The sequence below is a fragment of the Thunnus thynnus genome, chromosome 10 (genome assembly GCF_963924715.1).
Source record: "Thunnus thynnus chromosome 10, fThuThy2.1, whole genome shotgun sequence".
Classification (NCBI taxonomy): domain Eukaryota; kingdom Metazoa; phylum Chordata; class Actinopteri; order Scombriformes; family Scombridae; genus Thunnus; species Thunnus thynnus.
Window position 1 is genome coordinate 26,978,991 of NC_089526.1, and position 144,179 is coordinate 27,123,169.

At 40.1% G+C, this 144,179-nt stretch overlaps 5 protein-coding genes and 1 long non-coding RNA gene across 8 annotated transcripts; 3 read left to right on the plus strand and 3 right to left on the minus strand.

Moving 5' to 3' along the window:
- Window positions 1–6,170: 6,170 nt before the first annotated feature.
- gdf6a (growth differentiation factor 6a) lies at window positions 6,171–12,949 on the minus strand. Its single transcript, XM_067602302.1, has 2 exons — window positions 12,404–12,949; window positions 6,171–7,938 (listed from the first exon to the last, which is right to left on the minus strand). Exons 1-2 carry the CDS (start codon window positions 12,762–12,764, stop codon window positions 6,953–6,955), a joined length of 1,347 nt encoding a protein of 448 aa, XP_067458403.1. The 5' UTR covers window positions 12,765–12,949; the 3' UTR covers window positions 6,171–6,952.
- Window positions 12,950–16,223: 3,274 nt separating this feature from the next.
- Window positions 16,224–28,219, plus strand: sybu (syntabulin (syntaxin-interacting)). Of its 3 annotated transcripts, none has more exons than XM_067602304.1 (8): window positions 16,224–16,349; window positions 20,377–20,423; window positions 20,642–20,828; window positions 21,342–21,542; window positions 23,128–23,227; window positions 23,413–23,565; window positions 24,972–25,127; window positions 26,327–28,219. In XM_067602304.1, exons 2-8 carry the CDS (start codon window positions 20,400–20,402, stop codon window positions 27,525–27,527), a joined length of 2,022 nt encoding a protein of 673 aa, XP_067458405.1. In that variant the 5' UTR covers window positions 16,224–16,349; window positions 20,377–20,399; the 3' UTR covers window positions 27,528–28,219. The 3 variants fall into 3 exon arrangements, with proteins under 3 accessions (XP_067458405.1, XP_067458406.1, XP_067458407.1); XM_067602305.1 differs by having other exon boundaries at window positions 21,396–21,542; XM_067602306.1 differs by lacking the exons at window positions 16,224–16,349; window positions 20,377–20,423; window positions 20,642–20,828; window positions 21,342–21,542 and adding an exon at window positions 22,104–22,233.
- Window positions 28,220–30,702: 2,483 nt separating this feature from the next.
- ebag9 (estrogen receptor binding site associated antigen 9) lies at window positions 30,703–37,323 on the minus strand. The gene is made up of 7 exons (XM_067602307.1): window positions 37,000–37,323; window positions 36,385–36,479; window positions 35,946–36,027; window positions 35,598–35,762; window positions 34,559–34,669; window positions 32,609–32,700; window positions 30,703–32,389 (listed from the first exon to the last, which is right to left on the minus strand). Exons 2-7 carry the CDS (start codon window positions 36,465–36,467, stop codon window positions 32,272–32,274), a joined length of 651 nt encoding a protein of 216 aa, XP_067458408.1. The 5' UTR covers window positions 36,468–36,479; window positions 37,000–37,323; the 3' UTR covers window positions 30,703–32,271.
- Window positions 37,324–37,880: 557 nt separating this feature from the next.
- Window positions 37,881–50,162, plus strand: ttk (ttk protein kinase). Its single transcript, XM_067602303.1, has 25 exons — window positions 37,881–38,026; window positions 40,259–40,352; window positions 40,436–40,658; window positions 40,857–40,963; window positions 41,060–41,203; window positions 41,397–41,511; window positions 41,605–41,686; window positions 41,790–41,908; window positions 42,473–42,560; window positions 42,711–42,819; window positions 42,956–43,178; window positions 44,207–44,313; window positions 45,377–45,520; window positions 45,621–45,781; window positions 46,162–46,307; window positions 46,422–46,548; window positions 47,063–47,155; window positions 47,279–47,436; window positions 47,703–47,854; window positions 47,973–48,097; window positions 48,583–48,657; window positions 48,749–48,925; window positions 49,286–49,382; window positions 49,478–49,557; window positions 49,634–50,162. Exons 2-25 carry the CDS (start codon window positions 40,259–40,261, stop codon window positions 49,700–49,702), a joined length of 3,015 nt encoding a protein of 1,004 aa, XP_067458404.1. The 5' UTR covers window positions 37,881–38,026; the 3' UTR covers window positions 49,703–50,162.
- A 4,011-nt stretch (window positions 50,163–54,173) lies between these two features.
- On the plus strand, window positions 54,174–109,438 carry bckdhb (branched chain keto acid dehydrogenase E1 subunit beta). Its single transcript, XM_067602308.1, has 11 exons — window positions 54,174–54,380; window positions 55,896–55,973; window positions 59,163–59,231; window positions 62,529–62,662; window positions 64,451–64,606; window positions 67,666–67,774; window positions 72,086–72,183; window positions 73,286–73,396; window positions 95,723–95,809; window positions 105,708–105,859; window positions 108,939–109,438. Exons 1-10 carry the CDS (start codon window positions 54,212–54,214, stop codon window positions 105,846–105,848), a joined length of 1,152 nt encoding a protein of 383 aa, XP_067458409.1. The 5' UTR covers window positions 54,174–54,211; the 3' UTR covers window positions 105,849–105,859; window positions 108,939–109,438.
- A 29,256-nt stretch (window positions 109,439–138,694) lies between these two features.
- LOC137190611 (uncharacterized) lies at window positions 138,695–142,665 on the minus strand. The gene is made up of 3 exons (XR_010930255.1): window positions 140,943–142,665; window positions 140,689–140,805; window positions 138,695–140,395 (listed from the first exon to the last, which is right to left on the minus strand). It is a non-coding gene; the product is annotated as an uncharacterized lncRNA (long non-coding RNA).
- Between the last annotated feature and the right edge of the window lie 1,514 nt (window positions 142,666–144,179).

The window sequence follows — 144,179 nt, forward strand, 5'->3', positions numbered from 1 at the left end:
AAGCTCTCTTTGTGCTGCTCTGGTAAATGATTAATAACAAGTGTTCCTCTGCTGACCTTGTTTGTTAAAAGACTTGTACCTGACAACTTTCCACAGTTTGTGCTCCAAAGGAAAACTATTTCTGACACAGACAGGGACCCACTCCTATTTCAGAATGTCTCCCGTGACGGTTAAATGAGTCATAAAATAAGTTGAGCTCTTTGAAGCTTTGAGATCTCTACCCCAGTGTCCCTATTGTTAACCCTAATAATTGTAGCCATAAGTTGCAGGGTAAATTTTCAGTACGCAGCCCTATAATTAGACTGCCTATTCAGGCACCAATTTCTGACCAATATTTTTCTTGGCATAAAAGCTACTGAACTAAAGATTTGATTTCCAAATGGGAACTCTGGGGAACCACACCAAAACAGCCTCTGGAAAGAAACCGCACAGCCAAAGAGTCTTCAGCACTTCAAACACTTCACTGCAAGCTAAAAGAGATTAATTCTGAAAAGCTAACTGGTGTTTACTTTGCCCTTTATGATGGTTACTTTTAGTAGGATAACATTTGGTGAGAAAGTGTCAGACTTGGTTTTACTCGAGGCCTGCTGCTTCCCCACAGACCAGGGACTCTTCGAGGAGGTCTTCCCCCAGCAACCTCCCTCCCCCACCCCCCCCTTGGGGAATAGACTGACGGCCTGGAAGTGTGCCTTGTTCCACGGGGCCATCAAACATTTATTCATCTCATAAGCTGCTGCCAACAACCTCGCTCACAGCCGTGGGCACTGCAGAGAGCTGGGCGCTGGGAGGGCAAGTCAGACTTGCAGTTATGACAGTCATATAAAAGATAATGCAGTGAATTTATATGCATTTTTGTTGTGTATGTGCGTGCATGTGTGCGTGCATGTGTGCGTGCATGCACGCGTGCGTGTGTGTGTAAACACAGGCAAGCGTGCAAGTGTGTGTGTGTTTGTGTATTAGGGAATGCGGTGAGGGGTTTTACCCCTGAATGGAAGACTGCCTTGCACCATAAATCTGTCCCTCATTGGGAAGACAAAATGAAAATGGCCCCGTCATAAAACATCTGTAATGGCTCCATCCACCACCAACACATAATGGGGCAATTACCAGGAAGGGGGCTGGGACAGCATGAAGCCTTTAGCTCTCTTTGGTACACCACACAATGCTTTGGTGTATGTGTTCGTGTCTTATATGAATATGTCTGTGCATATGCATGTTTGTGCTTCATTCCAGCTTAGGACCGCTATGTAAAGAGACATAGATTGAATGATATTGCAAGAAACGTACCTGTTCCCTGACCTTGGATGTCTAACTCTATCAAAAGATCACATTTATTCCCCAAGAAACCATTTGATCCATTCTGCACACTGACAGACAGGTACATCTAATCTGAAATTGCATTATTGATGCCTGATCTTTTGCGCGGCCCAGCCCGGGCCCTGCATCTTCCACACCTCGTAATCAAGCATAATTGAGGTTAACTGTACGGCACGGCTGAAATGCTAGACAGGTAAGCCGCAGCCTCTCATGATTAATGTAGTGTGTTAGTGTTCTGGGCTCTGACCTTTTGAGATAGGCCAGGCACCATTTTTAAGTGAAAGCTCTGCCTCTGCCGAGTTGTGGAGTTGTCCATCAAGTCCTCCTGCACCCCTTCACCACCCGCCACCCTCCACCTTCCACCCCACCTTCATCCCCCTTTCAAAGTCAGATCCTTGTCTTGCTGCCTCATTGCCCCTGACCCATGTTTGTTTGCCTACATGTCTCGTTTTACAATGCAGAACCAAAACCTCTTTTTACCACCCAGATCCTTTTTTAAATTAGGGTATGTCTTATGTATAGAAAGCAAAATGTTAATGGACATGGACTGAGCTTAATTCAGAAGAGAAAGAATTGTGTTGTTGTCTCTGAGACTCTTTTTCCTATCCCTGGGATATAAAAATTATACTTTGTTAATCTTTACCATTTAATTCCTGTCTATTCCTTCAAGACTGCAACTTGAAACATGCATGGTAGACCTTATTTGCCCTCCAGTGGGCTGAGTGTCCAGACCAGTGAATGCCATTGTCCGGCCCCTGTTGGTCAACGACCCTCCCACCCTCCCCTCTCCTTCTCCACAAGCCTCCGCGGATGTGAATTGGCAGCGAGGTCATGTCCTTGCCTTGCTCCCAAACATAAGCATTGTCACAGCTAACTGAGTAAATTTACTTTTGACTCAAGCTCATTCAGACCCTGCGCACAAACACACAGAGACACTCAACAAAAGAAAAAGATGGACTAAGAGCACACAAAAAGACACTCTTCCTTTCTGCACGGATCGACTGGAGAATCTGAAGGTGTACTTGTTAATCAGGGATGGTGAGGACCCGGGTCACCATCTGTAACATAGACCAGGGGTAGTAAATGGATGAGGAGAGGTGAAAGGGCAACCTGAGACATTCCTTTAGAAAATAACCAGAGCAAAAAAGGGCTTCTCTGGACAGGTATGCCAAGCAGATCTATCAACTTGAGACTTTTCTGTTTTCTTAGTTTTTAATTGTACTTAATGCCACATCTGTAGTCTTACCCAGATATAAAAACATGAACGCAAGTTAAAACAAAGTCTCTTCCGCAGCTGAAATGAGCTACACTAGCAATCACCCTCACGTTTAAAAAGACCAGTTGGGAGTGAGTTTAATGCAATTAGCAGGTTATCTGTGGTGAAGTGGAGGTGTCTGCTGTCTTCCTGTTACCATATGGCCTGACAGGAGGGAGGGATGGCTTTCCGTAGGACCACAGAGGAAAAAGCAAAGGAAGAGACGGGCAGATGCCCCGTTAGAGGTATCTTTTGTTACACTGTGGCTGCTATGTCCCGGTTTATTATCTGTCTCTGCTTAACTAGCAGCTGCCAAGTGCGACCACCATCACACTCTTTCACGTCAAATTCTGGTTCAACAAGTGATTTCGTTTCGAATTTCGATTTTGTTTCCTACTTCTGTGACAAAACTCTTTTTTGTTAAACGAGTTTTATGAAAATGAATCACTAGTGACCTTTGGTATTAAAGCACAAGCAAGTGTATGTAATGTTTGGGGCCGCCCCTGCCTTTGTGTTGAAGCCAGTGGTTCAATGAAAGGCGGCAGGAGGGGTCACTTCAGGCATCTGCTGCTCTCCTGCACCACTCATCTGTCCATCTGTGTATGCTGCTGCCCTTCTGTCTGCTGATACACACGCTCAAATACATATAAGAAGACACACTCCTTGAATACTGTTGCCTTTAAATGCAGACTTAATGTAGACCTGTATGTCTGTAAGAGTTTTATTCTGCATCTGTTTAGCCCAAAGAAGCACCACCTTGCATTGGCCTGTATGTGTTCTTGGCTGGAGAAAGGTGTCAAGCTTTATTATAGAGGGAACCACAGTATCTGCAAAGCATAATGGTGGGAACTAGAGGAAACCAGAGAAGGAGGGACCCCTCTAGAGGCAAGAAAAAAATCAGTGAGGAGAGAAACAGTCCCTGAAAAATAAATATGTTCGTGCTGGATTTTATCAGTAGCTGTTTAAAAGTCAGGCCTTGGCAGTGACCGAGCTCCTCTTTTTCTCTTCCCTTTCCACATTTAAATTGTATCCATTCAACAAATCAAAGCCTGAGATCTGAGTCCTCACAATAAATTTTCTAATGCTCCTTAATACCCGTTTAACAAATTTCTGCTTGCTTAGAGGTCCTCGCTGTCTGGAAGATCATCGTGATTTATGCCTTTCCTGTCGCTGATGAGGACATCACTGATAACGGAGAGGTTAAGTATGAGGAACATTTACGTCTCCATACGAGCCAAGACGTTTTTTTTTTTTTTTAATCTTGGAGAGGCTCCCGGGCTTTCCACTCAGAGCAACACCTAGTAGATCTTCACTTTTGCAGCCTACCAGTGCATTACAGATCTCTAAAGAGGAGCCTCCGCGCACAGATGTGGGGTGTCAAGACTATTTGTGTTATACATTCTCCACATTTCTGATGAAAAGGACCCGTCTCTTTGCCAATTTCGGTTTGCTTAGACTAATATATTCGGACCAAGTTTCAAATAAACACAAGTCTCTTTTTGCTCTCTCTGCCTCGGTGTGGAGTGGAGGGACAATAAGGCGGTTGTGATGAAGAACTTTATAGGAACATTTAACTTAAGAGTGAGGGATTGAAGCGGGTAAACAAAGCATTCCTTTCCCTTTCATCACCATTTAACTGTTCCCTTCACATTCAGTCTCACCTCCAGGCCAGTGCCCGCCAGACCGGGGGAACTTGTCAAATAAATATAAATCAAAACGTAAAGGTTTATCCCAAGAGTTACCACACAGCTGCTTTTTGTGTCTTTGCTCAATTTTTTATAAATCGCTAATCCAGAATCTCATCTCTGACGCTAAAGAGAGACTCATGGTAGTGCACAGTATCTCCCAAAGTGCACTTGTGAGCAGGAGAGGATAGCATGACTCGTAGTAGCACCCCGGCGATGGTGTTCCAGACATATAGCCTGGAGGGCCATTTGGTTATACTCAGGGGAATGGTTGTTGTGTCAGTCATTTGCAGCGACTGCTAAAGAGTGCACTTAGCATCCTCTGTTTCCCCCTAGCAAACATGTGGGGAGTGACATGATACTGTACAAGAGCCTGGACAACATATAACATTTCAAAGCAATTTCCTAATTGTTTCCAGGCCAAGGTCGATAGCCTATATGGAAGCAATCCCTTTCTTTCAAACTTTTTTTTTTTTTTTGTCATCCACAGATTGGGAAACATTAAAGTGTTAAGTAAACTTGACCCAGGCGGGCTAATTCATTGGGAAATAGCTGGGGTTCCTACATTCAGTGCCATATCAGTGACAGTCAGTCAGTGGATTTCCTTCTACTTGGATGGTCACCATATGTTTATATGATTTTTGTGGTGCAACCCAGAGCCAGCCAGTCACTGAGTAATGACATTTGTTGTCTGTGATGAGAGACTGTTTACAAAGGGAAGGAATAGCTTAGCCAAGATACCTGAAGGCAAAGGTATATGTGCTCTATATGCACTATATACATCTTATAGAGGGATTAACTGATTCTGGTGTTGATTTTGATCAAACCGTAAGAAAGTGTCTATGAAACATGGTGTTCAAAATCGTCACAATATAGTTGTTTTCTTACATTTGTCTTTAAACGTGATTCAGTATCAGTTTGTTCTGATGGTTAATGAGGAACGTCATCATCATAAACCAACATGTAATTTAAGCATATTTTTTTAATAATTGAGCAAGAAACAACTATAATGAATTTTGTTCAGTATGCATGGTTGTAAGCTTAACAATCATACTATAGAAAGTAATTCAGTTGAGGTCTACATGAAAAATTCCAATGATGTGATCTCTTCTTCCATAATCCATGCATTAAAGGAAATTCTTGCCCTCCTATTTAAGTCATAAAGAAATGCCCCACAGTGTTCTTGGTTTTGGAGGTTTTTTAGCAAAGTTAACCCCTCTTAAAACACTTTGACATGAAATGAAAAGAATAGAGATGAGGGTGGAATTAATCATCAGAGGTACAAGGCTGGTGGACTTGGTTTTGAATTTTATTTGTACAGTAATGGTGTGGAATATTATCCAGTAATATATGTATATAAATGATCTTATATATCATTGTAAAAGCTCTTTACACTCTAACTGAATGCACCTCAAAACTCAGATCCTATATGCAATTATGAGGTAGACATTAATAATGGTATTTTCCACCCTCTGCAAAAAAATATTGAATACACCTTAAATTACTCTTATCAATGTAAGAAATATATGATTATCATGAAACTCTGTACATCACAAATAATAAAATAATTATAGAATAGAAATTATACCGATTTGAGTGCATTTTGTATATTTACAAAGAAATGCAGCATTCTCATTTCTTCATTTCTTGCACTTTGTAAAGTTTTCGACTGTACAAATATTTACAGCTCAAAAATAATGAACAGCAGTGCATTCAAAGCTAATGTGCATTTAAATATCGTCTCGTTTGCGAGTCTTTTATATTTTCGTCATCAGAGAAGACAAACTCTCTTCGCTGACCGCATGTCCTTGGCGCAGTCAGTTGTGGAAGTGCATTTCGTAAAGATGCAGACTTTTGAGCAAAAAGTTCGCCTCAGTAATGTGTGCTTTTTTTTTATTTTTTTTACAACAACAACAGGGCCCCAGTCAGGCACAAGTCTGGTTTTGTGTCCTTTCTGTCCGCAAAAGCGCACGACGCCTCTCCCAGCGCCTCTCCACCGGTCTCCAGTAAGGCAAAAAATCTCTTGAAGGCATTACCACCATCATCTTATCTCCTCTCCTCAGACCAGTGTGCGTCCATGTGTGTGTGTGTGTGTGTGTGTGTGTGTGTGTGTGTGTGTTTGGTAGATTAGACATTCACCCCCTTTTTCTTTTCTTTTTTTTTCGGAAAACAGGCACTTGCTCGGGCCTGTAATGACTCCAGCTGGACAGTGGCAATTACGGCCTGGATGCACATACCCAAAAGAGTCCGCCTGGCTGGCAGGATCACACGGCAGAGCTGCAACAAAGCGCTGACGGGCAAACCCCACTGTCCTCTGGCCTCGGCACGAACAGGTGCACAGTTGGACTCAATAGGCTCCCATCTCGCCTTGGTGATCAGTCAGATCACACACCATGTACCCATCCCTTGTGCCATATGGACGCGTCTCACTCTGGGAAAAAAAAGCCTGTTTGATGAGTGGTAACTTGTTGCATGGATGGGAAATAAGGCGTAACACTTTAAGGCAGAGAGTGTAAATTATTGTGAGTCTGAATAAATAGCAGATATCGCCTCTTGTGTGCATCCCTTTTGAATAAAGACAAGGCGCGTCATGCCTGTGAGAACTTTATATCTTCAATCTGGGACCCATCAAGACTTATCTTTGATTTTTCTGTCTTTTTAAAAAAAAAAGTTTTGTTTTAATGGATAAGGGCCGCTACCTGCACCCACACTGCTCCACCACCATGTCCTCGTACTGTTTGTACACCACGTTATTGCCCGAGTCTATGTACAGGATGCTGATGGGACTGAGTTTGGTGGGGACGCAGCAGCTGGGCGGGGTGCTGTTGGGGTCCATGGAGTTCATGAGCGTCTGTATGATGGCGTGGTTCGTCGGTTCGAGGTGCGACCTCAGGGGGAAGTCGCACACCCCTTCGCAGTGGTACGCCTCGTAATCCAGGGGCGCAATGATCCAGTCGTCCCAGCCCAGCTCTTTGAAATTCACATGCAGCGCCTTTTTGCTGCACCTGGATTTAGATTTCTTCCCGTGTCTCTTCCCGTGCCGGTTGCTCAGCGCGGTCCTGCGCCGCCGCCGGGGCCCCTCTCCTTTAACCCCCCGCAGCGACACCCCCTCCTCCTCCTCCGCCGCCGCCCTCACCACCGCCTCCTCCTTCTCGCCGACGGACCTCCGCGATTTGATCTTCTCCTTCATCTCGTTGAACAGGTTCTCCCTCTTCTTGGAGCGTGTGTAGGCGACCAGGATGGCCTTCTCCTGCTGGGAACGGCCGCTCCTGTCCAGCCCCAGCTGCCTCAGGTCCACCTCGGTGTCTGATTTGCCGAGAGTGACCCGGAGCTGGAAGCAGAGCTGGTTCCCCTGCTGATAGTGATGAGGATGATGATGGTGGGGGTGGTGGTGATAATGATGATGCTGGTGTGTTTTAAACATTTCCCACACGTCCAGAACCTCCCAGCCGGCCTTGGTGGAGTCCAGCGGGTCCAGCGACCTGGAGTCCAGCAGCCTGTCCGAGAGGCAGGGGTAGAGCTGGATGTCGTAGAGGCCCGTCGTCTGCAGGGAAGTCTGCAAATCCCCGGGCGCTCTCCTAAATATCCTTAATTCCGCCCCGACCAGCTCCTCTTTGTCTGAAAGGGTTGAGACATCAAACAGATACTTTTGTCTTCGCAGAGGAGAGTGCAAAAGATCGTCTGCAAGGATAAAAGAAGAAAATAATTGCAGTCAGATTCACTTAGGGTGTACAGTGTTCAGAGGGAAGGGGGGAGGGAGGGAGGAAGGGAGGGAGGGAGACTCACATTCTCCCACAGAGGCCTTCTCTCTCTCTCCCCCCTCTCTCTTTCTTGTTTTTCAAATGTCCACCCTGAACCTGCCTGAAACAAACTACAGCTGACAAGTCCTCAGTTTGGATGAGAATGAAAAAACTTCATGCTTATTGTTGTTTAAAAAAAAAAAAAAAAAAAACTTTTCCGAGATTTTGAGCCAATCTTGACAATGATTTTCCTCTGATTTCCTCTGATTTAAATCTATCAACCTCAACAGAATCCTCCTGATAAATAAAATCTATTACAAATCCTTAAAACAGACTTTCACAAAGTCTTGTTTTAGACTTTTTTACAAAGTCTGTTTTAAGAAACAGACATTTACAAAGTCTGTTTACAGGCTTCCTCTTCTAGTTCCTCAAGTTTCTTAATTTCATTTCCTGCAAATTTCTTGCACAGGAACAATTTAAAATGATACTGAGATGCAAAGCACACGATGTTCATACAGGAAGCATCTAGCTTGCCCCAAAAACAGTAGATTGTTTTTTTTCTACACTTAATATCTTATTTATCCGCTAATCATCGCTCATTATGAGGCTAAAGTTCGTTTTTTTTACATTACAGTAACAATAATCCAATAAAATCTGGCGATATTTTAAAGCCACTTTTAATCAAAGTCAGCATGTCTTAATGAAAATAGTTCTGCTTTCATTTTACTTGATGACAGACTGATTATTAATTTCCACCTCCTTGGCAGAGTGGATGTAAACTTTTCCTTCGTTGCAGCTTCAGAGTCTTTAATCCTAGCAGAAGTCAGATCATCAGAAACGTGGTTAGTTTTTTTTTTTTTTGAGGGCTCTGGTACAGTTGTAAAGCAAAAAAAAAGAAAACACACACACACAAAAAAAACAAGAGGCCTAGTGATGTGAAGGCCCCTGGGTGCTGCCAGACACAACGGACCAAAGGCGACATACTGTACACTCTACTGAACAATACACAATTAATGCATTATTCCCTGCTGGAGACCCAGGAGGCCTGCAAATATTTCATCAAGGCGAACCAATGAGACTGGAATATAACTCTGTGGAACAATGCATGAGAAGGCGTCAGCGTTTGAAAACAAATATTAAATATCTGCCTGAGTATTTTTAAGTGTGTGTTTTTTTTTTCAAATCAAATTTGAATCAGAATGATTTATGTTTTACAGCATGAGAGATAAAAGGAGTTTCTTCTTATAGTTTTACTGCAAAAGCTTTTGTCTTATTTTCCGCTTGAAAGCTTAAATTCTTTGACCCAAAGGAAATCATTCTTGTAATAGGCATGGGATGTTGTGTTGTTTTCTGCCGTTTTTCTCTTTTTTTTCCGGCATTTTTCCTGCCATCGTCAATCAGTAGTTTGAGTGTCTGTAGAATCCACAGCAGAATTTATCGAGAAAATGTAATTTAACTCAAGAAAACCAATGAAACCAGTTGATTTACGTTGTAAACACATGAAATGTTGGCTTGTAACTGTCAAAAATTTCCACTTGTTTCAAGGATAATGTTTTCAACTCAATACTGAAATAAAGTCGCCTGTTGAGATGGAAAATGTGTGGCGTGTTTGTCAAAATCAACTTGTTGCCTCGGCTGATCCTCACAATTTCTGGCTGAACGTTTTCTAAGTAAATAAAAGTGACGCAGGTCTAAACGCTCCTGTGATAAAAAAAATTTGTAAAAGTTATTCTAAAGAGATATTTGAATCTGCTTGTCAGTTTCGCTCTGTGAACCCTGCCGAGTCAAACCGTAAAAGCAGATTGAAACCTTGTGCTCGTTTCAGTGACTTTGCGCGTATGGTCTGCATTAGGTTTCTTCTTCTTTTTTTTTTTTTTTATAAGACCTCAAACAAATCGAATACAAGTTCACCAAATAATTAACAGTTCTGAATTCCCATCTTCCTCATTAAAGGACTTCCCTTCTTATATTTCATCTCATCCTGCCAACGACAACATTCCCCTTAAAATGCGCCTGCACGGACTGACTGGACAGACTGCTGAGGTTACTGAGAGATATTCGTGTTGACAGTCAAAAATGTACAAAGTTTTCTTAATTTCATTATTATGTAAAAAGACGTTTTTTTCCCATTACGCACAAGATGCTTGAAGGTGGATGGGGTAAAACGCGCTGGATGTTACTGCTAGGTTAAAACGGCATTCGTGCACTTTTGTTTGACCTTGTTGGTTGTATTTGAACAAATGCAAAACATGTTTTTGTCATCTATGCCTCTGTTTAGAGAGAGAGAGAGAGAGGTAGAGAGAGAGGTAGAGAGAGAGAGAGAGTGAGAGAGAGAGCGAGAGAGAGGGAGAGAGAGAGAGAGAGAGAGAGAGAGGCCGGGCTGCACCATCTGCGCTTTAATGAGTTACCCCAAGTGCCAAAAGTAATTTTCAGATTCGGGTTATTCTTTTCTGATCTTGCCTTTTCTGACCTCCAGGAAACACCCTGTCTGGTTTTATAAGCGAATTTCATTTACCTACGAAAGTGTGAAAGCCAAAGAAGCCGTGGATCATAGGTGCACTCAGTAAAACCTGTCGCTGCACGGATGAATAATGCGTGAAAGACGCAAAAGTTGTTACTTTTACGCGTCAAAAGATGCCCCCATGCGTATTTCTTTCCTGATGGGGGCGATTTAAATCACGAAGCCTCCCAGCTGAGACTCATTCTGCAGGTTAATGCAGTGCAACACTTAAGGGATGCTGGGAGGACTCCAAAAAGAAACGAAGGGCGCTGAGCTGAAAGAACGGGAAGAAAAATAATTTTCCGTAATTAAAGTGGCGGTCGCAAAGGGAGGTTCCGCAGTAAAATACGAACCACTTCACAGCGGAGGAAGTGCTCTTTCATTTTTTTTTTTTTTTTCTCTCTCGTCGTTTTTTGGTGATGTGCCATCGTGGCCGAGCTGGGTCATTATGGGAGAATAGACAGTGTTTGATATGTTATGACATGAACACTCAATTAGATCACCGAGTTCAAATACTCCAATCAGCCGTTCGATGCCAAGCAGCTCTCAGAGGGTCCAGCTCGGGGTCAGAGCCAGTGACACATCACATCAAAATCACAGGAGAAAGTGAGGCGTTTTTCCTATCAAATCAGTTCACACTGCAAGAAATGACCACACGGACGAGCCCTTTACATTCATATTCACTCTTTAAACGTCCTTTTTTGTCTTGAACCAAGTGTGGAGTGAGAATTATTTTCAATGTCCCTTTTTATCCAAGGAATTTGTGTCAAATCTTGAAAAATACGTTTTTACGCTTCACTGAACATACGTCTTGAAACAGTTGATTTGAAGTGGAAATAATTGAAACTGCACCTCACTCCGCTTTTCTAGATAAAAAAAATATGATTTAAGCAGCCGACTCTGGCCTGAGTAACTCTTCAGGATGGATATTTTTTGCAGCGCGCAGTCTGCGTCCCAGAGCTGAGGCTCGGAGTGTTTCAGACAGGAGGGGACGCAAACAAAGATAGCTTTTATTTCTCCTGCAAAGATTAACTCGGCTTATGCCCCCTTGTGTGTGTTGGATGTGTTTGTGTTTATCAGATTGTGTTTGTCCTCACAGACCGGTCAAATCACTTGGTTACACATGTTAACTGACCCAAACACCTGCTTCTCACACCGACCCGCTCTGCCCTGGCCCCCCAGCTGCCTTTGTCAGCACAAGTTGGCCAAGACTGGGCACCATAATGGCAGCAGATTACACTTTTTAATATGTGGCGGGTTTGGGGATTCGGCCTATCTAGCATTTTAAATGCTCACGCTTTGTTTTAGGGTGTTTGTGTTTGGAGAGCAACGAAAAATCGAAAATGAAACAACCACCAAGTGCTGTAATATCCTAAGTGAAAAAAAAGTTTCCTCTCTATTCACGTGGAGGTTGGGAGCGGAATAGTTTTTTGCTGCAGCCTGCACTGACACTGATTTACAGCCTTCATTTAGACAGCGCCTCAATTAGTGTTTTACTGTCGTGTTACCCGGAGGTTAATTTAAGTGTAATATAACTTAATACTTTAATACTTTGTTACACGTTTCTGTGGCTGTGCGCCAAACAGTCCTGAATGCAACCATGAAACGTGAGGCATTGCTCATGAATAACAAATAATCCTGCAGCTTTCAAGACTTTGCTTTTGTTTAACAGTTACTTTTATGATTTATTGATATTTTTGCGCGTAAAAGTGCGTCTTCACATTATTTTGCCCGATTAAAACGTGCGTAAAAGTAGCCGATGCTCTTGAGTTTTTATACATTACTGTACTTTTTAGCCACTTTTCATCAAAATCTGCACAAGAGGAGAATATTAGTCCGTGGAGAAAAACGGTGTCACAGAATTATGAGACTGAGCTGATGGAGCTGGCAGCGGACTGAAACCAACCTGTTCCTCTGTCCACAAAACTTGTTATGGTGTTGGCAGATTTAGAGGAGCGGAAAAAGCTTGCGTTTAGTCCGAGCTTCTCTGCAGCCGAGTATGTCCTGTATATAGAGAGCATGTATTCATGCGGCACAATATCGTCCTTTAGGTCTTCTTTGTGGTGGCTCACGATAGGATGCGAGGACGCGAAGATGTCTTTTAGGAATTTGGTTGACCTTTGTCCGTTCTGATGATGGATCCTGGCTCCCCTGTTCCTCCTCGGCGCAGAGGGAGAGATGATAGCAGCTGACTGGAAACACGGTATATTCCCAAGGAAAACAAGGAGCAGGCCCAGATAAAGCGTTACGACTCGAGATGCGTCCATGGCTGGAGAGTCACCGGGAGATGTTGAGAAACTCTTTCTCTTTTTTTTCCCCCCCGCACAGTGAAGTTGGTTTCTGGGGGCCGCCGGAGCCGGAGATGATGTGCGCGTCAGGGTCGGAGAGCTGCTACTTTTGCGCTCTCCGGTCGCACCAGAAGAAGTGCGTTTTGCGCTCTGGACTCCACACAAGAGCGGAGAGTGTTGGGCCGAGAGAAACACGCCCACATGGTCGCTCAGTGCAGGGCTTCCCAAACAATTTCATGTCACAGACCTTCAAACAGACGCACACAGAGCCAACTGACCGCCACAAGATACAGACGCAGGAGTCCATGTGGGAACTTTATGTTGTGGGTTTAGCAGCAAATTGATGAACTGTCTACACTATACACCGTTAAAACTACACTAATGTGGTTGACAATAACTTCAAAGTTTATCATTATTATTATTTAGTTATTATTTTTTAGTAAAACAAATTACAGTGAAAATAAACTTTTTATACCCTCAAGAATTAATTTAAACCAGCGATTTAAACTAAAACGACCAGCTAATACATGTTTCCGTCAACTGCCAAGTTTAAAATGCGGAACACAGTCGGTGTTTAGTCTACACAACACTGAAAAACCACATCAGAGTCATAATTCTCCTTATCACAGAGTCTTTGAGAGAAGCTTCCAAGGCCACATCAAGATTAGATTTTACGCAGATAGGCTGAAGACAACGTGATCATAAAGATGCGTCATTTTTTAAAAGAGTCATCATGGATTTTTGCAACTGAATTTCACACTTTATTTAGAGAAAGAGTGCTTTAAATGATATGACATGTAATGAATAATAAATAATGCAGATGACATTTCAGTGGTTGACTTTGTGTTTGTCGATGGCATCTGAATTCTTGAAGATTGAGATGAAACTCTTCAGAAATAGAAGCATCGTTAAATAAAATGAGGGATGACGTTTTGTTCATTTCAATGTAACAAAAGCGTCAACACAGTTAAACCCAAAACATAAAGTCTTGATGTGGAGTCGCTCAACTGCATCGATACATTCAAAATGACTCCACTGACCTCTAGCGGCCTTTGGTGTCTATTGCAAGACAAACGTAAAGAAACGAGGCCAAATACTGCATTTAGGTCATCTGGAGAAAGCTATGATGTATAATTTAATGGTAAAATATATGAGACTTGAGATGCATGTCATGACATTAAGCATGTCCAAATGCCATAAACGATTTTTTTTTTTTTTTAAATTTGTATTAGTCTTGATCCTGATGGTGACACATATGCACCTTTTTCTACTCTTTTGTAACTTAGATGCACCTTTCTGCACAATTTGATTTATTGCATGTAAATCGGTACAGATTAACCAGTACTATTATTCATGCACTGCACTATAATCTGTAGTTTGCATCTCCTATTACCTTTATGTTTTTTCTGTTTTACTATTTGCTTTATTTTACCATGTACATATATACACATATTTAAATAGGTACACAGAGCATCTTGAGCACAAAAAATGTTCTTTGGGATTAATAACATTATCTTATTCTGTCTTATTATATCAGCTCTGCACTGAAACACCCAGTATTGGTTTTACAGCAATAACATTTAACTGCAAACTGCAAAATCGAACAATTACAAATAGTTTAATGTGATGATTAAAAATAATTAATTTCCTCATTCAAGTTGAAAGAGAATATTCCCAACACTTGTGTGTCTGTTTCCTATTAAGAAAAACTGATCATCATATCGTGTTTAAATACAAAGACAGATTGTCTGATGGGGATGTGTTTTGGTTTAGTTTTTGAAGTAACTACCTTTACCAAATCTACAACTATTCCTTTTATCAAATAACTTTTCCCTGATGTGTTCACATATTACTTTGTCTGCTCTTTTTTTGCCAGATTAGGTGAAAATGTAGCACAGCCTGAGGGGCAACATGTCAGACTCTCTGTAAACCTTGATACAAGGCACAGTAACATAACTGCACAAAGGAGGGGCCACATCATTTATGAAAACATCTTTAAAGTTGACTTGCCATGAGAACAAATATGATGGGGTTGGTCTGGATTTCAGAGTACAGAGGTGACCCCTGCTATAGCTGAGTCTGTTTGTTGTGAGTTTCATTTATTATTTCTGTAATATATTTATATTTTATTAGTTTATTTGATGGGGACAATGCTCATCCATCAACAGAAACAAACTACTATATAATTATATAGTTATATGTATATAATATATATAACTGCATTCATTTTAATTGAAATGATTAAAGTTTGGATATTGGTTGTAGATGATATTACATTCAGGAACATGTGAATAGTATCATTCACCACAGTCAGATAAATCAGTGCCACACATTACAGACTTAACGACAACGTCTGTTGTTGATCTGCTGCTCATTGTATGACTTTATGTTGTTGTTCCAGCAGAGGGCCTCAGTGATAAGAAGACAAACTGCTCCTCATAGGTCACATGCTAACATTTCATTCAGTGCCACCCAGTGTCCAGTGCTTCCCCAGAAGCCAGTTTGACGCACTTGGAAATGATGAATGATGAACACAGATAAAACATCATCCTGGAGGTTATTTCTTACTGATATATGCTATTTGGTTCCTTTTCGGCTATAATGATCATCAATCTAGTTTCTAGTTTGCACTCATAATCTATGGCGCAGTTGCTCGTGCAAACATTATGATGTTTTCATATTACAGAATCTGTAATTGGCACCAGGACAAATGAAGGCGCAGAGGCTGCATTTGAATATGAATGGTTAGTAGGCATATACAAATTAGGACAAGCGCAGCGCCTTCCTCCCTGATTTCAGCACTATGGAGAGCCAACACGCTCTGATCCGAGAGCAGTTCAGCAGACTATATTTGGTTTCATGCACATTACTGTACACACACACACACACCTGCGGGATGTGTTGAACATATGCAGGCCCTATAGCCGATGTCGTGCTGCGCCTTTCAGCTGGCATCGTTATAATGTGAATCAAGGAAATATTATATTCCACAAATACAGGCTGTTATGCATTCATGGATGAATAGGTATTCTAAAAATATAAAATGTATTTTGGTGATGAGAACATCCTTACACCAGGGACCTATCAGCATGTACATATGGGTTATGTATTGGAGGACATGCCATGTGTTAAATGGCTCTCTTGGATGAAATACAGGATAGCATACATTTAAATTTATACCATACACTGACAGGGACTTAATTTAGCTACATCTTCATATACCTGTGGTTTTCCAAAGATGTCAAACCCATAGGCTATGTATTATTCACCAGCCTCTCCGCAGCTTATGTTGCTATACGGTGGAGGGGAGTCAGCGCCTTACGCGTTATGTAACACACTTGGGATGGTAGTCATTAATGCGTGCACAGTCAGTGGTCTCGCTTCTTGTCCAATCATGTGTGTCCTCAGTCTGCACGCAGCTCTCCTCCACCCGACATCCAAACAGCAGAGCAGAGCAGAGCAGAGCGGAGGCTGCCACCGGCGGAGCACCAGCGGCGGAACGACCCTTTGTGCTTCACCATCTGACGCGCATCCTTCTGAGAAGAATCACCACCAAGCATCCAGGCAAGCGTTTCATTCATGTGACTTTCATGTACAAATATTTTTCACAGCAATCCATGATTATGATTAGGTTAGAAAATGAAACTGTTCACAGGATGGGAGCAGGTGGGCAGAGGAGGAGCTGTTTACAAGTTCAGGAACGAGTCTTTATTTTCAATGATCCGACTGATATGAGTAATCTTACATATTTTTGGGTGGTGCTGGGTGAAATCTGGACATATTATGTTTGAAGTTGGATGTTTACATCACCGTTGGTTACATCCTAGCCTACTTCGCATGTCTTTATTCTAGAGGCATCCCCGCTCCTGAGGAAAACATACCTAACTGTGGGGGCACCACATGGAACAAAAACAAAACCTGGTTGATTTATACAACATGATCAAATGTAAAATAAATGTTTGAAGGAAATGTGGGGAGATGTGCTGTCATTGTCAGGGGACAATGGAAATCTCATAAGCTTTCATGATACTCAATGAAAATGGCTCAGTAGCGACATGTGGAAAACAAAGGGAGGCATGTAAACAATGTCAACAGAGAGGAAAACAAGCAGGGCTTTCCTGATTGTATAGTGGCCTAAATTCTTTAAAAGAAATGGGTATTTTTTTTAAACAATTTTAACAGCACCCTTAAGGTCCTACTGTATGTGAAACCATATACTATAATTATTCTAATACTTTCTATCATAGCAGTTATTCTATTGTACAGGCCTGATAAACATCTAATCTACTATCAGGAAACCATTTTAACCTTGTAGATATTGTTTTTAATATCATTCATGCTCCCAAAAATGATGCTGAAAGTCAAAGTGATGACTCAGTTATGACATCATGCAATGATGATGCAGTCTATTTTAGGCTCAGTGCCCTCAAAACAAGTGTTACCGATGATGTGCTTCTTAAGAAAGACTGAAATCCTTCAGTTTTCAGAGAATTATTATTTCCCCTATGAGAGATAATGGAAGATGCAGCTTGGACATAAATAGTCAGTTAAGATAAAACCTTCCAGGAATGGCTAACAGTGACTTAGAAGTTCATTATTGTGCATTTAACGTCATCATCACTGAAATTATACAACTTAACATCTCATTAACAATCACGTCAGCACAACAAATGGAGGGGTTATTATGGTGGGGTTATTATGAAAATGGAGTCAACAGCTCCATATTAGTCTATGTGCGAGATCAACATTAGAAAAACACATAGACTGGAGTGGATTAAAGGAATTATTATTCACGCCCACGCCATGCTGTTTTAGACCATCTGGATGAGGGAAATAGCTTGAGTGGAGGCTTAAAGAATTGTTTACCAGTCATGAGCTCATTCTATCAGCAGTTTGCTTCCCACCAGCAGCTTTTACCCTATCCATGCTAAGATGCTATGCTAAAATGAACCACGTCTCCCTTTCCCAGTGCATCTACTTTCTAAATCAGTTTGTCTGTTTGTCATGCTTAAGAGAGCTGAAAATCCTGTGTCTGCTACTTAGATAATGCTTAGCCTCTCACTCAGTAGGTAACCAATCAATGTTGTCTGGAGTCAAGCACATGATCCAGGTGGGGGAACCAAACTGGTTGCATAATCTTACTTTATGGGGTCTAGTTCAGGCAGGAAGTGGTCACAGTTGAGATGGGAAGAAAACAAATAATGTTCAGGCAGCAGAGCATGCACGGGCAGGCGTCCGTATCCAAACACCTCACAAGGTTCAGGTTACTCTAGCTGATGCTACTGAGTGACCATCAGCAAAGGAAGACAGTCAGGAACTGGAGCAAATATTAATAAACAGAGACTTTTCTAAAACACTGAACGGTTCGGCTTAAGAATACAACAGTCGAGCTGATCTCTTTTTCTTCATTCTTCATGTTTTGATGACACCACCCTCCTGGATTTCCCTCACATGGCTGCTTGTTGCTGCATGGATTAATAACCCTGCTGATGAAGGACATGGCTGCCAGTGGAGCCAAAACACCCAGCAGAATCGCTTCTCAATCATAAGCTAAAAACCACACCCTGTTTTTGAGTGAGCACTCCTTTCATCCTCTCTCCCCCAGCTCTAATTTCATCATCACTTTCAGGCTTATACTCTCATTCTTTCACTAATAGTTGCTTTTCTTTGTTTCACATAAAGAAAATTTGACCTATTGCACTTCTTGCAAGAGAATCAGTTTAAAAAAGCATATACCACAATCATATGTTGGAATATACTGAATCATTTAAGTCAGTAGTTCTCAGTTAAGTACATGAGGATGCTCACTGTGCTCACACACACACACAGGCTCAAGGACAGAGTGTGCATTCAGAATGAGAAAAACACTCTCTACAGCTGAATAGAAACACTCCCGCATCACCTCGGCACACTCTAAATATTTTCACAGCTAAGAACGGCTTCTCAGGATGAGCAGCAGAAGCCTACACGTTGTGCAGATTTACACATAATTGGTCCCATCGTTCGTGCAGCGTTTTCCCTCGGTTGCTAAGACTGTTGCTAGGGCATGGCTGTGGCTGCTCTGCCCTGCACGCTGCCTAATCTGATTTTGCCGTGCCAGTCTGCCATGCAGCCAGGCAGCCGTGTGTTGCTACAGCACACGATGCTATGGATGTCTGTTGGAATGCAGAAACTGAAAAGTGAAACAGTGAGCAAAGAAGGCGTAGGCCACCTAGAACTCAAATCTATTTTTGAGTCTGACAGTATGAGGCGGAGTTTGATTCCCAAAGCTCTCTGCTCTATTTTTGCAATCCTCTCTGGTCCTCTGTGGTTTGAAGAAAAGAGGATTTTTGCAAGTCTGAGCTGCTCACACAGGGAATCTGGCTTATATTAGATCAAGTAGTGATATCATACTGTTGTCAGAAGGAGTGTTGTTGTTGATAGTTGCTGTGGGAGATGGATGATCAAGGTCTGACTGACATCTATCTCATTGTGCCAGGCAAAATTTTAAAAAAGTACCATCTGGATGCGGCGAGGGAAGACAGGTTCAGGTTCATTGATGCGACAGCAGCACGCAGGCCTTGGGGTCAATTACATCATTCCTAATGCAAAAAAAAGAAAAACATTTATGCACTTACGCAACTGACCCCCTTAGGCGACGCCGCTGTGAGGCAGCGTAATCAACAGGCAAGAGGAAGTGAAATGATTGTATGAAGTTCATTCAAGCATGAAGGAAATTCTGCATTATTCAGCTCTGAAGCATCAATAAAAAATGTTTTCCTCCTTGTTTAAATGTGGATGTACAGCATGAAAAAAAAGTTCAGCGTTAGAGACTTTGGTCTCTATATGAAACCATTTTTAAAGAGGATCACTCCATCATCTTTTATATATCACTGATAAAAGGATTTTGTAGCTTTTGGCACACCGCTCCACAGTTTTGGTAGAGGAGGATAATAAGGAGTGTAGTTTTGCTTAGCAGAATGAGTTGGATACCTCTCATCTATTTCTTTACTTCATCAGATTATCTTAATCTGGGATGATTTTGATGAAAAGTCTAAAAATGAAAAGAATATTACCCATCTTTCTTCATTATAGATGTATCTGTACAGACTCTAAACTCTCCACTCTTTTAAAATTATACAGAAGGTAGTTATTTTTCATAAACATGCTTTTGTCTTATCTCTTCAACTGTTTTTATCTCATTTTTACATCTCTTTTCATTGTGTGGCAGCTTTTGTTGTATGAATATAACCTTTTCTCTCATGTGATTGTAGGAATTTTATGAATTCAGAATCTTTTTTTAAAAAAAGGCACCTGCTGCACATTTATAGTTGTTATACACAAAAATTGGTTTCATAAGGTCATAAATTTAGTGTGCATGGGTCATGGCTGGCTCTGTGCTTGTTGTGCCATCTGTACCAGGCAGGATATGTGTGTGTGTGTGTGTGTGTGTGTGTGTGTGGGAGAGGGAGGGGGGATTTAGTGGCGTAACGGAGTTTAGACAGAGGGCCCTTGTTTGTGAAGGGTTTGAGCGCCACGTCAAACGCTGTTACATACACAGTCCACAGAAAAAATGACTCACCTGATCTTTCTCCTCTTTTCCGTTCATCAGGGGAAAACGCTACGTGAAGCACAATGGGACCGTTCCAGGAATATGAGGTGAGTCTTTTCTTTTTTTTTGCATATTGAACACTTTGCCAATACGAATCTTTTCCACATATGACCTGACTGACTGTGACCTTACAGTTGTCACCTTAAATCAAACAACCAACAATATGAATACAATTTAATATTTTATGAATTAAAAAAAAAGTTGAATCGGGTTTCCTCAGTACTACATCCATACCTTCAGCTCTGACAGATGTTGCTCTGAACAGGAAAAGAAGTCACCCGAGAAAGGAAGCCCCCGCAGCCGCATCCCGCGCTTGGTCCTCCATCCCTTCCGACCAAAAGACAAAGGATCCCCTCTGTCTGACTCTCCATTTTCAGAAGAGGAGGGCAAGGAGTGTGACATCAGCTCAGACCACTCCAAAAGGACCATCAGCACCAACAGCTTTTGCTCTGGTAAGAAGTTCAGCTCCAGTTTAAAGACAGCAGAGTTCATACTTTATATAAGAATACTAAAAGCACCATTTACAGGCTGTCAGGTGCAAGACTGTATTGCAATGCCCCCTTAAGAGTGATAAAAGACATTAAATATTTCAATTCCAGTTGTATTTCACATTCTATTTTAGCACAAAATGCAGGCTGGAACATCAAACAGCAAATTAATATATGTATATTTTATGTGCATCCAAATTGGCCTCCTTAACAAATAGAGGAAATGAAAACAACAGACTACACTGTAAAAAATGCCTGTGTGTGTGTGTGTGTGTGTTTTTGTACATCGTGTGTGTGTGTAAACCACCGCACAGCAACCACTTGTCAACTACTTTGCCATTGTGAAAGCTGTTGTGCTATCAGTCAAATAACACTCCAGCTGGACCTTGAGCTCTGGTTGACTGCTTGTGTTCGCTGCCTGCCTGCCCTGCGCCGCCTGTTCTTGGCTATTACTGTCTGTATGCCTGTTTACAATAGATGACACCGGCTGCCCCACTAGTCAGTCTGTGTCCCCCTCCAAAACCCCGTCAGGCTCAGAGCAGAGTGCCCACGGCTCACCGGTACTCCCCGAGCGCAAGACCAAAGTGAAGAGGGTGAGGGTGATGACCGAGTGGAGCGGCGAACCACGGAGCACACAGAGGCACAAGAGGGAGCTGAGGTCGGCCATGAAAGCCAGAGGTAAAGAAGAACGTAGAGATAGACATGAAAAGATGAAAAATATGTTGTTGTTTTTTTAATAATTCAGGGATCAAGCACAGTTTGAAATCATCACTTTAGTCCCAAGCAATTATGATCTGATGCTATACTGTATGAAAAAATCTTGATTTGTGTGTCTTGATTGTTCATTAACTTTTTCACATGTATAGACTTTTATATAACACACTGTATACATATACTACTGCATGCCAGTGGTTCCCTAAAGACCAAAGTACAATAACTGTGTATTTGTCACGTCAGCAGCTAGCAGATTCCCTGGCATGTTGATTTGAATAAACACTGGCTGGGAAGCAGCTGCTTGCTAAAAGAGAGAATAATCACTGGAGTGAATTTTCTCTTTTGTCTGTGCATCTGTGCTCTGTTAACACATATCAAAAACACTGAGTCCTTTCTTTTAATCTGTTCAAATCTGCCAGGACACAAAACTGCTCGATCATGAGTCAAAATGAGGAGGTAAGCTGATTGGATGAGGAAAAAAAAGGTTCAGGAGCTTAGCCAATTAGGCTGATTAGGGAGAGGTTACTATACTGATTGAATGAGCACAGACACTCATTTGACTCACCACATCACCAGTTTTGACCAGTTTTGTTTGTCACAGACATCACTTGGCACAGAAATATGGTTTTGTTTGATGGCAAGAGATGCTACTCAGGTACGGCTTTGAATATAATCTTTAATAATCGCAACATAATACTGTTGTCTGCTGAAGGTAATGAAGGTGTCTCAGGTGTCAATATTGTGCTGAGGCTTCTATTTTTAAGTGTCTGTCCCACAACATTTGAGCATGTTTGGATGTTACTGGCTGACTCTGGAGTTGCTGTGGCATTTGTAATAACTTAAATAGATCTATCTGTACATCTTTTTTCTCTTCAAACTCACTTTAGTCGAACGAAGGGGACAGAATATGGGGAGTAGCCTGTCCAACTTTTATGACAGTTGTATGTCTGTTTGAGATTGTGCTATCTGGTTGACTCCCCCCAACAAGCTGACTTTAAGGAAGTCCAGCTTACAGAGACTGGAACATGATAGTCCTGCTTGACGCTGCACTTGATTGTAACAGTGCAGGATGAGGCTGTTAGAGGATGTTTATTAAAGGAGAAGCTAAGATGAACAGACATGCAGCACACGGGAAAACTAGACATAAATGCCAAATCTATTTCCATGATAGCATAGAGTAAGAGTGTGTATTAATGTAGAGATTTGAGGTTTAAAGTGAGACTATGCAACTTTTTTTCCAATGAAATCTTTAGCTGTGACATGCTTAAATGTGGTGTTAACAGTAGCACAAGTAGAGAAGAATTATTAAGTCAACAGAGTGACTCATATCTCAAGTTAGCTAACATAAGCCATTGGTCACACCAGACCAGGTAAGGCTGTAGCTACAAAACCCCTGAGTGATTTTGAATTAAGCAAGAATGCATTTTATTTCTTATGAACTCAACTTTTCATTTAAATGGTAAGATTTTGTTATATCGTCTTTCAAAACCGACATGGTCTTTGCTTTAAGTCTGCCAGGATGTTAACACACTGGTACTTCTTTGTGCAGGTAGTGAGGCAGACTTCAGCTCCTCTAGCAGCACAGGCAGCCTAAAGATCAGGGAGAGCCTCACTTCCAATTCAGCTGGGAAGAAAGCTCCTTCACGCAGGTATGAGGTTATATACATTTGTATCGTCAGTATGCTCTGCTGAGGTATCTATGAGAGTTAAAAAAAAACATGACTTTAAGCTAAACTACAGCTAAACGTAAAGTGTTTATCATGTATGTTTTCATTTTTCTCTACGTTTTTTGGAATTAACAAGTGATTCTGTATTTATTCTTTGTTCTGTCAAGTCGCAGCAGCCACATCAGATCGCTCCCAGTGTTCAAACCAGCCGGAAGCCCAACAGCCAACCGCGATGCAGAACTCTACGCTCCCTACAGGACTCCCCCCAGAGCTGCCTACTCGACCAACAGCAGCAGCTGCAACTCCAGCCCCACCTCCAGGTACCAAACATGCCTTTCATATGATGCATTATTAAAAATCACAGAAGGATTGTGGTTTTACAGCTTAATACTCTGTTCAGTTGTTACAACATTCTGATCATGTGTAGCATAGCCACACTTCTGCACTTGGATTCATCACAAAATTGAACTTTCTCTGTTTGAGGGCAAGTAGATTTTGGAGACTGAGAGATTTTTAGACCGTGGCTCAGGCGATGTGCAGCACAACGTTTAGTGTGTGGGTGGTTGGATTAAGATCAGACTTGTTTTATCTTTTCCTCTCTTGCAGCCGGCTGGGATTATATCGGTCATGATTTGGCTGTGGTTGAAATTAATGAGGACTCAATAACGCAAATGTCTGAATATGGCACACAGACAGTGACCCTACTGGCTGTAGCTGATGTGGAACTGGATTAGGGTGAATTCACCTTGGTTTGGAGGGGAGAACAGGGTCATAAATATTTCAGAGTAGCAGAATTGATATGTGAGCCGAGTAGCCTGAAACTCAAAAGGTGTTGGGACCACCATGTTTTTCTGGCTCCATATTACTGGGAAGGTTTACTTAGGCTTTGTGTATGTTGGCAGCTTGGCCTTGCATAAGGCTTAACCTAAAAATCCTCTCTCAGCATGAAAAAAAATGACATTCAACCCACCGCCCTTTGGTTTTTATGCAGTAGCAGAATCTGCCCTCATTTTATCTTGTTTTTACAGCTTCCATAGATTCATTGCAACCCTCCACTCTTGTCACTTTAAGACCTTCTCATCCTTCTGTCAGCTTTCCTCTGCCAGGCTAAGTGTCATGTGACATCTTTTCCTCTCGCATGCTACTTTCTCCAGGGCTGTTTCTATTTCTGGCAGGGATGCGGAGCACTCGCATCAAAGCCTCAAGTATCCCAGGTTGCTAGGATATTGTGCAAGTGGAAGCGAGGGGTTTGCATGCTGCTTTGCATACTGTCCAAATCCGCCCACTCATCCTCAACTGAAAAAACAAGAATCCTTTTATCAGCTCTCTTTGAGCATGATAAAACACTGATCATAGGACATGCAGAGGGCATTTGAATGTTCATGTAATTAGCTCCTAGATCAGGGTTTTTACCATAAGGTGATTTCTTCCCTTGCCGACAGTGCTTGTATTTAGATAAACCAGCATTTTAGGGTTTTTTAAGTCTCTAGTCTGCACACCAGTAATCCTGTGTCAGACAGTAATTCCTGGCTTCACAGAGCATCTGTCCTGACAGTGCTCTCTCAGCCACACTAATTACCTTCTGCTGGGAGTGATTCTTACTTTAGAACATCAAACTGGTTTGTTTTCTGCTGCTGGCTTCAAAATGTCTAGTTGGAGAATGATGGATAGTGTTAGTTCTAGAGGGGTAAACTTTCACCAACATAATCATCTTTCCGCCCAACAGAAGAGCGAACCTGGGCCGCTACCACTCCTGTGGAGACAACCACGGCATCAGACCCCCGAACCCTGAGCAGTACCTCACACCTCTGCAGCAGAAGGAAGTGGCCATCAGACACCTGAAGACCAAACTGCTTGAATCTGAGACCAGAGCTCGTGACAGGTTAGTTAAGGTTTAGCAGCACAGTAGATCCTGTGATTGTATCTGTAGCTTTTCATGGTTTTAAGGCAGGATGATAGTGGTCATATCAGGAGAAAATATAATACTGTAGTTGTGATGTAAATCCTACATTCAGCAGCTCTGCTCAACTGTTTAAAATCTCCTAAAGTGTGAATCCACTAGGAAATGACAGTTACGTAAGGTTAAAAAAAAAAAAACTGCATGATGCTGCTAGTTATGTCTTGCAAGATATTTTCACTGTATAAGGCAATTTATTTGAATCCTATGCTTGCTGATTCGTCTGCTCTATTTTATCTTTAGAGGAATGTTAGGCTCATGCTTATTCGTTTTCTTGCTGAGGTTTGGATGAGAAGATTGACACCACTTCCATGTGTCATATGATGCTACAGCTGGTTAGCTTAGTTTAACCAAAGATTGGAAATGGGGACACAGCTAGCCTGGCTGAGTTAAAAATGCACTAAATCTGCCTACCAGCACCTCTAGAGCTAAATAAATAACACATTATATATTGTTTGCTTTATCCATACAAACTAAAACCATATAAAATTGCAATTTTACACAGTGTTGTGTGCCAAACAATTTCTGGGCTGGGTGCAGAGACTTCCTAGACTGTTGTCCATAAACTGCAGGAACAAGTATGGTACCTGGTCCAACAACATTTTGCAATTTGTAAGATACAGATTATTTATTTATTTAAGATTATTTTTGGGGAAATTTTGCCTTTTATTGGATAGTGGGCAGCAAAGAGTCAGACAGGGACAAGGGGAGACAGAGATGAGTATGACATGCAACAAGGGTCCCTGGCTAGAATCAAATCAGGGACGTTGTGGTTATGTGGCATTCCACTTCTTCTCATAACCTTGATGGCTTTGCACTCACTGCAGCCTGCAGGGTCCCTCCTGCCATTCTGCTTGTATCATTTTGATGGGTCAATTCACAGCTGGAGGTGAATATGTCTAGCCTCGTTCTCATAGTCATTAATGGGGAGCAAAATCTGGTCTGACCGCACCTTTAGTATGAGTATGGTCAGACCAGTACAAGTAGGCTAACTGAATGCTGGCTGTAGCTATATTTAACATAGATTTAAAAAAAAATCTTTGTTTCAATCTTCCAGCTCTCAGCTAGAAAGTGAATAAGCTTGCTTATAGTAACTGTGGACATCTTCTTCACTCTTTTATCAGAGAGACTGAGATCGAGGAGCTTAAGGGCCAGCTCAGCAGGATGAGAGAGGACTGGATAGAAGAGGAGTGTCACCGAGTGGAGGCTCAGCTGTCCCTCAAAGAGGCTCGCAAGGAGATCAAACAGTTGCGTCAGGTGGTGGAAACCATGAAGAGCAGCCTGATGGAGAAGGATAAGGGAATACAGAAGTACTTCATTGATATAAACATCCAAAACAGGAAGTTGGAGTCCCTGCTGCAAAGCATGGAGCTCGCTCAGAGTGGCGCCAACCTCCAAGACGAAAACACCTTGGACTTCATCTGTGACAGCCCAGACAGCGGTGGGAAAAAGATGGTCGGGGAAGAAGAGGGTGGGATCGAGTTAGGAGACCAAGGGGCGGAGGCGATGGCGGACAGCGGGCTGCTGGTGAACGATGAGATGGCCAACAGAGCTGACATTTTGGAGCAAGTCTTAATGTCAACAGCGGTGGATTTCAGTCAGGACTCTAGTGGCAAGCTGAGGGCCGGTGCAGAGTCTGGGCCTGGGGTGTCTGCACTGTCAGAAGAGGGACAGTTAATTGATAATTCTATTGCGTCTCCACCAGCTCTACCAAATACGAGTTCCACCACTGTCACCATCTCCTCAAGTACACCCTCCCAGCAGATCACAGAAGAAAAAGGGGTCCAGACCGACCTGATGCCCATGTCTCCGGACCTGCAGGCTCTGCTCCTCCAGTTGCTAAAGTTCCATGGGGCAACAATGGGCGAGCCAGCTCTATCAGCCTCCAGCACTCTTCTGGGCCTCCCAAACCTGCCCACCTCCACTTCCACCACTGCCATTATGCCCGACTCGACACCTACGTTACCAAGCATGCCCAGCCCTGCTCCCCCTGAGAGCCCAGACACCTCTACCGATTCTGGCACGTGCTGCTCAGAGCCTGCAGAGACTCGACGGTTCATGGAGGAGCTGGACTTCAGTGTCGCTGAGGAGGAACCTTCTCTGTCGCCGGGATTGGGTGTGGTCAGCAAGCGTTACTGGAGCAACAGCTTCCTGGTGGATCTGGTTGCAGTAGCAGCTCCTGTGTTACCCACGGTGGCTTGGCTGTACTCACAGCACGGCGTGGATGGCAGCGCTCCAGTATACAACATTGCTGCTCTTATCAGGGGCTGTTGCATCATGGGATTGCACTCTCTTCGTCACGTCGCTCACAGGCCAGATGCGTAATGGCTTCCAACCCGCATGCACACGCCTAACCTTGAACTTAGAGCACTTAAGGTTTTTTTTTTTTTTCTTTTTTTTCAAGAGTATTTGTGAGATTTGTTTTTGTTAAACACTTTATCAATGCAGTTATTTTGTTTCTAACACTTTCTTTGCACTGTACAGTTACCATGAGTTGAAGCAAAATGGTGACATGAAAGGGATTATTTATAATGGGGTTTATTTATGTATTTATTTCTCATTTACATCATTTACATGTCTAAGCTGATCATCTGGGTAGATGGTTATGTGTTATCATTGTCCTGTGCTGTCCCTAGTTGTTCTTGTGTTTAAGAAAAAAAAAAAGTTCTTCATGTTGGAATGAGATTTTTAAAAGACGAAAGATTGAATGTTGGTTCAGATTGAGAGGTTCTGAAATTTCGACTGTTTTTGAGTTATTGTTCAAAAAGAAACCTTAAACCTTCAGCCAAAGTTTAATGTGAATTCACCGTTACGTTTTGTGAAAAAGTACATATATTTTTCTTTTCCTCCCTGGGAGTAGAGCTTTATTCGGTACAGCCTGTGTATTGTTCATAAAAATAAGTTGACGCTTCAAAGCAACTGACACTTGTTATGTGCCTGAGCTATGTGCAATACTGGTGGTTTACATCAAATGTCCTTGTATCTTTATTATTAAAGCATGATAAATTCTGGCCACATGTTTGGATTCCTGACATTTTTTGATCTGACAAGTTTGTCATGCCAGCACAATCGTTACAGTTTGACTTATGTAAGAGGCCTGTACGAAATGTTGGGGAAGATTGGAGGTGCAAGATGTTCACATAAATATATAAAAAGAAAAATATCTAGTCTGGACCAGTGCACAGCTAACCAGTGTTCTCATGATGGCTCATCTTACGTAAAAGCTTTCTCAGCCCGTGTGTTCAGATGTCCCTTGGGTTATGGAGCTAACGATGTAAAGTGCATTAGATCCACTTTACTGGGATCTCTCTGAAGCTGTAAAATGCTGTCTGCCCTTACAACAATAAAACTGGGTCAGCGCAAGAGCAGCTGTATGTCTGTCTATCCTCACTTTGTTTTTTTGTTTTTTCAGTCATGACATAACACCTACCCATATCTACTGAAAAAAACTGATTAGGTTTAAATAAACTTATAACACTTGTGTTCACTGATGACTCCATTTCCACATTCCACCATATGGTGATGTATCTTAAATTGCATAACCATGACCTCTTGGTTCATAAAGCATTAACAGACTGAGTCATCAGATGCTGTAATCCCCACACTGGTCTGTGGATGCTTGATTAAAATGAGTGGGAAGCAGCGGTTGTAAAACTGGATGTACTGTAAACAAAACAGTTCAAGACATACCAGCCTTATAAAAATTAATGTATATGATTCTAAAAACCTTTCAGGACAATTGTTCACTTATAGCATCTTCTCTCTCTGAACAGTGATGATGTGCATTTTCCATTTTTGAAAGTGGGTCAATCTCTGAGAGGGTTTGGCAGGCAGTGTCCTCAGATAGATGGAAGTAACGTCATTATGACGGGGGTCGGATGAGTGATGACAAATGTCTGTCAATATAGGTTAGGCGCACTGTGGCAATTTACTATTGCACTTCCATAAAGTTTGGGGAGTTGTCTGTTTCTGATGTTTTGGAGTATATCAGGCCCAATTAGGACTCTCCCTGCCTGCTAAAGGCCCACATTTTTCAGACTCCACACTCCCACTTTATAACCTTTTTAGCCATGCTGGCAGTGTTTTGGTCCATTTTGGTTCAGACCGATTCCCAGCAACTACTGAGTAAATTGCCATGAAATTGTGTACAGGCGTTAATTGTCCCCAGAGGATGAGTCACACTGACATTGGTGATCCTCTGACTTTTCCACCATACCAAAATGATAATAATTGTGGTTTTTAGTCAGATGTCTTGACAATTACTGATGGATTGCCATGACATTTGGTGCCCATACTGCAGAGGATAAATCCTAAAACTCCCTCACTTTTCACTTTCATCATGTCAAAATTGATTAAAGACTTTTGGTTTCTGACCAAGTATTTTCAAAACTACTTCAGGCTTTAGAAAGCTCCTCCAGAGCCACAGAAGACATTACACAACTGCTTTCACAGGATGAGTAGTACTCTCCATGAACAATTAATATTGTGTATTAAATCTGGCCCTTTAAAAGGTTAGCTTTTAGTAGGCATTACACATACTGTTGTGATATTAAAAAGCACAAATCTATATGTTGCACAAATAGCAGATCTGGGTCATCATGTAATAATACAAATTTGTAATGATATCTCCACCACAATATATTCAGGTAGCAAACTCATGACAAAAGCTGATAATGACAAAAACAGATTTGGGTCTCATCTAATGGCTTTGAATATATAACTTACACTGAAGTCCTACAAGAATTACTGATACTAGGTGAGTCCAGATCCTTCTAGTGCCGTTTCACGTAGTTGCAAGGTTCCTGTAATAATTACACATAGATCTGTCAAACCAAACAGGCACATCCTACATAGCAATATTAATAATTTAAAAAGATCCGGACTCAAAACCTCAGCTCCAATTTTAACCCAGCCAGACTGTTTAAGATCCCTCTCTAATAAGATATTTGTTTTAAATGATTTTATTTCTCCTGCTGATTTAGATTTTATGTTTTTAAAAAAAATCCTGGTTACAATCTAGTGATCACAGTTAGTTTGCTGAATTGTACCCTCCAGATTATGACTGTTTTAGCCAACCTGAGCTGCCTGGTTATTTTACATGATTTGATTTGTTTTCAATTTCATGTTTATTAAATTTTAATTTTGTGTTTTCAATGTGTTTTTTTTAACAGCTTTTAGTTTGTTGTATTCTCTGTTTTAAATATGTTGTTTTTATTGTAAAGCACTTTGTAACCGTGTTTGAAATGTGCTATATAAATAAAGTTCATTCTTATTATTAAAAGTTATTCGCCTCTAGCGGTATGAATCAAATCACTTTATTAAAAACCTGTGTAGGACTACAGCAGGTATACAGTCGGCCAACTTTCTGGATTGAGTTTGTGAACTCCTTCAATGTAAGTCCTCCTTTGTGCTAAACCATGACAATTACAAGAAATCTTACTGTACATATCAATGAGAAAAACAAGGGTCCTCCATGATTCATTTTTGGATAAATCAAATGTGCAAAATGAAAACAAACTTTAATGACATAAAATAACGACATGCGGCCTTTCTCAATGAAAGAAGTTGGGTGAAGAGCATTTCCAAAGAAAACACAAATCCTCAGAGACAGTTTGCTGAATTCCCTTAAGATAAGCACCTGTTTTCATTTAAACCTGATCATGCACTGTCACTTTATCATTTGACAGAATAATCAACTGAGCATCAATAAATCATTTGATAGATAACATCAAACTCAGCATTTCCTTTAAAGCATAACATTGCTTGCAAAGCTTTTCTAATGGTAACATTCACTACAGAAATGTGCTTACCTTAACCTCCCTTCAAGCCATTTATCTCAAGTCCAAAGACATCCACAGACCACAGATATACTGCATCATGTCTGCATATTTCAGATGATAAAGGCTTTCTCCACCTGCCAATGTTACCATGACAACAGCTTGCCAACTGACATTAGTACCAAATTTTCCAACACTGACCGGTTATTTCATTACAATAATGCATAACAGGATGCTCAATCAAAGCCATTTACTTAAACAATTATCCTCACATTTTCTGATGCAAAAGGAAGCAAAAATTTGTTTTTATCTTCTTATCAGCTAAGATAACTGGTCTGAGATTACACTGCGATGGAGATGCATGTTTTATAAAGATGGCGTCCAAGCAGTGACTGTATCAACTATTTAAGAGCAAAGAAACATTCCCTCCCCCTTAAAAAAAAAAAAAAAAAATCACTGTAGTGATCACTGGATATTTTTCCTCAATATCAATGCTGACAAAGGAGGAGAATGACTGACAGATCAGTAGCTATGAGATTACCATAGGAACCCACAGCTAGCAGTTACAGTTGGGCTAGATTCTAGTCTATGGTCCTTTGGGCCATTTATCCATATTTCATTTTAATGCAGATTTCCAGTGTAAAAGGGCTGCACAGCACAAGGAGATGACGTGAACTATCAAGCAACATTCATTAGAAAAAAAGCAGGTTCCAGACAATGAAAGACATAAATATAAAAACACAATAATCAAGCAAACCAAGGGATGTCACTGGTAAACAGTGATGCTTTAAATTAATTACACTCCTTTGTCCTTTGAGGTTATAAATAAGACAAAGAGAAGGAATTGTACTCCCTGTTAGAGTTTCAAAAGGTAGTACAGGTACCAGGGAAAACTGAAATAGAATATTTCCCTGTGCTACCTAACAGAATGAATCAGAATCTAAATGGTGCTGTCTAATAGTGTATCTCACCTTTAGTCTAACCTAAGATAAACCGGATTGTAGAAATACTACTCTCTCGAAGACCAAAATGACCTTGCCACATGAACAGTGAGAACACCAGGTGTGGTATATGCCCTCAAGAATGATGCATTATACACTGCCGCAGCTGGAAAACAGACTAAAATGGCTGCTGGTGGAAACAGGGTGGAGAAGGAGGACAGTTTGCTAACAGATAAGTAGTGTAGGGTGATAATCCTGGTTGGTTTGAAGACTTTAAAGATAGACTAATGATTGATTCAGTGTCTTTCCCCCCCTCATCCCTCCGGCTCAAAACTGAGCATTTCTAAAATGTTACGAGAGCTTGACGGCAATCTTTTGCTCCTTCTTCATCATCCTCTGAGCGTCTTTCTCCATCTTCTTCCTCTGCTGCTCCATGGATCGCTTTTCTCTCTCAGCCATCTTCTGTTGTCTGTTAAATCACAGCAAAACAAACATGCAGTTGAGCGCTATGTCATTACAGTGCACATCAACAGAAGCTGGGTCAGCTGAGAGTGGGGGAAAAACAACATCTTGTTCCTTGTTCCTACATGTTGTAATAATGGCGTACACTGCCACCTGCTGGCCACTGAGTGAATCTGCACTTCTCTATCTACTGCATATAGGCACACATGCATTCCTGACATATTACCTGAGCACCTCCTCTGCCTCCCAGGCAGCATCAGACTCATCTTCCCAGGCGTTTGTGTCCTCCTGCCAGTTGTCCATTTCTCCCAGCTCAGCCTGTGCAAAATGAATAAAACTATAGCCATGAAGATTCTAGTATAAATACAGGAGATATAATTCCTGAATTGGACCAAAAAGCAAGCAAACTAAATATTTTACACCAAGACTTTAACAGCGCAATCATTTTGGCTCTCTTGTCTAACTGCCATGCTTCAAGGAGACTGGACAGATTTTTTTTTTTTTTTAATACAAAAGACAGACTGTATGTAAGAGATTGCACTTTCCACACTGTTGTATTCCTACTAGTTATAGTTTCATATTCTAGTTTAGTTAACTGCACCGACGCCACAATCTGCGGTCCAAACACCACAGGGAGAGAGAGGTTTGTTTTGAAATTACCTGTAAAATTGTACACTTTAAAAAGGTATACTATACAGGATTTGTCAGTTGTAAATACAATTTGTATTTGTAAATACAATATTCAAAGTTGGGACTCTCCTCCCCGGCTCAACGACACCAGAGTGAGATGAGAGCATGAGAGAGAGAGAGAGAGAGAGAGAGAGAGAGAGAGAGAGAGAAGCAGCAGTGGTCAAGCAAGCTATAGAGTGAATGAAGAGAGGGAGCGGCGGCAGCAAAAACAAAGCCGTGAATCAGATAAATAAAATAAAACGTTCCAGCGGTTACGTTCTAAAGCACAAATATAAACACGACCACACCTCCGCACTACCCTGTGGGAAGGTGCCCCGTTGCTGGATTTGGTGTGAATGCAGAGCTTTATCCTGTCCGCTGTGGCCTCTCTGCTCTGCGTGTGTGCAGCTCAGCTCCGCCCTCGGTCAGGCAGATACACAGACCTGAAGCTCTTTATACATCCATGACACAGACACAGAAAGCAGAGCGGAGCAGAGGAGAGAGACGGAGACAGCGATGTAACCTGGTCGCTACGATACGAGTCCCAACCTCACACCCTGCTCACTGTTATTGGCTGAAGGTGACACACCCACTGCCCAAAACTTGACACCCAGAAATGTCACATATATACAGCAAATAATAAAAAAAATAAGCAAATACAAGCAGAGGGCACAGTCTCTGCAGATAAATACACTTCTAGTGGGTCATAAGTGATGATTAAGAGGGATTATTTTTGTATGAATCTATACATTGTTTTTTGGGGGGTTTTTAGGAAAATCCTGCATAGTATACCTTTAAGAGATCATTGCAAAATTAAAAAGCTCCTCCAGATATGTTTTAAGAGATTTTTTATTAATAATTGGTTGTTCTTTTTTCCACAAAAGTTCAATTACCTTGTTAAAAAAAACTAATCAAATTAATTCTGTCTCATTCCTCACTGAATCATTCAGAATCTATGAATATGCAAATATTTTTCAATTCAAAGGTTTAACTGCTAGACACACAATAACTCCGACTTAACTGAAAAGTTCATCTCAGTGTATTTATTTATTTTTTTTCTCAGGCATTTGCCTTTATTGAAAAGCCGATAGTATAGAGGCAGACAGGAAACAAGGTGAAAGAGAGAGAGGTGTGTAAAGATCTGTGGCCGGAATCAAACCATGAATGTTCCAGTTTTGTGATATTCACCAGATACCAAGGCACTCCTTGATTCTCAGTGAATGTGTAAGTTGCACACTGGACAAATATTACAATTTAAGGCGAGCACAGATGAATGAGCAAACAGTCATCTAGTGTCAAACTGCATATACATCATTCTGTACAGTGAAGCCCTCATCCAACTGAAGGGATAACTTATAAATGTAATTTCTGGGCTTGATTTGTGATCAAATTTTTTTGTTTTTTTTCATGTACTTACACTTACCTGTATATAAGTTTATACTATTCTATGATAACACCTCTGCTTAGTCCTACCTGAAGCTTCAGAAGAAATAAAATCGTAACTCACTGAGGGAGCGCTGAAGGTCATCATATCCTGAGAGGCTGCCAGTCTGCTGGAGAAACCTGCTGAGCCATCAGGCACCAAGTAGTTCAAGGGCTCCCTTTTCTTCAGCACTATCTGCAAACCAAAGAGAAAGGAGGTATGACATAAACTAACACACTTTGTGAGGCATTACCGATAGATTACAATCCCATTATAGGCAGAGACAGATTTAGTCATTTTTATATTCCAATTGGACACAATTCAAGCAAATTAGAATATAATAATTACATATGTTCATTCTTTTGTGCGTTATATCATGTTGATGTGCATTCGCATTTTACATTCAACACCTTATAAACCTTTCATGTAAACTATTACCAGGAAAGACAAGCAAATGGTGAAGACAGGAGCATTCCAATCAGTCAGCTGATATTCCCACTGACCTTTTATTTATTCTTCTAACCTGATATTTCAATCAAGGTTTGATAAACAGAAGAAGTGCGATTGGTCACAACCATCAAATTATATATAATTTATCATTGCAGGAAAACTGTAATTTACCATTTACTTGTTTATTGATAGTATTTAAAGGAATGCTTCAATGTTTTGATATATTCACTTATTTTTTTGTCTGTCCAGTATGGTAATAGATTTAAGAAGTGTACTATCACGCTTTGCACACTGGAAGCAGGGGGGCATACTGGAGATTGCGTAGGTCTGTAAAAGATGCCTTACAGCAACTCCAAAACTTATTAACATTCCATTAATATGTATCTGTAAACTCTTAAGTGTCAAAATAGAAAACAACACACCAACTTGAAAAAAATGTACTCAGGAAATTTAGTGTTGTCAATTTGGCATTTGCATGATAATACTAGTGGAGCTGCAGCTAATAATTACTTTCATTATTAATTAACCTGCTGATTATTTTCTTGATTAATTAATCAAATCATCAGGAAACTGTGAAAATGTGTCTTATTTTATCTGACCAACAAAGATATTCAATTTTCTATAATGTAAGACAAGGAAAGGCAGCAAATTACTGCAGTTTCTATGGACATACCTTCTGTGTTTTCCTGATGGTTGGAGTCATGTCTTTGAAGTAGTCCGGCTCTTCATCATCATTGTTGGGCGCAGGGGAAACATTTCCGTTGCCACCCTCAATCTTAATACTTGTAGGAGCTTCTTCATCCCAAGAGCTCCATTCTTCAATCTCTGGCTGTGCAGACTAAAACGTTAAAGAAATATAGAAAAATCTATCATAAGACAAAGTGAAGAGCAGCAGTCTGTTTAGTATTTATCTCTACAAGCAAACACGTAAATATCTCTGCCACAGCAGCTACTACACTAGAACACACAGAAAGAGGACTTACAGTACTGGACAGCTGCTGTCAAATGATAAAACACTGACCTGTTTTGGTACCGATGATGAAAAATCCACCGTTGTTGGGAGAGTTATTTGATCACCACTGAGCTTGCGGCCCCTCCCACTCCTGTAATATAATACAATAAAATAAAAAAAAGTGTAAAGAGATTGTTCCACCAACCAAGATTAAAAACTCTACCAATTTTATTTTGTTTTTGCACTACAGATGCACTCTTATTAAAAGTTGAGGGCCTATCGCTAGATTCAGTGATAAATTGGCCTACTTGTGATCCACCACGCAATGGTCTGTTTCATAATACATCTATTTTTTTTTTTTTTTGACATGTTTATCTTTACCAGTAAGCAAATTACTGTTGCACTGACAACATTATAACTGAAGTTTGTGTCATCTCCACAGAACAGAACGGCATTCATCTGGGCTACTGTACATTATTATATTAGTTCAGTTTTCAGTTACGCTCACCTGCATATCAACCTTTTAAAGAAAGAAAGCAAATTGGCTAGACATGTGCAGATCTTGAAAAGACGGAACTGAGTGATGGCCATGATGAAATTGAGCTGAAAGGAGGAAGAAAAGAGAAAATATTAGCATTTGAGTTTACAATGTGTATTGTTCTGCTCCAAACCACCAGGGTGTGTGGTGAAGAAAATCTCCAACTCTCCAGTACGACAACATTTTAGCAGGGTAACATGCAATCAGGGAATAATTGGCCTGAAGTCATTACTTAAAGAAGGAAATACTAACAACCAGTCAGTCGTGTCAATCCGCATCTTTTCTACGGACAGCAATGACAACAACCCCTTTTTATAATGTTATCATGCTTGTAGGTGAAATTGTGCGATTACCAAACACACTGTATGCGGAAATAACCAATTACAACAAAGAAAAACACCAATACATGCAATAATACTAACATATTTTACCTGTGTAACGTACTATTCTCTGCATACAACAAACTACCGTGCTCGGGCTGACGGTAGTCGTTGTCCTGTCAACGTTTTAGCAGACACACCGCCACTATATTCAGTTTACATTGGGTTTTTATACACGCTAGCTACTATACATATATACACTCACCTTGCTTGATGTCAGTACACTGTTTGCAGAGCAGCTGCTTTCCTCTTATGTGTCAAAAGAGACAAGTGCATTTACCTGCTAACCTTTGCTTGCTAGCTTAGCCGACAGAAAAACATGATATTCCTCAATCCTTCAATTGTCTAAGTGACACGACAAATTGGCGGTAGCAAATAATATCACTGTCATGTCATAACCATGTATGTAACAGCTGCACAGCCCAATGTGTGTTTCATGACCAAACTCTTAAATTTGTGTCGTCGCTCATCTCTGTCCCACGGCTGCCATCTTTGAGCTGGGAGGAACAGCGTGGTCCTGCCGCATTCACGGGCTCATACAGTGTGGGAGATACGGGCTTCGTTATCAGAATCAGATTCAGAATCATATTTATTGGTCAAGTATGTTTACACATACAAGGAATTTGACTCCGGTTTAGTGGCTCTCAATGTACTTACACAGAATAACAACACAACAATCATGAGAAATATACACAAGGAATGACTATATATAGGTGAAACCGTTTCTGTGAACTGTGAACAGGATATATACTACATTATAGTATATATTATTGTACATATAGTAGTTGGTAATGTACAGTATATACAGCCTGTTCAGATATACAGTAGAGAGTGAAATGTATTGCACATTTTGTATTTTAGACTGAAATAAATAACATAACATCACATTAGAATCTCCTTTGAGAAGCATCATGGCAAATATATACTCACCTAATTAAATATCTTAAGGAAACAAGTTTAGTAGAGAAATGTTTATCTTTTTTGTCTCTTTTCTAAATTTTGTTGTCTACTGCTCCACACTCCAGTCCAGTAGGTGGCGGTAATGCTCCTTTAAACTTGTTTACCAACCGCCAATAAACCCAAAAGAAGAAGAAGAAGAATCCAGCACAAACTATCCAATCAACACACGGCATGGACGGAAGTGGCATATTTGAAAACTGGCAGTTGAAGCTGAAGTCGAAGCGTTTTCGTGCCCCAACGAGTGAAAAAGGATTAATTACAGCGCAAACACGGTGAGATATATTAAAATAATAACGTTAATCTCTTTTATTGTTTAGGAAAAAAGGCTTTACACATACGTTTTTTTACTGTAATTAGCGTGACCAGTAAGGAAACTAAACCTCGTTGATGTTAACAACATTGCTAAATGTCAGCTGGCTAGCTAACCCAGCTAACTCAAGTTGTCAACACGAAAGCGTTCAACATTATGTAAAGAAACTGCAACAGTGACCAAGAATATCTTCCGAATAATTCGGCGAAACTCCTATTTGCTTCGCAGTATACCTACAAGGTCTCATAAAGATATGCATTAATTAACGAGTTGAAAGTCGAACAAACGATCCAAAGTCAGGCTGCACATCATTGTGGCACCTTAAATTACGTCACAATTAACTTTCTGATGTGGTCTTGACGTTACTGTGTACACCACATCCTTGCCACCATCCATATCACTTTTAAAGTTACTGATTTTGGAGAGTGGCTTTTAAATGTATAGTTCGGATTTTTTGAAGTGGGGTTGTATAAGGTACTTATCCCAGTGTATTGAAATTGCCTACAGAAGATGGGGGTCAGTGTTGTATCGAACTTAGACCCTGTTCACACTTGGTTTTAAAATGGACAACGTTAAATATAAGTCTAAACGACCACCGAGACGCATTGTGATCTGATCACTCAAACCTCTTGCCGAGGAGGTCCAGGACGCATTTGACACATATCTTTTGTAGTCTAAACGCTAATGCGTACTGATGGTACTGATTTGGTTTCCCCCGAGCCTCGCCCCCATGGAGGCGCGCGTTCACAAAAAGCTCGCCCCCGACATGCTGTGCTCGTGAAACCTTCATAATCAGAGGGGAAAACCAGAGTTGGGAGGGAAATAATCAAACAATGGCAGTCGTATTGGGATAGCGCAACTAAAGGAAGACACATGCAAAACAAAATAAAGTAGGAGTGGTAAATAATGGAATCAACAGGAAATATCAAGTAATTATAAGTAGATTAAGAATTGGTCACAGCAGCCTGAGTTGTGCACTTTTTTTCTTAGGAAAAAACCGAACTGGTCATTATATGCTAATCAGTGTCAGGAAAAAGAGACATTGGAGCATGTCCTGATTCATGCAGGAAATATGAAGAGGAAAGAAGGTCAATGCTTACAGGGGTACAGAGTGGAGGCCAGAGTTTAAGATCTGCTTGAGTGTGGGGACACAGTGGAGGGGAAAAAAACTGATAATTAAATTTTTGAGAGTGACTGGACTGATTACAAGACTGTAATAGATTTGGACAACAGCGGATAATTAAATCCAGAGGGAGGTAGTAATGCAATTTAAAGGATGCCAACTGCTATAAAAACCCAAAGAAGAAGAATGTGGTTCTTGTACCACTGAGGTATTATGGAGAGCACAAGGCTCAAAACTAACTTTAACAAGTTTTATCTGTAGAATGTTGTGTTCTAGAAGTGAAAGGCACATTTCATGACTGTTATATTTTGAAAATGGGGAAACATAGCCCATGTTTGTTGTGTTTTTCATGTCTTTATTAACACAAACAACAACTATTTATATATATACAATATTATATTTCTGAGTTTTCATTTTGATAATGTAGACTTTTTGAAGAAATGTGCTAATTCACATAACTGATTTTTTTTGTTTTGTTTTGTGCTCTGTTGTCCACTTTAGTTCAGCCATTTAGAGTAAACTATTTTGGATGGTTTTCTGTCCCAACAGGTACACTTTCACCACAGTTTATTGAGAAAAGGTCACACAAGTCTTTAGGCTTTATCTTTGTCTTAAAACCACCTCCATTACAGCAGGAAAAACACATCCTGACAGCTGAAAATGTTACTGTCAGATACTGATTCCCCTCTGTTCAATGTGAAAAGAAGCTCACACATCTGTCATATTCATACTGCTGACTTATTTCCCCTCAACAGGTAAGTCCAGTGATTCTCAGCCTGATAGGGCTGTGTGATATGCCCAAAATCTCATATCCCCATAAAGATCATTTCATATCCAGATAATGATACATATCATGTTAGAGCACATTTCAGCAGTACATTGCTTAACTTAACTAAAAGGTCAGAGGTCATGTGTGACACTAAAGCATACTTACATACCAAGTGAGGAATCATTAAGTTAAATTAAATTGTCATTCTTTTGAATGGGTTTTGGTGTCTTTGGTGTATATCTGTATGAAAGAGACAATACATAACGTTATCCGGGCTGATGTATGTTGTATGTCAATTTCAGATGGAGGAAGAGGAGCATACAGACAGAAAGCAGCAACTTGCCATGCTTTATCAAAAGCTCAACCAAATAAAAAAGTCTCTCAATGAAGAAAATGGTATGTAGTCCTGTCACTGTAAGGTCTAAACTAATATGTCCTATACTTCATCAAGTCATCATAACACCTTGCACTTGTTGCAGACGACATCGACAATTTTAACCAGATCATCAGTTCAAACTCACCTGAGGAATGCCTCTCATATTTGATGGACCTGGAGAAGAAAGGGGACCCTCACTTGGATCGTAACCACCTCACCAGACTCACTGACTCTTACACCAGAGTATTCTCCAATATGCCACCAGGAAAACACTGTCAAAATGAGAGCTATGCCAAGATGTTGGTCAGATTTGCAGAGCTGAAAGCGTGAGTAACCAAGTTATTACTTGTGTCTCAAGACCTTTGTCCACTCGTCAGTAATTCCACCTACATCAGTAAAACTAAAGTGACCATGAGTATCATGATGTAGCTCAAATATCGTGTCATGATTATCTGAGAGGCATTTTGTGTTTAGAAGATGTGAGGTGGTTGAAATGTCTGTTTGTCTTGTTTTTCTTTTCTTAGAATTCAAGATGTTAAAGAGGCAGAAACCAACTTCAATGTGGCAACATCTCATAGCCAGAACTTTGCATTTGTCCACATTGCACATGCACAGTTTGAAAATTCACAAGGTACAGAGACGCACTTTTTGTTGTTCATGTAAATATTACACGATCTTGTGACATGTAAACTGGGGTATTTCAGTGTCTCTTATGTCACTTTATCAGGCAACACAAAGAGAGCCATTAGTATATTGCATACTGCTATTGAACTGGATGCCAAACCAAAGGAACTGCTGGAAGCTGCCCTGCACAGCATGCAGACAGGGAAAACACAACCCTTCTGTTCAGAGGACAAGGAAAATGTGCCACGTTAGTATTTTTCCATGTTTTATTTCATGGCTGATCACCTATATTTAGTTTACTTAACAGATTTACAGCAGTTATAAAGTCTCAGTTTACTGTTATAATGTAAAATTATAACCATATCATTGTCATTTTACATAGCATGTTTTCCCATTTGATTAACATAACATAACAAGTTGTCGCCTTTTCTCTCTGACAGTATTGTCCAACAGCATCGTGCACGATTCTGTCAAAAAAGGCTCAGAGTTTCAAAAAGTAAGCAGGATATCAGATGGGACTGGTGACTTGCAGCTCTTCAGTATTTTTGGTTCAGGGTAAGAATGAAACAGTAGCTTCCACACTTAATAAGGCTTATGTTTAGTTAGGAAATGTTACATGTTGTCTTGTGTCTCTTCTTTGGCTCTCAGGACCGAGCCCCTTGGGGGATCATCAGATGACCAGCTACCGGGATGGAGATCTGCATCTCAACGCAAGAGAGCAGTTGGCTTGGTGAGAGTTGAAGTCCTTCCTGCTCGTCTCTCTATAAAATACTTTATCGTGCACTTTCTCAAAGAGTTCAGGAAGCTAATTATTTTGAACTTTTGCGTTCCAGCCAGGGAGAGTCCCCATAGTTTCTTTATCCATCCCGGAAAAGGATGATGATAATGATGACTACATTAATGGGAGGCCCTCAAAGAGAAATGATTCATCAATCCCCTCCAGTTTGTCCAGGTAATTTTGGAGACTAATATTTATTTCCAAACATTTTCATGTCAAGGTTTTTCAGCTACAGGCATTTTACCATGACCTTTGCTTAATGTGATTATTTCTTGGTGAATGCCATACGAGGACAGATGTAGTTCACCAAATGCCACATAAGAAAACGATAATGGTGGAAACACTTTTTTCTGTCTCAAATGGTTTGCTTGATCTACCAATTGAATACACATTTTGTTCAACATCTGTAGAAAATTCAGTGCTGTGGTTGTTAGGATGTGGTAATATCCTCTTTTTTATATATTTTAAAGCACTGTTTTTGAGTTGTATCATGCTGCTGAGAAACCACATGGTCCCCCATAAAAACGTATTGAATAATGACACTGCTATAGTTTGTTAAGTTGAATTTTGTGACGTTCTAATCCCCCAGTTGGCTTGGCATGCTAACTCTTGAGTATCTCAATCAAATGTGTTATCATTCTTTTCCAAGTGTTGTATTGTTTTTGTGGCATCCATTGATGTTTAATAAGTGAGATTTTACAAAGTGTTGCTGATTTAATTGGTTTAATTGTGTTTTAGGCAAACATCTGGTTCTAGTGTGAGCACAATGTTTGGGTCATCCTCCTCAAAGAAAATGGCTGTCGACAGACATTTAGTCAATCATCAGGTTGGTATATTCACACACATCAATCTTGTTTTGGACTACAGTGTAAGAATGCCAAAAGTGTTTACACTCAATGGTTTTCATTATCCAGATGTTCAGCATGGGCTCACAAAGGAAGTGTAATGTGTGTCTCTTATATTGCTGTGTTTGCAGCCGTCAACTCTCAGTCCAGATCATTGCCCTTGGGAAGACCAGGCCACTGTGGACTCAACAACTACACTCCTTCACACACATAACACAAGGGACACCTCGAGAATGGAAGGTACTAGATCACCAAGAAAATATGCCACACCGCATCCCCCATATTGCTGAGTGCATCGTAATACTCCAGAGCTGCTTGAGCAACGGGCGTGTCTTGTCATTTGCTGTCTTGATGACATGTCGCTTTTCCTTCGCAGATGTAACTTACACTTTCGACCAGATCGTCAATTCACATTCCCCCGAGTCATGTTGGACTTACCTGATGTCCCTGGAGAAAAGAGGCAACCCTCACACAGACATCAACCTCCTTAATAAGCTCAAGGACTGTTATTCTAAAGTCTTCTCCAGGCTGCCAATAAGACAATACAGCAAAAACGCCAGCTATGCCAGAATTCTGGTCAGATATGCAGAACTCAAGGGGTGAGTGTGTATGAAAATATTATATCCATTGGGATACTCTCTGGACTTTGTGGTGTGTGTGTATGTGATGTTTAATTTTACTTGTGATTAGGAATTAGGAAATGCAGGGAAAAAATTATATTTATTTAAAAAATCAAAATGAAATAGCAAACATTCATTAAGTGAAAGGATTTTTCAATCTTGTACTGGAAGTTCATCCTGCACTCTCCAAAGAATATATGTAAGATGTCACACTGACAGATTTTTGGCAAAATCTAATATTTTTATCATTCAGACATGACACTGTAAACCTTAATAATGATGGGAATTTTGTAACAAACCCATTACTCGGAGATGCCAAACAATAGAGTGGAGTTATTGCCCAGTCTGTGGTGTGGTGTGTTGTTGATGAGATAGTAACTCCTTTTACACATGTCACAACTGATCACAAGTCTCCGCCGATGACTTGTTTGAATCGACTCATTTGCAAACAAGCTCCTTTTTTCAAAAATGGCTGGAAACTGGACAGATTCAGGAATAAGGGAGTTCCTCTCACTCCCTGCCCCATTCATCTCCTTCTTCTGTTGAGTTTCATGGCAGTTGGTATTCAATAGTGTTACATTACTGCCAACTGCTGGACGGTCCTTTGCCCCATCTATTCCGGCATTACCGTGTTATGTGTGAAAAGGCGCAAAGCAGAAGTGTTCTCGATTGTAGCTGCATGTGTGAATAATGAATATCACTAGCGGTGTCTCAGAGGTTATCAGAGTAATTTACCAGGAACTATGTGTGAAAGATGCTGATGACTGAATTGTTGACATTCACTAAATTTTGAAACTCATGTGTCTTCTCACGTGAAACAACAAAACAACCTGTGTGTCCGGATGTATTGGCTGTCTATTCTTGCTCTGTATGTTAAGTTCAGTGCATATAGTCCTTCAACCCCCTTTCAAAGAAGCTATTGTTGCCAAAATGTTGACTTCAATCTCTGATTTTTGGTGCCTTTTTAAGCGTAACCACATGTCCTTCCTTATTTTTTTCTTTTAAAGCATTGAAGACCCAGATGAAGCCAATGACCACTTCATAGTTGCAAGATCCAACTGCAAAGGCTTTGCCTTTGTCTACGTAGCACATGCCCAGTTTGAGGTTTCTCAAGGTAGAATGTCTAATTTATTTTCATCTTCCAGGAATTTGATATATGGAATACACAAACATGGAAAACAAAATGCAAATATGTGCATTTTGTTTGTGGTCTATAAAATGTCAGAAAATGGTGAAAAATGTTGATCAGTCAGCCCAAGATGACATCCTCAAATGTCTTGTTTTGTCTAGACCAACTGCTCATAACCCAAAGATATACAGACGGGTGACAAATTAAAGGGAAAAACTTGTACAGGTCTGAATGCTTGACCCCTACAGTGAGGGGATCTGGTGGCTCTGTTATGCTGTGGGGGGCATTTTGCTGGCATGGTTTGGGTCCACTTGTCCCCTTAGAGGGAAGACTCTCTGCAAATCATTATAAAGTTGCTCTGAGTGATCACCTTTATCCTATGATGAAACATTTCTATCCTGATGGGAGTGGTCTCTTCCAGGATGACAATGCCTCCATCCATAGGACACAAGGGGTAACTGAATGGTTTGATGAGTATGAAAATGATGTGAATTATATGCTATGGCCTTCACAGTCACCAGATCTCTGCAGTTGAACACCTACGGGAGATTTTGGGCTGATGTGTCAGACAGCGCTCTCCACCACCATCATCAAAAGACCAAATGAGGGAATATCTTTTGAAGAAAGGTGTTCATCCCTCCAGTAGAGTTCAGAGACTTGTAGAATCAATGCCAAGGCGCACTGAAGCTGTTCTGGTTGCACATGGCCTAACAGCTTACTAAGACATTTTATGTTGGTTTTTCCTTTTAATTTGTCACCTGTATGTACAGTTTATTGTCATAGAGGACTTAAGAAACCAGAAAGTATTCACATTTGAGAAGCTAGAATCAGAGGATTTGGACTTTTTTCTCTTTAAAAAAAAAATAACTCCAAACAATTGATCAATTATCCAAACTGTTGCCGAACAATTTAATAGTTGAGATCTAATCAACTAATTGTTGCAGCTCTAAGTATGACTGTGGCTTGACAAACATTGACTTTACCGACTAATCAGCCTTTTTGTTAAAATATACTTAAAGTACACTTTTTCATCTTCCTTCCTTTAAAGGTAATGTGGTCAAAGCAACTTCAATCCTGCACAAAGCCCAGGCATTAAACGCCAAGCCAGCTGAGCTCCTGGAGGTGGCCATACGTAACCTTAAAGCTGGAGAGAAACAGCTAGTGCCCACCAAGGAGGAGGAACATCCCACAGGTAGAGACGCATTGAAAGGTCATTCTTTGTCAATTTCACAGCACTCGGATGGACATAGTTTGAAATTTACAATTTTTTTTCAAATTCATCTTTCTTTTAGATTTGCAAACAGGCATGGCATCTTGTGGGGGAAACCAGGAATCGCAGCTTCCTGCTCGGATCCCTGTGAACCGGTCAGTGGAACAGCCTAAACCTGCCAGCAAGGAGACCCTTTCAGAGTGGAAGATGCCAACTCTGGTCAACCGACATGTTTCTCCAGAGGTCTGATAACATTTGTTATAGACTACTACTTACAGCTACTATTACCACACACAAATTAGTGTTCATACTATACAATATGGGTGTTGACAGCTACTATGACACGTAATGACACGTAAAAGGACTATTGACATTTCAGAGCATCTAAAGCTTGGTAATTGCTTTTTTGTCACTATGACAGTTTATTGAGAGACAATGTTTCAATCTCCATACATTTGTTTGTTGATTTTCTTGAGCCTCCATTTTTATATAATTCATGAATCTAAATAGTGAAATGAAACCTTTCTACTGTCTGTTGTCATTCCTCCTTTTGTTTATTTCAAATCATTTACACACTGAACCAGATTCTATTCTCAGTCTAAAATGATTCTTTTTCCTCCTAGGATAAACGCATAACACCACCTGACCCCAGACCTGTTTCACGTGTGACGGAGTCGCTCCTTACTCCATCTCTCAATCATCCATCCAGACCGAACCCACAAACAGTCTGTCAGACACCAAACAACTACAGAAACACCTCTGCCAACAGGTAATATCTTGATTTGGAAGTCTATAGGTTCTGGAAAATAATCAATAATCTACAAAGCCTTAAACAAGATTTTGACCTAGCCTTGTTTTACTTCTGTCACTCTCTCTCCTTCAGCTTTATTACTCCTATTGTAAAGAGAAACCCTGCAGTGTCTTCCTCTGCAGTCGCAGCACACAGAGCTGGACCTGTTCAGCAGCCCTTCACACCTCTAAACCAAACACCATGTTTCCAAACTCCACAGGTACAGCATGTTCACACCTTGCCTTTGCTGTCATTTTATCAGTCCCTCCAGGAAATTGTGATATTTGTGAGAACTCGCAACTAAAGAAATTACCACAACTTTTCCACATGAAATGGCTAAATCATCAGACCGCTTGTGATTTGGACCAATTTTCGCATTTTGTGTTGTGGTAACTTATGTCATTGCAGCGTGCATTCAGCAAGGATATAAATGGAACTCAAGTACAGTATTTGATGTTCCTGTTACAGCTACAACAAACACATAACTTTATTTTGCTTCCAGTCAGTCAGATCATTGGCAGAGTTCTTCAGAGCCCTGTATGTTCTACTGCAGGGTTGATTAAAACATGCTTAAGGAGAGATGACACATATTATAAATCTGGATGTGTATAGAACAATGTAGCTTGTCTTTCATTATAAAACTTTTTCTGGAGTCCTAGAAATATCTCTGTCTGTTTCTACACACAAAGAAATTTGAACTGTAATGCAAGTTATATTTTTGAATCTCATTTCAGACTTCCTTCACCACGTTGTCAAATGAAACTATTACCATTAAGGACAAGCAGTTCTTCATTCTCAGGATGATTGGACGAGGTGGATCTAGCAAGGTAAAACATGCCACCAGCATTCAATTTTGTGCCAATGTTCCAACATTTTGCTTTTGTTGTTGTTGTTGTTTTTACTATTACAATCTTTGTTGATTGACAGAGTTTCGTTTTTGTTTTTTTCAGGTCTACCAGGTCCTCGATCATAAAAAACAGCTGTTTGCTGTGAAATACGTTGACCTTGAGGGGGCTGATGCTCAGACTATAGAAAGTTACAAAAATGAGATTGAACATCTGAACCACCTTCAGCAGTACAGCGATCAAATTATAAAGCTCTATGACTAGTAAGTGCATGGCCTATCCAAAAACAATATCAACATGTGTTGCTTTGAAGTCACCTTGAAGGTTTTTTCGTTCTGTTTTTCAAATTAAAGCATTGCCAGTTAAGGTGTTGCAGCAGTGTAAACGTAAATGAGTCGACAACATCATCAACATTATAGAATAATTAAGGAAAATATGGGGATTTGCTTTGTATACACATTATAGGATGTGAAAAATGTAACCTGTGGCAGTTCTTTGATTTCTCTTGGTTATATGTGTGTGTTTGCAGTGAAATAACCAACAGTTACATCTACATGCTGATGGAGTGTGGAAACTTGGATCTGAACACTTGGTTGCGGAACAAAAAGACTGTGAATCCGCTGGACAGGAAGTTCTACTGGAGAAACATGCTGGAGGCCGTCCATACCATCCACAAACATGGTTCTTTCTCTCTGTAGTTCTCACTATTGTTCTCTCATTGACTCTGTTGTTTACCGACACACTAAAATGATCTTAATTTCTAACCGCTGTACATACGTCTTTCGTGTCTTCTATGCAGGAATTGTCCACAGTGACTTGAAACCGGCAAATTTTGTCATAGTGAACGCGTCGCTGAAGTTGATTGACTTCGGCATCGCAAACCGAATCCAACCAGATGTAACGAGCATCATGAAGGATTCACAAGTAAGATTTATGTTGATTACAAGCTAATATACATTTAAGGAACACATTAAGCCTCTGACATCTTGCCCAAGTGATTGGATTGTAATTAGGTCGCAGAAAAATGAATAAAATCCAAGTGTAAATGCAGACAGGTTGCATTGTGTACAGTAGTTACATTCTTGGCAATGAAACTTGACTGAACAGACACAACCAGGAAATGCATGCAGGTTTTAGAGTCTTCAATAGTAACATGTTTGTCAAAACTGGATTACCATGGATGTGAAATAACATAAATTGCATATATAGAATATCATTTTTGTGTCTTTTTCAAGGACACAAAAACAGATTTTTTTTAAATGTATTTTGTACTCTGGAGGCTGATATTAATGCTAAATTTGAACACAATCTAACATTTTTTATCTACACTCAGTCCAGATATGGAAGGCAGGTAAATCCAGGTGTAAAGAGCTCTGTGTGTGTAATACATGGTTGTTTGTCAAACACAGGTAGGAACCCTGAACTATATGCCCCCTGAAGCCATCAAAGACACTTCATCCCAGCCAGGAAAAGCACGCGCAAAGGTACTCATACTCAGTAAATTCAACAGTTCAGGCAGTACTTTGTGATTGTAGAAGAGCGGTTAAATACATCTTTTCTGATTTTGTTCTTTAGATCAGCCCCAAAGGTGACGTGTGGTCCCTTGGATGTATCCTGTACTGCATGACTTACGGGAGGACTCCATTCCAAAGCATCACCAATCAGATTAGCAAGCTGCATGCCATCATCGATCCCTCACATAAGATTGAGTTTCCTGACATCTCAGAGAAGGATTTGCTGGATGTGTTGAAGGTGAGAAAAAACGAATAAACTCTTAGTGTAATGTGAACTCAGTAAATTTGACAGTTTGTTGACAGATTGGCTCACAGAGTTAGACCTGAGGATATCCAGTACAGGACACTAAAAGATTTATAAATGATGGTAAACTAGTACATACTGTTATTTTTATATCTAATCGTATGTGGGCTAATATAGGCTTTCAAAACCCATATCACACCCAACTAAAAACCTGCAAAAGGTATTTATGTGGATGTAAATATGTCAGTCTCAAATGTGATGTTTTAATACAGTTTTTGTTGTACATGATGTTGAGTGTTGATGAATTTATGTAAAATACAAATAAGCACATTAATTATTCTCTTGTTGTATCAGAGATGCTTGGTAAGAAACCCCCGAGAGCGAATCTCTATTGCGGAGCTGCTGGGGCATCCATACCTGCAGCTGAAGCCACAAGCATCACCTGAGCCAGGTACACACACACACACACACACACACACACACATCACTGTGAATGAAGTCTGTATATTTGTGAGTCAGTTTTCACCACCAACTCATCTGTTTCAGAACGCAACAGTGATCTCAAGAAAATCCTAACGGACCTCGCAGCCCTCCAGTCTCCCAACAGCATCATCCGTGCTGCTAATGTAAGATTTACTTTATGAAATCTTTTCTCCAACCAATATTTGATTATTTACTAATTCAGCTTTCTGCTCTCCACAGAATCTGGCAAAAATGTGCAGCAGTGGCAGGAAGTTGGATGTTGCAGAGTGTGCAAAGTCATCATCCTAACTATCCTGAAAATGTGATGTAAATAGTTTTTGTTTTGTTTTTTTTCTTTGTTTTTGTTGATGCTAGGGCTGTGTGATATGGGTTTTTTAAAAATCACAATGTTATGATGTTAAAGGCTCGGTGGTCGATGACTGTCCGCCATCGGCCCAACCCTCGTCCAAATAACGAAAAACAATGCCGTAAAGACTGATTTGTGACACAACGAAACAAGACAGAGCATAATATGAAACAGTAGATATTTTCTATTCTAACACAGTATATATATCGTCATATCACACAGCCCTGGTTGATGCCTCTTATACACTTATTAACCCTACATCTTACAGTAGAATATGTTGTTATTGTACTGAAATGGTGGTTTTCTTGAAACAAAATCATTATATTGCTTCATATTTACTTATGTTCTCTGGTAATAAATGTAAGCGTGCAGCTTAGTCAAATAAACTTACTGTATCCATAAGAGTTGTTGCTTTATTCGCTTCAGCTTACAGCTATTTGCAAGTTCTCACTTGTAAAGGATGTTACAGAAGAGGTTTCCAACCTCAATGAGACTTACTTGGTAAATTAAAGATAAAATAAAAAGATTTGCCATTGTAATCTATTTTCTGTGAACCTTTTTTAATTGTTAATATGTAAATATTTCCATATTGCTGTTTTTGTTATGTTTTTTAATTTTGGTCATCTCCATTTGAAAATAATTTGGTTAAATTAAAATATATCACTTCCAAATGACAGTTAACCTCTATATTGAGCCAATTTTTGACATGACTATAATTTTATTTTCATCTAACATTGGTGACAGTAACACAAAAGGAAAAACAAAACTCTGCTTTCACTGAGTTTCAGGGGTTCCTTCTGTTTGCGATTAACACTGATAATTGTGGAAAAATTGAACACTCATGCAACCAGAGAAAGTATGACCTCTTTTCTTATTAGGGGCCGTTTGAGTCCACAGACTTCAAATATCCAAATAGTCTATTATAGGGGATATAATAAGGACATTTCCTTGTGGGATCCATGGAGTCAGCAGATGCTGGCCACTCTGTGTTTCTGTTCAGCATTGCGGAATCTACTGTAAAATCCATTTTTCCAGAGTTACCAGTGTTATGATGTTGTGAATTGAGGTTCTAATTCTGCATGTCAGCAAGCTGTTGGCCAGAAAAAAAAGCACATTAAGCATTTTATACAACATGTTATCCAGGACATTGTGTTTCCCACAAGTGGAGAATTTATTTGTGGTGTTTGACCTCTGACGAGGCTCATTCGCAGTGGAGCTGCAACACATCCCAGCAGATTCAGAGTCAACTTTTCCTCTATATATGAGATTCACTGCATGAAGTTGTCATCTTTGCATCTGTGTTATCTCTTAGTTGACACAAACATTCTTTTCACAAAAGGATCTTTCATTTTCAACCATTTTCATTTGTTTGTTTTCATCTTAACTGCTACTGCAACTGTTGTTACTGTATTTTACCAATTCTGTTACTGTTGTGATCCAGTCTTACATGCTTTTCCTTTTACACAATTCAACACAACTTTCAACTATGAAACTATGAAGTAAATTGTATTTTTTGTTTTGGTAATCTACTTGAAATTCAAATTTCCTTTATTGGCATGACAAGCATTTAATAAACTTCATAAAATTTGCACAGACCAGTCCAAGAATTATACTTTTTCAGATAAAATAGAATTCAAATGTTGTAAATTTGAGTAAAATCTTGGATTTCTTGTCCATTGATGTAAATATAGGCAGAATATGAAAGCAGTTTCTAAATAACTTCTCAAAGAATACAGCTTAACCCCTCATCTGTTCATTTATTAGGCCTATTATTAAATAAATAAATAATAATAATCTGAATCTCAGCTGAGGTGTGTTTTATAAGGGATAAGTCAAATGACTAAAAACTTTTAGAGACACATCTTTAAATAAGTTAATATTTAGATTTTGTTATATTTATGTTGGATTTTGTTAATTAACAGTTTATGTGACATTTTGTGGCAAGGGACATGGGGATATGTAGATGGTTACATGTGACAAAAAAATATTGGCACTTTTTCCTATTCAGAATATTTCTTGACTTAATCATCTGGGTCATATACATAGGTTAGTATATCCACTGAATGCAGAAATGCTACATACCATAGTGTCTGAGTTAATTGTAGTACCATAAAAGTAGATAAATGACCCCCTGACATCATGACTTTATGTCACTTCAGAAGCTGTTTCAACCCAGATACAAAATGATCCCAATCATGAACCAGTTTTGGTTTCATTGGTATGAACTTCCACAGATTGACTCTACAGAGAAGACCGTCTATAATACATTTAATTATGAACCTCTGTGACATGACATTTACTATACTGAAGCTGGTTGTGTCCCTTCATTCACACAGACAGGTTTGAATGGGATTTGGCTTTCATATACAACTAAGAATGATGATGTCATTGTCAGTTGTTAAGCATCTGTGAATAACAACTTGTTTTGGAAGTGTAGTAATTGCACAAAACACATGCTAAATTCTACCAACACTCATTTGTGTTTAATGACATCCAAACCCAAACATACACCACAGTATTACACTATTACTAAACATGAAATGTGGACCATAGCAACAGGGAAAACTTTCTGATTGCATTTAGTGAAACTGAATCCTTTATATATTAAGTGGCAATAGAAAAAACACCTTCTCGGGGTCTTTGTTGTAGTGATGTCTGAAAGCATGTCTTATTGTTTTTTTGTTTGTTTTTTGTGGTGTATTTGATATGATGAGGGGTTTGGTAGCATCTTCACTTGTATCATCAGAGATGAGGCAGTTCAGACTGAACCACATCTCAACAAATGCCAGCAGGTCAGGATCAATACTATTTGGAATCTTTTTTTTTCTTTCTTTTTTTAAACTCATGACATCTGAGATTGTGTTTGCCAGAAGGCATGTGGACAAGTTAAGCAGAGTGAAAGATGAGTCTATAGTTTGAGTAGACAGAAACTGAGCTTGTAGCCATCATACTGAATGGTTTGTTTGATGTAAGCCAAATGGCAGTGAGGAAGTCCTGACACTGCTGCCTCATGGAAGAAGAAGAAGTGGATTCTGCACATGCATTACTGTGCCTGCTGACCAGCATGAGTTATTACATTACGCACTCAGTAATTAACTCAGTAACCATCTCCATTACATGTTTTTTTTATTTATATTATATTTTTATTTAAATATATTGGGGGGCATTGAGTTTTTAGTTGTGGTAATGTAGGCAATAGCTTATATTTTTTCAGAATAAATGCTCGAGCAGAGACTAAAAGTTTGTATACTTTTATTTTTGAAAGTTACACTTGTTTTGTAACTTTCAGAGCCAAAGAATTACATCTTGAACATGAACCAAACAGTTTTACCAAAATAAACAATATAAAAACAACTATAGGTTCTAAGTAAAAGAAAAAAGTCCCAGTGTTTTATCAAATTAATGTCAAAGATGAAGGGAACAAAAGACAGTGCGCAGACAAACACAGTGAAGTACATTATTGAATGAGTACAGTTTACATTTTGCCAAAATAATATGAAAATGAACCAAAATAAAAAAATATAAAACCAATTTTTATAAAATCCACGGTTCCTGATCCTGTAATGACAACATGTGGTTTGTCCTAGTGCCGTTGCCGTACCTAGCTGTTCAAGATGGCGGACCCGCTGGCGCATGCGTGACTCACATCCCCGGTTGAATCCCAACTCTCCTGCACACCAATTTTTTTTTTCCAGGATGGCGAAGTCATGACCCGCCCTACTCTGCTTCTGATTGGCTATTACTCTTTGCCTTCATTGGTTGGGTTGGTTATGTCTTGCCATGAGGAGTGAGATTGGTTAGGGTTAGGGTAAGGATATCAGGGTAAGCCAATCAGAGGCAGAGTAGGACGGACGATGACTTCGCCATCCTGGGAATTAATATCGCCTCCGGCACGCACATCCATGCGCACACCGCCCTCCTTTTTGACCAATCACAACCTGTATCTGCACTGGGACGCTGACAAGGAGACGTAGAAGTAAGACGTCTCACTGTGCCACTTTTCCCAGGTACCACAAAGAGCCGACGTCCCTGTCTCTCCTTACAGCAGCCTGTGTTGCACTTTCTCAACAGTCTTCCTATATGATAACTGGGATTTTATGACCATATATTCTGAGTTAAATGGCTATTCACCACTGTAATTGCTCTTAAAATTTTAACATAAATATGTTAGAATTGTTTGGTTAGCTTTAAAAGACTTGTGGTAAATTGACACTGAGTGGGAACAAAATTAATTGGGTCCCAAAATTGTATTAGCCAATACAGTAGTTTTATTTATTTAATTTAGAATCTTGTCAGAAAGTCAGAGGAGAATCTCTATATAGATCGAGATTTCGGTTTGATACCGGAATATAATCCAGGTTCTCTCCACCTAGTGAAGACATCTTCCTCTTCAGAGACGATCTTCACAGTTTGATTCATTTTGCCCTTACCGTTCAGTCACAACAACAGTGATGGCGGCTGCAGCACGGTTTCTCGTACGAGGTGCAAACCCCAAACTTTCCATCTCCGGTGTAGGCACTCTGCTAAAACTGTCGCCGAGCTGCAACTCCCGCACAAAAACACAACGTAGGCATGCAGGGCACTTTACCTACCACCCTGACCCCGTCCCAACACAATATGGTGAGTGGCTGGCTAGCCGGCTGAGCTAACGTGAGCTAGTTTATACTAACAGGAGAAAGTTAAGTGAACTACCACCACAAGTTTGCATAGTTTAACTTAGAAAATAAGTGACCTAACGCTGACAGCATTAAGTCACTTGTCTTTTTGGTTGGGTAATGTTAAAGAGTTGTAATGTCAACGATACTTAATTACTTGCTTTATATTCGGCTGTCAAACATGAATAACCTGTAAGTTAGCAAGATGGTTTAACACAAAGCATGTCGTATTTTAAAAGTCTCACTCCTAACCAAGGTATACTGTGTGTTGCCCTCTATAAGGTATAATGAAATATTGTAAACGCTACTATCAATTAATTGCTGTCATTGCTGGTAAGCCGGTGTTGCGGTGTAATGAGTGACCGTGTTAACTGGTGACTTTCGGCCGACTGCAGCAGTTGAGAACTCGAACAGAGCACGTAGGTGTCCTCCTAAAAGCCTTTAATTTTTACTTTAATCAATTTTAAATACATACTAATCTGTGTTCAATATCTACGCCAACCATTTACGTAAGTAAAACTGTGTTCAGCTAGACTCATTCACCTCACGTAACGTTTATTATAATGTGGGAATTATATCTGTAACTTAGCCTATAAATTGGCAGCGCAGTTAAAGCTTATTTCAGAACTTTATATCGTTATCCTCAATCGGAAACTGGCTCATACTCAACAAATGAATCTGTACAATGTCAAAGTCCTGATAAGACGCCAGCTGCTCGCCAAACCACATTTTTGCCCACATTAAAAGTGACTTCAAGAAATGTGAATGCTACTTGTCAGCGCACCGTTTAAATTACATGTAGGAAAAAAGGACCAAACAAATATATACCGTATTGAACATTAAATTTGAGATAATTTAAGGCTTTTAGGCTTTTCAACAGCTGTCATCACCACGACAACCGGATGAGTTTCAACCCTTCGGCTCAAACTCACCAGTTAACACGGTCACTGGTTAAAGCGAAACACCTGAGTACTTGGTTGAAGTGACATAGGTTTGGCATTCAAGTGATCTATCAAGCAGCATGTTTTCAATACGAGTATCTGAACTCAACTTTAATTTACTAAATTTAAACATATTGACATTAAAGAGTTAAGAACACCTTCACACACAACAGTGATATCTTTATGGGTCCAGTCAGACCTGTTTTAGAGCTGTCTCATAATGTGGGACAGTCAAGGTATGTTTATTCTACAGTACATTTGAGCAGGATGTTGGCATTGTTAACAAAAACTAAGTGCTGAAAAATTAATAGTATATCTTCTTCCTCATTCTGTTACAAAGAAGTGTGTGTCCATTGAAGGCACAGAATCATTGCCACGTTTCCTAATGTGTTTTTTTCCTGCAGTAACTGGTATGGTTACTTGTAGTTTTGTTAAACTGCTTGTCACATCCAAATGCTGTGTGTACGGAAATTACTTGTCGCTTGTGTCAAAAATTTTAAAAAATGTGTGTTGCTTTTTTTTCTAAAAAAACCTTTCAGGCCCCACCCAGAAGATGAACTTGTTCCAGTCAGTTACCAGTGCCTTGGATAACACTCTTGCCTCTGATCCCACAGCAGGTAAAATTTTAAAACAAGTGATGGCTGTTATGGATTAAAATCTGCAAAATGTCAACTGTGTTACTGCACAGTTAATCATGCAGTTTTCTAAAGTATGCACTGGCTTACAATTGGACTGTATGTCCATCTTGATGTGTAAATGAAAATCTTGTGTTAGTTACACATGCTCTCCTCCTGGGGTGTCACTGTAAGTCAGCACTTTCTAAAACCTATATAACAAAAACAAAAGCAGCATAAGATCTATATATCTATCTATGTGTGTGTGTGTGTGTGTGTGTGTGTGTGTGTGTGTGTGTGTGTATATATATATATATATATACACTGATCAGCCAAAACATTAAAACCACTGACAGGCAAAGTGAATAACATTGATTTAAAATGGCACGTGTCAAGGGGTGGGATATTGAACAGTCAGTTCTTGAAGTTGATGTGTTGGAAACAGGGCTGGGTCAGTGGTCCAAGGAAGGACAACCAGTGCAACCTGCAACAAGGTCATGGGTGCCTTAGGCTCACTGATGCATGTGGGCTAGCCCATCTGGTCCAATCCCTCAGAAGAGCTACTGTAGCACAAATTGCTGAAAAAGTTAATGCTGGTTATGATAGACAGGTGTCAGAACAGACGGTGCATTGCAGCTTGCTCCGTATGGGGCTGCGTAGCCACAGACCAGTCAGAGTGCCCATGCTGACCTCTGTCCACCGCCGAAAGCGCCTAGAATGGGCACGTGAGTATCAGAACTGAACCGTGGACCAATGGAAGAAGGTGGCCTGGTCTGATGAATCACATTTTCTCTTACATCATGTGGACAGTCTGGTGCGTGTGCATCGTTTACCTGGGGATGTGATGGCACCAGGATGCACTATGGGAAGAAGGCAAGCTGAGGGAGGCAGTGTGATGCTCTGAGCAATGTTCTGCTGGGAACCCTTGGGTCCTGGTATTCATGTGGATGTTACTTTGGCACGTATCACCAACTTAACATTGTTGCAGACTAAGTACACCCCTTCATGGCAATGGTATTCCCTGATAGCAGTGGGCTCTTTCAGCAGAGCAATGCGCCCTGCCACACTGCTAAAACTGTTCAGGAAAGATTTTAGGAACATGACAAAGAGTTCAAGGTGTTGCCTTGGCCTCCAAATTCCCCAGATCTCAATCTGATCGAGCATCTTTGGGATGTGCTGGAAAAACAAGTCCAAGCCATGGAGGCCCCACCTCACAGCTTACAGGGCTTAGAGGATCTGCTGCTAATGTCTTGGAGCCAGATACCAGAGGACACATTCAGAGGTCTTTTGGAGTCCATGCCTTGATGGGTCAGAGCGGTTTTGGTAGCATGAGGGGGACCTACACAATATTAGGCAGGTGGTTTTAATGTTATGACTGATCGATGTATATACATATAGCTCTGCCATCGTTATTTTTAAACAAATAAATAAATGAATGAATTATTAAACAGATGAACCCACAATTTGCATGAATGTGGCTTGTTTCTCCAGAACTTCACACTGAGTGGTGGGAAGTGAATGAGTTCATTATCTGAGGCACTGTAAGAGTGATCAAAGTTGGATTTGAAACTGTTGGTTTTGACTGACCCATTATTATTGTTTCAAAGCTGCATTTTTCCTGTTGCTGTTTCTGTACACAAAGCATGTGTTCACTTTTGGATCATATAAAGGATCTGTCAAAATAATATTACATTTTTGCCAAAACTGTATATTTTAATAAGCTCGTTGTCATCAATGAACATCACTTCCTCCTATGGAATATGTGTGCATGTCTCAAGCAGGAAGCTCTCATGGATGTATAATAAGAGCTGGATAGGGCGCCGCTGCTCAGCCTTGCAGCCAATTTTGCCCAGTGGCCACTCGAGGTATTGCAGCAAAAAATCTCCCTGCAGCCCAAAAAGCATTTTCCCCTTAGACAACCACTGTAAAACAGACATCTGTAAAACTGTTGACAGGACACCTTGAACTGCAAACATCAATTATGACTCTTTTTATTATGAACTTTTTGATTCTTGGAGGTTTTATGTTTGTAAAACTTTCCTCAAGCTGAGAAAAGCGATTTTAAAAATCTGTGATGTCATCACAATGTCAAGTCTATGGGCCAAGCGGGGGTCACTACTGCGCATATTCAGTGGGCCGCACAGCATGGAGGCAAACCCAGGAGCTAGAAACTTTTTTTGGCGTATGCACCAGGCGAGCAATTATTATTGGACTGAATGGGCGCCATTTTTAGTCCGGTATCCAGCTCTTATAATACATCCATGGAAACTCTGGGTCTGAAAAATGAGACCAATGGGGCAGTGACTTAAGCCTGGATTCTCTCTAATGGCCAGCAGGGGCAACCCCACTGGCTCCAAAAAGTTTGGTTGTATGGAAGTCTATGAGAAAATGACCCTAATTTTCACTTGATTTATTACCTCAGTAAACACTTTCCTAATGAGTTTATGGTCTCAATCGCTAGTTTCAAGTCTTCTTCAAAACAACATCATGTTCACTTTGTAAGTTATGATCACATTTGGACAATAGACGATAAAGCAGGGTATGCTTGTCTTGTCTTGTTCAGTGTTCAGTTGTACTAAAAGACCATCTAAGGAGTCAGTTGTTCAGTATTTTGTTTTAAGCCTGTTTTTCACTTTTAACCTTAGACTGTAAATGCACCGCGCTAACCAAGCTAGCAGCTAACACTAGCGTGAGGGTCAACTCCAGCCTATCATCCAAATATGGTCATTTCTGGCTCCAAAAAACCAAGATAGCAACGGTTAAAATGTTGAACTCAAGGCTTCAGAATGGGAGCCCACAAACCAATGGGTGACATCACGGTGGCTATGTCTTTTTTTTTTTTTTTTTTTTTTACAGTCTATGGCATGTCTTTAACAGAGCACCATCTCCTGGCAACTCCACACAGGTTAAGACACAGCTGGAGCTCTTTAAAATATCAGCACAGATCAGAGTACTTTCCTAAATTAAAAAGAAAAGATAAATTTATATATATATAATTTTTACTCCTAGTCCTAAAAGTAGGACAAAAATGAGTCACTTTTGTCACATTTATTGGCAGTAAGTGGTGATTTCCTACTCTGAGAAGATTGAAGGGGCTCTTGGCTTTCTCCTATCTCATGTTCTGATTTTCCATGAGGTATTTTTTTTTCCTGTGCACTTTTATCATTGACTGTTTTGTGTGTTTATCGGCAGTCATCTTTGGGGAGGACGTGGCCTTTGGTGGAGTATTCCGATGCACAGTGGGTCTGAGAGACAAATATGGTAAGGAGTTCATTCACCTTCTGATTTTCCCCCCCATTCAAATGCCACTACTGCTGAGTCTGCTAAAAACCAGTCAGCAACCTGTTCTTCTGTCTGCTTTACATGATTTTGCCACTAGGTGACAGCAGAGCACTTTCAAGAAGCTCACCCACCTCTCTTGCAAGGTCATATTGCTGTTCACTGTTCACCTAGAGGACCAGAAGGATCCGTTTGCACTTATTTGTCCATTGTAGCAGGGTAGCCTCGCAAAGTCGATACAGTAAGGTGATATCGTATCACAATGGTCATTATGGTTATATATATTACTTAAATTTGAAATGCTACATTAAAACAATCCTATAGGTTGATCAGAAACATCCTCCTAAAGAGGATCTACCCAATAATGTAGTTACAATAACACAGACAGACGTTTTGACACTCATAGCATTAAGAAACACAGGAGTAATAAATAACATAATTAGTGGCTATAATCTATTTATTGACTGTTATAGATCTTTTTCACAGCAGGCGTTTTAACATCTCAAGTCAGGAAAAGCACTGGTGCAATTAATAACATTATTGATCGCTGAATCCCATTTAGTTTCTCCAAATTGATGACCCTGACGGTTCAACAGCTCAGCTTCCTCGGACACTTGAATGGAACTGAGCCGTTATTAATGTTATCAGTTCCACCTGTGCTTTTCCTGCTGTGACAATTTGAAGTTTCTGTTGTGAAAAAGGTCTATTGTGCATGCTGGCTCACAGGCATGGCTTACTGAGACAGTTAAATGTAAAAGAGCCATTGTTAATGTCATTAGTTAAACCTGTGATCCTAAAAATGTCGCCTCTGATTAAAAGCCCCTGCAAAAAAATCTCTTTGTGATGTTTTTTGCTTGTGTGAATGTGAGAAGAGAGATGTTTTATAAATACTATTTGAGAGCCATTGAATAAGTTTGAAGTATAATAGCAAAGTGTTGCCTTATATGCTACAAATCTCTGTATGATTCGGGTAAATCAGCACTAATCACATATAGCGTAAACTCTGTTGCTCTGTTTTCTATGAGTTTAATCCTTTAAGTAGTTGTGGTTGCAGTTGTGTCACTTATAAATTCATTTGTGAAATTAGTGTATATGTCGGCTGACAGTCACAGTTCCTTAAAAACAAACTTAAGGAATCCCTATTGAAGATTTTTAAGAATTTCAGTAAGAAAAATTAATACTGACTGATAATTCATCATACTTTTTAAACTTTATTAAAAAAATTCAAATACGACCTTAAATACCCAGTAATCCAGTATTGGTCACAGCATGTGTTTTTCATCATGTGAAATGAGGTCTTTTTCACAACAAAGATTTTGACTTTTCGCAGCAGGAGAATCACAGGTGTTACTAATATTCATCTATTCAAGTGTCCCAGTAAGTCACGACAGTGAGCCAGCATGCACAATACCAGAACTCAGAAACTAAAGTGGCTAAACGGAATTCAGCTGTCATTAATTTTATTGTTTCCACCTGTCCTTTCCTACTGTGACATGTCCAAATGTTCCCCCATTAAGAAAAAGGCCTATTGGGATGAAGCTCCTACTGCAGCTTGCTTTAAAGCTTGAACCCACAGAACCTGCATCTATAGTTCATTCAGTTAGTCATTTATGTATCTTCCCAGTGTTATTCAATAAGGATTTAGCCTCTAAAAGACCCTGGTGACTCCATGTCAAGACAGAAATGACCTAATGGGGGCTTTAGCATCATACAGATTTTAATGTAAAATAGGCTGTATGGATGTCCAATACTGGTGGTGAGCAGAATGACAGTTAGTGGTTAGAACTCATTTTCTCTAGGATCAACCCATTTGTGAGCCCTACTTCTCTTCTCTCCAAACAGTATAAACAGCCCGCTGTCTCCTCTGTCCAGTCACAGTGGGTTTAATTGTTTTTCTTGTTTATAAAAGGAGTATAAAATAATTAGATGTGAGTTTCCAGTTTATTTTTTATTTGTGTGCGTGTGTTTTTTTTTAATAGCGAGTAGTCTCAAATCAATCCTACAGTAGCCGGCTTTGCCTTTTGTTTTCATTGACGTCAGAAGTGTTGACCTTTTGGAGAGGGATCATTATTTTCCATCTCATCCTTGTGTACAGCGACGAGCGCAAAGCTGTTTTTATCCCTCTCACTACTGAAAGGGATGGTGCACACCTCTGCCACCCGCAGCCATTATACAGAACAGAGGTTAATGCAGGGCCGACACTATACCAATGGCTTTTTACGAGGCTGATGCATTCACCTCAGTGATCCAGCTCTCCCGCCGTGGGCTCGTGGCTACCTCTGAGTGCTGTTTCCCTGGAAAAAAAAAAAAAAATCCAACAAAAAAACAGTACACATTGACTCCACACTCTGACTCGCTCTCACTGATGCGTTTAGCCTTTTTCACTGAAAGCAGCATCGGTGTCAGACAGCGAGTTACCCAGAAATATTTAAATTAGCATTTAAGACTCAGGCACAGACAGTCGACAGTAGGACACATTTCACAAACTACACAGTTATTTTAACATCACTTGATTGTATTTTCCTCGTATTAGTTGATTTGTTGCTTTAATGACACACAGAAGCACGCACACACATGTTATTTACTGTTTTTTTTTTTCACATCAGCTGCGTGTTTGAGGTTGGCTTCAGTCTGAGAGGCAAAGCATTAAATTTTGATCACTTAATTGTTCATTCCTCTAAGGGTTTGTGGTGCTGCGGTTGCTAATTGAACTTTGAAAGCACAGAGCATGGTACACACAGGCAGAGTCACACTACTGAGACTCTCACTTCCCAGCAATCCAAAAAAAGACCGGATTGGCAAATATACAAAGATGAGAGCAAAAATAACATTCGCAATCCAAATATAGAGTCGGCACTCTTGTGGCTCTTTTTCAGATTATAGGGTGGAGAATGGAAATATTTTTTTTCTTCTGTTTTTACTCTATGGGGATTGTGTGCATCCCAGACTTGGTTAGCTACAGCTGAGGAAGAATCATCAGCTTGTCACCTCACTTATTTTAGGACTGCATGGCATTTAAGAGGAGTATTCTTTGAAGTCTCATTACTCAAACATTTGGCGTTGGCCTTTCTCCGTTGTCAAAAAAAGACATGCAGTTGCTCAGCCATTCTACAGATTTGATCAATGGTACTAAATAAATTCTTACATGCAACGGCCCGTTCAGCAATCCAAGCCTGTTTTTGTTTTTTTTCCAGAGTTAACTCCCTCACCCAATAGCCAGCTGGTGTCCTATATCCTTATCTTTTTCTGTCTTTTCTTCCTCTCTTCTACTCTCTCCAGGTAAGGACAGAGTCTTCAACACTCCCCTTTGCGAGCAGGGGATTGTGGGATTCGGTATTGGTGTAGCTGTTGCTGGTGCCACAGCCATTGCTGAGATCCAGTTTGCTGACTACATCTATCCTGCTTTTGACCAGGTAAGACACACTACCTTGCTCAGTGACATACTGTTGCAGGCTAACCCAGTGTCAGCGCAAGACAAGAGCTTAAAATTAGGGTAGTGACAAGAAGTCCCGACATATTTTTACCACTTTACAAAGTAACGCATGGAATTCTCTTTCAAACAAAAACTAAAGCAGAAATATAGACGTAATATGGACGTTTTTATTGACAAAAATCATTACATTTTGTTCTCAAAAGGAAGTAGAAGGAAGGAAAAAAAACAACATGCATAGATTTTTTTTTTCCATTTTACCCAATTAGTAATTTTTGTCAGTACTAAGCCAAAGGATATCTCACCATCATTATTTTTAAATATAGTACAACTCACATGCCAAATGATGGTATATCTGAGTGGCTTCACTTACCCTGAAAATAAAAAATGAATGGCTAGCTAAGACACAGTGACTATGCCTTTAGCCTGAGGTTTTAGCTTTTAGATTACAGACATCTCCCACAGAATTTTTTTGTGGGAGATGTCTGTAATCTAAAGGCTTATTATGCATGAACCTAGCAACTACAGTTTGAAGGTCACTTTGCTGCTTCCTCATTCTGAGTCGATATACTTTGCACAAACGCAGAGCATAGAGCTGGAATATACTTGTTGCACTGGCCTGGTGTGAGCATACTCTGTTTCACTTTAGCAGGGCTTTGGACGAAGTGCAACCAAGAGATCATTGTTGTTGCACACAAACAAAGACCTATCACTGAATAAAAGTCTAACAATCAGTCTAACAATAGTGGTCATGATTTTGTAATAACAATTTGGTTTGCTTCCATGTGACACCTCCACAACTACAAACACAATAATCCATGCTAACGTATGAAGAAGTACATCTGTGTAGAGACTTCTGAGCAACATATAAAATTGAATATCTTCAAAAACAAAAACATATAGCAGAGAAAAAAGAACGGAAAAAAAAACAGTCTGGCACTCACTCGCTTTTCCACATCTACATGCTCTCCTGAGAAAGATTAATGTGGCATTAACAGGCTGAGCAGGACAGTGGGCTGCACTTCTGTTTGACCATGCATACATGTTGACACTAGTGTCATTCTGTGTACTCTCGCCCTCCACAAGATAAATGTGTGTCCCTGCTATGTCAAGGAAACATAAAACAGAGCCTGATATTGGAGACACTTTCTAACAGGCTCCTGTTGCAATGCAGAGTAACAGTAGATATTTGGTGTCAGGCCTTGAGTGGGCTCCCTCCATCTCCTTCTGTGCTCTCGCTTAAAACAATCCAGCAGTCCAAACTGACCTCAGAGAGACATAAAACGTTGAATTAACAGTCCACCTGAGTTTCAAGGAAGAAAACTTGGGACACCTTTTTGGAGGAAGCCCAGTATCACAAACAGTAGAAGTAAGTAAAATAAATCAGACATTTGAGGTGATTCTGCTCGTTAAAAATAAAGCAGGGTTTCAATAGCTTTAAGAGAAATAGCAGAGGAAATGGGTCTGCACATAATGCCAAGATCTGGTGTCCACCAGTGTGGTCTTGATTCATAAAAAATAAATAAATGTTATCTTTTTTTCCCAGTGAGTTTCTGCTAAATCATTTCTCTCAACAAATAAAAATGACACTGTCATACATTCATTGTAACCTCATTTTTTTCATTACAATGTTTTAATTGTCTTTTTTTACATATAAAAACTTGCTGCTCTCACTGCTGCAACAACCCAGGTGTGGCATTAGGATGATTAAAGGTTCATCTTGTTGTTTCATCTTGTTTTATTAACCTGAATTATTCTGGTCTTTTTCCAGATAGTCAATGAAGCAGCTAAGTACCGCTATCGCTCTGGCAACTTGTTTGACTGTGGGAACCTCACCATCCGAGCTCCGTGGGGGTGTGTTGGCCACGGATCACTTTACCACTCTCAAAGCCCCGAGGCCTTCTTCGCCCACTGCCCCGGCATCAAGGTTAACTGTGCACTTCATTACACATGCTGACTTGTATTTCTTTCCTTTTATATTTGTTTCTGTTGTTTCGCAATTATGAAATGTCACATCTTGCCCCAGAACATGTCAGAACATGAAGGCGTACAGACTGCTGAGCCGATTACACTTATGAAGTGCAGTGCAAATTTACAGTCATTAGTTACAGTATATTCATGCTAATACCGTATCAGAATCAGTCCCGGACCTTGTTGAGGAGCCCGGCTGAAGATGGGAAGAAACTGTTCATGTGGTGTGAAGTTTTGGTCTTGACAGACCTCAGCCTCTTGCCGGAAGGGAGCGTTTCAAAAAGTTTATGTCTGGGGTGGGAGGGGTCGCCTCCGCATCCTGAAGGTGTGCAGGTCCTGGAGGGACGGCAGATTGCATCTGATCACCTTTTCGGCACAGCGGATGATACGCTGCAGTCTGCTTTTGTCCTTGGCAGTGGCAGCAGCACAGATGGTGATAGAGGAGGTGAGGATGGACTCAATGGTGGCGGTGTGGAAGTGCACCGTCATTGCCTTTGGCTGGTTGAATTTTTCAGCCGCTGCAGGAAGTACATCCTCTGCTGAGCCTTCTTGGTGAGGCCGCTGATGTTGCGCTCCCACTTGAGGTCCTGGCTGATGATGGTTCCCAGGAAGCGGGAGGACTCCACGGTGTCGACTGGGGAGTCACACAGGGTGATGGGGGCAGGTTGGGCTGTGCTCCCTCTGAAATCCACAACCATCTCCACAGTCTTTAGACAGCCTTTTTCCACACTAAGTCACCAGATGGTCAATCTCCCCCTTGTAGGCGGTCTCATCCCCACCAGACATGAGCCAAATGAGGGTGGTGTCATTTGTTAACTCCAGGAGCTTGAAGAACTGATGACCGGAGGTACAGCTGTTGGTGTACAGGGAGAAGAAAAGTGGAGAAAGGGCGCAGCCTTGAGGGGAGCCCGTGCTGATGGTCCAGGATTCAGAGACATGTTTCCCCAGTTTTATGTGCTGCATCCTGTCAGACAGGATGTCAGTGATCCATCTGCAGGTCAAGTCGGGCACGTGCAGCTGCGAGAGCTTGTCCTGCAGCAGAGCTGGGATGACAGTATTGAAGGCGGATCTAAAATCCACAAACAGAATCCTGGCGTAGGTTCCTGCGGTGTCCAGATGTTGGAGGATGAAGTGGAGGGCCATGTTTGCAGTGCCGTCCACAGACCTGTTGGCTCTTTAGGCGAACTCTGAGGGGTGTAGGAGTGGGTCCATGATGGATTTGAGGTGGGACAGTACAAGGCACTCAAAAGACTTCATTACCACAGAGGTTATGGCAATGGGGTGGTAGTCATTGAGACCTGTAGGCATTCAATTATTGGGGACGGGGATAATGGTAGAGGTCTTGAAGCAGGCTGGTACGTGGTTTGTCTCCAGTGAGGTGTTAAAAATGTCAGTGAATACCAGAGACAACAGGTCAGCACAGTGCTTCAGGGTGGAGAGAGAGAGACAATATAACTATAATACTGAAAGGAGAGGGAGAACGAAGAAGAAATAAGGGAAGAAGAAAAGCATACAATGTGAGAAATGGGTACAAAAATTACAAATGTTTATGTAAGTAGGCGTTCAACAAGTACAGACATGTAAAGAATGTGTGCGAAATGACAAACCTAAGGTACTCCATGCCTTCCAGTATGACCAAAAAACCCCCCCAAAAAGTATCAAAAAGTGTTTTGAATTAATTGTAATGGTTCTATTCAATCAAAGGTATGGCTGCACCTTAATATTTAATCAATTATATTTTTTAAAAAGGCCCAAAGTGAATTTTTAAGAAGCTTTTTTTTTTCCCCCTGCAGCATTCTCCATAAAACAGTGCAGGATCAATATTGGATCAACAAAAGTCTGGATATACTTGTACTCAAAGCGTCCTAAACTTTCTGTACCAACCATCTGAGAAGCATAGCATGTGTTTGTAGACCGGTGAATGTGTTCCAATCTGGAGAAATTTAAACCACAGCAGCAAGTGAAAATTGTTTTCTAAGGCACCGATAGTGATCTGCACATTACAATAGTGATCCCCACGCCAACATTTAAATTTATTAGTATCCACCACTGCTAATCCTCTATTGACTGTGGAGTTGGTTAAACGGGAACCAATGATCAAACCACCATGTAATTTTGCCTGAAATGACTCCCAAGATATGTAATGCTCTGTATCTGAAAAAACCTCATAATTTCTCTCTTCATTGACTGACAGTGCTGTGACTTTGTTCTGTTGCCCATAATCCCCTCCAGACTCCTCACCCTGCCACATAGAAATGTGCTAAACATGTGCTTAATCCAATGTTAGGGGGAAAATAAATCTTTACTGCTTACAGAGGGATGACCCAGAGTTCAGTATACTTTGAATGATAATGTCACTTAGATGGAATGAACAGCATGTGCGCAGAGTCAACAAGTCCATTTCAAAGTGTCAGTTGTAACATCCTTCCATGTCTTTCTTCCTGAGTATGAATACATATATCATCATTACCGAAGCTTCTTATTCACCGCAGACTGGAAATGACTGTATAGTTTACAGCTACAGTTGATCCATTTTGTGTAACCATTGCTGAGAGCAATAAACATGTTGTCTCTCTGCAAAGGTCAGGCTGATAAATGTTAATCTCTGTGCATACTATCAGCACATTTTGCTCCATCTGGCGGTCAGTCCCACCACACTCCCTGACAGGCTTGGTTCGCCTGTGGTCCAGTGTTGTCATGATACCCAAGTTTTGACCTAAATACCATTCACAATTACAATGCCAGAGAGAGGAAGAGACAAGAACTGCAGTATGAGTAATCCATTGATATGGAGAGGTTATAGTTACTTTTGCAGGTTTTATGTCAGTCATTCTGTAAATGAAACTTTCTCTGATATTACAATCCATCCTCTTGGAGAAGACAAGTGAAAATATTAAACAATGGTGAAAATGAACTTGGAATTGGAGGTTTATCAACAGTATTGAGTTAGTAGTGAAAGTTCAGCTGCTTTGGCAACATTACTGGGCTTAATGAAGTCTGTGTTGTGTTCCTTAGGTTGTAATACCTCGTGGTCCAGTACAGGCCAAGGGGCTACTCCTCTCCTGCATCGCTGACAAGAACCCTTGCATTTTCTTTGAACCCAAGATCCTTTACAGAGCAGCAGGTAAGCTGGATCTTATGTAAATGTACCGTAAATCTGAAGTCGACAGGAAACTAAATGCTTGTTAGATTTCTCCATTTGTCCCAAGCTACCTCCAGCATCCTGCCTCACCGGCCCTCTCTGTCTGTTTGCATGGTTTCCTTATTGAAAGCAAATATTCTACCTTTTAGAGGTGTGGGGCAAGACAAACAAACAATATGCCTGACTGCAAACAATGTGAGTGAGATCAGCAGGATCATGAGCATGAAGCTGACCGTCTAAATGGGCTGTGAAGTGTTGACAGCGCTGGGCTGAATCCTCTCTCCCTCCCTCCCCTCCCTGTGGGGAGGGAACATTGGTGTTCAGGCTAGCACGGATAAACATCAGTCCAGCATGACTTTGGTTGGACTGCTGTGCAAAAAGGTGTCCAGCAAAGTCTTTATCAAGTCTAAACACTTGTTGGCAGCTCTTGAAAAACACTTGGCTACATGACAATAATTTGATATGTTTGAGTGGGACTGTGTTGGAGATTTAAAGATGTAGTTTGAGGTCATTATAGTAATGAAAGTCAGAACTGGAACAGATTGGTACTACCAGCCTCAAAGCGAAGCCTTTTCCTCCTTGATAAGAGCCAGATGAGATTGTAAAATATTACAGCCGGCTACTGAGACTGTTTCAGTTATGGCACTAGGTTAGTGATAATTGTCCAAAACATTTCTGATGTTGCAGTGTGCGCCTGATATTGAAACCTCTTATCCGCTGAAAGGGAGTGAGTCCATTCATCACATCTCTCACACAGTTTCTTCAGTTTTTAATTAAAGAGCAACAAAATGTTTTTTTAACCTTCATACCTACATATGCTACTAATGATGATGAAAAAAGTCTTACAGAAACAGTAACGTCTTGCCTGTTTCCACTGAGATGTGTTGAAACACAAAGTGTAGATATGCACATTATATATAATAAAGATATTTAATACATACTTTATTCCATTATTATTGATTTCTTTAATACCACACAGCTGTGGTCTAATAAAAAAAACAGTCTGTCAAAGCTGTGTAGGATTCAGTGTCTGAGCACATGATTTGATATGATAATGAAATAAAAGCATGATGTCTTAGGCTGTATTCAGATCAAATCAGGCGTTGCGGTGCACCGCTGCAGGGTTCAGCAGAGGTGTGGGGGGGGGGGGGGGGGCGGCATGTTTGTGCTCTAAAAGGTAACCACTGTGAAACAATCAGAAAATAACATTTTATTGATCTGATTCACCAACTTTCTCGCTACCACTGCCCCCTCTCTTCATTCACTCCCCAACTCGCTCGACCACAGCTGCTTCTCTCTCTCTCTCTCTCTCTATCTCTCTCTCTGTCTCATCATCAAAGCCAGATTTTACTTTTAACATTATCAAATGAAGAGAACTGTCCTCCCCCTCTTCCTAGTAATGTCAGTGCGTTTCTCCAGAAATTGACTCTGGATCAACTTCCTGGCAACAGGCCCTCGCTGCAGCCAAAATGCCTGTAGCCTAAATGCACTAAGCCCATTCAAATGAACGGGAGGACTGACGTTTTTGCCGCACAGCTGATTTAGTTGGAATACGGTCTTACATTGACAGGGCAGCCAAGAGCAGGTGATTGAATTCTCCTTGGCAGTGTTTTTGTTTGCATTGTTGCTCGGTTCGTTTGGATCTTTGGTTTATAAGCCTCTTGGGGAGCAATGAGATAACACATCAGCGATACGCTTCATGTAACCACCATGTTCTATCATGCAGCTATTCCTGCTGAGGACTGATGCCAAATATAATACATACATTCAAAGTCCTCTTAATTACATGACATAACATTAATATCGCAACATGTTTGTGAGACGATATACTTACTCGCCAAAAATATCTGTAGATAAGGAAGATAAGATAGATAAGAACCACAAGCACATAACAAACTAAAGGCCAGGAGCTCAGTGAAACACTTCCCCCAAAAAATATTTGGCTTAAACTGGCAACACAGAGTTGACTTGGAAAATTCTGATGTGGATACAACCCTAACTTTAGATGAGAATGTGGACGCTCGAAAAACCCATCATAATCTGCTGGTTTAACTGTCACAATTTAACGTTAACAAGAAAGAGTTAAATACCTGTATATGATAAAATACACAACAAAATATGAACAACCATAAAAAAGAACTTAAAACAATACATTTTAAAGGTCACGTTTACTTACCGGTCACGTTTCAGGAATTATTTTTGATTTCATAACGCGGCGGAGTGAGCCAGCACTCGTGTCAGATACACATGCCTCTAATGATCTCTGCTCGGATTATGAAGTCATGTTTTTAATCGCAACGGCCAAGTCGATTTTATTTGTATAGCCCAATATCACAAATCACAAATTTGCCTTAGGGGGCTTAACTGTCAACTGTCAACAATACAACATCCTTTGTCCTTAGACCCTCGTTTCAAATAAGGAAAAAACTCCCTAAAAAACCTTTTTAATAGGGGAAAAAATGGAAGAAACCTCAAGAAGAGCAACAGAGGAGGATCCCTTTCCCAGGATGGACAGATGTGCAATAGATGTGTGTACAGAATACAACACAAATTACAGAATACAGCGTTGAACAGGATAACAAAATTATAATGGATTTATAATATATTTATGAAGAAGTTGAGGACACCAAGCAGCTTCCAGGTGCAGCCAGAACAGAACAGGACCTGAGCCACACGACCTCCATCACCATGGAGACCTGAGAGGAGGACAGACTACACATGCACACAGGGTAGACTCACATCACACCATTCACATACAAGGGAGAAGATACAAGAAAAGAGAGAAGGATAAAGACGTCATTCAGAGAGAGATAGAGAGAGAGAGAGAGCGAGACAAGATGTGAGGCTGGACTCCTGCAGGATGGGGAACCAGATCCAAAAACTCAGGAAATGGCACCGACAGCCAGGGAAGCAGAGCGATTCCTGGATGGGTGCTGGTCCAGCAAGAGATGCCTGAGAGAAAAGAGGAGAAAATAGGGAGAGAGAGGGAGAGAAGAGAGAGAGAGAGGGGCACACAGCTCGGAGGCTCATGTGCGGTCTTCCTTTTTTTTCAGAGGAGGATTAAAACCACACATCTGTCTCATCAAGGCCATACTGTTTTGTAGGGCCTGAGATTCCACTTATTAAACCATAACCTAGTTTTCATAATTCAATTTTAACATTCTGCAAAATGCTATTATTCCACTGAAAAGCTCTATTTTCTGTCTTCCCTGCAAGCCCAAACCAGGAGTTGCATATGATTTTCCCGAGCTATTTCTGTTGTTTTAACATAGTGAGCCGTCAAGATGTGAAATTTTTCTTTCCTTCATAGCCTCTCGAAGGCTTGAAAGGATCATGGAAGTCATTCAGGGTTTCCAGAAAGGTCTCAAACCCCATTTCTCTGCAGAGTATAATTACTGTGACTAATTGTAATTTTGAGTTCATGCGTTGCCATGTAGGAATGCTTTTAGCAGTTCAGTTCCCCCTAAAATGCACTCACACTTCAAGATCCTGGCCTCTACAGCCAAAGCAATAGTTGTGAACAAGATTCAAAAACAATTAAAATACTACATTTTATGACTGTATGTTGTGTCTGCGCAGTATAAATATTTTAATAAGCTTCATGCTTGTGATGGCAGTTTGAGTTTATGATAAGTTTTTTTTTTTTTTTTTTGCTTTGTAATTATTTCCATGAGCGTGCTGAAGTCTTCCAAGACATTATTAACTATTATTCAAACCATATACTTACATGCACTTTGTCTTGGACCCTAGTTCAAAGAGAGCCTGGCTGCAAGGCACCCCCTTTTGGACTAATGTCCTATTTCTGTGGCCCCTTTTCCGATTGGTATCCCATCCCACCAGTGTTTTGTTGTCAAGATTAATCAAGTTTATGAGCTTGTAGCTGGCGAAAGTTATCATTAGATCATGCATTATATTGTGCTGATAAAAGCACTTTGTCTCTGGTGAGAGATGAAGTTCTGGAAAAAGCATGAAGAAGCATTTGAAATGGGCCAGATAAAATGTTCTTCAGCAGGAATTTCTGTTTCTTGATGGTTTGTCATTTCACCAGTTTTTCAACTACTCTATTATTTCGAGGTACGGTCAGTTTGGGTTCGTAGTATTTTGCATGGCAACCACAGGGAACATAGTGAATTGATTAATGAATGCGTTCAGAACCGACCCCTGTTTATTTTGAGTGTGAGCTTGCATGTAATGTGTTTTCATGTAAGCGCATCGCAGCACTGATGGAATATTAATCTGTTATTTATGTGTGTGTGTGTGTGTGTGTGTGTGTGTGTGTGTGTGTTTCCTCAGTGGAGCAGGTTCCCGTGGAGCACTACACCATCCCCCTCTCGCAGGCCGAGGTCCTGCAGGAAGGAAGTGATGTCACTATGGTTGCCTGGGGGACGCAGGTAGGTAGCGCATCAGTGACACTGGGTAACCTAAGCAGTTTAAAGTTGTCATCTATCTGTGGATCATTTTCCATGGTCACAGGAAGAAGAAAAAAAAGGAGTCGAGCCTCATCAACACTAAATGATGTTTGAAGCCACAGAGGCAAACAGCGGATTAACTTTAAATCTATCACAACCCCCCTCTGTCCCGGCAGGATCTCTCAGCTGGCAGTCTGAGACTATATCTGCCCAGACATCTCCACAACATCATGGCTGTTCTTGGCTCTCCACGTGTTAACAGTACATGTCTGCTGCACATTTTTCCATTGTTGCCTTTCTTTTCAACCGAAAGATTTTATTTTCTGCAGCTTGGGATCAAGGTGCCTGTAACTCACCAGGAGTCAGGCCCGAGATTGATTGTACCCAGCCACTTAAACGGGCTTATCCAGGCCGTAATGTACCTGCAGCACGGGAGGGGGGTTGGAGGGCATACAAGGAAAACGTCTCCGTCAAAGCCAGCATTATTGTTGAAGGGTGAACAGGGAAGAAAGAGGATCCAGTAAAGTAGTGGAAACCGTGGTTCTCCTTTTTTGAAATGCCACTCTTTATTTCCCACCTCATTACTCCTTTCATCTGTCAGGACTCAGCAGATGAGAGCAAAGAAAACAACTTAGAGAGTGGTGTGAAAGACCTCACAGCCCCTAGTCTATTTTATCTGTGGAAATACTTTCACGGCAGCATCATTCCAAAATAAATGCTTAGTGTTATTGAGCTAATTTGTTAGACTGAGGCCATCGCCTGTATCTGTCAAACTGGTTTAAGTACTGACAACTCTTCCAACTGTGATGATTCAGATTTATCACAGCATTTTTTTTTATTTGGAAGCAGCCAATTATGCCTGCCAGTAAACATGAGCTCTGTGAACGCAAGTACTTTATTACTGAAATGATAAATTAATGGGGCTAACTTGCTGCCCATGTTTTGATGTTGAAATGACTGTTTTCAGCTTTCTGTTTATTAGACACTGAGTTATGAAACACTATGCTTTAGCAGAACGAAGGAAAAATATAAACTGTTTATCTTTTTCTGCATTATCTCATTAGACTTTTCTTCTCGCACTCAGATCCATGTGATGAGGGAGGTTGCCAACATGGCTCAAGAGAAACTCGGAGTGTCCTGCGAGGTCATCGATCTACAGACCATCCTGCCCTGGGATATTGAAACTGTTTGCAAGGTGACACAGACACACACACACACACACATGTATCACAGCATCCTGAGCAAAAACATGTCTCAAAGATGACATGAATCTGAACATGAAGGAAACACTCTATACTCTCATTCTCTACTGAGTTTGATTTATATTTTGTTTGTCATGTACATGCACACGAGTGGCATGATACAAATTCCCATGAATGGTTTCACACCATTTCACTTAGAGATATGTGGCAGTAATGCCCCATGAAATGCAGCAATGCATCAACAAAGGTAGTAAAGAAGTCTGTTAGACGGTGGATGGATGTAAACAATGTAGCCTTCAAATTTTTTAGGAAAATTCACCTTTGAAAATGTTTTAGAATACAACGTGCATTTTGGTGAGTAACACTGGAGAAAACTCCACATGGTACATTTTTAACAAAATTCCATAAATATAGTTTTGTATCATTGCCTGTTCTATATATCTAGTGACAGTTTTGGTCACAGACTGTTTAGCCATGTTCTGCATTCCCAAGTGATTACACTCATGTAGATCATTTAGATCATCATTTGGTATAAATACTGTCGCTATTGAAGAGCTGTTCAATAGAATCATCTTCTTCCTGTAGATGTGTATGTTGTGGTGGAGACAATGGCTACCTCGTGCAAGAATCGTGCGAACAGATTCATTCTTAAAATGCACAATGATGAGTGATTAAGAACATTTGTGGCATTCATCCATTTTCTCATACTTAGAATTTTCTCTTAGTTACAAATGAAGTTAATGAGTGGTCCAGACCTGTCATACATGCCATAAATAGATTATCTCTGTATTTCTTCACTGCAGAGACTTACAATGATAGCATTTATCTTCACGTCAAAGCATTCCCTCTTTATTTCTACCACAGTGCAGAGCTGCTCTGATGACATGTCAGCTAGATTCATATTTTCTAATTGTTTCAGGTCTGCTACTACTGACACTCCTAAATTTGTTATGTGTTAATTCGTGTGTGTCTTCTGATTCCTGAAAGCAGGACTTGAAGTTGCGCAGTGTTTTTACTCGGTTCTTTGTGAATGAAGCTCACCCACAAACGGAGCAGAACATGGAGCCTTATATGGCAATTTTAGGGGCGTGGATTATGCTAATTATCACATCTCACAAAGGCACACCTCCTTATGAACAGATGACATTCATCAGGCTGAAACAAGCGATTTATGACAAGTTCAGGCAGTTAAGAGAGTTTGTTGAATCCCACATAGGACTTTCTTATTTTCCTCTTATTGCTTTGCGCAAGAACAAAATATAAGAGAAAAAAAAATAAAATAAGAAAACATTCATGCATTAGGCCCAATGTTCCTCTGGACAGTGTGGTTCTCTTAGCTTGATAAACAGGATTCCTTCCACAGCTGGTAAGATTTGCCTACTAGTTTGTGTTGTCTCTGCCTTCTGCAGTACTGTGGCACTAAGTAAAACAAAATATTTTTGTTTTGGAGGGCTTTGAGAAAGGAGTTTGCTTTCCAGTGGGTATTCTGTTTACTTTGAAATAGTTGCATAGAAAGGTTTTTTTTTTCCCTGGTCACCAGAAGCGAGTGTCAGTAGACTAAACCACCAGGATACCAGCCACGCAAAGTCTGATGTTTTTGAAAAGCTGTTTGGAAATAAAAACCAAGGTGTGTGCGTAAAGGTGGACCTCAAGGAGCTTCACAGACGGAGATGAATCATGCATCTCTCCAGTCTTACTTTTTAAATAGCCTCTGAATATATCATATGCTGTCTGCCTGTGTCAACACGTCTGTTTTTTTTTTTTGCAGACAATCACCAGATACGTTTTAACTGGCCATATTTATCGTCCAATTTTCATGCTCCTCTGATGAAAACATACGACTTTGTCAGTTGAGCATCATGCTGCTCCTGCTGCCAAGCAAATCTTATAACCAACAGTTAAAGCTCAGGATGAAATTGTGGTAGGAGGGTAGTAATTTAATAGGGAGTCAATTGGAACTGATGGCAGAGACTGTAGTATCGCGCTGGTGCTGAAGGACTTGCAACTTGAAGTGCGCAGTAGTCAGTTACAGACTGTTTGTTCAAAGAAGGGACTTCTCAAGTGATTGTGGTAGGTTTTTTTTTGTTTTTTTTTTGAAGCGCTGCCCCATTAAAACAAGTGCCATGAAATTGAATAGTGTGTTTATGGGCTTCTTAGTGGGCCTAATGCCAGTCCTGCCACCTCGGGCCTGTCAACAACATCTCTCCTTGTCATTGCCTCCAACCAAACGCTCACTTAAATGTTGATTTCAAATGCATAAACCAATTTCCCCACAACCCCCAAACACATACACTCACTCACTAACACACAGATCGTGTTCCGCATTTCATTTTTGGCAGTTAAGTCACTCACTGTTGCATTACTCTGATACACTAGTATCCCTAGAGTGTGTTTTTTTTCTCTGCCTCTCCATTGAGACCCTTTTTTTTTCTGATGTGCTCTGCTGGCTGAGCTCAGAAAAAGCCTTTAATCAAGCTATTATCAAATCTCAGTGAAGGCACAATTAATTCCAGGCTAAATCATGATTATTATCACCCAGACTAATGCATAGGAATACAAATTAAAGGCTTTTATTTTAACTTTTCATTAATCTGAAGCGCATCAGCAAATATCCAGATGGGCATTAGTCAGAGTGAAAACAATGTAAGTCTATGACTGTAGTAATGTTATATAAGACTTGTCAATACAAAAGGTGGTGGAGCACAAAGTATATAAATACAAATCTTGTTCTGTTCATTCGATGCATAAAAGGTGTTGAAGGTACAACACCGAGATAACCTTTGCTTGTCCAACGGTAGACATGTCTGCCGTTGTTTATTTCCATTGCTAGGTATGAGCTTTGCCTTTGTTGATGCCACTTCTTTAGAACTGAACCAAAGGAACGTGCATGGTTACAGATGCATTTTGTCTCGCATAAGGAGGGGTTATTTTTGTGGTCTCTGTGTTGACATTCAGCCTATTTTCCGTATGATTTGATTGAGTGCAGTCAGTCTCTTTGAAGCAGTGTTATTTAGCTTCACGGAAATATTATCGAGCTGACTGTGTTTGTCATCAAAGGAAAAGTATGTTGATAAGTATCATTATCGTATCACCAAAAAAAAAGTTTTTTTCCAAGCTGCCAGAAATTAGTCTCACTCAGAATCAATAGGACAGCAAAATGGGCAAAATACTCCCCAAAGGTTAGTGCTGACTTCTCTGCAGCAATGAAGAGAATAGACATGCGTACAATAATGAGAAACACGTCCCTTCGTGTCCTCAATAACCCTGCACAGTGGTGCCCTAACTACTGGGTGCTGCACAGCTGCTTTGGGCTGGCATTACATCTAGATGGTTCTGTGGCTGCAGCTCTGCTGATTCTCTGACATTAAGAGTTTCATCACACAGGAACCCACCCACACAGACCTTGTTTAAACGGAATATCTATATACAGCACCATTTTAAGGCTGCAACTAAGGATTATTTTCATTATTGATGAATCTATCAGGGGGTTTTTTTTTTGTACATCCTAAGAAATGCCAGAAAATAGTGAAAAATGTGCAAAGAGCCTGAGGTGATGTTTTTAAATTTCCTGTTTTGTCTGACCAACAGTTAAAATCTGATGCTGTTCAATTCACAATAATGTATAAAACAAATAAAAGCAGAAATCCTCACAGAAGCAGGAGAAGCACATGTTTAGCACTTTTCCTCAGTAAATTACTGAAACGATTAAGCAATTACCAGAATTGGTGATTCTGTCCATTGACTGATCAGTTAATAGACTAATTGCTTCAGCTCTAAACTGTTTACATTTTATGATTTTTTTCTCAAGTTCTTGGATGTCTAGTTGTTCCTCATGAGCAACGCCTTCACCCATAATTGATGATACTTTTGAATATCATTGGTGTGGTGTAAAAAAACAAACCACACACACACAGTAGTTGAACACTGACATGTTTTTTGAAGCAGTAAATAAATGGTTAAGAGCTGGCGGAGTCTTTTGTGAAAGGTGTCATCTCCTGATAAATGGATTTTTGGGACCAGCACTATTCTTAGCTTCAGAGAGGGAGTAGCCAAGACATTGTGTCAACTTCTTAATTCAAAAGATTGTACACCTGGTGTCCAGCTTTTCCGGCATGCTCACATCTCTCTAAAGCTGTCCTTTTGTACTGCTTATTAACTCGCCGTCAGATGCAGTGAGTGTGCAGACAGTGAGATAGGCCGCAGACACACATCCGGCTGCTGGCAGCCAATTAAAATTTTTCATGTCCTATGAGTCACATTTACCTTGTGTATCCTTCGGTCAGAGATGTGTGTACATGTGCATGTGTAGTGTGGCGAGCTGATTTATATGTACCCCGTGTGTTGTTTTTGAGTGTGGATGTGTAAAATACATGACGAATTATGTGTCTTTCAGCATGAGAGATCATTAAGGCAGTGCTTTGGAGGAACATGCCATCTTTCTGTTTCCTGAGGGATCCATTCTGGCAGACACCAGCTATACTTGGATCTAAATATATTCAACCCTCATGTTGACAAAGGGAATCATGGGCAGAAATTTCTGTAAAAGTACAGAAAAAGTGAGTGTATTTTATTTTGACCCGCTGTCTAGAGCGGTCCAGTAAATGTAATAGTCGTTCTTTAAGGGATAAACAAAATGGTTGGTTTACCTCTGCCAGACCCATGGCTCAGATGATATGCTGTGGAAAGTCTCCCTTGGTCAAAGTACGTGTGGAGATTTGGTTGTGTAAAGACTCTCATGTTGGGAGCACACTTTTTATTGTCACTCATATGCCAGTTCAGCCAACATTTCTGTCAGTTCTTACATGGGTCTAGGTTTGTTTGACTTGGCTTGGAGTTAGCCTGTCAGCAGAATTAAAAAAATAAAAAAATCTCTGCACACATTATTGTATTAGTCCATCGTTAGTGATTCAGCCTCACTCTCAGGTTTTCCAGACTCCAGATCCGGCCAACGAAGAATCAGAGAGGCTAGCCAGGGCCGCTCTGTAATACAGTCATTGGTTCTTTAACCATGATTGGAGACGGCACTTCCCACCGCACCACACAGAGGTCCTGTTGGGCAACAGCTCATGCACCCGGAGTACCTCATGGACCTTCGCAACAGACTGCTCTGTCCACCATCAGGCACATCTGCCATTCCAAACAGGCCTGTCCAAGACAAACCTGTCGGCTGATTTGGCCAAAACGAAGTGTCATTATTAAGCCCCACAGAAAGGCTCCGAAATCATTGTGTGCTTGTCACAATTGAAAAGCCTCAAGAAGAAGTCATGTCAAATTATGCATTTTGTATTTTACCAGAGGCCTGTGCAGGAATTGGATTTTTTACGCCCCTTATCCCTCCCGATCTGTGCTTTACAGTACTGAAAGCACGCTGTAAACACTGCATTTGTGCATTATTGTAAACCAACCTTAGAGTAGAGTTAAGCATGCACTTTTCTTCCTTTTTGCTCCGAATGATTGTTTCGATGAGTCAACTTTACATCTTTTACTAAAAGTAACTGCACATGTTGCAGCTGGCCAAGAGGCTGTCACTGTAAGGAGTGGTAATATCTTGTGGGAAAAGCTGTTTTCATAACCTGTGTTATGTTGTTATCTCTTAGTTACTCAATGAGCACACAGCTCGCTCTGTCATTTTTCTGCCTGTCTCCCTTTATCTCTTTCGCCTTCCCGACTCTCTCAGTGTTATTGGAATCATCGCACAGAATAATTTCTTTCTTTTCAACCACGATGAGTAAGGGCATGTCCTTTCGGCAAGTCGGTGCTAGCCTTCCAGTTTGCAAGTCCCGTCTGCTCCTATAAAAGACCTAATGTGATACTGCATTCAAAACCTGTCAAACACTCACCCCCTGTAAGGGTGAAAGTGTATGTAAAAAGGTTGTAGTTTCCTCCATCATCAACAAACTTGCAGCTTGAATTCATATCAGCTTGGATCCATATCAGCTTGGATTCATATCAGTTACAGCAATTTCCAATGGCAATGAATCATCGCAGCTGAAAAAAGGATCAAAACATTGATTTCAAAACTCAAAATCACAAATCAAGTCACTCCTGCAGCATAACCCACTGCTTTGCTGTATACCTGTAGGCTTTGTACTGTATATGGCCTTGTTTAGCAAGCATGCATCTCTTCTAGGGAGGAGTCTGGAAGAGCTACTGTGTTGACTTTTTTTGAGGTATCTAGACCTTTCTGCGGCTTTTCTGAAAATATCTAATGCATACATGATGGGTTAAAAATGTAAATTTCATGCATTAAAATTGTTGTATAATTGGATCTGTTTTCAATTACATAGCATCAGTGACTACAGTGAGTGGTCCCCTATGCAGTGAACAGAGTGAAAGCACAGACCGCCTCTATGTTAGGAACACCGTGGCTGTGGGACTTGAGCAATGACCATGTGCTCTGCAAATACAGACGGCAGTTCTACAAAGACGGTACATTCAATAACTCAGACTGATCTAAAGCATAATATTATCCATTGTGTTAATAGGATAATAGAATAATATATTACTTTGGATGAATTAGGGAGGCATTGTGCAAACCTGTGAGGATTACGATGTGTCAAAGCAAGTGCTTGTCATGAAATTGTTTGGTATTGGGACATCTTGATTTGCTGAACCAGTTACAGTGTGTGAATATTTAGTGTTTGGCTCAGTGCGGATTTTGATACTGTCAGGACAAGAGATGCCTGTAGGTGCCTGTGTGTGCCTGGTAACAGTTTACTCCATCTCATTGTCTTCTCTTAAATGTGTGTAAACTTTCTCCCACAATGGATGTGCCTCTTGGCCTGCACTCCAGCTGAATTCTCTGTGACTGCAGCGCTGTCTGGATCTTAGCCCTCCTAGTGATGCAACCGATTTGGCTGAACCTGTTCAACCCTCAAAACACATGCAGGAGGAGTCACTTAAGGACTTGCAGTGCACAAGTGCAGCAATATCTCATGTCTTACAGCATATAAATTAAGCCTTCGTCCGAGTCGCAAACAAAGGCAGAGCGTAATGGATGCCTGACAGAGGAAGACGAGATGTAGGGGGGGGGGGGTGCTTAAGCAGGAATGTGCAGCAGCATCTGTTCTGTGGCACTGTGATTCTTGGAAGTGATGCAGGTTGCAATGTCTGCGTGTTCTGAGTACTCCGGAGTCTGTTGACTCACTGTACAGATAAGACCTTCTTATCACGGCTCTACTCACCCCTCACTCTCTCATAATGGTTTCAAGCTGTAATGTGTGTCCTGAGCCAGACGGCAGGTAAATACAGTGTATGGAAGCAGCCGGGAGTCAGGCAGGACACTGTATGCTCACAGTATGTTTGTTTGTTATGCGTTGAGGTGGAAAAAGACATGAGCGCAAATGGACTCAGGGAGCCACCAGCCATTTTCTGCTCAATGTCACGTTCGCTATGTTGTTCTCGTCTTGACGGCTGTGGTTGCCATTGTTTTTAATAATACCTACCATAATTATATGGGGTGAATAAACTGTCATTTGAAGTAGCCTATAAAGAGACTTTAGAATAGCTGTGGACGAGTGACTGATGGAAAATATTCCAAAATTGCTACCACACGTTAATATGGAACATAATCATTAAAAAGATGATACTTAAATAATATTTAATTTCCTGTATTAATGTAAAACTAATCCTGGCTTCCTCTGATGGAAACTACTTTCTGATAATGAATAAAAACAGATTGAGGCAGTTTCTTTGCTTTAAACCATAACTTTAATATTCATGATTTATAAAGCAGTCTGGCTGTTGCCTTCAGCAGGAAAACAGTGAAACCAAACAAGCAATATCGATGCACTGATATTTACCCCCAATCCAACTCATCCCAACCAACTGTCATCTGAAAATGTTTTGGAAAATTTGATCTAATATCATAATATTGGAATGTTCAGATTATTGCATTTAAGTGAGCTTTCAATTTGATGATCAGCTTTCCTTGTGGCAGGAATCTGCCAGGGATTTTTCCGTTTCCCCAATTTTGACACAGGATTGTTCTGCCACATCTGGCAGTAACATTTTTAATAACTCTATAATAAACATCAAGGCCTTTGCCCAGTTCACAAGAGACCCTGAGCTCAGTTGCAGAGAAATTATGATGATGTCAGCTTGTTAACGATTCTACAACTCGCAGCCTTTATTTTTTTGTCAGGTGGTCAATGGAAAAAATAGACGGATTTTTAAAAAAAAACATTTTTATTGTTAAGAAGCCAGAGAAAAGTGACAAATTTATATTTTACAAGGACTGGACACATTCCCTATCCCACCACACTTTAAAATACTAGCCTCATTATTCTTGTGTTTCAGCTAAAGTCTTGTTCAGTTATTAAAATGTGTGGAGCCCGCCCAACAAAACCAGGTTTTTGAGCGGCCACATGGAAATTTGTTGAAGCAAGTCTGCTGGCAAACGCCGTTTTTGAGAGTGCTCACTTGATCCTAATTTGTCTGTTGCATGTGAACATGCTTGCAGCCTGAACGTGGCACGGCAGGTTTAATTCATGTTGTCACTGAAGCGGTGACGCTGAAACCCTACCTTGAAACGTGTTCACTGATTGTACTGCACATTCCCCTCCTCAGTTTAAGATGATGGAAACATCTCACTTCAAACGAAGCCAAAAGAAAACATAATCTGAACCTGGCAGCATTACCGATCATTTGAAGTAATTTGAATTGGGTTCGTTCCAACAGCACCCGGTGCTTCCTTTGAGCCTTGCATTTCCACGAAAGCCAACTCAAGAACTTTGAGTGGAAATGATGGCCCATCCTTTTTATTTTATTTCCCAATTTGAATGTTGAGCCTTGAGCTTGTCATCATAATAATGTAGAGCTGCACATTACAGCTACCAACAGGTGGCCTCCAGATGATGGTCCCGGACCTGCCTGTTTCTTCCGACCAGTGTTATTAACAAGAAAGGCTTGTTTCCACTGTATTTTAGACCAGTGTTATTCAAATAAGAGCAAGGCAACAGGAAAAATATCTGGACGGTAGTACTGTCACATACGGCAGAGTAAACGAGCTTCAGTTAAATTGTTACCATATGGGTTTCTGATACCTCTTAATTTTTTTTTCTCGCAATAATTGATGAGAATGTTTGCTTGTAAAGATTTGTCTTGCTTTAGTATTTTAATGTTTCGTCTTAAGTCATAATACAAGGAATGGCAATTGACGTAACTAAGCCATTTTTACTTTTGATTTTTATTCATCATCTTGCCAAACGTAAGAGTCATAGATTGTGTTTCTGTTTTTTAAACTGCTGTAGTGCAAAATAAATGCAAAAATAGATGGTCTATTAGAACTCTACTTCTATGTTTCTGAAATTCTGCAGCAGTTGCCAGCGGGGATGTGGAAAGATTGTGGTGTCTCACTGCTAATTTGAAAAAATAGAAAATATGATTTGGTTTAAAAAGGAAAGCCACAAATATGTGCTCGTATTTGTGTTTTAGAATAAAAATAAACACAAAAGTAAGATTACAAATTGATCTGAAGCCGATCTTAGCCTAAATGTCTAGTATACCAATTGACAAAATTGCAGAAAATGAAGCAACCATTAAGCCAGCTAAAAAGCTTTTGACACTCCAAGTAATAGGATGAATGCAAATTTGACCCACTGAATCTACTGGGGAATAAAATAGGAGACCAAGCTAAAACATTGACAATTTCAGAATTCCTGAATAAATCATTTCAACAATCTTCACTTTTATGTTAAATGTGATGTAAATAAACATCACATTTAAGAGCGTTTGTGGCCACAGACATTTGATCATTTGTCATGCCAATTTATTCTTATTTTATGCACTTTGCAGTCATGTGGCTCCTCTGATACCTCTTATGGCATAGCTATATAGTGTCAATCATAATTGAGAGGAAAATGTACTGTGTGTACTAAGTTTTAGTAGAAATTTGTAATTAAATTAAGAGATGGGGAGAAGGGAGGAGAAAAAAGAAGAGAGTAAAGTAGTGTCATAAGCTTTAATCATTCACAAATGTGCGTGCCTGGGAATTCATGACACCCATTGGTAATTGGCCTTAATAACTTCACATCTAACAACTGGTCTCAAAGTGTGCTATTAACGTGTCAAATGTTTGCAAATCCAACAAATGAGAATTCCACATAGAGAATATTATTAATCTGTAGGATGTTTGGAATGTGCAGGGAAATGATTTTTGAAAAGATGGGAACCCCTGCTATGTGCCAGAGGATTGTTCCCAGGAAAAACATACCAGACACTGTGTGTTTAGAACAGCAGATGTCAAACCTTTGATGAACTGTCTGTACATTCAGTCAGCGTTGTATCAATATGTGAGAGATTCCAAAATGGATTTTATATAAATGAAAATGTCAGGAAATATTACTTTGAGCGCAGATAGTTTGTATTCACATCTGGATTCATTGTAGTTTGGTGTCCTTGCTCGGGTGATTCCCTGGCAGATCTGACACCCAGCATGGCAGCGAGCTGACTACCTTTATCTGAATCTGTGGTCTGGAGCCTGGCCAGGGAAGGGGCAGGCAGCCTGCTAGCGATTAGCACGCAGACGGACTGGGATCATGCCTGTGTTTCCCTTTCAGTCGAGGGGTCTCAGCCAGTATGTGCTCACTGGCCCACCACAACACTCCTAATATCTTTGGCCCGTTGTCACACACACTGGAAACAATCAAAGTAGAAGAAAATGGCATAGGAAGAAAGTGGCCAGAGGTTTGGGCCCCACTCCCTGCATTCTTATTATTGTAGCCCACGTCTGTAATTACAATGTTAACACTGTGCGCTGTGGACCGAACTAGCAGGACTTTGTGGAGAGAAAGAAAGAAAGAAAACATGTGGGGCAGGAGAGAGCTGGATAGAGATTGGAGTCAGGAGGGGGGTGGGGGGGGATTTAAGGGGAGGGGGGATGGTCATACTTGCCTTTTGGACTGTGTGTGTGTGTGTGTGTCATAACTTTTGTCATGTGTCGCGCTGCAGCAGTGTTTCGGTGGTTATATAAGTGGAAAATTACTCATGGTTGTTTTTCGGTGATGGATCCAGAATCCTCTTTTGGTGTCGCTGGTGAAGTATGGCGTAATGCAACACCAGGAAAAGAATAAACCCATAGGGAGCACTGGGATGATTAATCTAGACCCAACAAGTATTAGCGTTTGATTTTGATGAAGCCTGTTTGTGGCTTACCAGAAATTTTCAAGGTATAGTAATCTTCCCTCTGTTTCTCCTCCAGTTCCCCCACCCCCCACTTGTGTCCGTCTCTCACTGACTTCTTTTCCATTCTTCTTCCTGGCTGAAACTAGTGTTCACATTCCACAGCTAGGCACTGGAGATTTCTCAAATTCTTCCCAGTGTCACTCACTGGAGAAAGGTGGCCTGAGATTTGCCAAATCCACGCATAGACACATTGAAAAATCATATAGGCTCATAGTTCTGACAGACACTCAGAATAAAGACGCATTGTGTGTACTAGCCATGGTTGTTCTGTTGTTTTTCAAAGAGACAGACTGTGTCACTCACCCCAGGCTGTCTCCCATGCAGATCAAACAGATGAGATTAATTACCGCAGACTGTTGAAAATGGACACACTAATCAAAATGAGGCCGCGAAATTACACTCTTTTCTGTTCCATTTCTCCCATTCAGTGATTGTTGGCTAAACACAATTTTGATACCAGATGATAATGATGATGATGGTGATGACAGTTTTTGTTATGAAATGGGCCCACTAAAAGCAAAAGGCACTTTGGATTGGATGGGCTTTTGCTTCTTTGGGCCAGGTCATCAGTTTTCCACTGGAGAGGACGGTTTAGTTAAGGAGCCTTGGCCAGAGGTGTGGGCAGATTGAGATCATTGAGGTCAGCCTGAAGGCTGATAGCAGGACTCAGTGGAAAAGGCAGAGTGTCTGAAGTCACAAGGACAGAGAGACATCCAAGAGGTCCACTAGGTTACAACACACACTATGATTTTCTGTTGCCCAGGTATTCTCCAGATCCTTTAAAAGTCAGTTATAAATCATGAAGTCAGTTACGTAAACTATAATCAAACCCAAATATGATAATAAAAATTCCTCAATCTTGATTAGAGATTTTTATGGGGTTTTTTTCTTACACCAACATTTCACGACTTTTATTAATGTGACTTTTTTGTTTATTACAGTATTTTGGATTTCACTTTCAAACACAGTTGGGAATTATTAACAATTATTTAATTTTTTTTATTTTTCTTTTTCACGTTTTTCTTAGACTTTCCATTTATTGTTGGAAAGTCTAAGAAATTTCAGTGTTCAGTTTAGAAGTTTTGACAATTTTTTTTTTGACTGCACTCAGAGTTCATTGAGGCCAGCACTCTGATTTCTTTTATACTGAAGTTGGTGAAGTTAGAGTTTTTAAAAAACAAACAGAAATTTAAATTCTCCTCACTTTTTGTGTAAGGAAATATAAACTATGGTGATACTGTGGGTGATGTGCATTTCAAAAAAAAATGGTACAACTAGATTTGGGCATATTTGTGGAAACAGCATCAAAGATTCAAGCTTCTGGTTGGGCGTTTCCCATGGCAGCATTTGACTGACATCTGAGGTCTGACACTGCTTGGCGACATGCTGTAAACTTCTGTGGTGTGCTACTGGCTGGAGCATGTCATAGCCCTGTATAGCCTATCAATGTTAATACTAGACGTTTTCCCTCCTTTTTTCAACAAGCCCACATAGTGATGATTGAAGATGTCTGGCCATTTTCATCATTCAACATTTGGTGGTACCCATCACACCGTTAAGTTTGTATTCATCTTGGAAAGTGGAGGCTAGCAAGTCTGGCTAACTAGCTTTCACAACTTATTTTCACAACTGCTAGCTCCCCCACACTCAGGGCTGCTTTCATCCCACATTATACAAAGGGAGGGGTCTAGCTAGCATTAGTTAGCATTAACCCTTTTTTATGGGTCAAGTTGTGATGGCAAATGACCTTTGAGAAACCAGTAGTCCTTCAACTTCAGCACTCCGTGTGTTAAAGGTGCAATATACGACATTCAGCCCCACTAGATGGCGGCAAACAACTGTTTGCTATGTAAAGATGTAGTGGAGCAATGGCGTCCTGAGCAGAGAATGAAGTCACACTACCTCTATGTGTGGTGTTATCCAAGCTTCTCTGTTCCTTGTTTTGATGGTCCATTTTCAACACGGCGGCCAGGTCACAAGCTTTCTCATATTACAGCTAAACAGTACACTAAAATATGTTCCTGAAAACATTTGAGGCAAGAAAAAGGCAAAAGGCAGTAAAGGAATCTTGATCCATATTTGATCAGTGCTGCCTAGTTTGACAGTTTGATCTCAGTTTCGTGAGCTGTGTTCAGATGCCACTTTCTTTTTTCCCCCCCAACTCTGTTGAGTAAACGACACGCATTTGTTTTGGTCTGAGATGCTGGTGCTCTAGTGCGACATCTAGTGGGGCTGAATATCATATATATTACACCTTTTTAAACCACGACTCAAATCCCAACACAGAGTAATGAACACATGCAGTTGAGGAGTAACATATGGAGTGCTGAAATCACAGATGAGGCTTAGCAGCGGCTAACAACGTGCAATAGTGAGAATTATTCTTAGTGCCTTCCCGCACAGACATTGCACCAATCAACTTACAGTGCTGGCATCATCATTTGATAGCAGCACAGAGAACACTAATGTAGGAGATGTAGGAATTTTTGGGTGCAGCAAATTTTGGAAAAAACAATACATAGTTTCATCCCATCTTTTAACATATCCCATGTGCAAAATACCAACTGATGAAACAAATCTAAATTCTTCGACATGGTAAATTATGTTGACTGGTGTGTGACTGTCACGTGGGACATGTGATTTTTCGTTTCCTTAAAACCTCATTTTGTATAATATTGTTGTGAGCCAGATGCAGTTGCCTGTAAGGTCCTTGTGCTCCTGCAGGAATGTTGCGGGTACTGGGATGCATTAAACAAGTTTCCTGTGTGGAGGTTTGTGAAGAGCTGTAGCAGGGGGTTTCTGTTTGAGCTTTCTCTCTCATTGCTTCCTCATATTGTGTTTTGTGATTGATGTTTTGTGGATGCTACAACCACCACAACGCACAACCACAGTTTACGCAGTATTGTCTTTTAACTATTGTCATTGTATTTAAACCACCAAAATATACACACAATGGTGTGGACTACCTTTTTCATACCAACATTGTGACATGTATTAGCTGGGCAGGAAACACTTCTTTCCCCATTTTGGTTGCTAAGGAGGTTTGATACATTTTAATGAAGTGATGAACATTCACGTGAGGAACGTACTAACAGTATACAAATGTAATTAGACACTGGTTTGTACAGTATGTAGGTCTAAATCTAATTGCTGCAAAATTAAAGCAGTTAATGATGTGAAAATGATGCAATATGAAGTAGGCTTGTTCTTCTATTGGAAGTTTAGAAGTTTCACACCAATGTTCTCTGCTGTCAGACAAAGATTGACTTACACTTAGATATTAATATTTTACACAGAAATACACACATTTTAAACATAGCCAACAAGAGTTTCATAGTTTATTAAATTAAAAAACGAGAAAAAAACAGGTCTGATAGCTAATCATAGTTAATCGATGATTAATCTGCTGATTATTTTCTCAATGAATTGACTAATCATATCACCTCTAATAGAGACAATTCAACACTGTTACATGTCTTCAACAGAACTAAGCTTCACAATGGTACTTTTTATTGAGAGGCTATAGCTGCGTTGTGCAATTACTGTGTATTCCTGTTATTCTTTCCACCCCCTGTAGTGTTGATTAGCCTAACCAAGGAGGCCACTGTAGAGAAGGATGTTTCTTTTCACAGTGACTTACTTTGTGCATTTAACATTAACATTTCCATTCTCCCTAGAAAATTCAAGTCCATTTACACCAGATATTATGTAATTATTTTCATTTTATACAGGTTATCCTACTGAGTAAAAATCCTCCTTACAAGAAAGTCAGGATGTTTATATCCACAGGAATCATCCCTTTGTTATGTTATACGGGGCTTTATGGGGCCTTTAAAAATCGCTGATTGATTTTTACCTCTTTGCTGTCTGCTCATACATGCGGCAGCCTGTGGGATGCTCACAAAGAGCTGTCATCAAGTTGGAGTGCGTGCAGCAGTAGTTGTGTCTGTGTGTACACACTGATGCGCAGTCGGGGGTACAGTATAGTTGCAGGGCAGAAAGGTAGAGTGTGTGTATGCGTGTGTGTCAGGGAGTAATTGAGTTGAATTGGTTTTAATGGGTCTTTATGGGATGTTTGGAGTTATTTCTGTCTGAGGTCTCCTCTGGCGTCCTGGCTCCTCTGGAGGATGGCTTGGCCCTCCGCCCAGTGCAGAGGCTGTTCTACACTTTCTCTCCTGCTCTTTCATTCTTATGCTCTCTCACCCTCTCTCTCTTTCTGGTTCTCACTTTCCCTCTCTCTGTCGTGAGAGAGAGAGAGCGAGTGATTGTATGGCACCAAAAGAGCGAGTGAGTGTTTGTGTTTCCTCCCGCCCTTCTTCCCTCTGAGCTGTGATTTAACGGGGCCTCCGGTTCGCCAAGTACTCACCCTTCTCCGCTAATCGCAGAGCGCCACTTTAAAGGCCCAAGCAAGTAGTCAGGCCTCGTCCCAACTCTCATTTGTCATGGAGATCACATGGTGGCGCTTGAGTTAGGACCCTGCGGTGGCCGCGCAATTACAGGGTCGGCGGAAGGGAGCGAAGCCAGCGGATCCAGCGGCAAGGACGACTCCTCAGTGGCGGCACAGAACTAAACTTTCTCTTCCTGTCACATTTTGATGGACGGCCTGAGGGAAGAGGAGGCATACTATATGGGAAGACAGGGAGTCACGTACAGTCTAGTGTGTGTGTGTGCTTTCAGTACAAGCACAGCCGATTTTGTTTTTGTCATCACCACTATTTTTATATTATTCTAGACCAATTTAGTGGTGTAAAAATACAGATCCAACAAATAAGTGTTGGCAACTTCTTCTGGAAAGACTGTTTCGAAAACTTTCAGAACTCATTCGAAAGCACATTATGGGATTCTGCACCAGTCAAACCGCAACCCAATTTAGCTCCAAATATGAACTGTTTTTATTCACTTCTCATCGCCACAGTCTGTACACTGTCCTTTTAGAATGAGTTAGTGCTCTGTCATAACTATCTCCTGTATAAATGTGCCACTGTTAGGGTTAGATTTCTTTTTTCTATTTGCATGCGTCTCCTTTTTTGCTAAGGTAACACTTAAATACCAAAATACCACAACAGCATCACCAGCAGGAGATAAGCTGTGAAAGTGACTCACTGTCATAAATCAATCAATCCTGAATGAGCAGCGTTTGAGAAGCTGTGTGTGCGTCTGCATGTGTGAATGTGTACATGTGGTTGTGTGGTGTGTGTGCACATGCCTTTGTGTGGCCCCCATCCGTATGTGTGTGACTGAGTATATATGCCATGGGAGAGTGACAGCTCTGACCTTAGCCTCTGAGGACATGCCAGGTCACTGGCCGCCAGCCTCTCAGTGGTGAGGCCACATAGTGGGGAGCACTGAGACTGAGAGCACAGACTTTGTGAGAGCAGGGAAGGATTAATAGATGGTTTGAAGAATGGATTGAAGGCGGAGCCAAAAGAAAAACGGGTGACGAGGATGAGACGAACCACAGCATGGAGGAAAGACGGATTTGGGAAGTGCAGGAAGGAAGGAGCCTGATGGAGGAAGAGACAGAACGTAGAAGTAGTGATGATGTAGCGACTGCGGCAGGACGAGCTCCATGCTGCTCATTAGGTTTGGGTGTGTATGGGAATGGCAGTAAACATGACATTTCCCCTGCAGCCAGCGGAACGACTCCGGCATCTAATGACAGCCCTGCAGCACAATGAGTAGTAAAGCTGCAGCCACCAGAGCTGTCGCCCTGCCCAACTACCACCAGCTGCCACCAACCAGGAGCCCTCTTTCTGTCTCAGAGCCAGAGCCCAGGCAGGGAGCAGGATGTATCAAGCACTCACAGAAGTGAGATACTGAGTTGATAATAAACAGCACAGTGCAGTAATTGATTAAATGCATTCCACTGACTATAAAAAGGGTACAGTGTAATGTTTGTGTGGGTTCTAGCCAACTGCTTAAGTATACCCCCAAATATTTTCTTAGATTGAAGTTGCTAACTTTTCAGAAAAACAGTTTTTTTGGCAAGTTTTTTTCAAGCAAAGTCAAAGGCTGTGTGAAGCAATTACATGTTTATCTACCCAGCCTTACACTGACAAGTGTTCACCCTCCACTGAAATGAAACTGGTGTCATTGAGGTGATGCCGCAGTTATCCGAGCTAGCACTTAAATCAAGCATGGCTGCGGGTGTGTATCCTTGTTTTGTCATGTAATTATTGTCTGGGAAAATTTTAGTAGTAAATGACAAGTTTACTAATTTATAGCCCAACGTCCTTACAGATTGTTGGCTTTTCTCAGAAGCCAGACAGTGTAAAGAAACATTCAAAATAAAATGTAGAGAGCATCCAACTGTGAAAAAGTTCTGAATACAATTCAAACACACAATAGAAGTCATACATTTTCACGATACAAATTGTTAAATCAGTTTTCTATACACTGAAATTATTCGCTACAGCAACTCCACCACTTTCTGGTACCACTTTTCTCATTTTCTCTATTTATACATTTCATCTATGAATTTCCTCATTCCAGTATTTCCATCCTTTTCCATTTGTCAGCACTCAGTCTCCTCCAGCCTTTGTTTTACAGTAAAAATCCCTTATGACTTTGGTTAGTCTTTGAAAGAGCTCCACTTCACTAGCAGAACAGGGTCATTTCCAAACTAAACCCACATTCAGGACCTGTTCAGCTTCATACTCAGATCCAGCCTCTAATCCTTACCTCAGATTCTCTGCTTTCTGCACTTGTGTCTTTTTTGCGTCCTTTCTTAGATTATCTACCCTTTTCCACTGTCAGTATCCACCTTAATATTGGTGTAGAGTCAGCTATTCTGTCTAAACAACCTCTTCTGACTGCTCTCATTTTGGTAAGAGGATGCTCTTTGATTCACAGGACATGAGCCACTCAGTAATAAACTCATCAAGCACGAGTCCACGGTGTAAAACCATAACAAAGAGATCCCCCAGCCGGCACGTCTTCCTGAGGTTGTGTTGAAAGATTCATGACATGTTTAACTGTCCTGTCTTTATTCTAGGCATATAATTTTTCCCCTTGGATTCGTCTAACTGATCATCTTCATGCACTGTCCAAACGTACTTCCTGTGGCTTCACCACTGTCTTATAAGTAACGGCTTTGCCCCCATTCCGTCCCAATTTTGCCGACATGAAAGGTGGCTGTCATGGGCAAATAAGAGGACTGGATGACTTTTGAGAAAAGGGTCAAACCACACAATGAGAGTGGATGATTCTGTCTCCTGAAAACCCATCCAGCAACCGGAAGCAACTGGGTTAAAGGCTACAGCCACAATTACTATGTAGACGCTAGAGTTCTGTCACAGTCTCCTGTCAGAGATGTAAAAACGACTATGTGTGTGTGTATTTTGTTTCCATCTCTTGAGACTGTGTGTAATGGACCCTCAGACAGTGAGGTGAGTTGGATGTTGAGGCCACGAATAGGTTGCTTTCTGACAGCAGGAGCCATTATATGTGTCCTTCCATATAGACACTAAATGCGGTACATTAAAGTAGAGAGAGAAATATGTATCCAAAAAATGCTTGTAGTGGAAGTTTATATAGAAGTAACAGTTTTTGTGGGGGTTTTTTCTCGTGTGAATTGACTTTAGCCATGCTAGCAGCTCTAGGGATGGTAAGGGTTGGTCGGTTGGTCAGATGGTCCACCACTTTGGACCAGACTGAAATGACTCAACAGTCATTGGATGGATTGCCATGAACTTTTGTACAAACATTCACAGAGCCCAAATGGTGAATCAGACTTTTCTTCTAATGCCATCATCAGGTCCAAAATTGTATTTGGCCAATATGTTGCTTTATGACCACATATCTGCCTCAACTGTACTTTGTGCTTAGTGGTAACATGGTAAACTATGATGGTGAACGTGGTTAACGTTATACTTAACTTTAACTTTAACTCAAAGCACCACTGAACAGCTTCACAGAGCTCCTAACGTGGCTGTAGACTCTTAAGTTACTTCTAAATTAAGTGGATTGCTCCTTTACCGCTGCACCCATGGGGGCTATGTGTTGACTCCGTACCTATGCTGTAGTGCACCTTCTCAAGAATGCAGCTATAAGTCGGACTTAGTTGACTACAGAAATGGCACGTACTGACCGCAAGAACTGGGATTAGTCCGCTTGTGTTTTCTCGCACCAGTTTCCAATGCTGGTACAGATTGTTGAGAGTGAAGACAGCATGAAGCAAGTTTAAAAAAAGGTTTGCTCTTTACTAACATACTTCTAGCAAAGCCATTTTCTCTGCATCGGCTCACTGCGAACCCCACTCTGTATCATAGTGAACGAAACAGACCCACGGAATAGTCCCATATTCATAAACAAAACAAGGGGGATCTGTGGTGGTTTTATCAACGGGAGAAATCTGATGCTGAACTATAAATCAAAACAAAGATTCTCTCGCATCAAATATAAATCCAGCTTTGGCCTTGTTATACATAGAGATCCAGCAGTGCAATGCATATCTAACAAGTCCAGCATAGACAGCTGTTATAGTAAAAGATGCAGGGATTAACTGTGTTCACGGAGCAACATGTAGCAGCAGTACAGTAAGAAAATGTCATTTCTGTCTTTTCATATAACAGTGTGTATTTTTGTTTTTCTTGTTCCTCTGTGACTGAAATGCAGTGACTTAAACTAATTTTATGAATTGCATTACCTGCTGTACCAGTGCACCCACTGCCAATTTACTTCTCCAGACATTACTACATTTTGCCATTTTTCAAACATATTGTCATATGATGCAACGGTATGCACCACTACTTCTGGAGTAGCCTACTGAACCTGCCTATGCCAGCTAGTGGAAACTTTGGCGGTGACTGTCAATTGGGTTTAAGCAGGAGTGTTTAGGGGCAAGTCTATTAACTGGTCATGAGTTTTCCCCAGCCCCCAGTGTCTGACATTCTATCCCACGATATTGTAAAAACAGTGGCAGGCTCCTTTTGTGTCAAAAGCATCTGAAGAATGCACTCCTGATGCAGCGAGTACTATGATGGGTATCCCGTATCCCCTCAGGGTGATGACCAATAGGGAGATCAGGGCGATGCTGGTGTCACAGTGTAAATTGGAAGTTTTGTAAACACAGTCTTTGTGTATGTGTATGTGTAAGATGAGGAATGGGTTCAACATCAGGGCGGGGTAGAAGATCGGGTAGCAGCACTGTTTATTCACCAGACCTGTATGAGTCATTGCGCTCAGGCGAACCTAACAACAACATGTCATATCAAGACATCGCCCTACTCTCAACCCCTCGATTGATTCCTCCTCACTGTGCAGATTGCCAACTGTTGTTATTGTCTTCCAGTGTTGTTATTAACTACCACATTCCTGAACATGGTGTCATATAATCAGAGATTTTTGCACACTGAACTCATTCACCTCAATGGTTTGTTAAATATGCATGCTCGGTAAACTGGCATAAACTTTGAATTTAGCTTTTCGACGCTGACGTTGAATGAAAAACTTTAAGACTTTTTGCATTCCAGCTTCTAAATAGCTCAGCGCACAATACAATGTTTCCAGTGTGCCCCACCAGGAAGAGGCATGTTGGCATCTCATCAAGTGTCTCAGAGTGACACAGTGCTGACTCATTGAGCCCCTAATACGAGTGTGTGATAGTGGTACAGCTTTCCACAGTTATTTAATGCTTCACAATCACAGCCAAACCCAGGACCTCAGCAATGTAAACATTTGCCCATTTAGCATCAGCATGAAGCCCCAGAATGCCCCTGTGTTTGATACTATGTGGTCCTGTCAGGGGAAAAACTGTCAGGCCTAATTTATAGTGCCATATAGCCATGTGATGCTTATTTTCAGTGAGTTATGTAGTTATGTTGGATGCTTTGCTTGGTCCGTGGTTTTGAGGGATGGAGAAGTATGTGAGAGTTACCCCCTGCGTTTAAATGAAGGGTGCATGGTATAGTGTCGTTATTTCAGTGCACATACACTCACATGCCAAAGCATGGACCAGGGATTCCACTCCACTTGAACATAATAGTCTCCATATAATTGTGTTTCATTCTTACTGAAACCTCATCAAAATATGTAGATATAGGATTGCAACTTAACAATCAGTTTGTTCTTCTGTTGTCTTCACTAACATAAATTGTAACAAGGTGTTTACTCAATTTATTGTTGGAAACAAACAGAAAGACAACAACTGGATAGAGGAGAGAAAATGTTTGCTGAAGTTGCAGAGAACAGACATAGCTTTGGTCTGGACCAGTGGCAAGTGGATGAGATTATAGTATAGTATTGGTTTTATGCTGTGGCAGATAACGGGTGGAGCAGAGGCATCCTGCAGTAATGTCAGGTTATAGAAAACCCAAATGCAAATGCCTGGGAGGCTGAGACCTCTAATGTCCATGATTGTCCCGTTGGCCCTGCGTGCCAGCCTAAATCAACCCTCCAGCTCATACTGTTGTGTCATATCCATTTTATACACACAGTGACACAGCCAGACACACATGCACCCTGAGGGTGGTAAACAGATATAGCATACCACAGCAAGCAGCATGTGAACCACCCTTACTCGGTAACACCCGTCGTCTCTCGGCCCACATACTGCCTCAACAGTGGCACCTCCAGTAATTAAGCTCTCACCTTTACAGTGTCTCTCTCTCACACAAACACACATCCATCATACAAGCACCCAAACCTTTGTGTCTAAGTAGATAAATTTGTTTGAATGTTGACAATTTGACAAAATCTTTAATGCTTCTTCCATTAGCCCTCCTGTAAATATTATACTGCCTGGATGAGTTTATAAATTACTTGGATACATGCTGCCACTACTGAATGTACAAGAATATAATGAGATGCTTGAGAATATAAAAAATCATCTTGGAAGTGTTATAATCACCCTATTTACCAATGTGCTGACTATGCAACTAGTAACCTGTACCCATATAAAGATTATGAAAAGGTTTACTTGATTTGATTGATATTTGGTTCCACTGAATATAGTCAATTTATTTTAGCAGAAACTACAAACACTATTCAGACTGTTCTCTGATGCAGGAATGAGTTGGCATCCCTATTTGAAGCAGATAATGCCAACCATATCTTTTAGAGATACTGCTGGTTTGCTGTGAAGGAACTAAACTGAGAACCTTCTGTAATCATCTGTATGTGTCTTTGTTTTTCAGTCAGTGGTGAAAACTGGACGTTTGCTCATTAGTCATGAGGCACCAGTAACCGGAGGCTTTGCTGCTGAAATCAGCTCTACAGTACAGGTGAGTGTATGCGGTCTGTGTAACCATGTCTCTGGTGGATAAGATGTATGTGTTTGTTTGTGTCCAGAACATACTGTATTTGATGACATTTTATTGGGATTTGTAGCTCCCTGGGGTAGGAGGTGGCCTTCAAAGGTATTAGGCTTAATAGGTTGCAATAGTTTTGTCAATAAAAGTCCCACTTTGTAATAAAGTTAAAATAGCCTTTCACTGAATGCCCCAGAGCAACAGAGACTTTATGTTACTACCCACTAAGAAGCCCTCACATCTGCCTGTCTCTAGCCATCTACAAGAGTGTTGTAGAGGCAGAATGTTGGCACTCAAGCGCTGGAGATCCAAGTGATCCCCAGAAAAACTAGCAAATATGCAATCATTTATTTAGCCATACATTTTCATGTTTAGAGGGGTATTTGGCATGAAATTCACATTAGCATAATCTCCCTCTTAATAGTATAAACAATTCTACAATCCCAAACCCATAAAACATCTTTTTATATGCTTCCTAAAGATTAAATATTTATCAAATAGGGTCTGTGTTAGGAAGGACTGTGGTACGAAAACGCTGACAACACCTAATATGCAGTTAAAAATATTACACAAGTATACTTCTATTTATATTAACCCATAAAAAGGTGAGTGATAAAATTTGTATCAAAAATTGCTCTCCCTCTTTTAGGAGTCAGAGCTCAAATATGAACACAAAGACATGACATGACTCACACATTGCAAGGTTTTCTTTATTATCAAAAGTAATCAAGTATTTTTTTTATCTGTACATCCATGGTTACAGTGCAAACAGGAGCTGCTAATAGCTAATGCAGCAGGACTTTTCATGGTGCAAACCAGACAAAATGTGAACAAGTGTAAGCTAAAAAAAATAGGCTAAAGGATTTGACCACAGCTAACTCACTTAGTCCATGGCAACTACTGCCTGCTTCCATCCCCCAGAGCATTATGGGAACTGTTCAAAAACTTATATTATGATTATCCCTAGTAGAAGAAAAATAATAGCATGGACAAAATCCACTAATATTATATTTTTTGTTTTGCTTTATTGATACATTTTTTTTTACATGACTCAGGCTCAAAAAGACACTCTCCTTTATCCATTTCTATATGTCATATGTGTTGAAAATCTGTGAGCATACAGGCAATAAAACTAATCATTTTGAATTTCTAAAAACTATTTTTTCCCACAAACACTGTAACAAAACATGTGAAATACCACTGACATGCAAATTGGTGGCATTTCTGAGTAGCTCGACTTAGTCTGAAAAGTAAAAGTGACTCTGCTAAAAGCCTGCAAACAAAAGGAAGTGAAAACTGAGCAAAGAATTCAAAGGATTAATGAATCCTTGATGAGTAATTGGTTTATATTAAGGAGCAGCTTAATTCTCAACAGTTGTCTACAAAACTGCAAGGACTTTTTTTTGTAAGTTAATGCTACTCATCTGAGAGTGTTAATACAGTGAGTCTAACTACCCATATAAGGTTTACGAAATATTGCTTGTTGCTGACAATACAAAAGGCCTGGACAATGTAACTAAGACATGCCAGAGACCGCTGCTGGCAAATTCTGAGCTAAGTGTGATGCATGACTAAATGAATAGCTCCCCTTCCCATCATCCTGATTACATCTATTTCTGCGTAGTGAGATAATTATCTTTAGTATGTTGGGTGTTTCTCCTTGTGAGGCTCTTAGCAGTTAGTACCGCTCTCTTCTCAATGAGCAATTTGTATCTCAACAGTGACGACTCTCCCCTTTATAGACACCTCCTCAAAAGTCATCCAGTTGTCTGCACAACACTTACTGCAAATGGTTTCCTTGTTATTATGCCTGAACTCAGATTTGAAGCTGTAAAATCAATCGATCCTCTCCTCATATCCTGTCAGTCAGATGTTCTCTTCCCCTGTCAGTGAGGGCTTAAATGGTCAGTGACTCATCCTCCTCATTTCCATGTTTCCATGTTTTCGCATTGTGTCGGGGTGAAGTAAGTTGTTGGTGTATTCACTGATTGCATTGATTTTCAGTTTTTTCAGAGTTGGATGCTCTTCTTGGAAAGAATACTTTAGGAACAGTTGATAACTGTGCTTTAAAAGGGAGCAGTTTGACCTACAGGTCTCTGTCACACTGTTGAACTCTACATTAGATTATAGTTATGTCTTCAAAGAGAGCATGATGTGCTTGCTTTGGACACCCAGATAGGCTTTCTCAGAAATAAGATACCTTGCCACAGAGCTACCATAATATACTGTATATATTAGGCTTACATATAATAAGACTAGTAGTTACTAGCTATACAGTAGGCTATAATAGCAAGTAAGCCATTCCTCTGAGGTGATGATCAACATCATACAAATTTCAGCCAGTCACCAGCACATGAGACTATTATCTCTAAATAAAGAACCATCTGCATGAGCTAGTGAACAACATCAAGTTTTGCCTTTTGCCAATTCTAGTCAGATGAACATGGCTGGCAATATCAGAACCAACACACAAAAGCCGTCTTTTGTGTATCTTGCTTGACAGAGTCGCGAGTGAAGACTAGAATTGAAGTTTTAGCCATATTAAGATGAACATACAAATGTTTGGTGTTTGCAGAGCATATGGATAAAAAAGAGAAGAGAAGTGGCTTATTCTGAGTGGTTTAAGAGGGTTTTTTTTGGCTCTTTTTATTGTTTTTCCTTCACCATGAAACTGGGTCACCATGTGAATCCAAGATGACTACAGCTGCCACCCTCTGCATAGGGGTAACCTAAATCCAGCTTTTAAAGTTCATTTTTCAAGTCTAAAGGGAGTGATTGAGTGACTCCCAGAGAGATAAGATTTTGGGTGGAGCATTGTTTCAATTCAGAGTGAGGTGGCAACCGCAGTGATTCATTGTAAAATAACCAGGATGTGGTGTAGGCTGTGGTTTAGAACTGCACATTTTTGGTTAAAAAACAGGATCAACCAGAATTGATCCCAGAATTTCTTATCTTAATTCACTCCTTATTATTGGCCCTGTGTTATCCTTATTTCTTAAGAAGGTCATTCTGTAAAATGAAAACATTTATTGGATTATTTTTTGTCTTGGTGTGGATAGAACTGCAACAATATGATCATGTTATCTAAAAGTTTGACATGTAACCAGCATAAAAAAAAAACCATAATCTTAGGAGCTTTATAAAGGTTTTATACGATATGTTACACTGCTATTGTATAGTTTTAGATTACACATGGATTTCTATTTTTATTTTTATTTATCTTATTAAATGGTTAAAGACATAGGTGTGAAATGTCGTAATAAAACATGCACCTCTAAATGTTTTGTTTTGTTTTTTAAATAAGATTTTAAAAAGGAACTCACTTACAGTCAGATATAGTTTGTGGCCAAAACACTGACGCCTTCCAGTTATTAAATTAGGCTGCTCTCACAATATTGTAGCCACTGCCTGTTAGTACTCATGCCAAAAAGTGACCCTTTCTCATGATTTTGTCATAACAGACTTTGATAAGATTGCTTCCTCTTCTTAAACCATTATCAGAAGAGTTTCCTTGATTGTGTTACACTGATGTTAAGATGTGTTTTTGTTTCAGCCAGTGCACAGTTTGTCATGTGGTGTAATGCAGTCTTCTCATCCATTGATGCAGTTTGAGTTTGCGAACTCAAATTCAGCAGAAATGTTGTGATGTATGAATGAATTTGAAAAGGGGTATGAATCACTATGCCGATGCTGATATGATTGACTCAGCCTAGATAATGGGATGGAACAGAAAAGCTACCAAAAATACAGCTTTAAGCAGAAACATTGAGTCACAGGTCTGGTCATCAGCAGATACAATAACAGTAATAATAAATAAAAAGCAGTTGGGTTTCAGGATGCAGGAGGACTAGTACAGATCAACAGCAGGACCAGTACCACACCTCCCTGTTTATGCATTTATAGTGGTTTTTACCCCTCCCAGGCTCAAGATAAAGGGACACTAGTTGTCAGTGAACCTTGTATAGTCTGGGCACCGATGTCTGGAAGCTCTGTTTAAAATGTAGACTATTATTTCTGGAGAGTGGCTTCAACTACTACCTATCCACCTCAGGCTCCTGGGCCCTCACAGAAAGATCCATTTATGGGTTTGATTTTCCCTTTTGTATTAAGAACAGAGGAGAGTTTGGTAGGGCTTGGCAAGTCTCCATCATCAGGCTTTGGCTGCAGCCCTCATGATTTAATAATGTGTCATTGGCTGACCCTTTCCCGAATGTTTGGCTGATGACTGGATGGGACAAAGTGGGGCAGAATGAGTTGCGGCCAAAGACGATGCTTTCATGGACCTCAGGGATGCAAAGAGAGAAGTGGTGAATCACCCTTCTTTCCTCAACTCTGCAAACCATCACAGAATTGATGGTTTGCAGAGTTGAGATATTTTTCTAAAGGCTCGATCAGTTTGGTTTTTGAAGAAGAAAATATTTTTCTCATTTGTTGTTAAAGAAAACAATGAAATGCTGCATAATTGTTACCTGTTGTGTATTACAAGAACTCTTGGCTTCTTTGCAAGATAAGTGCAGATCACATGCTCCATATACACTATAGTATTAAATGTTCTCAAGTAGTCTTAACTACAGTTTATCCTCCACACAACCATACACCACACTGCATTGAATCACATAGCAGTGTCACTCAGGGGGTCTCACTGTTATCTTTTGGGCACTTGAATTCTCTGGTTTTAGTTCCACTTGTGTTGCTTTCCATTATTTGTGTGTAATTTAAACCAACAGAATCCAACATCCAGCCCATAACATCCCACTGAGTTGTGGTACTATTCTGGGACATGGTTCAAAGACTACAGACTCTATTCTTGCTCAGTTGGTGTTAGCTTAGGATGAAAGCTTGCATGTTTTCTGCCATGAATGCCTTCTGAATCTGAATCAGACTACTAGTTGCCTGTTAGGCTTGTCTGACTGAGAGAAAGCATAGGCCCAAAGCTTCAGGCATGGTGCCCTACTGTAAAAGTCATGGCAGTCGCCCCACGTCTTTCTCCATCAGGGGAAACACTAAACTGCCTTCAAAGGACAGTGTTTATACAAGAAGGCTCCTTTAAAAGACTCCACAATTGGGCACAGGTACCACTAGGTTGGATAAGAAAGTTGTATAACGGCGGTATATTGCTGCTGCTGCTGCTGTTGCTGCTCATGCTGCTGCCGCTCGTTCCTGTCAATTGCTTAATAGCCTAAAGCCAACTGACTCATTAGACATTTGTTCCCTTCATATAACTGCAGGGGGTTATATAGTAATTTCAGCTTCTGAACTATCTCAACTTATGAACTAAAATCACTGTATACTCAATGCACACCATAAACTGAGATGAATGGATGAGAAATGTTGAGACAACTTTGGTGGGGAAGAAAATAAATGGTTTAGTTAGTTTAGAGAGGAAATACCATATTAACTAAATCAAAAGAGTTTAATGTAAATTTTTAAATACTGCTCAGGGCCTGTATTTACTGCAACTGAATGAAAGAACAAGGTTTTATTTGAGATACGCTATTGTTGGAGACAGTCCTTTTTATTTTTATTTTTCCCAGTTTCAAGTATATTTGATTATGTTTTATTAAGATGCCATTGTGTTTTCTGTAAAATATTTAAACTAAAAACATTATAGCAGGTACAAGTAATTTATGTAAGTGTAAATTGCTAATGTTTAGCCTGTTGGTATGCAAATGCTTTGCTGTTGGTGTGTGATTAAGAGGTTAATGTCTATACAGTAGTTAAAGTGATGCAGTCTGTTGTTGTTTTTTTTTTTTACCAAATATGATAGAGAGAGGTTTGGTAACATTTTAGGGTTTTAGAAATCAGTACCTGTATCCCCAACCAGTTCTCAGTTGAAATCAGGCATCAGCAAATGATACTGTTACTTCTCTGTCTGACTGCAACCCCCAATCTGTGGGTGTTTGAGACAAACTGATTGTTTTGTGAAAGGACTTAGGATATCATCCCTGCAACTGCAAGCCCCTGCTGTGAAGTATTTTTAAATCCTGCGCCACTGCAGGATGCAAGCTTTTTGGTAATGCCATGTTGACGTATTTTTATTCCAACATTTAAGCATATTACATATAATGATGCACTTCCCAAAAGATAAACACCGATTTGAATGAAATCTGAGTTGTGTGGCCATTCTTGGTCCAGCTGTGGTGGCAGGCAGGCATACTACTGTACTTTGCTCCCACTTCCAGTAAATGTATTTAGAGGAGATTGCAGATGTGATCCAGACCAAAGAGCAAACTCCCTGGTACTGTCTGACTGGTTGTCTGTAGTAGGGCAGAGAATAGCTCTAGAGGTTGTAATCTCGATGGACATGGATAATCACACTGCCACTTCCATTAATACGCTGAGATGAAAAGAAAGCAAGGTAGTTTGTGGTGTTTTATTATTCTGGGTCATTGGTAGGAAAAAAGTTTTTTCACCACTGCTTCTGAATACCTTGGACAAAGGCTCATTCACTACCTATTATGTTGTCAAGTTAATGCTGTAAAAAAAAAAAAACACTGTTATGATTCCAGCCTGCACAGAAGCAAATTTATGAAAGTGCTCTGACTCTCGACGTCAACCTGACAAGACAAAATCCTCTTATTAGTGTAATGTTGTGTGGGCCTCCCATCTGCCTGTCAATTCTTAGAGTATGACAACCACATCCTGGTTTGCTCCAGGCCCACTCTATTCAAGTATACTCCTGTTCAACTTGACATTTCCCAAGTTTGTATGTTTCCAGTGAATTACATTGAACTTTGCCCAAGAAAACACCGGTTATCTGTTTTTGTCTGTTATGGCATGCATTAATATTGTTTAAATGATCTAAAACAAGACATAACTGTTACAGTGAGCTCATAGGTATAGAATCCGTCTTTTAATTAAGACACACTTCTGAACATAACATGACTCAAATAAATCTATGACATAGTCCTGACGTAGCCTCCTGGCAGCTATAAGAAAGAAACGGAGAACATGCCTGTAGTCTGCATACTGCAGCTTTCAAGAAAAGCCTAACATTTTCAAAGCTTTTCAGAATTCAGAACCACTGCTTTTGTTTTTTTTACCCTTTTTTAATATGCAACTGAGTTAAAATGCACTTCAGACCCTGGGGCAGTCGACATTTGTCAGCACACGAAAGCAATGTGCTTAAGTAAATGTAAAGGGGGAAAAAAGGGAAAAAACCAAGATTAGAGTTAAGGTTTCACATCATAATTAGTATAGTGGCTGTTGTCAGGATCTGCCACAGCCTGTTGGAGAGAATCAGTCTCAGGTTGTTCAAGTCCACAAAGAAGGAGGGAGCAGCGATAAAGAGGAAAGGAGGGTTTGTTGAACTGGTTGTCTCCATTCATTGTACATTCATTAAACCTAATCACTGTTAATTAGCCGGGTGGAGCAGACTGCCAGTCCTAGGGTGCGGGAGTCCAGTTGCTAGGCAGATAGCAGTGCCAGCAAAGAGCCCTGCACAGCAGATCAGGTGTCTGGAGCTCTGTCTGGGTTTTGGTTTTCATTCTTACTGCCACCAAAATGTGAGACCACATCAGCCCTGTGTTGGCCTGTCTTCACTGGCTTCCAGTGCATCAAAAGATTGATCGCAGATCTTCAGGGCATTTGCAAACCTATAGTTTGTTTGCTCCGGTCTGAATCAGCTGATGAGTTGGTAAACTTGGTGCATTTCCTCCATGGTCCCTTGGTTTCCTTTGACACATAGAAAAATCCAAGCAGACCGAAATGCATCACTACAAGCCACATGAGAGCCTTCACTCTACTAATTAGTCAGATGTGTCTGGGGCAGAAGCAAAAGCGTAAACACAGGAAGAGGGTCCTGTCTGCCTAAATATCAAAAATGCAATGCACTTTGTTGTGCTAGCCCAGGTCGGATCTCAATTCATTCCCCAACTAGCTACAAGCAACTGTTGATTTCACTGATCTGCATCCCAGTATGCAAAGCACACCTGGTTATAGGAACTGTTTAGCTCAAACTTGTAGCATACAGCTAGTAGTTGGGTCGGATCGAGGTCAGATCACGTTCCCACCAATAATGAACCACCCCAGAGTTCTTTTGGGACCGGACCACCTCCTCTAAAGGGTCTCTCTTGTTTTGGTCTGCACCCAAGTACGATTCCTGTGGTCAGACTATACAATGCCTTTGGTCTGACCTGCCTAAACGAATTGCACCAAGGACGAATATGAATCATAGTCCGGTTCAACCGGACTAAAAAGCACAGGTTTGAAAACACCCTTAAACACGTTAAGTGATCCATTTGTATTGCAAAAGATTGTTTGGTTTGTATCAAAATTGGTCATCCAATCAGCTTCATTGACAATAGTCAATAGTGTGTGAACACCCTGTCAGAGATGCCACAAGTGTCCCACTCTGCCACATGTCCTTCACTCTGTCTCAAGCTGAGATTGATAGACTCGATATTTTTACTGCTCTACTGTTAAATTAATTACCTCTTGCATTCAAACTTTATGGTTGTACTTTTTTTTTATTATTTGGCAGTCCTTTGAATGTATGAATACATCCAGACTGAAACCCTCCCACTGTACCATGTCAACTCCACAGGCACACAGAGCAGCAAGCTTCTGCTGCAATCTCTCCCTCTGTTTCTGTGTTGTATTTTAACAGGCTGTAAAAGTACCAAAGCACAAAAGGCTCCTCATCAAGTCTGACTTTGCTCTCGACTATGCCAGATGTTTTATAAGAAATGAAAAACATAGTGTGAAACATACAAGTCCTGCCCTGCCAAACGCCAAGCTGCTCCATGGCAGCCAATTGGTGGGTTCATAATTGTGGGATTACATGGATGGCTAGGTTTGCGATGCTGTCAGTGTCACAAGAAACAGGTTAAAATACATTCGGTGTCAAACAGGCCATGCACAGGAAGGGTGCTATGCAACTTCTTAGGAGTAAACTATTACGCTTTTGTTTTGATTGCTTGAGTTGTTTGCTGGTCAGTGTAATCTGACAGAGGGTACTTCAGGTCTGTTTCTGCAAGTCTGTGTGCATGCGTCCAAGTGTGTTCATTCAACTCATCAGGGGGTTTGTCCCATTTGGAGTGTTTTGGCCAACTTCATTCTGCTTTGTCTCCATGGGAAGAGGTCAAAAGCCAGTTTAGAGACATGAATGATGGCTTGTTTTGCACTCTGACCAAATTGCCTGCTCTGAGGGGCCTGAATGAGCCTTTTTGGCTTGTATCATACAAGTCAGATATGGTAATAAAAAAATGTAGAATTAAGTTGTTTCATTGGTTCTAAAAGGACCATTACATACTTGTTTCAATATTACATATCCCCTCTTGCTAGCTTTGGAAAATGGGGATATGCCCAAGCATTGAAAAAGGGGAAACTAGGTGACTATAGTTCTGTGAGTGAGAGTGTGTGGAGAGGGTTGGTCCTGGGTAGCTCCAAAAAGAAGGTTTTGTTAGTTCGGAACAAATCCCTCAGACCAAAACCATGATAGTCTGGTAAAAAATTGTGAAACCCCTCAACTGATCAAAGCAGAGGCTGCAGACCTTTCATTTCAGAGGCAGATAACTGCAATACAAACAAACAGCACAATCCTACAAATTTTGACAAATGATCAGTTCTTAACTATTAATTTTCCTCTCTTCTCACTGAACATTTCTATTTCCACCATTTTTCTCTTCATATCCAGAACAATACCCAGCTGGTCTCACACAGTCACATACTCATTTATTACAAGACAATGTAGGGTGCAACATGGCATAGATGGGTGAGTATGTGTGGGAGAGGCATGAGATGCGAGGCATTGCACCCCAATGCCTTGGCTTTAGGCTTAGCTTGAATAAAGAATGTTTGCACACTGACAGCATTCAAACCACACGGAGAGTATTTGTCTTCAACATTTTTTTTTCTTTTTTTATTCCAGGAGGAGTGCTTCCTTAACCTGGAGGCTCCCATCAGTAGGGTCTGTGGTTATGACACCCCCTTCCCTCACATCTTTGAACCCTTCTACATCCCAGACAAGTGGAAGTGCTTTGACGCAATCAAGAGGATGATCAACTACTGAACTCCAGTCAGGTAAGGGAAGACCTGACAGCTTCCTTTGAAGTAAATTTATGAAGTGGCATTATGTAATTTTCATACACTTACTGTGCATCTACCCTATAATCTACATTATTTATTCCAGTAATGTAGTGGTGAAACGGTGTCTAACCTGCCATCAGTAACAAACAACCATCATTTTGTATTTTTTTTCCCGAACACTCTTTCACTCATCTGTTTAATGTATCCCACCACTAGACATATATTTTATTTCTATCCAGACATCACATACTAATCTGCATTCCAGGGCCCTTTTCAGACATGGTATACTCCATTTGATTATTTAGAAACCCAACTGAGAAGGATCGCTGTTCACACCTGCCATCAGAGTACTGAAATCTTAAATGAACCTCAGGTGTCTATGAGATTGCATTTTATGTCCCAAAGGTATGACTGCTAAATAGTCAAAATGCAAATTTACACGTGTACCTCAGGTTGGGGTAGAGGGTGCTGTTGCTTCCTCAGACAACTTACTGACGTTCCTTTTAGCCACTCGCAATGATGGATGATAGAGAGTCTCACAACATGTTGTCCAGAAGCCAACAGTAAGGGCTTTATGCAAGATAAATGAATCAAATACAATTATAAAACCAAGCAAGGCAATTAAGGCAAAACAAAACAAAATACATAAACATTGTGCCTGCACTGCTAAGTATGTTTTTAACAATAATTACTATCATAGACTTAACTAAGTCCATCTCATCTACAAACCCTGGTAGTATTATTTTAGTAATGTGGTTATTGAATGGGGCAGTTCAGAAATTTCACATTGCACTTGTATGAAGTCAGTGGATTGATAAAACACAGGTTGGGATATCCTAACTTCTAGTCCCTAGTATGGGTCAAGCCTACACTTCCCATAATGCATCTTTATAGCATTTTTCATTAGACCCTCCTCAATCTCGAAACCCATCAGCTATCTGTCTGACAACGATTTAGCCTCTGGGGGCCCATATTTCGGGGGTTCCGGTGTGGCCAGCAGATATCCGGATAACAGATAACGGTTTATAGTCCCATTAGCAACTTGAGACGGTCTAGATGACATTTCAGCTAATCTCAATAAACAGATATATGCATATGAATGCAGATACATTTTAAAAAGCTAAGAAAAAGTCAAATCGTCGTCAGATGATAGCCAAGGGGTTCAGAGATTGCATTTCGGCCAATGCTTCCACCTCTTTTGCCACAGGGACTGTTTGCCTGCATCTAACCAAAGCCTGCTCAAACGTGATTGGTTAGTACTTCTCGGACTACAAATGGAAACCAGAATGTTTCAGGTACCAAAATCTTGTCCCATTGCCTACAGATTCTGCATTCATATGCAGATATCTGTTTATAGAGATTAGACCCGCCCTGACTGGTAAATGCAGATGTCTTTCGAACTCCACAATGCCAATTTTTAACTCCAGCCTTCTGAAAAAATTGTAGTCTTCAAACTCAAGCCAATGATCATCATCATCATAGTACTCCCAATTACAAGTAAACTAGTCTTGATGTGTAAAATCAATGGAATGCCCCTTTAAAGCTTCATATATTCAAATAAAATCCATCTACCATGTGTTTCCAGTTTATTTCTGCACAGCATAATTGGCTTAGTTTAGCTTAGCATGCTTACCTTGCCTTGTTACCTTGCTCACTGAGTGGAAATTGGTTTGCTGAACAATCAGTCAGTTCTTCTCAATAAGGAAGAGTTTTAGAGCAAATTTCATGTGTCATACTTAATTTCCAAATGCTTTCCTATTGTTTTTCCACTGCCAGTCCTTTGAACAAACCACTGACCAGCTTTATGAATGGAAATAAATATGACACAAGCCTGTTTTGTCCTAACATGCATATTGTCTGTGCCTTGTTGAGTGCTAAGGCAGTGGACGGCACCCTCGCCATATCAGAATACCCTTGTAAAATTCACCCTTTCTATCACCCTTGCTGATAGAAAGGATGAAAGAGGCCAACAGCAAAATTTTAACACTCAACCCTACAAGGCCTTCGGTGTGGTCAGGGATGTGTTTACATACAGACGGGTGACAAATTAAAGGAAAACAAACATAAAGTGTCTTAATAAAGTGTTGGGCCACCACTCGCGCCAGAACAGCTTCAATACACCTTGGCATTGATTCTACAAGTGTCTGAACTCTACTGGAGGGATGAACACCATTCTTCCAAAAGATATTCCCTCATTTGTTGATTTGATGATGGTGGTGGAGAGCGCTGTCTAACACGTCAGTCCAAAATCTCCCATAAGTGTTCAGTTTGGTTGAGATCTGGTGACTGTGAAGGCCACAGCATATGATTCACATCATTTCAAACCATTCAGTGACCCCTTATGCCCTGTGAATCGGGGCTTGTCATCCTGGAAGAGACCACTCCCATCAGGATAGAAATGTTTCATCATAGGATAAAGGTGATCACTCAGAACAACTTTGTATTGATTTGCAGGGACAAGTGGACCCAAACCGGATCCCCTCACTGTAGGGGTCAAGCATTCAAACCTGTACTGGTTTTTCCTTTAATTTGTCACCCATCTGGATGTGGAAATGCTTCCCTGACAGCCATTGAATGTGGCTTGAGCATTGGGAACCCAAAGCATCTGTTTTGGGCACACTCACACCTGTATTTAGAGCTGCTGACTTATAATCAGACCACCCAGGACTGTTTTTAGAAGGTGTTGATAGGGCCTTCACATTATGGATGTTCCCCAACTAGTTGCGTAACCTCATGCTGCTATCTCATACTGTAGGTTATGCTATTGTTTTTCATTAGTTGCAGAAGTGTTCAATAATCCTGTGAGATGGGATGCCATCAATCTTCCACACTCTTTCGTAATCCCTTTTTAATTGTCAGTGTCATCTTGAGTTAAACCCATTAAAATGTTGGCTTAGATTGATAAGGGGGAAGGAGCCATTAATAACATACTTAATTGAATCAACATGTCAACACATGTCACTCCTCATCCTCTCTGCTCTCCATCGCATCTCCAGCTCTACTTTTCCTCCTCATCTGCCATCCACTGTTGATCGCCAAGTTATTCACTTTTTCAACCTCTCTCCTCTTCCAGAGCCAACTTCTGGTAGCCCTGAACTCCGCGTTCTCCCTTTTCCTCTTCATTCATCCAATCGGTGGAGAGCAGCCAGGAAAAGACACTTTGTTGACCATCCAATCAGGAAGCAGTATCCAGATGGGCTCCATGTCCCTCTGTGTCCTCCAGCCAAAAGACTGTTACATTACCTCTGGATTAGGGAACCGTTTTCTGTTGCAAGGGGAAAATAACAAATGTGGTGAAGACGTAATCCATTCTATATGATGAAACTACTTTGGCTTCAGCTGTCAACATAAGGCACATCATTTAATTTCCTCACAGACAAAAGTTGGAACCTTTTGGAAACAGTATTTGGTTGAATTTGTGACCATTTGCCTTTCTGTGCTGTTACTTTTGATTGAATGTGTCCAACTCTGCTCTAATCTTTATTTAGTTTGACATGGACTGAACCTTATTATACTAATATAATGGACCTGTGGTTTTTAAGGAAAATAAAATAATCAGAACTGGTGAAAACACATGGTTGGGTGATTTCCTTTGCTTTGAATTTGTTGAGATTTCATTGTCCCATTTCATTGCGTGCTCTAGGTGTCATTTTGGCAGGACATGAAAACAACTTCCCTGTGCTACAGGGTTCCCAGTGGCCAGGGAATTTAGAGGAATGTATACCAGACTGGCAAAGTCTGCGAATTTGATTAATCTTCCGATGACCTCTGGGAATTTTACAACGCCAGGATGTATTTTACAACTTATCCAGCACATTTATTGCATTAAATTGTGATTTTTTTTTTTTGTTTTAGCCCCGCAGCTGCTCATCCTATTCAACCCTTAGGGAAAAAATAGAAGAAAAACTAACATATTTCAGTTACATTAGCCAGTTTTTCCCCTAGGATTTTTTTCAGCAGCATAGCTGTTGTGCTCACGCAGATCCCACGACGCCAGGATCCATATTTGCGGACACCGGCAGTGGAATAACTTAAAACTAGCTTTAGATTTGTTCCAGATAGGTTCATCCATGTCCACAGATTCATGTGTAGCTTTTGACACCAGAAGGGCTCTGGAAGTCCAGATAAGTTTCACTGTAACAAATGTCAAAAAATTAAATGTGTCAACACAATCGGGTGAGTTGGGGATCCTCTCCCAAGAAAATGTGATGTTATTTGACTAAAAACTATGCATTTTCACATAATTTTGGACTATTATCATTACAGTATTTATAAAAAACACATTATAGTTTTTCACAGTACACTCAGACATTAGCAAGAAGAAAAGTAAAACAAATATGCTCACCAATAAAGTAAGCACTGTGTCCTGAATTAATCCTAATTCAGAACAGGATAAGAATTGATTTATATTTTAAATATAACTAAATATTGTTTCTAGAGCAGCAACAGTAATGTTTACAACAGCCAAGTCACTATATAAACTCAATAATGTTTCACTGGAAACAAAAATAACATGTCAATAAAAATAAATAATATTCCTGACATGAAAATACTGACTGAAGTTTCGAGAGAATGAAGAACACAGACATCAGTCAGTATCAGTCATTCCTCCTGTCGTCTGTTCTCCTCCCCCTGCTGCTGATGTGATTCACTGCTGCAGGTACTGCTGGTAGAGGGAGGAGGGGCTGCTGTCTCAGCCAGTAGCAGTTTACAAGAATTTGTGTGTGTGCGTGTTTGTGCGTGTGGTGAAGGAGCTGAGCCCAGCCCTCCGTCACACACAGAGAGCAGAGAAGAGGACAGAGAGGAGAGGCTGCAGCGCGACCATACATGACACCGATTCCATTCTCTCACTATCGGCTCCAGTCAAATGCTTGAAGCGGAGAAAGTGCGTGTGGTGTTTGCGTTCATTGTGAATACAGTATTATGTACAATATGAAATTCAGCAGTGGCATTCATCATTTAGCAGCGGCACTGCGCTGCTGTTGAAAGCATATAGGAGAAAGACTGCAATAACACTTGTATTTAATGGTAAATTGTGGAAAAGTCATAGAATTTTACATCACGATCACTGTGCAGACTTTTGTCCTGCTGTAAAATTTTAAAGACCTTTCCATTTTATCAGTGCTTCCATGAGAAAATTCTTTCCTTGTTAAACTTCTTGTTCATCTCTTACCATCATGGAATCAATCTGGGCCATCGCTTGAACCCTGTGTCCTTATACTGAATGTGTTTCTGAGAAATCTTGAATCATAGGTAAACTATAACATAAACAACTATGAAAACTGCCCGACAGGAGTTGGATTCCTGCCCATGCCTCCATTAGAAGATGCTGGCAAGAAACAATGGTGTCCTCGACTGCTCCCCCACTCTGACAGGTAGTGTCTGCAGGGAACACAAGTGTGTTACGAAAAGCAAGAGGAAAAGTGTAAAGGTTGCTGGCCTCTAGATGCTGGACTGTTCATCACATTATGACAGTTAGATGGAGTGACTGAGAGTATGTTATTCTCAAAGGAGGGCTAGAAATGTAAAGTTTGACCTCAGGGTGGCATTAGAAACCAGGTCACAGAATCAACTAATTCAAAGGGACTAAGCAAATGTCTTGACATGCCTGTTGGACTGGACAATTCTCTGTGTACATGTGGAAATTTTGATCCAAGTGTGATACCAAAAATGCTGGAATCAGTAAGTTTCATCCTTTTTGGATCATTATCTTTTCCAGCAGTTGAAGCTAAACCCGCCATTATAAACCAGCCATAAAGTAGTTGTATGATATTGAAAGTCTGGGGAGCATTAAAAGTGTAGAGCAAAACTCATTGTAATTTGCCCAATAAACTTTGTGGCATGTATAAGCAGAAATTAAGGCCAGAGAGTGATGATGACATGGCGTCACCACAATAAGCAGGGTTTATCCATAAATACCCACAACAATTTTTAACCAAGCTATTATACATTTTGTGTGCAAATTTGATTAAATCAGTGTTATGTTGATTTTTTTTTTTTTTTCACAACTTGAGTGCAGCTGAACAAGCTGTAAATGCACTGTTGTATTATCACCTTATAAAGTTGTTATGGTAATGTGTTAACAAACTGTTGCCTGATTACATGTTTATTTACACATTGCAAATGAAAGTAATATTCACTGTCCTTTTTGCTTGGTTTCAGTCTCTATAAACACCTGAGAGAAACATTTGGCTAGCTTCTAAATGCTACACTATGTTCACTAATTAATTGCTAACTTCTTCGTTTGGTGCTGGGCAGGTATCGTACAGTTGGTTAATAGGCACTTTTTTGCTGGAACCAGCTTCTTGCTGCAGCTGGAAATGATGTTGTTGATGAGAGCAGTGAAGGCGAACCAAAAACGGTACGGGCCAGGTTATGCTTAAACGACATGTTGTCTGATCTTGTTGGGAATCAACTGTGATAATTGTTCCAAATGGCCACACTCAAAGGCAGAGTGAAAAGCTGATTGTCATAGAGAGGAGGAAGATGCAGTGTCATGGAAATATAGGGATAAAAATGCTCATTTTGACAATTTCATCTGACAATTTCTGTAACTTTCCAACATACCATGTTTAAGCAGTGACTGGCCAGAGGTGAGAACATAAGCAGGGTTTGAATTTCTCTCTCAAGCTCCCTTTTTTCGTTCTTTAAACAACTATTTCTGTCTTTCTGTGTGCACAACCGAGTGCAACACTGAATCTATTCCAGGAGAGACTCTGAAAACCTCAAGTGATTATTGCGTCTCGTTCCTTTCTGACAGCCGGCTTTTTCACCCTCCCTTTTCATTGTGGCTGTTTGGAACAACTATCAACACTTTTGCCACCCGACATGGTTGGACAACACGTACGAACTAATTGTTTTCTAGCATAACTTGGCCCTAAAGTTGCAGGCCATAAAAAAACAAAACAATGAGCTAAAAGACACTAAAATTCCCTGTAGAGCTGAGGGGAACTGCAGAGTTCGGTGATAATGCTCTGTGGGTTCATCACCACGAGACTGAGAGAAAACAACATCCTTCACATTATGCTTAGTCACTTGTTCCATTGTTAATATGAAAATAATGATTAGTTTTGGTTTAATTGCGTTGCATTGGCATCAAATGACAATTACATCCACATTAGTTTGATTTGAATGTTGGCCTTACAGCTGTTAATCTGAAAATGTTCCCATATCCCAATTAAACTACCACTGTCATAGTCTACCAGGTGTTGTTCAATTATTCACTCACTACAGAGGAGCTGCAGCATTTCTCTCTGGACTACATCAGCACTACAGTCTGTCACTCTGCTCTTCAGCTTAAGGAAAGACACATTTTCCCTTCAACTGACTGAAATGAGTTTGTTTCCACATAGCATTTTATAATTTAGTCTTAAAATGATTGTTACAAGAAATTAATACCAATACCACATTTTGACAGATTCTTTAATGCTCACAAATCTGCAGGTACTTAATGATACTTAAGTGCACACAGGGAGTATACAAGAAAACATCAACATTTGGAAACTGCTTTTTAGTGAAATGAAACCTAAAATTACTTATTTTTTATTATATGTAGTGTTGCATATTTTTCTCATGTGGTAGTTTTTTTTTCCATATGTTCAGTTTACAATCCACATACAAGCAAAGCATGCTAGTTTTTCATGATGTAGTTTTGGCAGCTTTCTAATTGCTTGTCCTCACTGTGTACAGTATTACTGCCTTATGACCATCTACTCCTCATGCAGTTTAAGCCTGTGGGGAAAGAATAATCAGCCTGCTAATGAAACGTTTACAGTGAAGATGGAGCACCTAGACCAGATGGCCCCATGCCTCAAGGTCTTTGCTTTTAATTTCCCTCTGAAGTGCTGAACTCAACCCATCAGCACAGTTAAGGAGAAAGGTGAGACCGACTTCAAAGTGCGACTAATAAATGAATAGTGATGTTTTCCCCATGGCACGGACCAGACCTTTGAAAGTAAAGTATAGCTCAAATGTCTTGACAAATCTGGACACAAGAGAACATCCTATGGTTTTAATATAACACAGCTATCTGGAAAATCTTCTGATAAAGTCATGATCATTAGTCAGTTTGTACTTTTGGCTATTTATTTGTATTTTTTGAAAATGTTTGTAGAGTCCAGAGATCAAAATGTGTCATCCACTTGACTAGCCAGGTCTTTTGGAGCAACTGCTTCCAATATGTCACTTTATAAACAGTTTATGAAAGTGACTGGAACGGGTTTGTGCACAGTAGAAGAAAACTGCATCACTGATGTTTTTTGGGGTATCCAAGTAATCAACTGTACTGCTAAATAAAACCAGTTGGCAGGATTTGTTTTTTTCAAATTGTGGCATGTAAAAATAGATACATTTGGAATGATTGCGAGAGAAGTGAACTGTTGAATTTCATGGTAATGATGACCAGACCCTTTCCACAGTACATACACAGCCAATCACCATCTTGAACCTTCAAAGGGAAACATTTGTAAATGTCTTCTTGCATTGGCTCAAAGGTGGAATGTAACAGATACTTTCTTCTGCGTAAAATGCTCTCTCCCTGTTTCTTTTAATCAAAGAGATGCGTTGAGACTCCCTCTCAGCTTGCCACTGTGACACCCATCATAATATTTACAGCACCCAGAAGCAACTCACAGATGAAAGAGAGCAAAGATTTAAATGGTTTACCTGATGTTAAAAAAAAAACAAAAGAAAATGATGGAAAGAATTCCTCTAATCAGCGAGTATCTACTAAAGCCTTGTAAAGTTTCAGATAGGATTCTCAGCACTCTCCACCACAAACCCTTGGTCAAAATGTAAAGATAAAATCACGTCTGTCATTTTGGTCAGGGTGAAAGCAGTGCCTTTAACCATGGTGGTGAGGCGGCCCCTCCTTTGGGCGGGGTGGCAAAGATGACCTCTGCTTGGTAGGAAGGCCATAATAGCATCTGTGCTCTGACAGTGTGTCATTACACACTATATTTACATAAAACGCAAAACCCAGGGGTGGTAGGTCACAACTAGAGCTACGGGGGGTGAAGATGCTCTGATGCATGTTGAACCGTACAACCAGATTATAGAACCACTTAGCCTGTAATGTGCCCCGCTCTGCATTTTAATGGTTGCTGGGTCATGTTATACATGTTTTACAGCATCATTACACACTGATGGGATTGCTGTGATTGTGTTTATCCAACGAGCATCGGATATTTTATTTTGATTGTTAATTATAATAGATACTGCCTGGGATAGTCTGTCCTGTGGTTAAAGTGGAAAATGATAATGATGATGGTAAACTTAATGATGCGTGGTGAATGGGAGGGTTGGGGGACTGTATGTGAGGGAGGAGGTGGCGGTGGAGGGTGTTCATGGTGACGATGTAGCTGTATGCTTCAAGTCTGATCCTAAATTTGGGAATAAAAAATGAGTTAAAAAAATTTCTTGTTTGTTAAAAAATTTCTTCTTAATGACCATTAAACAATAGAGACCAGAGCCGAAGTCAAATCAAATTCAAATTTAACAGAATTTATTTTCTTGTACAAGAAGGAGCGTTTTACAATGCAACACGCAGGATTAGGTTACAAAGAAAAAGGCCCCCAGAGGAGCGCCTACAACAGGGTTTTATACACCTTAAGTGGGCGTTACAGTTCTTTTCTTAATCTTGACTTCTAAGACTTGTAGATAATGTCATGTCTGTTTTCACTTCTCCTGTTCAGGAGCCATCTTGCCCAACTGACCCCCAGATGACATGTCTCACCCTGTCTCCAATGTATTTTAATTTCTTCCTCTTTACAAAAATAATACTGAACTTCCTTTAACCTTAGCTGATGAGTCTGCTGATGTTGCAGAGTTGCAGTACAAAAATTGATCATGATCTAGATAAAACAGTAACACACATACACAGCGCAATCATAATTTTTATAACATTGTTGGATGCGATGGATGAGTTTCAGTTCAAACGTAAGGAAGGCTTGTTTGTCCCTTCTTTTTCCTTTTCCCTTTTTTTTATTTTTTATTTTATACATTGTAACAATAATTGAGTTAGGAACTCATTCCTGAGAAACATGTTCATTTTCCCTGATAAGAAAAACACTCCTGGTTCTATTGAAAAGAGCAAATGAGCAGTACACCATATCATTCCCACAGCGTTTGACAGTTCAGATTTGCAATACAATTTGTGTTCAACACCTGCAGTAATGACCGCTGGTGCCGGCTCTGTCAGTCATTTCAAATCAAGTCACCTTCAGTCAGCCTTCCAGAGAAGTCCTCCAAAGTTCAAACTTGTTGTAGTTGTGAGTTCAAACTTAGCCTATTCATGACTTTTTACTAAGTGGAGATTAAACCAGTTCTTACATAGAGATTTGTTACTTAATATTCCCTCTCATTAACTGCCAGGTGTAAAAGGTGCTTTCAGACAGGAAGTGGTCACTGATGTGTCTGTCGATTTGAACAGGTGGCAGCAGGGTGCAACAACCCTGGAGTGGTCAACTACCTCCAAACCTACCAACAAACAGAACCAAACACCACAGACTGCTGCTCTCCTCCTACTATAATCTCATCACACAGATAAATAGAGCAGGTTGTTGCTTAAAATAGATTAAATTGTAAGCAATATCATAGACCGTCACTGCTGGTGAAGTGGAGTATAATTCAACTCAAATATGTGTGAAATCATATTGTTTTGCTTGTGGTTGCCATGACCACATGGTGAGCTGCAGTGGCAAGTTAAAAAGTTGAACCATTATCAACTCTGACAGCACTGGCACATTCGCGCACGTTCACGAGAGCGGCAGCTACCCTCTCTCCTGCCATTGTGTTTACATTGGAAACTATTCAGGCAGCAGCAGCAACCGCTCACTCTCTGAAAGCACCTTCACTGACTGAACTGACAAAACTAACGTTAGCTTGCTAATATATGACCATTTACAGTAAAGAGATGATGTAGAATATGGTTGACACATCTGACCCAACACTTAAAATGCTGTTTATTATTGACATAAACTAGGAAGATTTTAAAAATATCCTTTCATAAAAATGACGCAAAATACATCAAATTACAAATCGATATACCAATAGAATTTAGCTAAATGACATAATGTCAGCTAGGTCAGCATAATCTAATATTTCCCACTATAATTTTAAACTTGATGAGCATTATGAAACACAAATATATGCATATATGAATAAAACACAATAATAGCTGTATTTACAATAATTGTTAGTGAATCACTAGTTTAAATTTAGACAGTAGTTACTAAGAACTTAGGCAGGACTTTATCCAAAAACTTATGGATTTATGAATCCAGGTCCACAGTGACCACAAAAAGACAATTTTGTCATTCTAATAGCGCCCCAATTTTCTGTTCCCAGGCTTAACGGAATCAGATTTTTTTTCTTTCATACGGAAATTGTGGTGCATTGATGAAACAAGAGAGTACTGTATTGTCTATCCTCCCGGAGAGACTTGCGGCTACCATATCTCAGTTCCCATCTTTCCCATTCCAGTTCAGATCTGACCAGGATCACTGAATTTCGAGGTTCGTGGAACACAGAGTTAGGACCTACTAATGCCAGACAGGATGTATGTTTTATTACTTCCTTGTGATGGAGCAATACGATGCTAAGCCTTTGTTGGACTGTGAAAAAATGCATTTGAGTTCAGTTCCTTGCATTGCAGCCAACACTTCGCATTGTGTTTCATAGAAAAGCAGATTATGGTGTGTAAATTACACAAATCCTTACCTCAAGGGCAGAAATTAAACCTCTCTGAACCTCCAAAGATTACATCATGTTGAGTATTAAGGCATATCTTCAATTTACTGCCTATAAACTACTGCTAGCATCTGATATGTGTACAGTATTTGCTTTTGGAAACACAGACTCCAGTGTTTGCCGACTGGAATCACAAGGGACGGATGGAGAACACCGGCTGTTTTTGTTCCCTTTATCCAAAGCTTCATTACCCCATCAAACATTTACCTGCATACACACACACACAAACACACACACACACACACAAAGTATGTACTGTACATGAGTTCACTGATGCCATAAGATTGAAAGAGTTCACTGCACAGCATTTACTCTTTAGGTTTCCAAGCTGTGGTCTGCTGCCTCTTTAAACCCAAACAGAGCATTCACAACAGTGCTAAAACACAAAACACATGTACATCTGCACTTGTACTGTCTGACACTCAGAACTTTCCCTCACACACAAATGAGCTGGATATTAAGAATTTCTCTAAACTCATCAACAGTATCCGTGTCTTTAAAAAAAAAATCAGGCCAGAGTTGGTTTTAATTCTGGCTGTTGGGGCCGACAAATGGTTGCTAAGGCAAGGGTGGGGGCAGAGACAAAAACACTCTTGGTCAACAGAGGTAATTTTGCCTGGCTGTCGGCTTGACGGGGTGTTTGTGTACCAATGACATCCTGTTAGACACAGAGGGTAGTTCAGTCTCATCTGACGTAAGTGGTGCTAATTTGTGTGGCAACGAAATAATTTCCAGCCCTAATTGAAGGAGCGTTGCATGTGAAGCTCACACGCTTACACCCTCCACGGCAAACAGGGTGTCTGTTACCAAGTCAGGGATGATACGTTGTCGTCGCTCTCTTAAACAAGAGCAGCATTTTTATTCTCCAGCTTGGTGGGAGCAGCACATTATTGTCTGTGAAAGTTGATAGGACACAAATGCGTACCATCTGTCCAAGTCTAACAATGAAGGGAACATGATGTTTGTAAAGCTCCAGCTCACAGTTGACTGTTGTAAACCCAAAATGCTTTTGGTGAAGGAAACATCATAGTTATTGGTAAGGTTATGTCATCATAGCATTGGTTGCAGTGGAAACAGATTTAGTTCTATGTTTAGATTGGCTTCTTTGGGGCGGATAATTAAAACTCTGATAGATGAGTTGCCAGGATACTCTGTACATACAACAGAAAACATACAGAGCCTCTAACTGCTTTCTACTTGAAAATCAGACAACTTTTTAAGCATTTCTTCTTAAAGTTATTCTCAAGCTTAATATAATTTTCTTTCCCCAATATTTTCACTGGATCCAACTTTTGAATGCACTCATTGAATGGAGTTTCTGTGGAGCAAAAGTCAATAAAAGAAAGATGAGGAAAACTTTCAACAAGAAGGTCATAGCCTGTCTGCCCTCATGTTTACCAGTAGATTATTAAATCAGGATTAGAACTTTGGTTTAGGTCAATGAGGCTTTTCACACACACGACACAATTTGCTCACCATTTTTCACCTGGCTTTTGACCATCTGTGGAAGTTACAGTGGCATTGGATATAACATTCCAAATCACTTCACGAAGATCAAGGACCACAAATCAGTAACGGGTGAGGTTGTCCTCTTATAGCCAGTTCCATTTGCTCTTGTTGGCAAAATACCAGGATTCACTGAGTGCCAGAGTTAACAAATCTCATATCAAACTTTTGAAGTCTTCTTTTGTTGGATCAAACAAAGTATTCAGGTTGCGTTAGCAGGCTTCTAATTGCTAGCAGAAGCTGACCATCACTTTAAGCAATTGAAGTGACAAGCAGATTATACCAATTGTAGCTAATTCATATTAATTCCATACGTGACTTGACCAAAAGCTAACGGAAACTTTGGCTGTTGTTTGGTTAATGTGCTCTCTGCAAGACGGTGACTGAACTCAGCCAAGGATCATTGAGAGAGGGAAAAAAAGCCAGTCCTTGAATCAGGACCTCCTGTATTTGGAGCAAGTGGCTAGAGAAAATAATGTGTGCAAAAGTACGCAGGTATTTGAATGTGTAAGTATTTCAGTTCTTGGAACTGCTCATCTCATTTCAGGTACAGCTACAAACATTAATTAGGTTACCTCTAAAATCTAAATCTTGCATATCTAAATTAAATCTTTGAGCTTTCATTATTTATAAATGTAGTTATTTGCAAATGGTGAAACCTAAACCTAAATACATTAATAAAGTTTTCCCAAAGGATGTGTATTTGGTAGGCGGATTCAATACTGGATTCAGATTCAATAAAATGCCCAAAAGGCTTTAAGGACAAAATATTTCTACCATTTTGACTGTGCAAAATAGGCAAATCATGCTATTTAAAGCCACAATTTTTAAAATGTTATGTAATTATAACATCTGTAGAAAAATGTGACAATCCTAGTGAAATTGGTGCACTCTGTGTTGCTTTAAAGGGGACCTATTATGCTTTTCCTTATTTACAGTCACATACATAATGTTGGTGTCAGATGTTCATATTGAGCATGGCCAAAGTGTCAAAATATGAGGTAAACGTAATGTAGAAGTAATTCCCGTGAGCAAAAAGCACCAGCTTCAGACTCTTCTGAACTTTCCAACAGTTTTTTCTACTTTTAGCCCAAGCTGACATCAGCTCGTGATGGATTTCTATATATGGTCATCTGCTCCGGCAACATTATGGCATTATTCCATTATTTTGAGCTATGACTCAAGTCAAGCTGGCACACTGTGAGTGCTTTTCGATTACACAGGGTAGAGTAAAATAAGTAGTTTACCTGTTGGAGGTGTGCTGGTCGTCTGCAGCTCTTCATCAAACATCATCATCACTGTGGCTGTTTCTGCTTGTACTATTCCTCCCTGCATTATTTCTAACTGAGCTCCAAATATCTCCATATCTTGTAGTGCCACCAACAAAGCTCTGCTAATTCAGTAAAAAAACACATTTTGTTCCAGGTAAATTCTTCACATTAAAAGTGTCCCATTATTGAGTCATTTAAATACTTTTAACATGAAGCGATAAAGCAGGAAATGTTTGGTATGCATCAGTGGTAACTTAACACGACTCTGATACAGCTGTCCCTCAGCAGGCTTCCGGAAAGCTGGCCAATCAGAGCAGAGTGGGCTCATCAGGAGGGGGGCCTTAAAGAGACAGAAGCTAAGACTGCCTGTTAGAGGCAGAGACTGAACTGAAGAGCTGCATAAAGGGCCAGTATAAGATAAATAAGGAGCTTTTTGAACTGTGAATCATGCAAAGCTACTCTAGTGGAGTCCCAGAATAAAAACATTGAGCTGGAAATAAGCATAATAGGTCCCCTTTAAGCTAATTCATTTCAGTGCCTCGGATCAGATCCTTTTTGAGATACCACCACTGGGCGGAGACAGAGTTGAAGTTATTTTAATTCTACAAATAGTGGCTTTAAATCTAAACCTGTTATAATCATTTTTTCTCCATTGTCTCTCCCATCCTGCTGGCAGCTTCCACTGATTTTAATAGGCACACAATGGTTTCACCAGAACATACTGTGCTGTCTTTTGCACTGTTCAAGCTTCGGTCACATAGGGTGACTGATGAGTTGAATTCAATGAAATGATTAAAGTCAGGGTATCCCATCCAATGTGAAAATCCCTATTGGGTATGAACTATTAGGTTTATGCTTAGGTTTGAGGTTTCATTTGGAAATTATGCGTTACTGTATGAATGTAGGTGTGTCTGTGAATGAACTGCTGCCAAGATTTAGGTATATTATCTTTTATGTTAGTATACAGTCCCTTTCAGTACACTATCTGCTGTGTGTGGTCAGCTGGTGCCGACTCTGCTCGGCAGCTGGCTGTAAGGAGGTTCAAGATAGGTAGAAGAGTGTGGATGTACTCAACCAACTGGTTCCACTACGCTTCATCTCCATCCAACACTTTGATGTCCATGTGGTAATGCTCACACTCAGGCAAAGACAAGTGTTAACCACTTGTATCACTCTTCACAAAATGCTGTTTTGATTTCAGATGCATGTCCAAGATTTATATTTGCAGATGAGCAAAGCTGCATCTTTTTTTCCCCCCCGGGAAAATTCTTGGAGCTTCCTTGGGGAAAGTGACTCATTTCAGGCTGTGGGGTTAATCAGTCCAGACATCAACAAAAGGGGAAAAGGCGGGGTGGGAAAGTTCAATTTACATTTGGATTCAAACTATCAGAGTCTGTAATTCATCTGCAGCTGTAGCAGATCCAGACAGCAGTCCTCTCACAACGTAATTTTTTATGAGAAAACTTAAAAGGTGCAATATGTAAGAACTGACCACCTGATCCAAACAAATAGGGGGAGCATATTGCCCCCACCCCTCCCCCCAAATGCATCACCCCACCACCATTATCACTCACTGAAAATTAGCATAAAGCTTACTGTTTACAGTGAATCTGTGCTATGGCATTGTCAAGATATCAAAATGCTATTGAGACATTAGAGTAAATTACGAAAGAGCTGCACAGATCAGAAAGAGGTTGCACCAAAGAGAGAAGTTACAACATAATTCGAGGGTTACAACTAAATAGTTACATACATGCCCCAAGGATAGGTGCAAATCATAAAATGTCACAGAACTCATGAATGGTAAAATAGCAGTTTTTCTGTCACACAGCATCATTTTTTAATTAATTGCATGCCATTTTACAACACAGTAACCCAGTAGAGACCTAATTAATTGATATGATATTTCAATACCGATCTAGCCTACTGCAATGTGTTGCAATGCCAAATGGCTCATGACAGCTTTCACATAGCTGGTGCAACCCAGTGCAGTTTGTCAGATCATGCAGCTGAGATGACCAGCTGATCTTTCACCCAGCCAGTGTCTGCAGCAGCAGCTGGCTGCTTTGATAACATTGGTGCAATTTTCCAAATAGGCGTTACTTGGAAGAACTGACCACATATTGGGAATCTAAATGGTTGCTTTCTCACCTGAAAAAAACATTAAAACTTATTAAAGTGACATATTGACAAGCCTACAGCGAAACTTACAGCAGCTTTCAGCCTGGCTCCACGATTACTGCCAGTGGCTTAGGGCTATGGATGTATTACAAGAGCTGGATACCGGACTAAAAATGGTGCCCATTCAGTCCTATAGGAATTGCTCGCCTGGCGCACACGCCAAAAAAAGTTTCTAGCTTCCAGGTTTGCTTCCGCGTTGTGCGGCCGACTGAATGTGCGCAGTAGTGTTTCCCCCGCTGTCCCCGCCCGTGAGCTCCCACTTGGCTCATAAACTTTAAATTGTGATGACATCACAGATTTTTAAATCGCTTTTCTCGGCTCAAGGAAAGTTTTACAAACATAAAAACCTCCATGGATGAAAAGTTCATAATAGAAAGAGTCATAATTGACGTTGTTTGCAGTTCGAGGGGTCCTGTCAACAGTTTAACAGGCATCTCTTTCACAATGGTGGTCTATGAGGAAAATCCTTTTTGGGCTGCAGGAGGATTTTTTGCTGCAATACCGTGAGTGGCCACTGGGAAAAATTGGCTGCAAGGCTGAGCTCTTATTATACATCCATGCTCAGGGCAGTGCTACTTCTTCTTCCTCTCATGTTGGACTGAGGGCAGACTCGATGGTACAGTGACTCACTATCGCCTCTCAAGGTATAAAGTGGTATTATGACAGGTACGGGGCCAGGGCTAGCTGGTTAGCATGCTAACTTCAGTAGATATCTCTGCAACACAATACATAGATGTCTTTGACATAATGGCAATGTCAAAATGTTATTTCTTCACATTCTGTTGATAATTTTAGTTAATTTTTGAATGTTTTAAACTAAAATTCTGGCCAAATCTTACACATTGTACCTTTAACGATGCCCCGTACTAATCACTACAGAAAATACATTAGTAAGGTTGTTGTGATTTTCGTCAATCAGTAGCTGCAATGGCAGCTTTACCAAACCATTAACACAGTTTGATATCAACACATGACTCTTTGTTAGCCTGCGAGTCAAGCTCATAAATATGCCGTTTTAAATTTTTGCTGGTCACATATTTCCACAGTTTGAACATGCCAGTCAAGGCTTATGGCATGGCTTCCATTCTTCAGCCCTTGACACACTCTAATTTTTCAGAAACACGTGTAGACACAGAGCACTTAATCCACTCTTAGTTCCCAGATGTGTCAGATGTGCCGTTGAACGGCGGTGCTGAAGGATCTCAAGGAACGTTATTTTGCAGGGAGGGAAGAGAGGAGTCATTTGAGGTCAGCGAGGGGGAAATGTGTGAACAGTAAATCATTTCACCTTCCTGGAGTCTGAGTCAGAGCACTTGTATCTGAGCTGGGAGCAAGGCAGGAGTGAGAGAGGCTGGTGAAAAGACAGTAAAAGTGATGGCAAGCAACTGACCTGTGACACCGCTGAGATCACACTGAAGAAGTGAATTAGAGTATTCCCCTCTGCTACTACATACAGACTGAAAAGCACTGGAAACTAACATGCCCCACTGTCTGAAATGTCAGGATTATTGTTGGATTTTGGGTGTAGTGGGGACATCCACATATAGCTGTTGTTTAGGTGAGAAAACAGCCAAATTTTGGCAGAAATAATTTAGTTTGAAATTTGAAGCATTCCCAGGGTTTTATTTTAATAATTTGTTAGTTTAGAAATTTCTTAATCACGCAGCACCAGTTTTCTGAGGCATGTCATATGAATTTGAATTTGGCACTGGTTTACAGGAATTTCAGACACACTTTTCCTCATAATTTACTAAATTGTAATATCTCATAATACCATAGATGATTGCATAAGAATTCTTTGTCAGGAAATGTAATGCATACAATATAAGAACACTGCAAAAAATATCCATCCTAAATACATTAGAGCAGTAGGCCATCAAAACTGCCCTAATTAATATTTTCATATTAACTGGGGATCAGATAACTATATGTCATGTGAAAGCAGTCACTTGTAGTGACAAACCCATAAAGAATTATCACCTGACTGCAGTTCTCCTCAGCTGTACTGGGAATTTTCGGCTTATTTTTTGGTTTTATGGACCATAAGTCTTTGGTTCACCCTCATGGCTCTCAACAACTTTGTTTCCAGTTGCAGTAGGCAGCAGTTTTCAATGAAAAAACTCTGGTAAACCCACTGTACACTACCTGCCTGAATGTTGGACTTACATTCATCAGTTGGACTTGAAATTAATGCTAATGTTGCTTTGTGTCTGCTGAATGTGAACTAGGGAACTATTTCCTAACAAGTTTTTCCAGAACAACTTAAACCTGCATTAACTGATTTTTTTCCACTTGGGGGCAGCAGAAACAAGTTGTGAACACACCAGGCCATATCATCGCCATCACCAGTTGCTTATTTACACATCCAGCAATTACGGAGAGACATTATCAGTCATATAGAAGTTGTGTTTCTGTCCACCTGTTGAATTTAAGTCCAATATTCACTCTCTTTAGCTCTGTTTCTGATTTCTAACAACTCCTGAGGCAAATATTGGCTCTTTAGCTTCTAAATGCTCTACTATGTTTATTAGCGAACTGCGTCTATTTGCTATTTGGTGCTGAGCAAGTAGTAAACAGTAGGTCTTCACAGTAGCCGAAAATTACACTATGAGAGTGGTGAGATTGAACTAAAACAGTAAAGTTGCAGACAGCTAAACAATGCACAAGGGTGACAATTCTCTGTAGGTTCATCACTACGAGTGATGCCTTTGACATTACACATTTATACTTGATTATGAAAAATATCAATTATAGGTGCTTTAGGTAATAATATGTGAGCATTGTGTTCACAGCTTGTTCCACTGCCCCCAAGTGGCCAAACAAAAGAAATCAATTACAGCAATACTGCTTTAAAAATTATACAAGTGATCTAAATTTACTGACAGGCTGAAATATTTCTTGCACATTTCTTCTGAAGATCTACTTCATCAGTGTCACCAAGTGATCTGAAAGGTTAACATGTGAATCAGAATTAGGTCACATTGTTTGCAGTATAGATAAAATGTTAAACTTTAAATTAAGCCATTATAAAATAAGGGAAATTGCAGTTTCTTGTGCCTAATTTTCATGAACTGCTTCAGTGTGACAGTATGACCTTTCCTGCCTTTTAAAGTCACTAATAGCTCCTGCTCCACAGTCACATTTCTGAAAGCTTTTGACCAAACCACTGACTCTGTCACTGCCGCACTCCTTCTTCAATAAAACAAACTCACACAAAAAGTCACCTTTCCAGTTACATTTGCAATTTTGTCCATGACTTTCTGTCTAAATGTTTATAATTTTCCGTTTGGAAGCTTTGTTTTTGTTTTGGTATATATAGCCATCCCTCGTTCTGGGCTCAGTGCCCGCTTGACAGACGGTCTCTAATTAGTACAGCAGAAATACATATTTAGAGCTGTGTGGCTTTGGAGACTCTCTTTATTTAAGTCACCAGGGAGAACAATGGAGGAAACAATGGCTGCCTGCAGCAGGCAAGGTCTTCACAGCACTGGCTCGGTGCAGATCTTTTCAATGTGTCGGCCCAGTTCAAATTGAGATACTGTTAAACAACCCACTCATTGCAGATGCTAAGAACTATTTTATTTTCTTCAGTGACAGGGAGTCGATTGTTGTGCAGCAGGGTTTTAAACAATATGAATAGCTATGGTACCATGTCTGGTAAGGATTTGGTTTAAGCAAATGTTTTTGGCACATTTGTTGCATAAATAATAATGAATCATAGCTTAAACGATGAATATTGTGTCTGCTTGTAATTAAGACACGTGTTTGTTCCCCCTAATCATGGGTGACAAGGGTGATTTCAGGCGTAATAATAGACATTTTGGGAACAAACTGTTTTAATCTCCCTGTGGCAGTGTTGATAAGAGGAAGCTGTGTCTTAATACTGATAGCTGTTTTGGGTTTATGTCCTCTGTGGAGGCAGGCTTGTGCAGGAAGTGTGGGTGCGGCCGGCAGACATTTCCCTTGGCTCCACGCTGAGACTCCTTTTAAAGTGAAACTTGAATCAAAGCCGTTACACATTCACTTGTCTGCAGTTCACAAATTAGTAAGCAGTAGGGGACTCCATTTCTACTGCACTATATTTAGGGAATTAATTCGCATCAGTTTTAATTTTAATGAAAACTGTATGGCAGCTGCACAGAAAATGATACCCCAAGTGAGAGCTTAGATTTCACCCTTAAATAAAAGTGTCAAAATAACAATAAGTGTGAATGTGTGGGTGGCAGCTTGACAACACAATTCTTCATTGAGCTGTTTCAGAAGAGTTTCCACCAATGGTTGGCTCATAAAACCAAGAAAGTATTACTGTATGTCAGTCATTGCTCATTTATCTCATACATTTTCTGACAGGGATTCCTTAGGATCTATATGAACTATGAAGAAACAAGTATACTATATGATCTAATCTGAAATATAATAATATAAAATACATAAACAACTATGAAAATAGGAGCAGTACTACACTGGTTCAAAAAAAGATCCAGTGACAGGAATAAAGCAATGGTTGCTCAGCTCAATCAATGTCTATAACCTTTTTTGCAACAACTCTAAAGAAATCAGCAGCAATTTGATGTAATTTGATCCTTTATTAAGGCATCAGGGAGACTTGTCAGACAGAGTCAACATGGTTCAAAAAACAAGAGACCCAATCCAGAAGTGACCCAAAAGTCAGTCAGACTAATCTAATATGTCAAAAGAAATGCTCAGAAATCAATTATTATGGCAAACTGTGGCACAAGATGATCACTACTGATCTTCAGTTTCAGACAACCTAGAAAAGGTTTCCATTGCTGAACCAAAAATGTTTACAATTAAAAAACAATAAATGTACCTTTAAGTAACTTCACTTAAACCTCTTGGTCTGCATGTGTTTTCAACCCTGACTGAGTGAATTTGTCCGTGTTGGCTTGCTCCCATGATATCCTTCCACATTCAGCAGACGGTGGTACAGCCCAGATGTGTAGGTATAAACATGGTGGTAATTAGGCCAGAACTTGCTCTGATCTTCTAAGGGCAGTGACTCGCTGCAGACACACCCTCTCTCTCCACGGCCCCCAACACCCAGCCACTGACCAGCCCTACACCCAAGGCAAATATTTGGGGAAATAGCAATGAACTCTGTGTTATAAACACACAAATGTACACACTTACATTTGTATTACTGCACTTGTGGGAACCTTCCACTGGTCCTTCACTGAACAAAAACTCAAACAGACTCTTAACCCATGGCCTATTAGAAAAGCAACCATTGAATCATACTTTGCAAGATCCTCAGTGAGTATTAGACCATATATCATAAGAACCAAAAATTTGACTACCAGATTTTTGCACATATTTACTTTTTTCCAGCCCGGCCACATACTGAGAATGCTCTAGGGATGGTGTTGGCCGCGTACGCCATCAGTCTTTCATGAGCTTACACGCATGTTAACACACTAATGTCAGCATTAAGCTCAAAGCACAGCTGTGTCTCCAGTTGCTAAGCCTTACAAACTGCAGTGGAGAAAGTACAGCTGATTTGATTCAGGGCGTTTTCACACCTAACCTGTTTGGTCCTAACTCTGGTGCGTTTGCCCATTTAGTTTTGTTTATTTGGTTTGAAATGAAAGCTGTCAATAGAAATCTGGTGCAGACCAAACAACCAGACTGAGACCCCCCATTTCAGGGGCTCTCTGTCCGCTTCCAGTCAAACTCTGGTGCAGTTCTTTTGTGATGAGGAAGCAAAACTGATAAACCACAGGATTTTCTGATAGTAGAGGTGATTTTAGAATCAAAAGTTAAAAGATAATTACTATTAAATCCATATACTGCACCTTTAAGTGATCCTCCACTCTCTATAAGCAATGTCTAGCCTATGTATACACACACACACATATATATATATATATGTGTGTGTGTATATATATATATATATATATACACACACACACACACACACTATGTGACACATGTATTACATGCTAAATGTTGCAACCTAAACCATAACATGTTAAGATGCTAACAACATCTTAATGTGCAAACAGCAGTGGTAACATGTTGGCAAGATTACTCTATTCTCAGCAACAGTCAGCATGACAGGCTTTTTGTATTTGGTGTAATATCTGTACTGTAATGTACACTGAAGTGTAATTCTAACCTTAGCCGTAGTAATTATAATCCCTACATGCCACCAGTAAAGAATGAGGAACAAGGACACATATGTCCCCAACCACCAGCTCCTTAATATGGGGAATTATCATGGAATTCGATGATGCCTTGGGTGATTTCCCTAACAAAGACAACATAGAAGACGTTGTTTAGAGTCTCTAGAAATGCTTGCCAGTTGGGCTGATTGGTATTAATACCACTTGAATGGGAAAAGCTTGTCAGGGATCCTACATGGAAGACAAGAAATTGGCTTGAACAAGGCAAAGCGGGGCTCCAGCTCTTTAAAGAATTAAAAAAGAACCAGATGAGATGAGAATAGCTGCAAATTAGCTTCACCTATATGCCCCATTACATAAGTTGCATTTCCTTTTCTTGTGTATTGTCCCTATTAAATAAACTACCAAATACATAAATGTTCAAATTCAGGAAACTCAAAGTTAATTCATAACATTAATCAGATCTCTCCCATAAAGAATTAACCCCATATAATTTTTCGTGTTCTGTTCACTATAGCATGATAATTAAAATGATCACTCACTTGCAATGTAGTTATAATGTGCTTATAATACCTTACAATGCTTAATAAACACTGTTACTATTTCTTCCAAAGCTGAAGCATGAGAGCCAAGCATCGTCATCACATTAGCAACAAATCCCCGCTGAAAGTTAATCCTGATCTGACAGAAGAATGGGCACATACACCACAATCAAATAAAGCTCATTTGTAATTATCCAATCTCAAACATTTAAGTCTGTTTATTTTTTCATGACATCACAGATTTCATCTGTGGTTGAAAGTCTCCGGTTCCCAGCATTTGAAGATAGCTGACCATATTAACAAATGTTGACTGGACTGAATGAGATCATATGGTAAAACGTTATGTTAATTCTGTGTTAGGGAGAAGTTTTGCTCTGACTCCTCAAACATGTGTCGATGCCTTTTCTTCAAAGTAATGATGTGTGACATTTCCAAAAAAAATAAGTATCCATTTTGCTGCTCTCTGTCTTTGACCTGACATTTAGATTTGAGATTTTGAATGAAGTCCCTTGTGTATAAAATCAACACTATTTATGTATTACCAATCAATATAACACAGTAGCGATTACATTTATAGCCAGTTAATTTGCTCCTCTAAACATTTGGCGCTGGTACCTTTCCAGGAAAATAATCAACTGGTTCTCAGGAATTGATGCTCCAACAGTTTGCTTATAAAAGTAGTCTCCAAACTGTTATTTAGTGGAAGCTAAAAAATTGCTTGATGATCAACACAAGCTTTTCTTCAGAGACAAAAGTCTATCCATTATCTACTTGTATGTAATATTGCTTTCTGAATAAATCTTGCTAACCTGAATCGTGATAGCCTTGCTAGCATTAGGGCACTAAGGTTAGACCTTTGCTATTAGACATGGACCTAATAACCTTAACGAAGTGACAAGTAATAATGGTATTAGTTACACTTGTGTTCAAATAAGTAAAAGACAACTGTGTAGTTAGCATCCCTTCAGAAACTCCAGCCGTATCAAGAATGGGTTGTTATGAAATTCACATTAACACACTTATTAATGAGTTTCAGTAATTACTTTTTTAGTAATGTATAATATGTAAGGGATTACAATTTGAAATTCTGTAATTACAATACAGATACTAATCCTTGTAACACTTAGGACGTGTTGGGGGGTTGCTTGTTTGCTGTCTTACCATAGGTTGAAAAGTTTGTATCAGTTTCGTCTCAGGACACTCAGTGGAGAAGCTGGTCTGTGACATGTTAGTGTGTTGCACAGAGCTACAGGTGTCTGGCAGCTAACCTTAGTCAAAACAGGAGAACAGTGTCTCCTGGTATCTCTAAAGTGTTCTTTACTCGTCATGTCTTCATGGCTAGCTTGCCAATGTTAGCCACTGGTAGCATACCTTCAGGAAGGTGGAGGGTGTGTGAAACCGCTGGTGTCACTATGAGGACGCTAGGTGGTGCTGGTCAGTATATATGTATATCCTAACAGTAGAATGGCCGCTTATTAAATCACATTAGCTTGGTATCCATCCCAATTTAGTGCAAATTTTAACGGAATCTCCAAAATATCAGCAAAAGAAAATTGGAATCATTGCACATTTCCATCCACTGCCAGTTATTTGGCAAATATTTGGAGTTGGTTCATGTACTATAAACAGCTGGTGGGGCTATTTTTCTAGTCAGGCCCATTTAACTACTGCAGAAAAAGTAGGCACAATTAAAGGACATAATTAAATGAGCACCAGTCAAACCTCAAACAGTTAAAAATACTGTCTGTTGCTATTTTTCATCTGTTCAGAGGAGATGAAACGTAAGTGGACATGCTTCATGTATGTCATGATTTAATCACAAAATCTGTTTCTATTGCACTTTGTTGTATTTTACTTTTATTTCCCCTTTGGCCAGCATAAAAAGTGTTTAAGCATAAAAAAGTGCAATATTTCAGGTTTTTTTCCCCTTTTTATTTATTTATTTTTTGAATTTTCAGCATTTCCACTCAGATTTTTTATGCACAAAGTGAAAATGCGAATAATAACAGGTGGTTGGAAACTAATGTCTTACTTTTACTCTGCACAAGTTCAGTGGATGCAACGTGTTGGTATTCCAGTTTTAGAATTTCATGAACGGTGCTAATGAAAGTAAAGTAAGTCTACATTTATTACAAAGCTGCTAATATTTAATATCTTTGTGGAAGTTACGAATATTACATGCTGCTTGACCTTCTTCCATGTGTCATCTTTTTTAGAGGCTGTAGCTTCTGCTGCAGAACAGCTGCACTATAGCTCATATTTTGCATCACTTAAACTCCTGTTTTTCACCTTTATTCATCATCAATCTGGTCTGTGAATCAATAAATGTTCCCCTGTGCCTAATATGGTTTTTCTTAAGTGGTGCCATTATTTTTTATTCACAGTAATTAAGGTCACTTCTAAGTACACTCATTCGTTTACTACGTTTCATGAAAGAAACCCATTGATTTCTTTCTTTTTTGTAACTTCTGTTTGTTCGCTGTGTCTGACTTTCAATTTATTTATGTTTGTCTTTGTATTTGTGTGTTTATCCATCCACTCTCCAGGGTTTCTTGCATTGAGGGCTGTGTCTCATCTCCACGTACCCTGTTTGACACATCACTAAATACAGCTGAGCCACTGTTTTTTTTAACTCAGTGCTTTGTCTATTTACTCTCTCCTCTATCTTTTGTTTGTCTTAAAACTTCCTTTGGGTGTATCTTATCTTACAGGACTGTCATGAAAATACAAGTTATTTTGATCAAAGGAAATTATGCCAAATGGGAAAAAGGAAGACTAGATGAGAGACTGCAGGTTTCTTTTCATTTCTGTATTTGCCAGAACTTGAGTGTTGGTTGCTCTTTTAAGATTTTATGATACCCAATAATATTTACATGAGGACACACTTTTGACGTTCACACATACTTTCACATACTGTTCATAAGCAGGGACCACACATCAGGGTTCAAAGTAACATTTTTCCCCACTGGCCAACTTGGCCAATAGATCAGAGTTTTACTGGCCACTTGTATATTTTCAATGGCCTAGCAGCCAAAAAATAAAAATAACTCTTTTTTTCCATAATTTTGGAGAATTATTATACATAATATGTACAACAGTGAAGTTCCCTTTAGATTTGGTTGTTTTCATTTAGTTATTGATATGTAATGTTATTATATTACACAAATATGCAAAATATAAAATAAGTCACATGTTGGATCAGTAAATGAATGGTGAACAAAGGTTTCTCCATATTTTGTATGAAGCCAGAAAGTATCGAATACACAGAGAGAGGAGAACATAATTTATGATAACATTTCAATAATTAACAATTAAATAAATCCTGAGAGTTGTGCAGAAATGTACTAACAGAGAACAGCGAGAGGAAGAACATAAGGGCATTTGTTTGTGTTCACTCTGGGTAAAACCTCAGGTTAGTTACTTTAGGTTTAAACCTACGCTAACCACAGTTAAACAAACAGAGACAGAGCAACAGCTGTAATATCTGTACTTTAGGAGAGATTTCTGTGGTAGATGTTGACAAAGCTGGCAGGAGCCACACAGATGAAGGCTACACCTCGATAATGTCATTAAAAAACACTCCTGCATATGTCATTTATAAATCCATGTGATTAACACTTACACAGAGAGCTGTGTGTCTCCTGCAGAGGCTCCTGCTGTCAAAGTCACACAGAAGACATGCACATAACTACGCAGCAAACTCTACAAAACATACCAAAGTCGCTGTTTTACTCCCAGGAGTATTGTTGTTTTCACAAAAGTGGAAAGCCCTTCTTTCTTTTCGTGGCCTCATAAGTTTCTTTTGCTGATATTTGTTTCGAGTACTGGCATTACACCGTATTTGGTGACCCATAAGATTCACCAGTAAGAGGCTATCGGGTAAAGTGCAGCTTTCCCCATGTGTATCTCAGCGAATCACAATGCATTTCAATGCATAAACTTTTACTGGCCCCGGGCCATCGGGCCACGGGTTATGTCGAACCCTGCACGTACACTCAAAATAAATGTACATTCACACTGATAGTTGATGACACTAGCACTTTCCCAGTGATAATCTCTTCGGCCTCTTCAGAGAACCTGATAACCCAAAATACTTTATTCATTAAAGAAGGGAAAGAAAAATACAGCTTTCATATATTCTCAGAACTCAGTCTTTGCCACCAACTGAGAAGATAATGTGAAGTATTTTTTAACATACCGTATGATTTAGTTTTATAGTTTTTTTCCCCAACCTTCCCACAGAACTGAGTGTGCCTCCTTAGTCAGAACTGGAAATACAGAACACTCTGCAAGTTTCCCTTAACTCACTCTCACTATATTCCTGCAAATGGCACTCCAAGCCGATCTGATTAAGAGCACAGGTAAGATCCAGGAAACACGCCAACACTGTAGGTTTGTGAGACTTTAAAGATAATATTTGGATCAGTATACTTAATCTTCCAGCTGGAGCGGCAGAGGATCATACAGTATCAGCTGAGAAAAACCTACAATTCAACATAAAATCTCGGTGGAGATGATCAACCTGTTAGGTCACAAATTAAAGACAGCAACACAGGAAAATTTGAGACCACAGATGACAAATCCCTGAATGTCTGAAGCATTCTTCGGCCCCAATTTATTATTATCAAATTATCATAATTGCCTTCATAAATTGGCAATCCCTTGCATCAAATCAGTCTGCAGTATTTTATGAAGGCCATGTTTTCAAAATTAATCAATTTTTATTAGATGGTATATGTTTTTGGAGTCAATGCATGGTAACAACAGGCAAACACAGTTGCAGCAGGTACCCTGACTCACTCTGTATCATTCATTCCTATTACTCACCAGACGGCCTGTGAGACACAGCATCGTTTTTTGCTTTCGCATCCCGCAGGAAGAGTTTCACCACAAGATCAATTGAAGAAAGATATGAAAATAGTACTTCATATTGGTGTTATTTTAGTGGATGTTGCACTGTAGGCCCTGGTTGTTAATTTTACAGATGGAGATGAACACCAGCTATTACTACCACACTGTGTTTGCCTTTGGACTCTGTGGATTGCTCACTCCTGCTAAATTATTGTGTGTTTCCCATTATGGGGCCTTGAATAGCACCATGCTGTGCTTGTATTTGTACAGTACGTGTCCTTATGTGACCTCAGCCGTACCGGGCGATATGGCTTCAAAAAGGCAAGGCACTGAGGTAATTACACATCTGTTGGTTTTCACCCTCTTTTCATCCTTAATTTCCTTTTTTACCATGTAAAATATTTACTCAGGTCAGTCATAATCACAGTGTTGATGGTGTGGACAGCAGTCCACACACAGCCTACCACACCCCCAAGCTCTACTGTACTTTATTTACCTCCAGAGATGGAGTAAGGATACATCTGCCTGTCCTCTTTGGCTCATCAGTTTTTACCATGGGTGGATGAGTGGAAACTTAATTGTATTATATCGTGAGAGGCTTTGGGGTCAACTTCCCTCCTCTATAGAGGAGTACACCCTATCATTTGACCCTATTCCCAAGATCCCGTTGATTATATCATATGCCACTGTATATAGCGTGCTTTCCTGTTTTGCATTGTAGTATATGCAACAACTATGTGCTACATCCGCTGTATATTATTCTTGTGTTATGGGGCATGCAGGTCCAACAAGATGAACCCTAATTTCCTCATAATAACCTGGCCTAAACTGACGTGAACGGTGCCTACAGTAGCTTTTCCCACACACAGTGTTGAAAATGGACCTTGAACTGCTCGGCCCTCTGGGTATGATAAAGTATGCAGGCAGCAGCCCAAGACAACGCTATAGCTAGACCTCAAGTGCCATACCACCCTGTGTGTTCCTCGTCCCATCCATGTCGTCCTGTCTGAACTAGACTGACAGCTGCGCCTTCACTTTCTCTGTGATTTCAACCTCAGAATTCAACCATAAATTGGGTTCCCATGTGAAGGGAAAAAAACATCCACCCTGTGCTGATGTAACCCCTCATTACAATTGATGTTTTTCCATGGATTCAGACCAAAATGTTCAGTGCAGACTTTACAGATGGACAGTATGTGGAAGGCAATGACAATTTTCGTCACCGCAAATGTCTTCCAATCTTCTAATGGGATTTTCAGTACAAATGCAGCTCCATTAGATTATACAATTCTGATTGCTCACAATCGTCTATGTACCAGACTTGATTTTAATGTGACCCTACAGCACTGGTATCAGCCTGTGTTCACTTTTTCTGTTGTTGTAGTGGATTATCAAGTCTGTGCCTGTCCAAAACATATCTGAAATCTTTCTCTGAGAGAAGTCACAAAGCTTGAAGTCATCAGTTTTCATTCTGAAAAATACTTTTTTTTCAATATATTAATTTACTGTTTTGTACTGTCTTGTAATTTATTTAAAGCTGCACTGATTACGTTACTAATTAAATTACTCATAACATTATTTTTAAATAACAATGGGTTAATGACCCTGCATAATGTTAAAGTTGTCGCTCATACTGATGAATGCACAGAAAATCACCCAGCTCAGCTCTGTTTCCAGCCCTATGCAGCATTTTAGCATCTTTCAGCTCTTTTTTTTTTTTGGTTTCACAGCCTGAAACTTTACTGTTTTGATCAATTCTCACTGCTCTCATCAACCTCATGTCCAGCAGCATCAGGTAGCTGTTTCAGCAAAAGCTCTGATAAACCAACTGTACATACGGGCCCAGCACCAAATGACAGACAACATTAGCAACTAGCTGGTGAACATAACAGAGCATTTAGCAGCTACAGAGCCAGATATTTCCCTCAGGGGTTGGTGGGCTCCACAACAGAGCTAAAAGGAGAGTGAAAACTGGACATTCATCAGGAAGTCAGACACAAGATCCCAATTGACCCCTAATGTTGCTCTTTGTCTGCTCAAAGTGTTAACAGATGATTGTTTGCTAACATGTTCGCCATATCAGCTTAATGAGGTCAGAATGTCAGTGCTGTGTTTACAGTTTTTTTTCTGCTGCCCCCAAAAATCATTTCATGCTGCTTTAAGCTATTTTAATGATTCACAACAAGAAGCACTAATCTGTTTTTACCTGTCTAAACAGAACAAGTTTCATTAAAATGAATGGACTTTAGTTTGTGTGAAGAAACTTGGGGTGAAACAGACATAATGTAACAACCTTAATTTGGGTATCTTTTCCTTCATATGAAGCAACAGATCAAATCACATCAATAAGAACAAAAAACAAGACGTTTAGATGAAGTTAAACAAAACACTTTTTGCTTGAATCTTCGCCAGACCCCAGCATCAACCAAGGCCCTTAAACTAACTGATAACCTTCAGCATTTGATTGGTTGACCTTGTTTGTGGTGGTACACAGCCTGGGAGAAAACACCGAGACTCTATTCAGGGCAAAAATCTCTCTTTCAAATCTCTCAGAACAGCTGAGGTCTGGGAGAAACCTAGACTCTCCAATGTTAGATCATTCGCCTCTCTCATCTCATCACAGGGCTTCTTGCAGCTTTAATCATCTTAATATCATGTAAGCTTTGGGTCTTTAATGTACTGTACGCATTCAGAGGACTGAACTGTTCTCCTCATGTTCCCAGAGTTGAAGAGGATTTCAGGCTTTCCAGAGGGCAGACTGTGCGTTTCTACTGTGTATGATATGCCACTGGCTGTGATTCATGCTCATAAGCAGACGTCATAAGGGGTGATCTTTGGCTGATGGTGTCGAGCCACGGGCTGCATGTCTCTGATACAAGCCAGCACTTATTAATTCCTGTCCCTCGACCTTTGACTCCCTGAGTGACGTCTCGTATCGCCGGCAGTGCTCGAGTGTTGACTAATGTTATCAACGTCATGAATTTGTGACAATGTGAGGAAGTGAGTCACAGGAGCGAGGACATTTAGCCCCTTGTGACATGCAAAGACTTGAGCATCGCTTGGATTTAGATATAATCAGATGCTGTTGTATTGAAGGCAGAACGGTGGATTATTCATATAATGATTAAGATTAAATGATTATAATGTGGTAAAACTGATTGATTAAAGTTTGCTTTATCTTTTGCTTTTATCTCTTCCCTGTGATTTATTTTTAACACATGTAATTTCCTCTATGATAATAAAAGAATATGGAAAAGCATGATTCTGAGATTGTTCGCTGATTAAAATATGACATCAGCACATTGTTTGACTGTGGAAACACACACATTTTCCATCTCGTAAAAAAATGTTCAAGTCGTCTCATCATCCATATGCATGCATGCACATGGTCTTGGTTTTGACTACATGGATTTCATACTCCCTGCTGCATTAACAGCTGTCTAATCCTGTTGTTGTAACCACTTCACCCTGTTGCATAGTAGAAAATGTTTCTCTGATTCAAACCAATGTGTTGTCTTTGTGTCCTCAAGGTAAGGTTGTGTTTTGGTTTTTTTTGTTCTTGTCTGCTTTTTGATGTTGACATTCCATGTTAAGTGACTAGTGATGCTCCCACAGTGTGATGATATTGAATTTTGTCTATTCAAACCTTTCAATCTGATGTCAGGTGACTCAGGCCTTTCAGATGAGCCAGCATGGCAGCTGGTTGATCCAGACCAGATAAGATCCCCATATCCAACCTCATATACCAGCTCCTGCGCCTCAGATCTAATGAGATATTTGCTGCAAAAATATCTCTAGCCTTAATGCACTTAATACATATTTGATGGTGGTGATCACAGAAAAACAGTCTAGTATTTTATTATTCATACACATAATGACCCCCTTTGTATAATGGGAGCACTTAGTCACAAATAACGAACTCTCTCGGCAGTGGAAGAAAGAGCACCACCAGCTACAGTGATGAAACATCCAGAGTGTGTGACACACATGTGACAGGGCCAGCATCCAATCAAAATAATGATGTGCTGGCCTGGGCAGAGGCAATGGAAAACAGCTTGTTCTGGTTAGATGCTGACCAATGTGTGTCCCGCATTGAGGCCAGAGCAGCGAAGAGTCGACAGCAGACACACAGCTCGTAATATGGCAATAAAATAGCTATGTCTATCCACTCTGTCTCCAATCAGCACAGTGCTAATCAAGCTCAGATAGGCAGCAATAAATGTGTAACAGTTGGAGCGTGTACAGTAGAAAGCAGGCAAAAGACCTGAACAGTGAAGCAGACAGCAGCAGGATGCAGTAAAAAACAGAGGCAACTGTTAAATTTTGTTACCTGCAGAACATTTTGTTGGTATTGTTCACTGACAGCAGATCAGTAACAGAAACTGCAGGACATTATGGAGATAAGCAGAGTGTGCTTTAACGTGTATCATGCACATTTCACACACATGACTTAAGTAAAAGCAGACCAGGCTGTCCACCATATGTATCATATATTGTCTGACTCAGGACTTAAAACCACAGTCAAATGTTTTGATCCTACATGCAAATCTTTATTATATTATTATATATTATATTATTATACACGTTTCTGCAGGGCTACTGGAAGGATGATGGTTTTTCCAAAAAGATATTCCATCTCATTTGGTGATTGGGTGATTTGATGATGGTGGTGAATAGTGGTACAAGAAGTATTCTACTCATTTACTGAAGTAAAAGTAGCAATACCACAGCATAAACACTCCATTATAAGTTAGTCTGCCATTTCCACTCTGGATCCAAATTGCCTTCACATGCAGGAGTGATTCACAGGGTACAGGACATACATGAAATCCAGCATAATTTTATCTGTATGATAATAGCCATACTGTTTACTGTTCACTCTCTTTACATTGTATCAGAGCTGTGTTAAGTTCCTGCTCCTGCAAACAAAAAGTCTACTGCAGAAAATCCAACTGTCACATAGAATGTGTTCAACTTGTGAAACACATGTGGAGAAGCCACAGGAAACACAATGTATTTGTCAACGTGGTTAGTGGTTACTGCAATTTTTCATTAGAAATGCATCTACAAAAACAAGGAAACTATCTTTGACAGCACATCAGTTCTAATTATTGCAGGGAGTAATGGGACAAAAAGGAGCAACATGAGCATTTAGATTAAGAATTGAAAGCGACAGTCTGCACACCTTCAACTCCTCAACAACGTTACCAACTTATTGTCACTCAGAAGGACCCTGTGTCAAAATCTAGTAAAATGTCTAATACCTTAACTATTCCAGTTGATATTATGCTAACATGTTGTATATTCTTAAATAAAGTTGCATTTACACAAATTTTAACCAAATTAACTCGGGGACCTCAGGGAGAAAGGGACAGTCCATGATTAACCTCTCATTTCATTGTCATTTCATTCATTTTGACTCAAGACCATGATCACACAGTATGGAGCACAAAAAGAACATGCAATATAATAATAAAACAACAGCACACGCAACTCTTACTGTCTGTAATTTGATCAGTAGCTATGTGTCATATGTTATGTGCTCATCACAGGTTTTGTCTGTAAAATTTTAATCCGGAAAGTAACTAGAAACTATACTTATCAGTCATACATGCAGTTGAGTAAAAAGTACAGTAGTTCCCTCTGGAATGTAGTGGAGTTATGAAAGTATAAAGTAGCATAAAAAGGAGACGAGTACTTTAAATTGTACTTAAGAACCACAAAAACATCACTCCAAAATCTCCCATAGGCGTTCAATTGGCTTGAAATGTGGTGACTGTAAAGGTCATAGCATTCACATAATGTTCATACTGAAGCATTCAGTGGGCTTTAATGCATGCTACAGAGCAGTGTGCCTGAATAGACACACATGTGCATTCCTCATACTTTTCCACTTACATATCCAGGCTTAACCTTATCACAGTGATGTCAGCTTAGATAGGGTTGAACTCAAGACAAAAGACTGTAGCAGCTAGATCTCTACCCATACCTTTTTCAAGCCTCACTTTTCATCTCAAATTTTGACATCCTTATCCTGATGACAGTGCAGTGGCGGACACGCCTGTCTGTAAAATCTCCACTGGACCAAAACTCAGGGTGCCTGCCTGGAGTAATTGGACGATAAAGTTTTCAGACCTCTGTTCCCTCCTGTGGTGACGTGTTGCATTTCTGGTAGAGTTGTCTAATAGTAGATGTGGAGTTAACAGAATCACAACAGCTCCAAGAAACAAACAGGGCCGTGCATTCAGACGGAGCAGGCCATCATCTTATAAGTCATGTCAGCTCAATCTGTTGTGGGGAGAGATGAAAAGGAGGAGGTGGAGTATAAGAAACAGGCTTCCTTTTGGCAAATCAGATGACACATCAATCTTACTAATTTTATGAGATGAGAGCAAATAATTCTCCTTCTATATTGGCTCATGTTTCCTTGATAGATGTCAAAAAGTTTGAAGTAGGTTATAGTGTATACTACGGTTCCAGTTTCTTTGGTTCACTTAGCTAAAACAAAGGCAGACCAATACAACAGCCTTGCAAATTCTTTTTTTGTTTTTGAAAAGGAACATTTTCCAGTGGTAAATTACCAAAGAGCTGCACAGATCGATTTATCAGATCTTTTTCTCCGGGGGATGATGACGCAGGACTTGGGCTGCTGCTGCAAGATGACCGGCGGGTCTCACCCGGTCAGCGGCTCCTCACATCTCCAAAAACATCACAGCAGATTTACAAACAGGCATTATTTGGATAAACTGACCACATGTTGGGAATCTACATGGTTACTTTCTCACCAGAAAAAATATTAAATCTTAATAAAGTGACATATTAACAGTCAAATTACAACAGTCTGGCTCAAAATCTCTGCCATGATGCCATCGCTCTGGGATATCTTAATTGGACCGCAAGGCATGCTGGGTAATGTAGGCCAAGCAAGGGTCCCCCTCTCTAAAGCTGAAACTGGAAACCAGTGACACTGGAAAAAAAAAACAACAAAACCGTCACTGAAAAAAGACAGACATGAAGAAAAAGTCTAAAGATTGACATTGAAAAACACATCATAATGCAAAAATATCAGCATAAAATAAGATAACATTGTAAGATCATTTTTTTTATGCCTGTGTTTTATTTTTCAGTGCCAACTATTGTTTCAGTGCCAATACAACTTTTTCCAATACAAGTGTTTCAATGTCAATGTTTCGATGCCAAATTTTATTTTCAAAGCCAAAATTTAACTGTCACTGTTCTGGCCCCATATTACTTCAGACAGGTCACTGTACTGCAGCATTGGTGTCAGGCAAGTGAACTGGAAATGAATGTGGCCAAAACAAAAGAATTTATAATACAAACAAAACCAAGTGGAACCAGTAACATCCTCCCTGTCATACTCAATAACCAGCCTGTACAAGAAGTAGAACATTTTAAGCACTTTGGCACAATCATTAATCAGACTCTAACTTTTAATGAGAACTCGGAGAGCATTTTTAAGAGAACCAACCAGCGATTGTTTTTAATCAGGAAGCTGAGGAGCTTTGGTGTTAGCCAGCACATACTTGAAATGGCATACAGGAGTCTGGTTGAGAGCATTTTATCATTTAACAAACATCTTGGCAACCTGAGTGTTAAGAGCAAAAACAAGTTCTACAAAATTGTTAACATTGCAGGGAAAGTGATTGGCAGGCCATTAAGACAACTTTGCACTATATTTGACTGTGCTGTACAAAGAAATGCTAAACATATAACTGCAGATATCTCACACCTGCTAAACTCAGAGTTTGAGCTGCTCCCGTCTGGCCGTTGATTCAGGGCCCCAAGGGTCAGCCGGAACATATACAAGAAGTCTTTTATTCCCCATGCCGTACAGGCATCAAACACAGAATGACTGCATCAGAGAACGCTTGTTATTTTATAAGATTAGCTCTCTGGTATGATTTCTTTATATAACCTATCTGCTGTAACTTTTTTGCAACTTTTTACTATTTGCACTATTATATGTTGTATATTTTGTATGTTTTTAATGGTGTGCTGTGCTATGTGTAGCGTATGTACTTTTGCTGTATCTGGGGGAAAACCAAAGACAAATTTCCACTGAGGTGGACAGTAAAGTCAATCAATTAATCAATTGTTCAAACATACACACACACACACACACACACACACACAGTGTCCATGTCACTCATTCAGAAACTGTCTTAACTCACTTGTTCGCTAAAATACTGCACTACTCACTGTCTGGATTTAGCTTGAACTGAGCTACTAAAACATCAGATAAAGTAGAACTGTTTACTGACATTTAAGAAAAGATTTAGATGGTTGAGAGCCTACATTAATCCTGGACTCATTCCTAAAACATGAAGATAGTCCACTGACAGTAACGTTAACATTACATCTGCAGGCCTTAATAATGTTAACATTAGCTTAAATTTATATACAGTACCAGTCAAGAGTTTGGACACACTTTCCCATTCAGGTGAATGAGAAAGTGTGTCCAAACTTTTGACTGGTATTGTAAATGTTAACTTGCTGGCTTGCCTTTTTTCATGGTGTGTCCCAGCTGTTCTGTTGACTGCTCCTGTCTAATTTACCTTACCCCCAGACATAACGTTACCGAAATGCAAGATGTTGTTTATTAGTACCAAAGGTCAAACTAAATCAACTGAGTGATACTTTTTGAGGGGCAAAGATAATGTTTTACAAATTAGGAGAATACGTTTGATTCCACACATGCAGGTCATTAAATGAGATTAAATCAAAACAGTGATTTACTCATATGTCCATTTGTCCATCTTTCAAATAACCATGTTGTTTGTCTTTGTTGACAAAAATTGTAGTAAATATCATCATAGTTTTCATTTTCAAAGGTTTGATCTCATTTTTGTGGCAAAAAAAGACTGTCTTTGATTCTTCCCTTTGTCCTTTTTTACAGCTGACGTTTTAACTTGTCACAGTAAGAAAAGCACAGGTGTTACTGACTCTGTTCTATTCAAGGGTAAATGGCAAATGGTCTGCATTTATATAGTGCAGACAGACGTCTCTCTCACAATGTAAGTCTATGGGAAAAAGTCTTTTTGGGCCAGTCTGCATAACATGACGTTGCAATTACACGGTTTTGCCGCATTGTCAAATTTGCTTCAAAGCCTGGCGCTATATCCAGTTCTCTTTAAATATCCATGGTCTGAACACACAGTCAGAAGTGGGAAAGTTAACCCAATACACATTTAAATCCAACTACTTCCTCATCCTTGAGGCCTTTGATGAAATGAAGAGGTTATTTTTACAAACCAGGAGCATACAATGTGTGATTCCACACATATAGGTAAAACAGTATTTAGTTGTCCAGAATATGTCCATTTGTCCATCTTAAAGGGATAGTTCACATTTGTTTAAATGGGGTTGTGTGAGGTAGTTATCCGGTCTGCTTTTCCGGTTTGGAAAAGCAGACAGGAGTATATGCACGGAAGCTAAGCAATGTACTGCTGTGGACGGGGCCAGCAGCTAAATGTATTTTAGCCACCTAAAAAAAAGCCCACCTAAAAAAATCTATTATGAAAATTATGATTACACTGTGTATGTGTGTTACTATTTTATTTAGATCATGATGAATTGTACCTGTCTTGTACTGAAACTCTGCAACATCAGCAGACTCATCAGCTAAGATTTAAGGAAGTTCAGCATTATATTTGTAAAGTGGAAGATGTAGAAATTAAAATTCGTTGGGGACAGGGTGAGACATGTCATCTGGGGGTCAGTTGGGCAAGAACTGTAAAGAACTGTAACGCCCACTTAAGGTGTATAAAACCCTGTTATAAGCGCTCCACTGGAAGCCTTTTTCTTTGTAACCTCATCCTGTGTTGCACTGCAAAACGCTCCTTCCTGTACAAGAAAATAAATTCTGTTAAATTTTGATACTTCGGCTCCAGTCTCTATTGTTTAATAATCATTACGAAGAAATTCTTTTAACAATATCAGTATCAGTTTAAATGTGCACTATATTTAGAATATTTAATCACTTTACCTTGCTGTCAGACAGCCCTTTCCTTTGGCACTACATTTTCTCAACTATAGAACTTCTGTATTCTGT

Coding starts and splice junctions, on each gene's coding strand:
- ebag9 (XM_067602307.1), bottom strand. CDS start 36,467: ATGGCCATCACTCAGTTCCGTCTTTTCAAGATCTGCACATGTCTAGCC. Junction 36,028..36,384: donor TTTAAAAGGTTGATATGCAG/GTGAGCGTAACT, acceptor ATTATATTACAG/GAGTGGGAGGGGCCGCAAGC. Junction 34,670..35,597: donor CCATCAGGAAAACACAGAAG/GTATGTCCATAG, acceptor TTTGGTTTGCAG/ATAGTGCTGAAGAAAAGGGA.
- sybu (XM_067602304.1), top strand. CDS start 20,400: ATGGGACCGTTCCAGGAATATGAG. Junction 21,543..23,127: donor GTCGGCCATGAAAGCCAGAG/GTAAAGAAGAAC, acceptor TTCTTTGTGCAG/GTAGTGAGGCAGACTTCAGC. Junction 25,128..26,326: donor GAGACCAGAGCTCGTGACAG/GTTAGTTAAGGT, acceptor CTCTTTTATCAG/AGAGACTGAGATCGAGGAGC.
- gdf6a (XM_067602302.1), bottom strand. CDS start 12,764: ATGGACGCATCTCGAGTCGTAACGCTTTATCTGGGCCTGCTCCTTGTT. Junction 7,939..12,403: donor TTTTGTGGACAGAGGAACAG/GTTGGTTTCAGT, acceptor TTATCCTTGCAG/ACGATCTTTTGCACTCTCCT.
- ttk (XM_067602303.1), top strand. CDS start 40,259: ATGGAGGAAGAGGAGCATACAGACAGAAAGCAGCAACTTGCCATGCTT. Junction 41,909..42,472: donor ATCCCCTCCAGTTTGTCCAG/GTAATTTTGGAG, acceptor ATTGTGTTTTAG/GCAAACATCTGGTTCTAGTG. Junction 45,782..46,161: donor ACCGACATGTTTCTCCAGAG/GTCTGATAACAT, acceptor TTTTCCTCCTAG/GATAAACGCATAACACCACC.
- bckdhb (XM_067602308.1), top strand. CDS start 54,212: ATGGCGGCTGCAGCACGGTTTCTCGTACGAGGTGCAAACCCCAAACTT. Junction 54,381..55,895: donor CCCCGTCCCAACACAATATG/GTGAGTGGCTGG, acceptor AAAACCTTTCAG/GCCCCACCCAGAAGATGAAC. Junction 59,232..62,528: donor GGGTCTGAGAGACAAATATG/GTAAGGAGTTCA, acceptor TACTCTCTCCAG/GTAAGGACAGAGTCTTCAAC.